This window comes from Phodopus roborovskii, unplaced genomic scaffold (genome assembly GCF_943737965.1).
Source record: "Phodopus roborovskii unplaced genomic scaffold, PHOROB, whole genome shotgun sequence".
In the NCBI taxonomy this organism is placed as follows: domain Eukaryota; kingdom Metazoa; phylum Chordata; class Mammalia; order Rodentia; family Cricetidae; genus Phodopus; species Phodopus roborovskii.
This window is the reverse complement of record NW_026126448.1, coordinates 14,194,227-14,316,122: the sequence shown is the minus strand read 5'-3', so window position 1 is coordinate 14,316,122 and position 121,896 is coordinate 14,194,227. Positions and strand designations below refer to the sequence as shown.

Sequence of the window (121,896 nt, the reverse complement as noted above, 5' to 3'; positions counted from 1 at the left end):
AAAGAAAGAAATCTGGAGCCAGTGACAACCCAGCAAGATATGAAACTGCTCAGTGCTGGTGTTGGCATATTAATGTGCCTAGGCTTGTATTGGGCCTATGTAGCTGAGGCTGCTGTTAAACTACCAGTCCTCTGGCCTTTACTTCCTAAGTGCTGAGATTATAGACAAGTGCCAGTATACCTAAAATTCTTACCTTGTTTGTATATTTTTGGAGTCAGGATTTGACTCCCTTCTTCCTGCCTCAGCATTTTAAGTGCTAGACTTTAGAGGAGAGATAGCTCAATGGGTAAGAGTATTTGCTCCTCTTCCAGAGGGTTCCAGGTTCAATTCCCAGCACCCACATGCCACCACACAACTATCTCCAGTTCCAGGGGATCCAATGCCTGCATCAGTGGGCCCAGCCTGCATGTGCTACACAGACACATATGGAGGCAAAATACCCATACACATAAAATACAGTAACAACAAAAACAACAGAGTGAAGCTTGGCAATGGTGGCACACACCTTTAGTCCCAGCACTTGGGAGGCAGAGGCAGGTGGGCCTTTGAGTTTGAGGCCAGCCTGGTCCACAGAATGAATTCCAGGACAGACAGGGCTACACAGAGAAACCTTGTCTGGAGTGGGGGTGTTAGAATTAAAGAAGTGTGCAATCAAGGCCAGCAAAAGATTTACTTACTGCTCTTTTAGAGGACCAGAATTCAGATCCTAGCACCCACATCAGGTGGCTCACAGCTGCCTACGACTCAAACTCCAGGGCAGCCGGTGCCCTTTTCTGGCCTATTGGGTACCAGCATACATGAAGTATACATGCACACACACATTCGCACAAAAATTAAATTTGCTGGGCAATGGTAACAAAAGCCCTTAATCCTAGCACTCTAGAGGCTGTAGGTAGATCTCTGAGTTTGAGGCCAATCTGGTCTATAGGGTGGGTTCCAGGACAGCATGGACTACACAGAGAAATCATGTCTCAAAAACTAAACAAATTTTTGTTTGTTTTTTCGAGACAGGGTCTCTCTGTATTGTTTTGGAGCCTGTCCTGGTACTCACTCTGTAGTCCAGGCTGGCCTCAAACTTACAAAGATCCTCCTGTCTCTGACTCCTGAATGCTGGGATTAATGGCATGGACCACCACTGCCCGGCAAAACAGAATTTTTTTAAAAAACCCAAAAAATTAGTTTTTTAAAAAATTTTAAACATAATTCTCTATTCTTGGGAATTTCACATCATGCACCTCAATCCCACTCACCTCCCAGGCGCTCCATGTCTGCCCCTCACTCCTTCAGTATGCAACTTCCCCAAAAATCAATTATAAACAAAACAAACAACAAAAAACCCACCTCCCTCCTCCATCTTTCAATACCTCTTCACAGCATCAGGAGCTGTGTTGTGTCACGAAGTAAATTAGGTTTTAAAAAACAGAAAAAACAAAATCAAAACCACAAGAGTGGGTGTTGGCTGCTGAGCCAGAAAAGACAACTACTCCAGCCAGGCAGTGGTGGTGCACACCTTTAATCCCAGCACTCGGGAGGAAGAGGCAGGGGGATCTCTGTGAGTTCGAGGCCAGCCTATTCTACAGAGTGAGTTCCAAGACAGGCTCCAAAGCTACACAGATAAACACGGACTTGAAAAAGTGGAAAAAGAGAACTCACTCCACAAAGTTGCCCTCTGCCTTCTACATGTGCACTCACTGTGTCATGCGATGCACACATCATGCATTCACAACAAACATGCCAAAGAGGTTCAAGGGTCTTATAACAGCGTCCAGTATGGTTGGAATTGGGGCACTGTGCTCTGCCCCCAACTCACCATGTGTGTCTTGGGCCACTTACCCACATGAAGTATCAGTGCTCTGACTATAAGAGAGGCAGCCCTACTTCAGTGGCCCAGATGAATGTGCTAGATCTCCAGATGAGACCCAAAGGGTTAGAACGTTCCCCAACAGCCCTGCGCTCTGAGTCCCTCCGGTCTGCCCTGTATTGCGGTAAATAAGGATCAGGATAAACAAATAGGCCGAATAGATGTTTATTTAGGGAGAAATAACTTACAACCTAGACAGATGAACACCAGGAAATTTAACCTGATCTTCTCCTATCCGAGTCATGCCAGAAAGAGAGCGCCTTTCCTGGGCCCCTCAGACCTCCTTTCACAGGTCACTCCGCCCATGGCTCCACCCCCAATGGGCGTGGTCAGTGCCACAGAAGGACTATCTCACTACAGCCCTGCTAGCTCTTCTGTGGCTATTACCTCTTCTCAATTTGGACTGCATGGGCTGAAGAGAGGACTCAGTAGTTAAGAGCACCGGCTGCTTCCAGAGTACCTGGGATCAATTCTTAGAACCCACATGTTGCTGTCTGTAACTCCAGTACCAGGGCTTTCTTCTGGCCTTTCACAGGCATCAGGTGCACATGTGTTTCACAGGCATCAGGTGCACACGGGTTTCACAGGCATCAGGTGCACACATGTTTCACAGGCATCAGGTGCACACGGGTTACACAGACAAGTAGGCAAAACACCTATGTACATTAAATGTATAAGAAATAAAACTGTTCCCCTCACTTTTTTTCTTCAGTTGGTTTGGTTTGGTTTGGTTTAGTTTGGTTGGGTTGGGTTTTTGAGAGAGGGTTTCTCTGTGAAGCAGTCCTGTCCTGGAACTCTGTAGACCAAGCTGCCAGGCTGGTCTCAAACTCGCACAGATCAGCCTGCCTCAACCTCCTGAGTGCTGGGATTAAACGTGTGCCCTACCTCCTGGCTCCCCTCCTATTGTTACAGAATTAAGAGGCCCTAGAGGTAAATGAAGCAAAGCTGTAAAACAGACGAGACTCTAATAGTTACACAAAGAAAACTGGACTAAAAGAGAAGAGAAATACTATGTAACTACTCAGTTTCAAAAGGAAAGTCATTTGTTGTTGTCCACAAAAGTTATCTAACCATTTTTAGATAGTAAGAGTTGAAGTCATCTCTCCAACATCCCCCTTTCCTTTCTTAATTAATTGCTTCAAAACAAAAACATGTTTTTTTTTTTTTTTTCAAAACTCAGTTGTACAGTTGTTGAACTTTGTTGCAATGTCAAAAGGTTGGGCATCTGGAGGGAAGGGGGTCTTCACTGGGTGGGAAATAGATGTATCTGGTGGCTTACCTTTCAGGATCAAAACTCTGTGCCTTGTATGTGTCTTGGGTCAGCCAAAGGGCAGGTTCCCTGATCTTGCATTCCAAAACTATGTCCCCACACTTCCCATGGGTATGGACTCAGTGGCTCTTCAAGTTGGTCCCATTTCACACAGTGGCCTGCTCAGTTGGGTTTTTCTGTCACCCTCTGTCATTCAGAGGCACGAACAGTCAGCTGGCCCCGAACTTGTGGGTTACTGGTCCCAGGGGGGAGCATGTGGGGCAGGACTCCTGGCCTTTCTGAACCATCTCAGGCAGCCCTGACCTGAGGCAGCTCACTTGAGTCCCTGGGGGAGGACCCAGCCTAAGGCTGTGCCTGAGGTTTGATGGTAATGCGGAGGAGACAGAATTCACAGCAAATCAAGCTGAAGTCTTTAGTGATACAGGCACACTCAGGGAAGGAGTACACACGTGGGACAGATAACAGCTGGCCCCCTGGTGTTTTCCCTGGACCTAGCAAAGCCTGCCTTGCCACTGCCTGGCTTATACTGACTCTCAGAGGTGACAGCTCTAAAATTGCAGGAGGTAGGGGGGTTGGATACCTTCTAAACTGTACCACGACAGACTGTCTTGGTTAGGGTTTCTTTTCTTTTTCGAGACAGGGTTTCTCTGTGTAACAGTCCTGGCTGTCCTGGAACACATTCTGTAGACTAGGCTGGCCTTGAATTCACAGAGATCTGCCTGCCTCTGCCTCCTGCAGCCACCACCACCCATCTTAGTTAGGGTTTCTATTGCTGTGACAAAACACCATGATTGAAGCAGGTTGGGGAGGAAAAGGTTTATTTGGCTTATTCTTTCACATCACAGTTCATCATCAAAAGGAAGTCAGGGCAGGAACCTGGAGGCAGGAGCTGATGCAGAGGCCATGGAGGATGCTACTTACTGGTTTGCTCCCCATGATTTGCTCAGCCTGTTTTCTTACAGAACCCAGGACCACCAGCCCAGAGATGGGACCACCCACAATTAGCTGGGCCCTCCCCCATCAATCACAGCTCCATCTTATGGAGGCATTTTTTTCAACTGAGGCTCTGGTCTTTCCAGTGACTCTAGATAAAACTAGCTGCACACAAAGGTGATTGCCTTTTTCCCTGATTTCAAACTTACCTGCAAGACAAGCCAAACAGAACAGTCTCCAGATACTTAGGCTTTTTATGAGGAGGGAAGGTTATTTGATTTCTCAAAGCAGGGTTTTTTTGTGCAACAGTCCTGGCTGTCCTGGAACTCGCTCTGTAGACCAGGCTGGCCTTGAACTCACAGAGATCCACCTGCCTCTGGCTCAGGTTTTTTGTTTGTTTGTTTTAATATTTATTTATTTACTACGTACAGTGTTCTGTCTGCATGTATGCCTGCAGGCCAGAGATCAACAGAAGGCACCAGATCTCATTACAGATGGTTGTGAACCACCATGTGGTTGGTGGGATTGAACTCAGACCTCTGGAAGAGCAGTCAAGTGCCCTTAACTGCTGAACCATTTCTCCAGCCCTACATCAGAGTTTTTGTTTGTTTGGTTGGTTTTTCCAGACAAGTTTCTCTGTAGCTTTGGAGACTGTCAAGGAACTTGCTCTGTAGACCAGGCTGGCTTTGAACTCACAATGATCCACCTCCTCTGCCTCCTAAGTGCTGGAATTAAAGGCATGGGCCACCACCACCTGGCTCCCACATCAGGCTTTTTACAAAGAGATTTTAGGGATCAAGTTCAGGTCACCAAGTTTGAATGGCTAGTGCTTTTACCCACTGAGCCCCCAACCTGTTTTATTTTGTTTTGTTTTCCAAGACAGGGTTGCTGTGTAGCCCTGGCTGACCTAGAACTCACTTTGTAGACCAAGCTGGCCTTAAATTCAGAGATCTGCCTGACTCTGCCTCCTGAGCGCTGGGATTCAAGGCATGTACCACCACATCCTAGCTAAAGATGTATCTTGTCACGTAGCCCAGAATGTCCAAAAACTTCCTATCCTCCTGCCTCAGGGCAGAGATTTCAGGTGTTGTTCTTTTGTCCTTATAGGGACTTGTGAGATGCAGGTCCCTGCAGGAAAGCTGCAGTGGTAAGCGCTCAGTGGTAATTAATAGCTAGGCCCCCTTAATGACTTGGGCTCAGCCTCTGGCCTAGGATGCTTGCATGGTTGCCACAGAATTACACATCATGGGGGGAAGGTCTGGGTTAAGAGCCAGAATATATTTTGCTGAAAATACACATGTATGTGTGACGTCAGAAGAGGGTGCTCTCTGAGAGATTTTCAGTTTGTTCTGACATAAAAAACGGACAAGAGATGCAGATCTCAGTTGAAGAAACCTGCAGGAACACACTGGATCCCAGGCCATCTGTCCCCCACAGTGGTCATTAGGCAGCCTCTTGAGGGAGGGGGTAGTGGGTGCCTATCAGTACTTCTATAACCTGTCCATCATGGCCAGCAAGTCATCTCCCTTGCTTGTGCTCTGCTCTGTGATCTCCGGCTGCTCTGTGATCTCAAATTCCCCCATGATCCGGGCCAACTCCTCACTCCGTTGCTGGTCCTGTGGGAGAGGGTAGAGGGAGGAAGAGGAGATGTCTGCAGGGTTCCTATTTGGGGGGAGGAGGTATTTAAATTTCATGCCATCAAAGGGCTCAGTTCTTTGCCAGATTAGGGACAAACAGAAAAGGGTTCATTAGAGATCTTTTTGTTTGTTTGTTTTGTTTCTTGAGACGGGATTTCTCCATGTAGCCTTGGCTGTCCTGGCACTTGCTCTGTAGACCAGGCTGGCCTTGAACTCACAGAGATCTGCTTGCCTCTGCCTCCCAAGTGCTGGGATAAAGGTGTGTGCCACCAGTACCTGGCACAAAAATTTTTAAAAGACTTATTTTTATTTTCTGTGAATGAGTGTTCTGTCTCCTGTATGCATGTGCATCATGTGTTTACTCCCCACAAAGGCCAGAAGAGGGAATCAGATCCCTGGAATGGGAGCTACAGAGGGTTGTGAACCACCATATGGATGCAGGGAGTTGGATTAGTGTCCTCTGCAAGAGCAGCTAGAGCTCTTAACCACTGAGCCGTCTCCCTCCTTGGGAGAGCAGATGTTTTTACTAGATGACGAGGAGGATACATACCTGTGTAGCCTGTATATTGATGACTTCATAGGACAACTCCTCTGGCCTGGACAGTGCTGCATGTCTGGATGAGGCAGGAAGAAACAGGCCCAGGGGTATAAGGTTAGGATTTTGTCTTCCTGGCACGGTGAACCATCTCATTGAGAACATGGTGATCTGTTTTCTCTGCATCATTTTCTGCCATTTCCCCTAGCCTTTCCACCCCACCTGCCCCTCACATTCCTATATTCCACAAAGTCATGTGTGTTTGTGTCTCTGCCAACGTTTCCCCTCTCTCTGCTCGGCAAGTCCTGAGGCCCAGATCACATGCCGGTCCCTTCAGGTCATAGCGCGTCAGCCTTCACCACAGTATTTGTGACCTAGCTGTTAAAATGACTTAGGTTCTTCATTCTCCTACCAGAGCCTCCTGGGAGCCTCCTGAGGATAGGTCAGACTCAGGGTCTTATACTCCATGTTTGTGTATGTTCATGAGTGTGTGCACATGTGCCATGGCAAGCATATAGAAGTCAGAGGACACCTTGTGGGTGTCAGTTCTCTCCTTCCACCAAGTGGGTTCCAGGACTTGAACTTGGGTCTCTCTCGAGCTTGGGGCCTTTAGCTGCTGAGTCACTTCACCAGCCCAGCCTGGTCATCCTCTTGCTTAAACATTAGAACTTTTGGGGAATGACTTGTGGGGTTCCATCTGTTTACTCCCCAGGGAGTCTTTAATCAGGTCAGCACCGGTTGCTGGTGGTTTCACTTCTGGTTGTTTACATCTGTGTTTATGCGTTGGTCTGCAGTTGTTATGTCTATGTTCTTATCACATATAGGGGCTTACATATGTATTTACACTTGATCTAAGCCATTGGGACAAGAATGTATTACATATCTTTAAAGAATAGGTTTAGGGCTGGAGAACTCTCTTGGTTAGTGGAGCACTAGACCCAGCATGCATGAGGGCCCTGGATTTGATCCCGTATAAACCCAGTGTGGTGGTGCACACCTGTGATCCCAGCCCTTGGGAGGCAAAGGCAGGAGGAAAAGGAGTCTATGGCCATTCATTCTCACTGAGGTCATCTGGGCTATAGGAGACCCTATCCAGAAAAAGAAAAAGAAAGAAAGAACAGGTTTAAAACATACTCCTCCTCTTCATCTGTCGTAAATAGATTCAACCGGAATCCTGGTTCAGGGCCACTCATTTTCTTGATCTCCATCCCTCCCATTAGCCTGGCCAAGAAATTCAGCTCTTCTTTGGCAAGAGGGTTTGGAGCAATGTTTTCCTGTAGAAACAACTATGTGATTTGTAGCCACACAGGGTGATCACATTTCCTGCCAAGACCCCAGAGATGCAGGGAGGAATTATACAACAAGGCAAAAACATTAACAGTTTAAATTATTTCTGGGCTCACACAGAAAGCAAGCTTAGCCAGAAGAATAAGCCAGTCAGCAGCAGAGGGACTCTAGCAAAGAAGCAAACCACAGACTTTTAACTTTGAAGCTGAGTGGAATGCCCCAGGGGCCCACACTTCTCAGACTACCTTCCTCCTTGGAGGGGAGGAGAAGGGCCCTGCTTCCTCCAGTCAGTCCAGTTCCCTCTGCCAAGTGGCTCCTGTCAAAGTCTGCAGATCAAGGGGACCATTCCGGAGCAATTCCCATACTGCCCTCTGGTGGTGATATTCATGAGGAACACAGACTCCAGGCCATTCCCTTTTCTTACCACCTTCCTGCCTGGCTTGAGGCTCCATCTACCTGTTACTGAAAACACACTCTTATTTCCATCTTTCTTGAAACAAAGTCCCCTCCCTCCTGCATAAAGAACAAATTGGAGTTAAGACCTTCCTTAGTCAGACTCCAGCGTCCTTGCGTCCCTGTCTGCCCTTGTGCTCGCCCTGACACCTCAGCCCTCACCCACTTCTCTTCCTCTGCTCTTCGGTGTCATGGCCACTCTGGAGCCCTGTTTCTGTGCTACCTCCTCTGAACGCCGTTGTGACCCCTTGCCCCCATGCTCCCACTCCAAAGGACAGAGCACACACACAGTCTTCTGCTATAGACTGCCAAAAAGCTCCTTCCATCTTTTTATTTTTTTCGGCACAGGGTTTCTCTGTGGCTTTGGAGGCTGTCCTGGAACTTGCTCTTGTAAACCAGGCTTGTCTTGAAGTCACAGAGATCCGCCTGCCTCTGCCTCCCTAGTGCTGGGATACAAGGTGTGCGCCACCACTGCCCAGTCAAAACTCCTTCCACCTTGTTGCTATTTGTTTCTATCACTGTCCTTTCCAAGGAACCAAAAACTTGTTCAGGATGGGACCACATCTACACCAACCCATGGACACAGTTCCATAAATACTGAATAACTCAACAGTACAGGATTTGTCCCACAGCTAGCGTGTAGCTAGTTAGCAAAAAGTTGTAGACATGTACTTTAGAGGAATGAAAACCTCATTTTGAAGGTGGGTACCACATTCTTAAAACCAGGAAGCGTTGAAGAGGGATGCTTTGATATCCGAATTCGCACTCATGTTGGACTTGCCAGCCACAGGCCTCGTGGCTCTGGGATTTGCCATGTCCTGGTATGTGGCACCTACTTAATTATGGTGGTGAACCAATCCCAAAATTACCTAATTAGTCAGATCACTGGAAGGCTCCAAACAAAGCTACAATTAAAAGCCCGTGTACATGTAAGGCTGCAGGGAAGACTGGAAACAGTGAGGGTAAAGTCGACTAGCTCTGAAAGCCAGAGTCCCCCCCCCTTGCCCATGCAGATGCCATTTGTAGAAAGAAGCAGGGAGAAAAATGGAAATGGGGAGGGCAGAAGCTCACCTGTGTCTTTGAGGCCAAGTTCTTTGACATTGCAGACATATGGGTGTCCAGGGGTCGATTCACGCTGTACCTGGTGGCAACAGAAAATGGTGCTGTTATGCAGCCCGCTTCACTGACTTCCTTCCAACTGGTAAGCATAGTTATTGTCTTTTATTGAGATGTTCACTGTCACCCAGAAAGATGCTGTGACTATAAAACTCACCTGAGTTGTGGACTGCTCATGTTTTACTTCTTCCCCAAGAAAAGGCCAGGAAAGAATAGCACTGAGGCTGGGTGGTGGTGGCAGCACACATCTTTAATCCCAGCACTTGGGAGGCAGAGGCAGGTGGATCTCTGTGAGTTCGAGGCCAGCCTGGTCTACAAAGGGACTTTCAGGACAGCCAGGGCTGTTACACAGAAAAAGTCTGTCTTGAAAAACAAACAAACAAACAAACAAAAGAATAGCCCTGAGGACATGGCTAATATTACAGAGAGGCTGTGTGGCCTTCCACCATAAACAGACACTGGCCATGGTCACTTAAGATTGTGTTTTGTGCCTATGGAAATATTCCTAGGGATCCTTAGTATTTAAATGTCAGAGCTCTGCATGCATTATATTTGGGGAATGGCTCCAGAGATTAATGGGTTTTATTTTGTTTTGTCTCCAGACAGGCTCTCATGTACTCTAGGCTGGCCTCAAACTCACCAAGTAGCCCACATGACCTGCTAACTTGTATCCCCTCGCCTCTGTCTCCCAAATGCTGGGATTACTGGCTTGTGCCATTATGCCCTCTTATGTGGTGCTGGGGATAGAACTCCAGGCTTCATGTGTGCCAGGCAGTGTCCCATTAACTGGACCACACCCTCAGTATAGTCAGCAGGGGTTTTTCAGAGCAGAAGCATGGGGTTTTGTTTGTTTTAATGAAGTGACCTGGGTGGACTCAAGTTCATTCACAGGGAGAATCTGCTTACATGTTAGTTCCCAGTTTCAAGACTCTGTCTCCATAAAGCTCAAAAGAACCTTCCTTGTGTGCAGCCACGTAGTTTCCACCATGCTTGAATTCTATCTTCTTTACTTCTTCCCCTTTGTCATTGAACACTCTGAAATACAAAGGATGACATGTCGGGCATTCTCTGGACTTGGCCGATCTCAGAGGCCACCTTATCGTGTGCTCACAGCAGGACAAAGAGGAATGTAATCCCTTTTTGGAGGTAAAGAAGCAAGGTTGGGGTGCAGCTCAGCACACTTGCTTAGCATGTGTAAGACCATAGGTTCTAGTCCCAGGGCCCCTAAAACTAACCAAACAAAAGATAAAGACAAGCTGGTTAGTGGTGGTGCACTCCTGTAATCCCCAGCACTCGGGAGGCAGAGGCAGGAGGATCTCTGTGAGTTCAAGGCCAGCCTGGTCTACAGAGTGAGTTCCAGGACAGGCTCCAAAGCTACAGAGAAACCCTGTCTCGAAAAAACCAAGTGGGGGTGGGGCGGGAGATGAAGATAATTATGACAGTTGGGCAGAGGCACAAGAGCTGCGTAAGCACAGAGTGTGGCCATTTATTCTCAAGCAACCACTTAAGAGATGAGGAGATGGACCTAGGAAGTAGGTGGCTGGCCCCAAGCATCCTCCACTCAAGTGAAAAAACTGGGCTTAGATCCTTGACCTCCGTATAACTGAGCTTTTACTGAAGAAGGGGCAGATAAGCAGAGCCTGAGGAGCTCTGTAGTGCTGCAGTCCCTGGCCTGGGCACGTTCTGTGTTCCTGGCACCTGGAACACTGCTGGGCAGTTACCACTGAGGATTTACCTGATGACTCCAGGAACCTCAGTTCCCCAGGGAACAGGCCCAGACACTGGCAACACAAAGCGACCATTAGAATTTTGAACTTTGTCCTTTAGAAATGTGGATACCTGGGGAGAGAAAAAAAATATATATATATGTATATGTATATATATATATATACATATACATATATATATGTTTGGTATAATTTTTCTGGTATTTTTTATGGATACAAATGTTCTGAGGATTAACAGTGGGCAGTGGTTTGAGCTTGTAACATGAAGGGAGGGACATACCATAATGGATATGCAGGTGCAGAGTGGCTTCATCCACACAATAACTTCATATAGGTATACATATTCATATTCATTTATGTATATGTGTACATAAGTGTATGTGCACATATGCACGTGGGTGCTGGTGGAGGGCAGAAGAAGGCAGTGGGTCCCTTGGAGCTGGCGTTATAAGTGGTGATGAGCTCCTAAAATCACTGCTCCTAAAATCAGTGCTCCTAACGGCTGGACCACTTCTCCAGCTCCATACCATAGGATGACTTCTGAGATTGATCCTGAGCCCTTCAAATGTTCTCCTGTTTCAAAAATGAGGAAAATGTATAAAACATATGATCTGGGAATACAAGTCAGTGGCAGAACACTGGCTTAGCATGTATAAGGCGTCACATCAAGGATGGGGAACAGGCAGAGCCTACCCACAGTACGTGCTCAATAAATGGCGGCTAATTCTCTTTATTAGTCTGTTTGGAGGACTGGGGCTGTAGCTTAGTTTGGAGGACTTACTGAGCATGGTGAGGCCTGGTCCACACTCTAGAGCTAGAAAGGAAGATAGGAAAAGGCCTATTTGGACCCAGGGCTCAATTATACACATAAAAATACCATGTGGTGGTCTGAATGAGAATGTGCATTGGCTCACATACTTAACTGCGTGGTCCCTAGTTGTTGGAACTGTTCGGAAAGGATTAGGAGATGTGGCCTCGTTGGAGGAGGCATGGCCTTGGTGGAGCTGTGTCGCTGGGGCCGGCATTGAGGTTTCAAGGCTCGTGTGATTCTCAGTGCTCACTCTCTCTGCCTTGTGTTATGTGAGCTCTCAGCTGTTCTTTTACTCACTCTGCCATCATAGAGTTTGGCCCTCTGAAACCCTAGGCCCAAGTAAGTGCTTTCTTTTGTAAGTTGCTTTGGTCATGGTGTTTTACAACAGCAACAGAACAGTAACTAAGACACACCACCAAGCCAGACATCCCACATAGTATACTTGAGCATGGCAGTTCACTGAAGGGAACAATGGCAGACTGGGGATGCTGGGGCCTGGAGGAAGCAGGTGTTGTGTACGATGCTCCAGGAAGTGGAGATAAGCGGGCACAAGTGGTGCTCTGAGGGGATGGGGAGACTGGTTTGGTCGGAGGTGGGTGAACGACCTTTTAAGGAATTCTTCACTTTCAGATTCTGTGAGGAAGGAATATGAGTTTAGCAGAAAGGAGAAAGCTGGCTCCACTGGATGTTCCTGTAACTCCCCCTAGTAAGGAAAATGCCCATCTTTGTCTTTCCTAGACTCTCTCATCCTTTAGAATTTCCAATCTCAGCACCACTACCAGGCCACCACGCTAGCAATCTGAGCCACCTTCAGTCACCTTCCTTGATCTACTTGGGGGCCAGGCCATGCCAACGTAACGCACTGTGCCTGGTCTTCCTCTCCACCCTACCTGCTGCTCCTCACTGCAGACCATCATCTCCTGCCTTATCTGTTTTGAGCTCACTCTCTATCCTACTGATGAAGACACTCTTCTGGACTCCTCAGCAACCATGTACCTTCCTTAAAACCCCTGGCTCTCTGCTGCCTGCCAGACCATGACCAGATGCAACCACATTTTTGACTCCTGCATTTCCCATATGCAAGTGCTGACAGTTCCCATATGCAAGTTCCCAGACCCAGCAGCAAGCTACTGAGTTAGTGTCCTTTGTCACCTCTAGTTTTATTGTAAGAAGATGAGTACTCAGCATCCCGTCTGCCGCTGCTGCTAGAGGGCTCTGCCCATCCAAGGACAGAGACAGATGCTTAGGACAAATGGATGCTGACCAATGGCCTAAATTTGTACATGCCTGTAACTGCAGGTGAAGACAGGCAGGTCCCTAGGGCTTGCTAGCCAGCCAGCCTAGTCTAACGGGAATCCCTTTCTCAGTAAACAAGGTAGAGAACTGGGCATGGTATTTAAGAGGCAGAGTCAGGTGGATCTCTGTGAATTCAAGGCCATTCTGGTCTATATAGGAATTCCCAGGCTAACCAGAATTGCACAGTGATACCCTGTCTCAAAAACAAAAACAAAAACAAACAAAAGTCCCAACCAACCAAGCAAACAAAAGAACCAATAACAGGAAACGAGCTGGATGTCTCCTGAGAAACAGTCCACATATCCACTTCTGTCCTCTAACTGTACACATATACACAAATGCACTTGCATGCATATGAATATATACATACATGCACAAAACACAAAAACGTGTGCATATATCCACAAACATTTGTCTTGTATGTCTTGTATTTTGTTTTTCCTTTTTTCTTTTCCAACACAGGTTTTTTTTTGTTTTGTTTTGTTTTGTTTTTCTTCCTGTGTAGCCCTGGCTGTCTTAGAACTCACTCTGTGCTGGAATTAAAGGCATTTGCCATCATGCCTTATAGTCAGAGTTTTTTGTTGGGACTACTGGCTCCCCAATAAACACTCAGAGTCTATTAATTATAAATGCTCAGCCGATAGCTCAGGCTTGTTACTAGCTCTTTGTTTTTCCTCTTTGAGATTGGGTTTCTTTGCATAACAGCCCTGGAAGTCTTGGAACTCATGTTGTAGACTAGGCTGGCCTCGAACTCACAGAGATCTGTTTGCCTCTGCCTGGCAAGTGCTGGGATTAAAGGTGTGTGCCACTACCACCAGGTACTAGCCAACTCTTACATTTTAAATTAACCCATATTTCTTATTTACCCTCTGCCATGTAACTCACCTACAATGAATGCCTGACTTGAGTTTTGTTGCTTTTTGAGACAGTGTCTCTCTACATAGTCTGGCTATCCTGGAGCTCCCTATATACCAGCTGGTCTTGACCTCTCAGAAATCCTCCTGTGTCTGCCTCCCAAGTGGCTGGGATTAAAGGCCTGCACCATCATTCCTAACTCTTTTTGTTTAAGGCAGGGTCTCATGTAGCCCTTCAAGGATGGACTTGCGTTTGATATGTAGCTGAGGATGGCCTAGAACTCCTGCCTCTGCCTCCCGAGTGCTGGGATTACGGCGTGTGCCACCACATCGTGCTCAAAAGCTTGTTTTTAAAATGGCATTGGGGGCCGTAGAGAAGGCTCAGCTGTAAGAACACAACTGTCTGCCACTTCCAGAGGATTATATTCCCTCTTCCGGCCTCAGGCACCAGGCATGCATGTGACACACAGACATACAAAAGGCAAAACACATTTCTTCCCCCCCCCCCCCCCCGTCACTTTCTTAGGGTGCTGGTTCCCCAAGAGCTGTATGAGATATCAGCAGACTTGACCACCTGACCAAAACTGGCCACTGGGCAGGAACCTTTGAAAAGAGCTGCAGGCAGGAGGCATCCATCTTCAGTAACTCCAGGGAGTCCAGGCCAAGGGCTGGGGGATGAGGGGAGGCCTTTTAAGACCATCACCTCCAGGGTGGCTAGAACTTCCTGATGCTGACCATCTTTAGGACCAGAGTTCTGCCTCATTTTTCATGTGCCTAATAGTGGGTGCTGCAGAGGCTGCTTGCTGTCCTGACTAACCCTGCCTGCAGAGAAGAGGCCAGGCTTGGGAGTTGCCAAGTCCTGGAAGTGTACTCCAGGGTTGAACAAGGACAAAGAAAATGGACATGCTAAAGTGAACTGGGGGTAGGGGGAAACACGTGACCCCATGAGGCCTCAACCCTACACAAAGAACTGCAGGAGAAATAAGACTTTTGGCTTTAATCCCAGCACTTGGGAGGCAGAGGCAGGCAGATCTCTGTGAGTTCGAGACCAGCCTGGTCTACAAGAGCTAGATCCAGGACAGTCTCCAAAGCCAGAGAAACCCTGTCTCTAAAAAAAAAAAAAAAAAAAAAAAAAAAAAAAAAGACCTTTCCCAGGGAACAGCGTGCCAATTGGTGATCCAATACCAAAGGGTCAGCCCTGAAAACACACACACAAGCAACATTATCCAAGCTGAGCAGGATGTATTTTGTAATATACATGTATATTACTATACCTGTACATATATATGTGTAACAAGAACTAGTGAAAAAGAGGCCAAGAGAGCAAGGAGGGGTCTGTGGAAGGGTTTAGAGGAAGGGAAGAGAGAAATAATGTAATTATAATCTCTTAAAATAAAATGACAATTATTAAAACAACAACAAAATCTAAAATGATTACAGACTGGCAAGGTGTGGTGGCACATTTATTTAATGCCAGCACTCAAGAGGCCATCCTGCAGGTGCTGGGACTCAAACTGGGTCGTCTGAAAGAACAGCCAGCGTTACTAACTGCTGAGCCACCTCTCCAGCCCTAGGAAGACTGTCTTGACTCTCTTATGGAGAGTTGACCACACTCTCCTTTGTGTTTCCTCTCTTTACTCTTCTATCCCAGCATAGGTCTACAGTGGTTCTATTGGGTAGTGCTGACCTAATCCATCCTTCTGCCCTTATAATGCTCCTCCATACCATCACTTTCCTAGAAGTTTCAGTATAGGAACATGATCTATTTGTTCTTCTGGCTTCCTATTAAGACCTCTTCAATCCAGGAGCTTGGCTTTGTTCATCTAAGTACCTCAGACACTCAGAGCAGTACCTGGCATTCAGAAGGCAGTCAATAAACATTTACTAGCCTATGCTCCAGGGTAGAAGCCTTCCCAAGAAGAGGAATGAAGTATACGTGTAAGGAACACTTGTGGAATGCAAGAATGTGAGATGTCAGGGGGAGGCTAGAGGAGCCAGGCCTTCAGGAGCAGCTTTGGAGGGTCTCCAGAGGGTTGAAGAAGAACGGTGTAACTATTTTTAATTTTTCAAGACAGGGTTTCTCTGTGTAGCCTTGAAGCCTGTCCTGGAACTCACTCTGTAAACCAGGCTGGTCTCAAATTCACAGAGATCCGCTTGCCTTTACCTCCTAGGTGTTGAGATTAAAGGTATGCACCATCACCGCCCAGCTGTAACTAACTCTTGAGGAGCCTAAACAGAAGTGGTCCAAGATCAGACTCTGCTGAGGTCCCTGTGTACCAGGTCAGGACCTGGCCGCATCCACAATGCCTCATGCAGTTTCTTGATATAGAAATGTGGCACTGGACATATAGTTTTATATTTGCTTTGGTTAAAAAAGTAAGAGTCCCTGGTGAGGAACTGTGTTTTCTCCATTTAGTTGGTTTTGCTAACAAATTTAAAATCTATCAAGACTATTTTGAAAACAGAAAATTTGTATAGGCAATCACAAGTTGCAGCAGAACAGAAACACCATTAAAGACCAAACACGGGAAGCCAGCCCAGATGTTCAGATCATTGGCAGAGGATTGCCAAGCTGTGTGATTCATCCACACTCCAAATCCCCACACCCCAGGGCTAGATACATAGCTAAGGATGACCTTGAACTCCTGTTCCTCTTGCTTCTACTACCTCCCCAGTGGAGAATTAGGGGCATGTGTTGCCATGACTGGCTGTGATTTTGATATTTCCTTGTTTACCCATTTAGCAATTAAAGCCCAATATATTTAGTTGTTTAATACATTTTAATGAGATCACTATAGAATTATTAGGCATGTCTTTTCATTACAATGAATTTTATCTCCTCACAACTGAGAAATCAATATGGCTGTTTATATTACTGCAATCCATAAAATACACCTAAATAGGCATAGTCCTGCTAACATTACTAAGTGATATTTTCAGCATGTTCAAATTGATGTTAAATCTGCTGCAAAATTTAATCTTGCTTGTACCTTCATATTTTTGTATTTTCACCCACAAACATTAGAGATCTCAGTTTATATTCATGTTGTTCCTGCTCCATCCATAGCTAATACAATGAATTTATTCATGAAGGTTAAAAATAAAATTGGCATTAGAGCAGAAATCTATTTATCATCCCTCCCCTGGAAGAGAAATATACTCAGGCATGAACCGTACTCTAGTCCTCTTTTTGAATTTGGTTTTCATGTATGCATAAGTATGAGGTCTCAAAGGTGCAGAAGGGGCTATGTCCCTCTATTCTGCTTGTCCTCCACAGTCCCTCACTTCAGGAGGCAGCACCATGACCAGTTTATCACAAATCCTTTGTAGAAGTATTCTATAGAATTCACATATAAGCACACACATGTACATTACATATGTCCCTGCACTGGGTTTTTCCAGCAAACTCCCAATTACACACTGTCATTTCCACTTTCAGGTAAAGAAGCTAGGATTCAAGAGCAGTGATTGGCTCAGGGTGAAGGGCTCAGCTTGCAGCTGGTACTGTCTAGCACAGGGCCACGGCTGGTTTTGCTATAGCATGCCATCTTTTCACTGCAGTTGGCTCAACTTTAGGAAGGAACTTGCTCCATCTGGCAGAGCCACCCCCAACCCCCCACCCCACTCCCCGCGCCCCACATAAGTTCAGAAGTGCGTTTTTGAGGGTTAGGGTATAGAACTGTTTGGAGTAGGCATGGTACAATGAGAGAGAGAGATTTCGGGGACAAGAGCCAGCAGGAAATGAATGAGGGCTAAGGATGTAGCTCAGTGGCAGGAAACTTGCTTAGCATACACAGAGACTTGGTCATGGTCACAGAAATGTAAAAAAAAAAAAAAAAAAAAAAAAAGTATGTGAGTATGTGACCCTAAGCTAATGTGTGAGCAGCTTGGAGAGCAGGGCGGAGCCACAGGCAGGGCAAACCCTAGGCACGTTAGAAGACAGACAGATGAAGGATGGAGAGTCAATCTGACACTGATTCTGGGCCAAGTGAGTGGTGGGAAGGAAGTGTCCTCAACAGAAGCCAGGGAGTCAGGCACACTTGGCTTTTGGGCAATAGTTCAGTTGCAGACATGGAATTATAGGCTCAGTGGGCTTGATCATGATTTCAGGAGGTAGATGGGTGAAGTGGGGAGGGGGGCTTGGAGATAGGTGGAGGGAGAGTTAGGGGAAGGCCCAGGGAAGGTGAGCAGGAGTGCAGCCACGTGACAGGGTCTGATGAAGGGACACTTAAGGTGGGAAGCTTGAGAAAAGCTTTGAGGCCAGACTGGTACCTGAACAGCACAGTTCTTCTGTAGAAGCAAAGGATAAACCCACATTCAGAGAAGCTCAGTGGAGGTGGGGGAAATGGCTGAACTCTATCACCAGAATGCTTACAGTCACAGATTCTAAGTGTGACAGGCATCACTGGCTGGGAGAAATCCTGCTCCTGGTCTTTCTGGATGACTGGCTTGTGGCCAGCGCAGCATCCACCCACAGGCATCCCAGGCACTTACTCGGATATGCAGGTCTTGGAAGAAGATGAGCAGTGTCTGCCGGATCATCTGGAACTCCCCAGCAGAGAGATTCCCATATATCTGCGAGGCAAGGCAGAGGGAGCAGTGCACTTTCCACCATGGGCTGAGTTGTGGGGACAGGCAGGGCTGGGGTGCTCGGAGGTGGGACTCAGATAAGCAGGGACCTTGGCAGCAGGAGTGTCAGCACCCACCCTCCCAAGCAGAACAGACCCTGCTTGCCACAGACATGCATTTCAGACACCGGAGGAAGTTCTTTGCCATTGTTTTCCCTCTACAAGGGCTGCATAGAGATCATAAGATGGTAATTGCCCATTGTAGTTACAAAGTAGGCAGCGGTGGGATTTTAGAATGTCCTAGGAGAGTGGCAAACTTTGACCCTGTCATTGTAATTATAGAGCCAATCTTATAGTTGGCGGAGAAGAAGGGTTGTGGCAGTGAGATGGCAGGCTGGTGACATGCTTACTTCTGTCAGCTGCCGGAAGGTCTCGTCCACTTGATGCAGGATAGTTGGGGAGTCCTGGATGAATCCCTTGATGGAGTCTAGGTGGTTGAAAGTGACCAGCAGCACATCCTTGGGGCGTGGACATAGCAGCACTTGGTATTTGAAAGCCATGGTCATCAGGTCATAGAGCTGTCAACCCACACACAGAACAGATGGGGTCATAAAAGCAGATCAGAACCTGAGCAAAGCAGCCGTGGGTTTGTCACACACAGCTCAGGCGACCACACCGGCTTGTCACACACAGCTCAGGTGACCACATGGATTGCCACTCAAGTCAGAGCACTTCTGAGAATTCGAGGGGGTGGTGAAGTAACTAAGGAATGGCCAGAAAATCCCCGGGCAAACCATGGCTTCTGGTCATCCTGTGCATCCTCCAAGTCTTCTTGATGGATACACAAGACATGGTAGTGGCTGCCGGGAGTTCTGCCCTGGGCCCTGGACTTGGGAGGATCCTCATTTAAGTACCTCTCTGTTCATTTTTTTTCCAAAATTTTTACTTCATGTACATGTGTGTTTGCCTGGATGTGTGTCTGTGCACCATATAAGTGCCTGCCTGTAGCCATGCTTCCCGCTATGATGTTAATGGACTAAACCTCTGAAAGCCAGTTCCAAATGTTTTCCTTGTAAGAGTTGCCACAGTCATGGTGTCTCATTACAGCAATAAACATTGATTAAGACACTATGCAAACATTTTACTAACTAAGCTAAATTCCCAGCCCTACTTCCATTTTTATTTTTAATTTTTTAAAATTATAAAATTAAATTATGTGCATGTATCTATATATAGGGAAATATACATGATGGCTGATGCCCTAAGAGGACAGAGGCATCGTTTTCCCCTGGAGATGGAGTTACAGGTGGCTTTGAGCCACCTGACATGGGAACTGAACTTGGGTCCTCTGCAAGGGCAGTAAATGCTCTGAAGTTATATGCTCAAGTGTATGCTCTGAGCATCTCTTTAGCCTCCACTTTCAGTTTTTAATTAACGAATTAATTGATACAGTTTTGCGACAGAAGATGAAACTCACTATTGAGCAGAGCAATACTTAACTTCTGATACCCCTGCCTCCACCTCCCAAGTCCTGGGATTAAAGGCATGCACTACAACCCAGGTTGGCCACATTTTTAAATGCAGGAGGTGATTTTTGTTTGTTTGTTTGTGTTAAATAGAAAGTACACATTCATTCATTTTCTCCACAGCACATGGGTCTAATGGTCAGCCAGGCTTTCCTTAGAGAAAACACAATGAGCAGGCCTCACATGGGGTATTTGTTGGCAGTGGCAGCACGTCCAGCTTCTTTGACACTGTGGACTGGGGGTTTCTGGAAGACATTGAGAATCAGGCGCTTTCTTTGCTTGCAACCTCTGTAACCAATGCTGGGCCGGCCCCATTAGGCTAGGAGGTGGTTCAGTGGTAAAGCACTTGCCTAGGATGGGCGAGGCTCTGCGGTTCAATCCCCACGAATGACCTGCACCATCAATCTTTTTGACATCTTGTCAGTACCTTTTATTTCCATCAGTGGCGCTTAAGATGTCCTATGCTAACTGATGCCATTGGCGATGAATTTCCCCACCACCTTTCTGATGATTTTAGGCTCCACCAGAGGTCTGAGGGTAGCCATGATGCCAAGTAGAAGATGGGCAGGCTGAGGAAGGAGCTCCTCGAATGTTAGAGAGAAGACAGACAGGGGTGAAGTAACTGTCCCAAAGGGAGACAACAAGAGGTAAAGGCTCAGCTAAACTGGTGTCTCACTGAGGCTTCCAGTACCAGCAACAGATGTTGGTTCTTTGTAACCACCACCTAGTGTTAGTATCCAGGACTTCAAAAAAAAAGTTCATATAATGGAGCAAATTGAAAAATAATTACCGTTATTCAAGCCTAACTTCATAATAGTCTCTAGTCCCAGAACTTGGGGTGTGGGGATGTGGCTCAGTTACTAGAAGTTACCTAGCATGCAGGAAGTCCTGAGTTTGATTCCTAGCACAACATAACCAGATGTGGTCGTGCAAGGCTACCATTTGGGAGGTAGAGGTAGGAGGATCAGAAGTTCAAGACCATCCTTAGCTTCATAGTGAGCTGAAGGCTGACCTGGGCTATGTAAAATGCTATCTCATTAGTTTAGTGTCTCCCCGATGGCCTAGACTATTATGTGTAAGTGTGTGCCAGTGGAGGCAAGAGGCTAGCCCTCGGTGTCGTCCTTTGGTGTGCCATCCATCTCTTTTGAGACAGGGTCTTTTACTGGCCTGGAGCTCTAGGCTGGCTGGTCTCAAGCTCCAGACATCTTTCTGTCTTTGTCTCCTGGTACTGGGATTATAAATGCATATCACCATGCCTAGCATTTGGTTCTGGGGATCAAACTCATGTGCTCATGTCTGTGAGGCAAGCACTTGTGAATGAGCCATCTCCCTGACCCTAATATCTCACTGTGCTACAGGGTCCCCTCCAGAACACAACAATACATTTGGCTGCCAGGCTTTTCTGGGTCCCTCTTGGCTATGATGGTTTCTCTGAATTTGGTAAGTTGACAATTTTTAAAAATTTTTATTATTTATTTTTTTAAGACAGGATTTCTCTGTGTAGCCCTGGCTATTCTGGGATTTTTCTTTTCTTTTTTAAAGACAGGGTTTCTCTGTATAACCTGCCCAGGAATTCACTCTGTAGACCAGGTTGGCCTCGAACTCTAGCTGCCGCTGTCTTCTGAGTGTTGGGATTAAAGGCATGCACCACTATCACCAGGCTAATGCCTAATTGTTATTGTTAGGGTTTATTTATTGTTTATATTAAGGGGGTTCACTGTGACATCTGCACACATGCATGTCACTCTTTGCTCACACTGGTCTTCCTAACTGCCCTCTCTTACCCTCTTCCCAGAGGGAAAGCTGGGGGTGGGGGTGGAGTACTTAAACTGGGGCAGCACATGCTCATGTCATAAATAGGGACATGAGAGTAGGGCTCTCTTTGGGCAAGTGAAGCGCAACAGAGGGGTTAGGTGCAGACGCCGTCTGAGATCTCTCAACCTGAGATCTGACTACAGCTCATATACTTTTTTATAGATCATGTATACAGTTTTTTGTCTGCATGTATGTCTGCAGGCCAGAAGAGGGCACCAGATCTCATTACAAATGGTTGTGAGCCACCATGTGGTTGCTGGGAATTGAACTCAGTACCTCTGGAAGAGCAGCCAGTGCTCTTAACCTCTGAGCCATCTCTCCAGCTCCTGCAACTCATAGTTACATGTACTTGCTTCTCCCAAGACACCTCTGCATTTGGAATCCTATTTGATCCCACCTAGGACCATCTACAACAGGTAGGAGAGCAGCAGCTAAACTGACTAAGCAGCTGTCTGCTCACCTTATCCATGCTGGCCTGGTTCAGTCGCATAATGGAGGCATGAGCCAGGCGGTCATACACAGTCCTCAGGGCCTTCTTAGAGTACAGTTCCTGGGGTTTGAACAGCTCCTCCATAAACTTTCTGTTGAACATGGTTGAGATGATGTCATTCAGAACTGTAGAGAGAAGAGAGAATCCAGATGAGCAAGGAAGGTACCACAAGAAGCTGTGTATAGGTGTGCTGTCTGTCTATGGGTGAGAGCTAGGCATAGACAGAGCTGGAGCGTTTGGTGGGATCAGCCCCTTGGGCAGAAGCCCAGGGGTCCAGTAGAGAGCAGGGCTCAGGGATGCCCTATGACAACCTTCCAGGGCAACTGTCCATGCTGATGACATTAGAAGACGGCTTCAGGTGTTACACATCCCTTTCCCCACCATTATATGGCTTGATAAGGAAAATCTTTTTCTTTTTCTAATTAATTAATTAATTAATTTATAATTTAATGTTCATTGGTGTTTTGCCTACATGCACATTTGTGTGAGGGTGTCAAGGCCCTGGAACTGGAGTAACAGACAGGTGTGAGCTGTCATGTGGATGCTGGGGATTGAATCTGGATCTTCTAGAAGAGCAACCAGTGCTCTTAATCATCGAGCCACCTCTCCAGCCTCTGGAAAAATCTTTCTTTACAAAAAAAAGTACTGCTTTGCTGGGTGGTGGTGGTGCACACCTTTAATCCCAGTACTCAGGAGGCAGAGGCAAGTGGATTTCTGAGTTTAAGACAGGCCTGGTCTACAGAGTTCCTGGGTAGCTAGGACTACACGGAGAAACCCTGTTTCAAAAGACAAAACAACAAAAACAAAAGAGAACGTGGGCTGGAGAGATGGCTCGGCCATTAAGAGCAGTTGCTGCTCTTGCAGAGGACTTGTGTTCAATGTTCAATTCCCAGCACCCGCATGGTGGCTCACAACCATGTAAAATGAGATCTGGTGCCCCCTTCTGGCATTCAGGCATACATGCAGGCAGAATGCTATACATAATGGTTAAGACATTTGTTTTTAGAGCATCTACCAAACATGCCCTTCAGATTGTTCCATGTTAGCATGCCCTAATCCCTCTTCAAACTATGGTATCAATTTCACAACACTGGAATAGATCCCATCCTGTTGGGGCAGTGAACACTTCCACATGTTGAGAATTAAAGACTTGTGCAAACCAACATGGCCTCAGCTCTGTTCATGTGAATATTTTGCACTGCTCTGGTGTGAGAACAGCAGCAGGTACAGATAAGCATAGATTGTTCTGAATATTTTTTATAATGTCATTGTGTGTGGGGGGGGGTAAATGTGTGTCAGAGGGCAACTTTACAGAATCTGTTCTCTTCTTGTATGTTTCCTTGGACTCCGGGGACTGAACCCAGCTTGTCAGGGTCTGAGCAGGTGCCTTTACCTGCTGGGCCATCCACTGGCCTAGATCAGGCTTGAAAAAAGTTAAAAGCTGGGCAGTGGTGGTAAAGGTCATGGGCCTTTAATCCCAGCACTCACACTTGGGAAGAAGAGGCTGGTGATCTCTGAGTTTGATGCCAGCTTGGTCTACAGAGTGAGTTCAAAGACAGCCAAGGGCTACACAGAGAAACCTTGTCTTAAAAAAATTGTGTGTCTGTGTGGGTGTGTGTGCAGGTGCCCTCAGAGGCAGGAGGGGTCTGACTTCCTGGAGCTGGAATTAAAGACAACTGTTAAAGACGATTGTAAGCCACCTGACATGGGTCCTGGGAACCGAACTTGGATCCTTGTGACAGCAGTGCACGCGCTAGTTACTGAGCCATTTCTCTAGCCCTCCAGATTATTCTTCAACCAGCAATTTCAGTGTAAAGATGAGTATATACCGATATCAAGAACATATAGTTACACAACTGAGTTACTTGAGTTCAGGTGCCAAACAGAGGCCAGAGGAGTTGAATCCCACTGGAGATGAGTTACAGCTGTAATCCAGCTGATGGAGTTACCAGAGACTGAACTCTGTCTGGTCTTCGGGGAAAGTGGTACATATTTATTTGTGCTTCTAACTGCTGAGCCATCCTTTCAGCTCATACCTTTAAATTTTTAAAGCTTTTATTTCTCTATTGTGTATACAGTAGTTTGCCTGCATGTATGCCTGGAGGCCAGAAGAGGACACCAGATCTCACTATAGATGGTTATAAGCTACCATGTGGTTGCCCATGGCCAGGGCAGACTTCCTCACATCTGAGGACTCCAGCCTGGCACAGCCAGATAACACACCTTCCGCAGGGATGCTCAGAGACACAGGAATCCTTTAGATAGAAACAAGCAAGTATCTGCAGTAAACCGGGTTTTCTAACTTTTTTCTCACCAGAATCTGCAAGGGACAGATTAAAAAAAAAAAAAAAGCCTCGGGAGCCTCAGTAGAGAACAAGGGAAGAGTTTCCAAGAAGGAAGGAGCCACATTAAACCACTCCTTGTCAGCTGTGACTGGGGGAAAGCTGACAAATGGAAGTCAGTTCGCTAGGGTCTTTGAGCTCACTCAGGATCCAGGAAAGTAGCTTAGTCTCAAATGAATTGGTTCTAAAATCGACAAAACCCCAGGGCAATTGTTACTGACTTTGGCAAACAAAAAAGAAAAATGAAGCTTTTCCCCAGGGATGTGAAACAGCCACGTGTCACCATGGCTCTTGCATCAGGACCTAAGCAATGTTCACCTACTGAGAACTGGGGACAACAGCGTCAGTCCCTGTGGACACAGCAGGGCACACATGAGCACCCAAAGATGAAATGGAGGTTTCATGGCCAGGCCCTGGCATCCAGGGATCCCTTGTCACCGTTCAATCTCTGTGAGACTGTGGAGACAGACACATCTTCCTCTCCCAGTACACCAGAGTGAACAGCACAGGGATGCAGAGGAAGGAGCCACACCCTAGAGATACACACTGCATCAGATTTACATCTGTAGTGGATTCAGTCAGACATGCAGACTGCCTTTGTTACCAGGCACTTACATTTATTTTAAAATTAAATAAAAAAAATGAGGAAATTCAACTTGTTATTGTTTTTTTTTTTTTTTTTTTTTTTTTCTCGAGACAGGGTTTCTGTGTGTAGCTTTGAAGGCTGTCCTGGAACAAGCTCTTGTAGACCAGGCTGGCCTTGAACTCACAGAGCTCCCATGTGCTGGAATTAAAGGTGTGCGCCACCACTGCCTGGCTGAAGTTCAGCTTGTTAATGGTAAATGGATTTATAGTTTGCCTACACCAGGGAGAAAAGTCTACTTTCTCTTGTCTCCTCTGCAACATTAAACTTTTATAGAAAAGATGAAACAGAGGCTATCATGTGCTTATGCTAATTTAGCTGTGTGAAATCTTTTCCTATAAGGCAAGCTCCTCCTTTGGTTGATGCCAGGGCTGTATGATCTTTCCCTACTGCACAGCACGGGAAATTTGAGTTCTTTGGAGTCTGCTGTTTCAATACTCTGATAGTGGAAGGGAGGGGCACATGTGTCTCCAGCTGCAACATCCCTTCCCCTGCCGGGGCCAGCCTTCCACGGTGGTGCTTGCTTTTGGCATTCACATGAGCTTTGCCTCCTTTTCAGGAGGCGGGATGCAGTGGGAGTCAGATTTGATCATGAAGAGGATGAAGCGGGGAGGGGAGGGGTTCTTCATGAGGACACCAGGACGGCTGGTAACTCTTGATGAGAGCCTCCTAGTTTGGACTGAGACAGATGATGAAGTCAGTGTCTGCTGATTATTTTTGAACACCGATGTTAAAATATGCTCCAGCGATCTAATTACACACATGAAAAGCCCTCAAGATCCACACTTCACACCTGAAATTCTGCCAGGCATCAAAGGACAGGCCAAAAATTGCTCAAGGGAAGTGTCAAAAGATGGTTGTGAAATATAATAAAAGCAACCCAGCACTTCAGTTGGGCTCCTCTGAGCCTAGTCTGATGAAATAATTATGTTGATGAAAGCAATTCAGTTTCTACCAATTACCCCTGCTCCAAAAATCACTTGTTTATGGAAATACGCATTATGGAGCCAAGGTTACAAGAAAGAAGCCAGGGAATGTTCTGCGTGACTACAATGGTTGAATCTTTTGGGCTTAGAACTTTATACTCGATGCCTCAAGGCAACTCTAAATTATCCCCATACCCACATTCCACTGAAGAGGAAAATTTAATCTGAGAACACTTAAAATATAAACTGACACCTCTGATGATGAAGTTGAAGTTAGAAAAGGTTCTGTTTCATTATATTATTATTTTTGTAAAACATTATTTATCTGAGACAGAGTATGTAGCCCTGCCTGTCTAATCTGGAACTCACTAGGTAGACAAGGTTGGTCTAGAACCCTCAGCTAACTGCCTGCCTCTGCCTCTGCAGTACTAGGATTCAGAGTATGCCCCAGGGGCTGGAGGTTAAGAGCACTGTAAGCATCCATCTTACAGAGGATGAAGGTTCAGTTCCTAGCACCTATATGGTGGCTCACAGCCATCAATAACTCCCGTTCCAGAGGATCAAATTCCCTCTTCTGACTTCTGTGGGTATCATATGATACACACACATTCATGCAGGAAAAACACTCATACATATAAAAATAAACATATTTTTAAAAACCCTAAAACATAAAAGCACACCACCATCCAGCCTAATTATATAGGTAGCGGGGTGTGTGTGTGTGTGTGTGTGTGTGTGTGTGTGTGTGTGTGTACACAAAGATTAGAGGACAGTTTGCTAGAGTCAGTTCTCTCCTACTATGTTGGTCTCAAAGAGCAAACTCAGGCTGCCAGGTTTAGGAGAAAGTGCCTTTACTCACTAAACCATCATGACTTATTTTTTTTTTATTCCTTTCGAAAATAGCATCTTACTATGTAGCCCTGATTGGCCTGGAATTATGCTGACCAGGCTGGCCTCAAATGTAGAGATCTGCCTGCTTCTGCCTTCTAAGTGGTAGTATTACAAGTGTGTGCCATTATATCCTGATAAACATATATATGCGTATATATATTATATATGTGTATATGTATGTATATATATGTATATACACATATATGTACATATTATATATATACATATATATGGATAGATTCAGAGTGTTGTAATCCAATAAAACATCATATTTAGATCTAGTTATCAAAATTTGCTAAATAGGTATTTGTAGTAAGATATTCACTTTGTCCGAACCTGTGGCACAGACCATGCCCATTGGGGGTGGAGATGGGGCAGATGTTAACTGGGGGAACTAAGTCTGGGGGGGGCTCTGAGAGCTCTCTTGCTTGGAGCACGGGGATAGGAGTACATCCAGAGGCATCCTTGGGACCAGGAACCTGCTGGTGTTCATCTGTCTATGTTGAAAGTTATTTCTCCCTGAATAAACATCTATTCAGCTTATTTGTTTCTGTTTCTCCTGATCCTTATTAAACATCAATAGGTTTTTTTTTTTTTCTTTTTTCTAGACAGGGTTTCTCTGTGTAGCTTTGGAGCCTGTCCTGGAACTAGCTCTGTAGACCAGGCTGGACTTGAACTCACAGAGATCCTCCTGCCTCTGCTGGGATTAAAGGAATGCATCACCAATGCCTGGCTAAAATTGGTTAAATAGATATTTTACCCTATTTGTCTTTGCTTATCCAGTTCCAGACTTTTCTTCATTCCATGTTCTGGCATTGTTAGTTTTAAATTTATTTTCTTTCATAGTTGTTTTTGTTTTCTACCATATCACATCCTAAGTAAATTTCTATCACAACTGGGAAAATATTTACAAAGTCAAAAACGCTATCTTCCAAAATAATGTAAAATCTACGTAATTATGCTAAAATTTTCTCTCAATGATAAAAGAAAACAACCTTTAATTTAAAATCAGAGATATCAAAATGCCTTTGGTGGGCCTTTCATATTTTAAGTATATATACATTTTATGCACAAAACCCAAAAGTTTTTATAGCATGTTAATTATGCTATAATTATAGCATCATTATAATGGGGTTTGTTATGCCATTTGCACACGTGTACATAATTTACTTTGACCATATTTACCCCTCAGTATGCTTTTAGGCATTATAAATATACATAACTGGCATATCTGCTGTGAGAAGAGAATTTAAACTATTGAGGATGGCTGACGATAGGCATAAGCCATTCCCATGTGTCAAGTGAAGGCAGGCATCTACCACATAGAAAGGCTGAGAAAAGCTGAGGTCTCGCTCTGAGCCTCAGCCTTTCCAGGTTTGCAGCTATTGTGGGTGAGGGGGAAACAAGACTGAACATAAGGCAACAGTGCATGCATGATCCCATGCCTTCTGCCCACACTCTTGGCAGTCATGCAGCCACATGCTTCCATCTTCCTCAGTTGCTCAACAGGTACCTAAGGAGAACACCTCAGGGCCACTCGTAGGGAACAAACTCTCTGGTTCCATGGCAGCATGAGAAGGACTACCGCAGAGGACAACCTACCCAGGAGTGGAGCTGCTGCCCCAGCTGTCCCTGCAAGCTTGGACCAACAGCAACAACGGAAAGGGGTGGTGGTTGGGGAGGCCCTCAGATGCAGTGTGGCCCCTGCGCTGGCGTTGGCTGAGTTTTCATCTTACACAATGTGTTTATTCCTTTGGAGTAGAACATTCCAAAGTCTTAGCTGAAGGAAGGAAATCACGCCTAGTTCTTACCTAGAACTAGGGAAGGGCTTTTAAAAGCCCACTAACAACCGACTGAGTGAAACTGTGAACGCAGACTGAACACATGCAGCCCAGAAATAGCATACCTCGTTTTCTGTCCACCTCTGTCCATTCATCTATATGAAGCATATAAAAAGAAAACACCAGTTCAGGAAGCAAGAACATTAGTTGCATGGAGGTTTTACAAATATTTGGCCTGTTGAATTTTTGTTTTGTGTTTTTTATGTATATTTAAATTCCATGTCTTTTTTGTTTGATTGATTTTATTTTTTTGAGACAGGGTTTCTCTGTGTAACCTTGGCTGTCCTGGAACTCACTCTGTAGATCAGGTTGGCCTCCAACTCAGAGATCCACCTGCCTCTGCCTACCTACTGCTGGGATTAAAGGTGTGTGATACCATGGCCTGGCTATTTGTGTGTGTGTGTGTGTGTGTGTGTGTGTGTGTGTGTGCCTGCATGTATGTATATCACATGTGTGCCTAGTGCCTTTGGAGCCTCGAAGAGAGGTCATCCTTGAGAACTGGAGTTACAGACAGTTTGAGCTACAATGTAGGTGCTGGGAATTGAACCTGGGTCCTCCAAAAGAACATTCAGTGCCACCTCTCCAGCCTGTTGAATTTAATGTATTATGCACATGCTGCACTTTCAATTAGAAACTTTTTTATTTTTTTTTAAATAAGAGTTGGCTGGGTGGTGTGGTGGTGGTGCACGCCTTTAATTCCAGCACTTGGGAGGCAGAGGCAGGTGGATCTCTGTGAGTTCCAGGCAGAGCTGGTCTACAGAGTAAGACATTGTCCCCCTGTTCTCCCAAAAGCCATACATAATTCAAAGCAGACTTTTAACACTAGCTCCTCAATGAAGAGAAATTCCAAGGACAAAAAAAAAAAAAAAAAAAAAAAAAAAAAAAAGGGGGGGTTTCCTTTTCAACAGCATGATTTTTCTCCCCCCAGGGCTGGGCTTGAACTTGAACCTGGGCTCTTGTATACTTTAGCAGGCAAGTGTTGTAGCCCTGATCTCTGCCCTAACCCTGAAAACTGACTTTCCCCTGCTCATTTCATTAGTAGGAACATTTTGTCTACCCCCCTCAACTCCCACTTTCCCACCCCTCCCGATAGAGACAGAGTTCTACACATATTCACATGTGGAAAGCGGTTCACAACTAATGGCATTTTGGGAAACACTTGCTGCTATATTGCTTGGAAATGATTTCTGAAGTTATGTATGCTTTCACTGGCACGGCCTCAACATACAGTGCAAACAGCTCTTTGGAGACTAGAGGGTACTGCTAGGAGGTCAGATTCCCCTTGAAGTTACCATCTTCTCTCAAGAGTCATGGGCTTAGCTGGGTCTGGTGACACAGGACTGAAGTTCTAGCTACCCAGGAGGCTGAGGCAGGTTCAAAAGTTTAAGATCTGCTGGGCTTACAGAATGAATCTAAGACATCTTGGTGAGATGCTACCTCTAAATCAGGTGAGCTGGAGACAAAGCTCAGTGGAGGTGCTTACCTAGTGTGCAGGAGGCTCTCAGTCCAGTTCCCAGTACTGGGGGAGGGTGGTAAAGACTTTTGAGGGAGTGTAAGGGAAGCAGGCCCTGGTCTGGCCTTCCTGAAGCAGTTGTTTTCTTCTTGGGCATTGTATTCACCTCTATTTCCCTGCGGTATTAGCATCATGGGCTTGAAGTTATCTAGAAATGGGGAGTTTTCATCCTCTTGAAGATGAATGTGGGGACAGTGACACTCTGCCTGCTGTGGATAAAACGGAACTGGAACCCCAACCCCCTTCCCCCAAGGAAATGTAGTGTCGCGCCAGTAGGCAATGGCACCCAGCACCAGCAGAGGGCTATAGAGAGCTGCCGGCTCTCCATTTTCCTCTTTAAAGAGGCAGGGTAGGTACCCCAAGCCCTGTCTTCTACTCTCCAGACGACTCATTTTGAGACAATTCACCTTCAGTTATATTTTACATGGGATGTAGACCCATGGGTTCTTGGGCTGGCTAAATTTTACCCAGAAAAATCAGAACAGAACGCCACTGCTATTCAGTCCTTCAGTACTACATGTCTCAGGAAAACAAAACAAAGCAAAACAAACAAACAAACAAAAAACAACCAAACAAACAAAACCGCAAGCAAACAAATAGAACAAAAAAGCCACTTGGCAGTCATGCTGGCATGTGTCTCAGTTTCCTCCCCTGTAATAAGCATGGTAAACAAAACGCAGCGGGGTTTTAGTTGTACGGCTTTTATGAGGACAGAAGTGAGGCAAAAGGCAGCTTTTACTGCCTGCTCTATTGCTTAAAATATGAGAAGGCATTTAGTGTGCAACTCTGACAAGCAGCCCCACCAAGAACACACTTCCTTTCTGTTCATCACTAAACTCTTGGCTGCATTGTGAGAGAAAGCCCAATGTCTCCACTGGCCTTGTGGGAACAGGGGCAGCCTCCAGGAGACCAATTAGTTGTGTAAGATGAAAACAGCTCTGAGAAATATGATTTCCTTCAAAACATCCACGATGATTAATTGATTAATTTGCTATGTCTGTCTGTATTTTTTTTTTTTATAAGCTTGTATATAGGCATCTGTCACAATGATGCTGGCTCTAGCTCCTGCAGCCACATCAACTCTAAGAGTAGGATAGACACCATCTTCTTTGCTTTTACATTTTATGGTGTTTTGCTGTCTTTCTCTTCTACAAGGCCTCACTGGCCAACTACTTCATCATTTCTTATGGAATATTACTTTATTTATTTATTTATTTATTTATTTATTTATTTATTTATTTATTTTGAGGCAGGGTTTCTCTGTGTAGCTTTGTAGACCAAGCTGGCCTTGGACTGTCTGCCTCTGCCTCCTGAGTGCTGGGATTAAAGGTGTTTGCCATCACCAACTGGCCTTCATCATTTCTTTTAGGAACTCAATGGGTATATGCTATAAATACACACATGCACATCAGCTCTCGTGTGTGTGTGTGTGTGTGTGTGTGTGTGTGTGTGTGTGTGTGTTTCAAAGCCTTCCCTCTCTTCCTGATCTCACACACACCATGAAATCCCTCACAATCCCTTCAGGCAAGGCAGCATAGTGCAGCAGTTAGGGACAAGCTGGTTAGGAGTAGATGCTCTGAAGTCTCATGGCCTTGACTTGTCAATCACTCACTCCTCCCAGCAGCTATGCAACCCTAAGCAAAGCAGCTTTGGTTTTTCTTGTAAATTTGGGTGGTAGTGTTACCTATATGCTTGCTAGAAGAGCTGTGTATCAATGAACTACTGATACAATTGAAAAACTGTTTCAGTTCTTATAAGTGGAGCTTGTGCCTACCATCCCAGCACTTAGGAGGCTGAGGCAAGAGGACCGTTGAGAATTCCAGGTAAATCATGCTACTCAGTGAATTTCAGGAACCTTGTTTCAACAATGCGAAACAAATATTTTATTGTTGCCATTATAGAGATGTGTCTTGAGTTTTAGAATTAGCTATGGACTGGACTCATTGATGGCCCCACTTCCAGGAACTGTATGGAAAGGCTCATTCCACTTCTCCCTAGACTCTTACATGCTGTGACATCTGCCAAAAACTGTTGAACAAGTGAGTGTATGAAAACGAATTACCAAAGATGGCCGAAAGTTCATAAAACTGAATCTAGGTGAACCGGAAAGACTATCACTCTTAAACATTTTTTTCTGGGTATAATGGCATACAACTGTGATACTAACATTTGGGTGGTGAGAACAGAGGGATCAGAATTTCAAGGTCAGCCTTTGCTACATGAGACCCTTGCTCAGAAAAACAAAATAGTGACAGGGTCTCACTATGTGGTACTGGCTGGCCTGAATTTACTAGGTAGACCAGGCTGACCTTGAACTTGCAGTGATCTTCTTGCCTCAGACACCCAACTGTCTGGTTTAAGGACTACAGTTCTTGCTTTTTAAATTTTTATTTTATTTTGCTTATTTATTTATTTGTTTTGTTTTGTTTTATTTGCAAGATAGGGTTTCTCTGTGCCTGGCTGTCCTGGAACTCACTCTGTAGACCAGGCTGACCTCAAACTCACAGAGATCTGCCTGCCTCTGCCTCTTGAGATCACCCCACTAAATTTTTATTTTTATTAATGTGTATGTGTCTGGGTATATGCACGTAAGTGCAGGTTGTAAACTTCCTAGTGGATGCTGGGAATGCACCACTGATCCTCTGAAAGTGGAGCAAGTGCTCTTAACTGCAGATCCCTTTTCTTCAGCTTGGGACTACAGTCCTTAAACCTTTACTGCACAATGATTTACTCTGTTCTGGGTGTTGGATGCTAGTCACTGAAGTACAAATGTACAGACATGAGTAAGACAAGCAATGAGGGAGACACACGTAAACAGATGAGTATAAAACAGCCATGTGGTAAGGTAGAGAGACTCATGGACAGGGCGCTGTGAGCACGTAACATAGGAAGTCCTTTTCCCATGGAAGGAGTCCTCCTGAAGGACAACGATTCTTCAGTCAATGGTGCATAAGACCAGGGGAAGGATGTAGGGGCAGGAACCACAGGCACGGAATCATGAAGGACATAGTTTAAAGACCTACGTACACTTTGGTGCAATTAGGACTCAAAGTGTGAATCAAGCAATGATGGGGATCAGACCGGGAAGGGCACAGATGTGCCTTGCATAGGATTGGCCTCCACTTAGACGGAAGTAGAAAGCAGACTGCAGGTTTTAAGAAGAGATGGTACTAGACACTTCTGTATTTTATAAAGCCCTCTGGTAGCAATGCTTCAAATGAATGGAAAGGAATGATGTAGGGAATTATCTTATTTGTCTATTTACACACAACCAGACACAACAGTAATTACCTGAGTGTGTATATTTAACTTCAGCTGAGTACATAAACTGTTGAGAGAGAATAGTGTTTTCATCAGGGCTCCTGCCAACTGTCTTTATGTAAACTTCTACATCACTCCCTAGACATAGAATAGTTCATTCTTAATCCCAGGAAATGTGGTGAACAAAGTTGTTTGCTGAGAAGAAAATGTATGACAGAGCGTTCTAGGTGGTTGTTTCTCTGTAAATTACATATGGCATAGTTTTGTATTTACAAGCTTTCCAGTATTTTCACAATTGCCCTCCCTTCCAACACTTGCAAACGTAAAGAAATGTTTTCATTCTTATCTATATTGTTTTAGGACACAACATTTCTAGAAATGGCTTCTGAAACGAGCACAGTTAATCTTCAGCGTATGTGGGAGGTCAGAAACAAGGCGGGGATCAGCTTCTGTTCCGTGGGGGTTGAAGAGGATGGTGGTATTAGCCAAAAGCATATTGCCAGTTGGGCAGCTGGGAACTACTTTTGGAAGGGGGCAAATTTCAAGAGACCGGAAAATCGAGGGTTCAAGAACTTTGAGTATGTCCATTGCAGGTGTTAGGTTTCTCTGTAGGGAAACGCTCTTTTGGAGAATTAATTTGACTCCTGAGGGCTTCCAACTGCATGGGCGCTGAGTCTTGTGAGAAAGGTACACGGCTGTCAAAGGGAAGTGCGCAGAGGCCTTGGTCTGGCTGTTGGAATGGGGTGATGGGGCAGATGCCTGTCTGGCCTTGGGTAGGAGAGCTGAGGCGGGCGGGTGGGGAGCGCGGGGCTGGGAGGGTTGGGGAAGGCTAGGCTGAGGGTCTGGATGGGGCACTCAGCGTGGTGATGCCGGAGCAGGCTACAGGGGCCTCTTACCTTTGCGGGCCTTGTCTCCGGGGATGTTCTGGGCCCTCAGTCGTTGGTCCAGGACGTAAAGCATCTCCCCACCTAAGTTCAAAAAGAGCAGCGGCAAAGTCCGCACCGACATGGTGCAGGAAACCTGCAGGGCAGGTGAGGGAAGAGCCCCAGAATTTGATTCAGAAGGCTGGAGGTCCCTCCGCTTCCCATAGCCCGGTTGCTGGGGCAACGCCGCTGACCGGAACGACGAACCAATCAGAGGGCGATTTGATGGGAGGTGGCCTAAGAGCGGGGGCCCATTGGCCTAGGTGTCGAAGGCCGCTTAGGGGGGATTGGTCCCAACGGAGGCTCGTGACGTTGGCCTCCCGGGAGCGCTGGTTTTGAGTTTTCCATTGGAGCCTTTAAGTCGCCACGAACCTTCCAGTCAGCCCCGCGTCCTGGGAGCCGAGCGGCAGGCCTACAGTCGCGCCTTGCTGTTGCCTGCTGTGCTGCTCAGGGCAGATTTCTCAGCTACCTCCCGGAGATGCTCAGAGGAACATCATGGCAGTGAGATCATGGCAAGCGCCACGGAGGCACCCTGACTTATACCTGTCCCTTATCTCGATATGTTTCATCGTTTGTATTTGCTTCCTAAACCTTCCCGGAAGCGATGCAGCATCAGATGCTACTCAGTGAAGCAACCCGGCTCGGCCCTCCCCACGGTTTAAGTAGGCCCCGCACGCGGTTCTCCACATTTTGCCCCAGGATTAGGGCCGGCGGGTTATTTTCATGGGATTCCTGTAGATTCCAGTGTTTCTGCTAAGCATTCCCCTCCCTTACCCCCACCCCCAGCAATCTTGAGTCTTGAGGTTTGGCTTCCACATCCATCTCCCTGGGTCCTATTAATAATCAACCATCAAATTCTTTTTCTCACATCATCTCTCACATTTATTCCTTAATGTCCTTTTCTGTAGTCCTATGTTCCTTCGTGTCACTGCTCTGCACTGGCTGCTGGACTAAATTTCAGAAGATACATCTTAAAAACTGGACATTTCAGGCCAGGTGGTGGTGTCATACATACGCCTTTAATCCCAGCGCTTGCAGAAGCAGGTAGATCTCTGAGTTTGAGGCCAGCTTGATCTATGGAGTGAGTTCTAGGATAGCCAAGGCTACACAAATAAACCCTGTCTCAAAAAACAAAGCAAAAACCCCAAACAACAATCCCCTCCCCACATTCCTTTAGTGGCTTCCCGCTTCTGGCATCCTCCATGTCACACTTTTAGTTGTTTTCCTTTCCCCCTCTTACCAGTCAAGCTTTTTGAAATTGTCTAGTACAACTTGAGCTTAACACCCTAGTCCCACCTATAACTGATGTGGGATGACCTTTCTGAATGTTGTGAATGTTTTATTACCATTGGTTAATAAAGAAGCTAATTTGGCCAATAGCCAGGCAGGAAATCCAAACAGATAAGGAGAGAGGAAAGGCAGAGTCAAGGAGACTGGGCGCTGAAGGAGTAAGGCCGCCAGAGCATTACTGGTAAGCCACAGCCTTTTGCAATATGCAGATTAATAGAAATGGATTAATTTAATTGTGAGAGCTAGTTAGTAATATGCCTGAGCCATTGGCCAAACACAGAATGACTATTTTATAAGTGACTGCAGGACTGGGTGGAACACATAAAAGCTTACAGCTACATGTAATAGACTTTTTTTTTTTTTTTTTTTTTTTTTTTCTATTCAAAATAGGGTTTCTCTGTGTAGCTTTGGAACTTGTCCTGGAACTCTGGAGGCCAGGCTGGCCTCGAACTCACATAGATTACTTGCCTCTGCTTCCCTAATGCTGTCAAAACAGACTCCCTTTCTCTCAGCATTTTCCCTCTATGAGTGTCAGAGCTGGAAATCAGGCTTGGTGAAACATGCTTTTGGTTCCAGCATTTTGTAGGCAGAGTCCAGCCTGGTCTACATAGCAAGTTCCAGAACAGCCAGGACTGGGACCTTGTCTTAACCAAAAAAAACAGCACGCCTGTGATCCCAGCACTCAGGAGGCAGACACGAACTCTTTGAGTTCGAGGCCAGCCAGGGGTACACAGAGAAACCCAGTCTGGGGTTGGGGTGGAGAGGGGTCAGTTTGAGAATCTGAATGTCAGGCAAGATAAAGTGCCCAAGTTGGCATTTAAAACAGTGCCTTTCCTGCCTGATCCACTAGTGTGGCCTTTTCTCCTTAGCCTCTAGTCTTCAGAAAGGTTAAGGCTTTCTTACTGTTCCTGGACGGGATAACCACAGAATTCATCTTCACTGAAGCCCCCCACCTCACCCCCACCCCCACCAGGGTTTCCCTGTGTAGTCTGGCTGTCCTGGAACTCACTCTGTAGACCAGACTGGCCTTGAACTCAGAAATCCACTTGCCTCTGCCTCCAGAGTGTTGGGATTAAAGTGCTACCACTACCTGGCTTCATCTTTACTTTGACTCTTTCTATCCACTCACCTTCATCTCAAGGGGATCCTGTGTTCCCAGGAATAATTTTTCCCATCCTGACATGGCTTTATTTATTTATTTATTTATTAAACAAAAAAGCCATTGCTTCCCTGAGCAATTTAAACTCTTGGAGAAATGGTTTCATGTAGTTCAGACTGGCCTCAAACTAGCTATGCAATCAAGGTGACCTTGAAATGATTCTTGCCTCTCTCGTGCTGGAATTAGTCATTCAAATACCGCAGCCCAGTATCCCTAAGCAGCCACACACCTAGGGCTTCAGTTACCGAAAGACTTCCAAACCGCTCTGGTCCAGACCTCAACCCTGATCTTCCAACTGTTGTTTGGTAGTAGCACTTTAACATATTGTTCTCTTTGTGGGGTTTCCCTTTTCAGAATGAGGTCCAAAGTTCTTTCTTTAGTATGAACTGAATGTTTTTTATGTTTCAGCCTCATTCATAGGCTAAAGCCCTAACTCCAGTGTTAATATTTATTTCTAAATCCCACTGTCCCTGAATGTGTACCTCTAGATTTCTTTCCCTTTTAACTTACAATTTCTTCTGCTTAGATGCCATTTCTCTCTGCCCAGTAAAATCATCCTCATCATTTAGGGCCCAGTCCAGTAGACAGCTCCTACAGCTTCCCTCCTACCCTGCCAGTGTCACCTCTCTGAAACATAGCATATGACATGTTTCTATGACTGAATCCTCTGGGGTGATGGAGGGACTCTGCCCCTGAGATAGATCCCAGGGCCAGATGGAGAACAAATCCCTCTTGCTCAGGCTGAAAAGAAGGCCACCATCTATCATTCTTCAAGGCAGAACAGACTTTATTAGTTTTCTTTGGTCGTTTCTGGTAGGGTTTGGGAAGGGTTCTCTGGCACCCCCTGGTTATTTTGTTTTTTGGCAGCTGTTGCAGCAGCTTTTAAGTCCCTTTTTTGCTTCTTCAGCTTTTGCACCTCCTGGAAAACCTGGTGGTTGAAAGGGAGCAGGAAAAAACTTTGTAATTTTTTGCAAAACCTCAGGTTTGGAACAGGTCTGTGGGAACTATCTCAAGGAAACCCCAGTTCTAAGCCATGGTCAGAAACAGACACCTTTTCCCTTCTATTCTGCACCTCAGTCCAGGGAGATCAACCAAAGCAACCGATCATATTGATTCATACCCGAATGCACAGAGCCTTCTTGGCCAGGAAGCGGCGGTGGACCTTTTGGAAATGCAGAGGGGGTAAGGTATATTCCACCCCCAGCTCCTTGCACGTCTTTTCAAAGACATCATAGTTGGTCTGACGGAGGAATTTGAGCATCTTATTCCTCCGGTCAATGCTCATCAGCAGATGGCGTTTGTGGGCTTTGTCCTATAGAAGAATTTGTATTGCTATTACTACTTCTTGTTTTGAGAGAAGGTCTCACTCTGTAGCTCAGGCTGGTCTCAAACACATGGCAATTCTCCTGCCTCAGCTTCCTGCTTGCTGGGATGACAGGCCTAAGCCATCATACATATTACTCTTACTTTTAATATCCTATAAGTATTAACATTGTTTACCATTAATGGTGTATTTCATTGAACCATCCCAACAATCTTATACAAACGTATAGCTCAGCAAGAGGCACTGTCAATGTTCAGTTACAGACAGGAAAACAGAGGTCTGAACTTCCTTGACTTTCAATAGCTCTTCAGACTGTGGAATCTGAGGTCAAGTCTTCAATCTGGGTCTACTGACTAGTCTGACTTCAAATCTCATTTTCCCCTGTACCATCTACTCAGCTTCTCCAGCACTTAGCAGATTGTCAGGGAGAAACAGGACCTTATCCTCTGTTATAGGTCCTACTCTGTGAGGGGCTGGGATTCTATATCTCTAATGAGCAAAACTTTGATTTCCAAAGAGCATGTTCAACTAGCTCCTGGGAGTACTCAAGGCTAGACCAGTCTGTGTTCATAATTGTGTACTTATTAGAAAACCACAAGTAGTTGAGTGTGATAGCACCCTGTAATTTAGCTCTTAGGCAGCTGAAATGACAGGTTGGGGAGTTCAAAGTTAGCCTGGACAGCACAGGGACCAAAACCAATGGCAATTTCCTACTTCTGGCAGCTCTGTGCTGCCCAGCTGAGCAATGAGTGGTTAGGAATGGAGCACTTGGCAAGACCTATGCACCATACCAACTGCTAGGATTAATTCATGTAATCTTTGCAATCCTGTGGCAGGAGTCCTACTTCACAGATGTGAGAACATAGGCTCAGACCAATAAGCGTCCCAAAGTCACAGCGATGTTAAGTAGAAGTGACAGAGCTAGGATTTGAATAGGTCAATCTGACTATCCATACATTCAACAAATATTTATTAAACACCCACTACTTGTCCAACGTGACCATAGTCTATAGTTTTTTTTTCTTGACCACTGATGACTCTCAGCAGAGCCCTGTAAGGCTCCCTTTGTCCCTCAAGAGGCAGGAGGGGAGTGTCTTCCTTCCTACTGGAGTAGAGGTGTCAGCCATGGCTTCTTAGGATCCAGAGCCCTTTATCCCAGACTCCCCTCCCCCAGGCTATTGTGGTTTAGCTGTGAGGGAAGCCCAGGGTGTACCTTTCGATGTTTCTGCATATGTTCTTCATAATTGCGGATCCTGACAGTCAAGGCAACAACTGAAACCACAAACCACAGAGGATGAGAGCTGGGCACAGAGGAAGGAAGGGCCCAGGCCTAGCTCGTGTTTTAAGAACCAAAGAAGTAACAATCACCAGTGCTTTTGCATAGTTCTTTCTAAATCCCAAAGCACCCTGTCTGAATTACAAGATCTCAAAAGACTGGATTATCACTGTACTAGAAAAGACAGAAGAAAAGCAGGCTCAAGAAAAGTAAATGACTTAATTTGCAAAGATCATTATTCATCATAGCAAACAGCATTGTGTATATGGGCGGTAGTGGGAGAAGGTAGTTGATACAAGTCTCACTATGGGGCTCAGTCTGACCTTAAACTTGCTGTGTAGCCCAGACTGAACTTGTAATCCTTCTGCCTCTGCCTACCTTCCCTGGAATTATGGGCGTGCCACTCTGACTGGCTGGTAAACAGCACTCTCAACGCCAAAATTTTAGTCCTATTTTTGGACACTGTGACATAGTGTTTTCATGTACAAGTGTTTTATGCCTAAGAACAATGCAGTTCAATTACAAAAATAATGGAGGCACAGGCAGGCAGATCTCTGTGAGCTGTTGACACCACAGGCCAGCCCCATCAGGCCAGCTGGGGCTAAGACAATGTCTAAAACAGTAGTTTTCAACCAGTGGGTCTCAACTCCTCTGGGGGGGGGGGAACGACACATATCAGGTATTCTGCATATCAAATATCCTGCATACCAGATATTTACATTATGATCATATCAGTAGCAACATTAGTTATGAAGTAACAACCACAACATAAAGAACTGTAATAAATAGTTACAACATTAGGAAGGTTGAGAATTACTGGTCTAAAAGGAATGAGACCTAAAAACAAGAAAACCAAAAACCCATCAATGTTTTAAAAAAGCTTATGATTTTGTGTTGAGTTGAGCTGCATTAATAGCTACCTGGGGGCACATGTAGCCTGCAGGCCACAGTTTGAACATACTTGCAAGAGCATTAAATTTAGGAATTAACTCAATGATTCACTACTGTACTAGAGGTCCCAGCCAACGTATTAAGATAAGACTCTAAAACTGTCAAGAGGGCCCAGACAGTGGCTGAGTGGGTAAAGGTGCTGTGGCACAAACCTGACACCCTGACTCCACTCCTTGGAAGCCATGGTGGAAGAAGGAATGGACCTCTGACCACTGTCCTCTGATCTCCACACGTTCCTTGTGTGCCACACATGTACATGCTCTCAGACATCACAAACACACACAATAACAATAAAGAATATACTTAAAATCTATACTCTTTTTCTGTGCTTTCATTACTATATTTTTAGAACTAAAATTTCTCACTTATAGGACTAGACAGATGGCACAGGGCTAAGAACAACTGTTATTCCATAGGACCCAAGTTTGATTCCCAGCACATGGTGGCTCACAAACATCTGTAACTCCAGTTCCAGGGACTCTGAAGCCCTTCTCTGATTTCCAATAACATTGGGCACGCACATAGTGCAGACATACATGCAGGCAAAATATTCATACACATTAACAAAACTTTAAAAAAGTGAATGAGGCATGAAGAGGGAGGCGATAATAAAAGCTGCAATGTAGGCCAATGGCAATGGGGAAGGAAACATGCAGACACTGCACAAAGGCCACCAACCCACCCCACTGCTGCTCCTCTTCAATTCAAGAGGCAGGCTTTCCCTCACATCTAACTAGGGCTACTGCCAATTCCAGCTGGAAACTAAAATAGGAATGTGGAAATGTTCCATGCCAATGAGCCTGATAGCATTCTGCAGATGTGATTCTCACTGCTACTAGCCTAATCTTTTGTTTCCTGGGTGTGTTTATATTCTCTAGAGTCTCAGAGTCTTGCCACAAAGTTAGGACATAGTCTTCTGCCCTGTCCCTAGCTAGCTCTATCTTCAGAGTAGGACGTGTTAGCTTAGCCCTGACCCTTGGGACTTGGCAGAGTCACCGTCTCTGTACAAAGGCGCAAAGTCCCTTTAAGAGATAAGCCCCTGCCTGCCAGGCAGTGGTGGCACATACCTTTAATCCCAACACTCAGGAGGCAGAGGCTGTGGATCTCTGAGTTTGAGACCAGCCTGGTCCACAAGAGCTAGTTCCAGGACAGGCTCCAAAGCTACACAGAGAAGCCCTGTCTCCAAAACACCAAAACCAAAACAACAGACAAGCTCTGCCTACTCCCACTCTTCTTTCTGCTGTTTCTCTGAGGAGTCAGGTCACTGTCTCTGTCTCTCTTGCTCTCTCTGTCTCTTCTCCCCTCATTCCCCTCCCTTTCCCAATAAACTTCCTTCCTATGTAAATTCTGTCTGATGGCATGCTTGTCTCTTACCATGGGATCCCACCTCCGTGCTGCATATCATAACAGGAGGCAGGGACCCTAGAGAAGACAGGTGACCTGTGTGACGTCACACAGTGAAATGGGAGGCATTCACTGAACCATGACTTTCCCCTTCCCAAGCCACCTCAAAAGCCCTAGACCAGGTACCAGCTAGCAGACTCCTCTTCCACTCCCCCCCCCCCCCACTTCCAAGGGCCCCTGGACCAACTTTGAGCCTCCAAGGTTCTTGAATCCTCAGGGTTTTCTGTAATCTTGCTCAGCAATTGTTCTTGCTTGATTTTTAGCTTCTCTTTCTGTTGAAGACAGAAATTGGAGAAATCTGTGTGGTTTATGATCCTCTAAGGACTAACCTTCCTGACTGGAAGGTGGCAGTTATGGCAGCTAGACCCAGAAAAACTGGGGCCAGAGTTTACTGTATTTACTGTGGCCTTGGCCAGCCACATGGATACTCATATCTTTATGAGCTCAAGGTAAAAATGGAGATAAGAGAAGTAGTCTGTTGGCTTAATATCCTTAAATCTTGCTTATCCATGTATAAATCTGTGGTGGTTTGAATAAGAATGGCCCCTTAGGTTCATATATTTAAATGCTCGGTCATCTAGGAGGGGTGCTACTTGAGAAGAATTAGGAGGTGTGGCTTTGTTGGAGTAAGTGTGTCAGGGGTGGGCTTTAGACTTTCAAAAACCAATCCAGTCCCAGTATCTCTCTGCCTATGGATTGGGATGTAGTTAGTTCTCAGCTACTGCTCCAGTGTCTGCATGCATGCTGCCATGCTTCCTACAGTGACAATCATGGACTAAACCTCTGAAGCTGCAAGCAAGCTCCAAAGTAAATGCTTTCTTTCATAAGAGGTGCCTTGGTCACAGTCTCTTCCCAGCAAAAAACAAAAACAAAACAAAAAACAAACAAACAAAAAAACCCCAATAAAACAAAAGCCAAAACAGTGACCAAGAGGACATCTTTATCGTGTACCTACTGTTTATCAGATGCCTGGGCACCATGGAGGACCAAAACTCTGTCTCTTACTTTGGATAGGGCCTGACAATGGGAGAAACGTTCTAAGCCCAAGCCCGGGTGTAGGGATGGAAGGAGTTTCCAGGGAGAAGACTGAGGGATGCCAAGCCTTAAGGCAGCACAGGCACTCACCTGGTCAGCCATTTCCAAAGACAAGATTCTTTTCACAACATCATCAACCCTGAGGAAGACACAGAGCAATGAGACAAGCACCGGGAAGGGGAAGAAAGGCTTTTTTCTTTAAAAATGTATGCATCTGTATGTGTGCAGCTGCCCGTGGAGACCAGAAGAGGATGTATGACCCCTGGAGCTCTGAATTACAGGTGATTTTGAGCTGTCGGGCATGGGTGCTGGGAATAAAACTCTTGTCCTCTGGATGAGCAGCAACACTCCAGAATACTGAGCCATCTAGCTAGTCCAACTACTAGCCATTTCAAGTAGCTGACAGTAGTTTAAAAAGAAAGAATGGCAGAGTGAGACCTTGTCTTAAAAGGTGGTGGTCCTGAAGAGATGGTTCAGTAACCATCAGTAAAGAGCACTTGTTGCTCTTACAGAGGACCCAAGTTCAGTTCCCAGCCTCCATCTGGTGGCTTATAATCTATATGTAATTCTAGTTCCAGGGGATCCAATGCTCTCTTGTGACTGCTGTATGAACCAGGCACACATGTGGTACACAAATATATATATGGGCAAAACATACACATAAATAAATTTAAAAACATTGAAACAAACAAACAAAAAATGACGAACAGGGCTGGTCAGAGATGTACAGGCGCTATGCAAACCTGACCACTGGAACCATAAATCTGTAAAGGAGAATGGACTCCACAGGGCTGGCCCCGATTTCCACATGTGAGCTTGGCAGACATCCTCCCCCTCCCATCATGCACACACACAATAATAGTAGATACAAATTTTAAAAAAGTAGGGACTGGAAAGATGGTTCAGTGGTTAGGAGCACTTGATCTTTTAAAGGGCCCGTTTGTTTCCCAGCACCCACATCAGCTGGCTTATAACCTCCTGTGATTCCAAGTCCAGGAAATCCAATGCTGCCTTCTGATCCCAATGGGCACTCACACATACCAACACATATACACATGCTGGCACAAACACACAAAAATAAAAATAAATTGTTAAGAATATTTAAAAAGTAAGGACAAATGGCAGGGCCAGGCGTTAGTGGCGAACACCTTTAGTTGAAGCACTCAGGAGGCAGAGGCAGTCGGATCTCTGTGAGTTTGAGTTCAGCCTGCTCTACAGAGCCAGTTCCAGGACAGGCTCCAAAGCTACAGAGAAACCCTGTCTCGAAAAAAAAGAACAAATGTCAGTCACTTCTACAAAAAATGCAGCTCTCCAGAAGAAGGTAGCCATTTCTCAGGGATTCAGAGGTAACATGGCTCTGGTTTGTTGGGTTGAAGACAGCACCAGATAATTGGGGCTGTTGGCTTGAGTGGCAAAGGGAGGATCTCCACCTCAGCTGGACACAGCCAGACTGCAGAGCAGGCATGATTAGAGCTAGCCCAGCTCCCACTGGACAGTGGGTGAAAAGGGCCTGGGCTTTGGTGTCTGTCAGCTCAGGATCCATGTTCTGTATAATTCAGGGCACGTATAACTCTATATAACTAGGTCACGATTTCTTCTCTCACAGGGCTTTTGTGCGGTCAAGAGAAGAGAGATTTCTACCAAGACCACTAGAGCATGTTAGTTCTTTGGCATCTACTGGCACAAGGTCTTCACTCAGTACCAGGAAGAAAGGGCAGATAAACTCCATGTGCACCAGCTGCCCACCTGAACCCCACCATACCTGGGGTCCTTCCCCGTGCTCACCACACCCAGGGCTCCACACAATCAAGCTTCAAGTACAACAGGCCAAGGCTTTACATCACCCTTTCCCACTCCCTACCCATCCTCCCAGGACACCTGTGTCCTCGAGTAGGTTTCTTACTGCTTACTTCTGCATGCTGGGGATGATATTCTTGTATTCTTTGATGAATGTGGAAGGGGGTGGCTCATCATCTTGGTTGGGTTGGACTGTCAAATACAGGAATGGGATGGAAAACAGATAACTCTCATTCTCCCAGGTTCCACTCTTCTCCCTCACTCCCCAAATCCGTGAGAAATGCCTAGGGTCTCAACAAGGCAACGGGCTTACATTAAGCCCAGTCTCTCATCTGCAAGCCCCGTGGGCACCTGCTTTCATATTTCATGTTGCAAACAGATGACCTTTCCCAAGACATGTACTGTGCCTGCACTTCTCACAACCCCCCTTGTTTCCACACTGGGACAGGTGGAATATCACCAGCAGCGATAAATACTATTGCACCTTATAATTTATCGAGCACAGGGCTAGGAGTGTTTCTCATATGTTATCGTAACTGAATCCCAATAACAATGTGTCCCAAAGGATCCTGTGACACTCATGTCAGCACTGGTTCACACAAAGCAAACTTGCCTCAAATAACATTTGTTCGTTAGAGGGCCCTAAGGCATACCAACTTGGGATGAGAAACTACACTCTCCAAGTCAGAATGGCAGATAAAAAGCGTTACACAAACTCTAGGAAGGTCTGGTGTTAAGAACTCACCCATTTTCACTAATATTCCCCTCGAAAGCTCTTACTCCTGCCTCCAGGTGCACCCCATAAACAAAGACTCCTGGCTTTGGGTCTATAAAATGTGGATGTAGTGGGCTCTCCTGGCCCGCCCCTTTCCGCACCTCCTCTGTCCCCTTGTCCACCCCAAGCTGTCCAGGTGGTGCCTTTTCTGCATCTTGGCCCAAGTCCTCCTACCTGGTTTCCGAATAGCGTATGCACGGGCGGCATGCAGGAGACCTATGCAGAACAGAAAGAGCTGACATTTCCTTCCGCACCCAGCATGACCCTTCCACCACGGCCTGCGTGCACCGGCACCTAACTAGCGCCCCATTCCCCTCTCTCCCACTTCGTCATTCCTTCCTAGCCACCACTCTTTGTTTCTCATCCCGCCACTGCCTTTCTCTGGTCTCCGGATGCACAGTATCCTCCATCTTCGCCCAGCCCTCCCGGCCCCTGCTCGGCGGCTCACTCGGAGGCTGCAGGCCGCAGCGTGCTGAGGGCAGACTGGCGCTTCCTCCGATCCGCAGCGCAGACACTGGAGACTGTGTCACTGCCTGGGCACGAAGGGAGCTCAGAGCGCACCACGTCGCCCGCAGCATGACGACTTCTGACCCTGCAGCCCGCGCCGCCACTGACCCCTCTGCGGTGGCGCTGGGTTACACGGGCGCAGCCATGACAGTTCAGGCTCGACCAATCGAGGCCAGCGCTCGACAAAAGCAGCCGAGGGCTGAGCGAATGGATTAGTCGGGAGCTCAGAGTAACTGGGGTGAAGCTAGCAGGTTTGGCCGGTGATGGCCTGGATCTATGGCTACTGGTGTAGCGTACTGTGTAAACTCTAAAATGTCACTTACAGACCTTGCACCGGTCTAAATCACTTCCTACGTTCTTGACCTTAGTGGTGGTCAGCCTATGGGTTGCGACCCATGGCGGGTGTGTGTGTGTCGAACGACCATTTTGCAGGGGTCGCATATTAGATATCCTGCATATCAGATATTTATATCACGGTTCATAACAGCAAAATTACAATGAAAATAATCTTATGGTGGTGGGGATGGGGAGTCACCACAACATGAGAAACTGTATTAAAGGGTCGCAGCATTAAGAAGGTTGACGATCACTGCCTTAGTCTCTAGTTTTTTTTGTTTGTTTGTTTTTGGGAGGGTCTTTTGTGGGACTGGCCATACCCTCCACAGAGCTTAATATTCTTTCTCATTTCCCCACCCCTGTAAGAACCCCCAGCTACCAGCCTTCTTTGAGCAGCTTTGTAGCCTAGGGACTAAGGATGGAGATTTGGAAGGGTGCTTGCTGAGCCTTTCCTATGAGATCCTGAGGGCAAAGTCTACCCTTCTGGGCCAAATATCAAATGGGGATGGTAATGTGTCTTTTGGGTGGTTCAGCCTATAAACTGAGGCCATAGTATACAGAACATGTGGTTAAATAGTCAGCATTCAGTATTCAGTTAGCTGTGACTATAGTAAAAGGAGGAATGTAAGGGCAAATAGAAAGGAAAAGTATGGAGTGAGGTGGAAAGGGTGAAAGAAAGAACACTCTGCCCCTGACGTGACCCAGAACCTGAGACCAGAGCCAGAGAAAAGTAGACAGACATAGGTAAAGTCTTTTCTGAAAAGGACTCTTATAATAGCACACTCAAGAATTGGTGAGAGTGTGATTGCTTGAAATTAAAACGACTTTGGGCAACTGGGGCTGTAGTTTGGTTAGTAGAGTCTCTGCCTAGAATGCACAGTCCATCCCAGCAGTACACACAAATGGGGTATAGTTGGTATGTGCCTGTAATCCCAGCACTTTGGAATTGAAGGCAAGAGGATTAGAAGTTGTTCAAGGTCATTTTTGGTTGCATAGCATGTAGTGAGATATCTACCCTGTCTGCACCTGTTGCACTGATCATGCCCATTGGGGCATAGGGTCAAGTGCAGACGTGACCTGTGGGATCTAGGTCTGGGGTCCTGGACCCCAGCTCTCACTCTTACTTCCTGGTTGGAGACAGGGAGCATCCTGGGGCATTCTTGGAGCGGGAACCTGCAGCAGTCTTCTGTTTCTGGTGTAAGTGATTTCTCCCCGAATAAACATCAATCAGCCTATATTGTGTCCTAGAATCTCATTTCTCACTAAATAATAGCAGGGTTGAGGCCAGCCCTGGCTACATGAGGGATGTGGCAGGGAAGATGACTCAGTTGGTAAAGTGCCTGCTGTGCAATCATGAGGATCCAAGATCAGATTTTAGCAGCCAAGTAGAAGCCAGTGCCTGTAATTCTAGTGCAGGGGTTCAGGGAGGTAAAGTAGATGAATTCTGGGAGCTCACTGGCCAGCTAGTCTAGCTGAATCCAGGAGCTCCAGGTTCAGGGAGAAACACTGCTTATTAAACACATCTGGCTACAAAGGAAATGCAAATTAAAAGTGCACTGATATTAGGGTGGTGGCGGCGCACACACTCAGAATGCAAAGGCAGGCAGATCTCTGTGAGTTTGAGTTCAATCTGGTCTACAAAGCAAGTTCCAGGAGAAGTCAGAGCTGCTACACAGAGAAACCCTGTCTCGAAAAAAACAAAACCAAGCAAATAAAAAAGGGCATTGAAAACCATCTCACCCCAACAGAGAATGGCTATCACTAAATGTCAGTGTTCTGTGGTGCACGAGATGATCAAAGAAAAAGGGTCACTCCAAGATAAATTTAGGTCCTGTGGCAGCAAGGATGTCCAACCTTGATGAACTGAACCCTAAACAGCCTACAAAGGTGTATTTATTGATTGTTACCCAAGTGTTTTTTGTTGTTGTTGCTTTTGGAAAACAATTTCCTCAAAGCCCTTTGGTCTGTTCTATACGTTCTCTGAAGGAAAATATCATACCCCCACAACTTCAGTCCTTATTGTGCACTCTTCACGGTACTCAGTGTGAGACACTCCAGGTGTGCCAAGATAGTGTGTGACTAAAGTCATGTAACCCTATAAATCGTAGAAAACAATCACTGTTCTCTACAATGATTTCTTCAAGGCCTAAGTACCTCCAACAAGCACTAATACATCCTAATGTTATCCTAGATACATTGAGAAACAACTATTGCATTCTAATGTTTACCCTAGATACAATGACTCTACTAGACTCCTACTACAACCAAGAACATAAGTGATAGCAAATGCTGGTGAGGATGTAGAGATGTTTGTTTGTTTGTTTGTTTTTCGAGACAGGGTTTCTCTGTGTAGTTCTGGCTGTCCTGGAACTCTCTCTCTGTAGACCAGGCTGGTCTTGAACTTACAGAGATCCTCCTGCTTCTGCCTCTCAAGTGCTGGGATTAAAGGCGAACACCACCATGCCTGGCTGAAAAAGAAATTCTTGTGCGTTTTTTCTGGAAATGTGTACATGCAATTACCACAGACATAAGTATTGGTGCTTCCTCAAAGGGGAAAAAAAACACCAACAAACAAACAAACAAACAAAAAACCCTAAAAATAGGGCTGCATAGAGGGCTCAGTGTGGTGGCTCTCAACTATACATAACAACAGTTTCAGGGAACCAGATGTCCTCTATTGGCCTCTGTGGACACTGTATATATGTGATGTACAGACATCTATGCAGGCAAACACTCATGTACATAAAATAAAAATAAGTAAGTCCTTCAAAAAAAAAAAAAAAAAAAAAAAAAAAAAAAGGTAAAGCTTGTCTAATTAACCTCTTTAGTGATGGCCTGCCATGAAAGTCCCATTCTGGCTTAATGTTTACTAAATAACGATGCTTTTTTTTCTCATTCTTTTCTCCTTAGGGAAAGGGTTTCTGGGTTGGTAAGGGATTTCTTTCTACCTATGCTGAGATTCAAACCCTGAGACTCATACATAATACATACTAGGCAGGCAGTGTTTTACCTCTGAGCTGCATCCTCAGACCTGAGACCTTGTTGAAGTTGTATTTCCTTGTTGTAGTTGTAATTGTAAGCTTTTATTGTACTTTTTGCATATGAGTGTTTTACCTATGTGTATCTGTGCATCACCTGTGTGTCTGCTGCCCCGGAAGCCAGAAGAAGGCACTGGCTCTCCTAGAGCATGAGTTACTGATGGTTATAAGTCACCACATGGGAGCTGAGATTGAATCTCGGTCCTCTGGGATAGAAGCCAGTGCTCTTGACTGCTAAAGCTATCTCTCCAGCCACCCCACTACAGGCACACACAGCAGGTAGATAGATAGATAGATAGATAGATAGATAGATAGATGCTTTTGACTTGCTGTGAATCACATCACATCTTGGTCTCAAGCATACAGACTTCCTATTTTGGTCCCCCAAGTATTGGAGTTAAGGTTCCAGTTGGCTAGTCTCATCCCTGGTCTCTTCACTGTGTTCCCCAGCACTCCAACTCCTCCCAAGCAATTCTTGCCTCTGTTTCCTGATAATCAGTTTCAAGTCAACACTGCCAGTATGGGAGCTTTTTATGTGGGCCTGAGCTGTCCTTGTATCTCTGATGTTGGCACACAACTTAGATACTAGGTAGGAGCTGGTTGAGGGAAGGAAAGGAGTCAAGAAGGAAGGAAGAGATTAATGATTCTTAGAAATATCTTCTGAATTTCTTGGTCCCGAAAGACACCCAGCCATGTCCAAGGGATTCTTTTCTGGGACCAGTGAGGTGGTTCCATGGGAAAAGGTGCTTTCCACTAAACCTTGGGCCCAGTTCCCAGGATCTACAGGCTGGAAGGACAAAACCAACTCCCAAAAGTTTTCTTCTGACCTCTGTGTGAGAATCCCTATCCCAACCAAAAAAAAAAAAAAAAAAAAAAAAAAAAAAAAAATATAGATGTAGCAAAAAATTAATATTTATTTAGCTTTTGCTTAACTTTTTGAGACAGGATCTCCTTATGTAGCCCAGGCTGGCCTAGAACTTGCAGTCTTCCTGCTTCTTCCTCCCTCGCTGGAATGATGGGCATGTATCACCACTTCTGGCAAGAATTTCTGAAAATACCAGCCCCAACTCAAAATCAGCTTAACAGACTGAAATTATGGGAAACACAAGAGGCGAGTGGTGGGCTGGAAGCAGTATGTATCTGGAGCCTAGAGTATGAGGGTGTCCTGGGGGGTGAAGCCTGTGGAGGCCGGGGTGAAGGAGAGGTATTAGTGGCCAGGGATGGGGCAGATTGGGACTTTCTGCTTCTCTTAGGGCCAGTGGATTTCAGTGGAGGGTTCTTCTCCTCTGAACTGGCCAGGGCCTTCAAGATTCAGTGACCCAAGAAGTCTTAGAAACCCTCTTGCTCTTCAACTCCATGGACCTGGAGCCCCTGAAAGAGGGGGAAATCAAACGGTGGCCCAAAGACACAGTCATCTTCCTGGCTTGGGGATTGGGGCACAAAGGTCTCCTGGGGTCTTGGATGGAACCAGATGTTTTCATAGGACTTAGGGCTGGGTGTGAGGCCCCCCAAAAGGGGTTGCGTGGAATCACAGCGAAGGTATCCCATCACTTCTGGGCTGGTGGGGCTCCCCAGCACCTGACCATAAAGGACCTGATCATTAGTGCCAGAGGAGGACTGGAACTGGTTGGAAGTTGCTCTTGGATCTCCTTGGAGAACGTAGGCCTGAACCAGGGTGGGAAGGCTGCTAGTTTGAGAGTTGTCACTGGAATCCCAATTAGTCAGCTTCTTATCTTCCTCCAACACAGTGATCTTGGTGACTGGTGGCATGCCAGAGTCCCAGAGGCTGGGCAGCTGGAAGATTTCCTGAACACAGAGATACAAAGTGAGGCATGGTTTATGCCAAATGTCTGCCCTACCCATTGTACCTTCCTGAGATGAGGCCACTGTGTGATTGTTCTTGCTGCTGTGTGGCAGAGCACAAAGAGATATACTTGCCCGGCACCTATCATTCCTGACATGTATCTGTCACAAAGGAATCCTCACCCCTGCCACAGCACCTCCTACCCCTGCTGCAGCACCCATGCATCCATGGCGTGGTAAAGCTTTGAGAGTGAAAGTCAGGCCTGCATCTCTTCAAAGCAGAGAGAGAGAGAGAGAGAGAGAGAGAGAGAGAGAGAGAGAGAGAGAGAGAGAGAGAATGTGTGTGTGCATGGGGTGTCTCTGGTTGAAAGTGAGACTCAAGTGTGTGTTCCTCACTCAGAAGGGCATCCCTTTAGCAACTGTGCCTCATCTGCCAGTCCTACACATCTGTTTCCCCTTTCTGCCTCAAGATTACCTCAGTCATGATGGTGGGCACCCAGGAACTCAGGCTGCTGTGAGCTGGATCTGGTACATTTGGCCAGAAGAATTTTGTCCTGCTGGAAAAGGGAGCAAGTGAACTCTGGCTCAGGTGTGCCCTCTTAGCTTGCCATCCTTTGGCCTACTCCGACAGCTGAAGAGGGGGAGAGGTGGAAGGACCGATGCCCAGACTGGGGCCTGGAGGTCCAGGAGGGCAGGGAGGGACTTCCCCACCCATGGGTAATAGGAAATCCGGGAGCTCTCACCTATGCTTGCAGCAGAACCAGATAGTCCCACAGAAGCTGACAAATGAAATCAGAAAGACAAGTAGGCCCAGGAAAATATGTAGCTCAGATGCCTCTGGGGTGAGAGAAAGCAAAGAGAGTTTAGTGTTAGCTGGGTGGTGGTGTACACCTTTAATCCCAGGACTAGGGAGGCAGAGGCAGGTGGATCTCTGAGTTTGAGGCATGCCTGGTCTACAGAGCTAGTTCGAGGGCAGCTAGAGCCAACACAGAGAGACTCTGTCTTGAAAACAAAACAAAACAAAACAACCCCCCAAAATACAAACAAACAAACAATCAAAAAACCCAAAACCCAAATGCATTCATCTAATGTGTGTCTGGCAGCACTCACCTGTGTTGCATTATGCGAATCCACTGCAGCCTTAATTCTAAACACACAGGTGTACTTTGCACCATGCATGTCATCACATCACACATTATCACCAAATAGTTCCTGAAGCATCACAACTTAGATTCAAGACTATCGTATGCTTTGAACCTCAGAATCTCAGTGTGTTTACTGTACAAAGGTTTCTGCTATTACAGGAACATAACGGTTTAATTCTGGAAACAAAGACTTTCAATGTTTCCCTGCCATCAAGCATCAGCACGTGGCCATCAAATAAGTGTATGTTTGGATTGTATCATACTATGAGTAATTTTAAGAATTGCTGTTTGAGTTGCTGATTGAATTTCACAAAAAAGAAAAAAACTGTTGGATGAATTCTGGCTGGGATTAGGCCAGAATTTCCAACAATCTCTGAAACGACCCTAAGCATACATCTGCCATTCAGTACTGTGTATTTATGTAATGTGCTGTCCTCAGCATTCATGATTGCAAAAATAAAATTATTGATTAACTCTGAAAAATGCTGAAGGTGGCTGAAGATGCTCTTGGCTTCTGAAATATCAAACATTCAGCCAACATTTAATTATCTGTATAAGAGAAGCAGGGACAGCCATCTTATTAGTATGCAGATTTACTTTAGTCTTGAGTATATGAAAATTCACATGCATACCAAAGAATTGTTTTAAAAAAATGTATTGTTTATTATCAGGAAGTGTGTGATCTGGATATGTTTTTACATGTGTACATACTCAGAATTATGTAAAAATTTCTTGAGTGAAAAGGGGTTAAAAGTGGAAAAGTTAAAGACACCCTTGGTAGGAGTGCATGTGAGTAAGACTGGCGGGGCACTGAGGCAAGTCCCCTTCAGATGGGCCCTGGTCTCCCTTCAGATGGGCCCTGGTCTCCCCTTCAGATGGGCCCTGGTCTCCCCTTCAGATGGGCCCTGGTCTCCCCTTCAGATGGGCCCTGGTCTCCCCTTCAGATGGGCCCTGGTCTCCCCTTCGACCAGTAGATCTGAAGTCTAAAGGCAGCCCACATTACTCTCAAAATGAAGACTTCTCTCCTTCCTTCCTTCCTTCCTTTCTTCCTTCCTTCCTTCCTTCCTTCCTTCCTTCCTTCCTTCCTCCCTTCCTTTCTTTCTTTCTTTCTTTTTTGAGACAGGATTTTTCTGCATAGCTCTGGTTGACCCTGAATTTACTTTGAGACCAGACTAGCCTGGCCTCAAACTCAGAGATGTGCCAGCCTCTGCCTCCTGAGTGCTGGGATCAAAGGTGTGCACCATCACCACTGCATTTTCCCCCTTTTATAAATAAAAAAAAGAAAAGAAAAGAAAACACACTTGCATAATGTCCTCCCCTCCCTTTAAAATCAGAATTTCTTTTTAACTTTCTTTTGAGAGAAGTTCTCACTGTGCAGCCCGGGTTGGCCTGAAATTCTCTATGTAGATCAGAATGGCTGCATACTCACAGAGCTCCATCTGCCTCTTTGTCAGTGTTGAGATTAAAGATGTGTACCACCACACATGGCAAAACCAGTATGCCTTGAGAGGCAAAGTGGGGCATCCTCCCAACAGTCATTACTGTCAGCCCTCCTCCTTACCTAGGGCCAAGGTCATCAGGGTTAGGCCTGTACTGTTGGAGGACCCTGCCCGGCTGGTGGCCATGAGGTAGACATGATACAAACGGGCAGGTTCTAGGTGATCCAAGACGAAGCCATGGAAGGAGATATTCAGGATGATGGCTGTGGGTGGAGCATATAGTCAGTTTGGGGTGCTAAAATATCTCTGTATCTGCTGAGGAACACTTCTTTCAGGCCTCCCTGGCTTGTGGGGAACTGAGGATTGACTCACAAAAAGACTGGTTCTTATCATCGGTCCAGAAGATGGTGTAGTGGGTGAGGGGTATCATCCCGAGCCAAGGGGTCTCAGGTATCCACTCCACCTGTGCCCAGGTGCTGTCCACATGCTTTAGATGTAGCTCTGGAGCATGGGGAAGGGCTGTGGAGAGAGAGGGGAGGTGGAAGATGTGATGTGATCAGAGCAAGTGAGCCCCACCAGGCTCCAGTGCGTTTTTGGACGCAGAACCAGTAGATGACTGAGAAAAGAGAGTTCATGAAGCTGAGTGTGGTTGTACATGTCTATAATCCTAACACTCTGGAGACTGATGCAGGAGGATTACTGTGCCTTTGAGGCCAACCTGGCCTATGGTGTAAGACCCTGCTCTAAAACAAATATAAAAAGAGCCAACAAAATGGCCCAGAAGGTAAAGTTTTTGCCCTACAAGGCTGGAAACCTGAGTTCAAGCCCTGGACCCTACATGCTCTACTTTGCTTTCCTGTTGCTGTGATATACCACAACCAAAACTGACTTGGGGAGGAAAGTGCATTTCATGCTTACACTTCTAGTCATAATTCATTGTTGAGAGAAGACAGAGAACAAATTTAAGGAGGAACCTGAAGCAGAAACCATGGAGGAAAGCTACTTACTGGCTCTCTGACATGTTCTTCTAACTTTCTTTTTTCTTTTTTAAAATTACTTTATTAATTTTTACTTTATGTGCATTGGTGTTTTGCCTGCATGTATGTCTATATTAAGGCATCAGATCACCTGGAATAGGAGTTACAGACAGCTAGCTGTGGGCTTCTATGTGGGTGCTGGGAATTGAACCTGGGTCCTTGGAAGAGCATCCAGTGCTCTTAACTGCTGAGCCATCTCTTCAGCCCCTCATCTAACTTACTCATATAGCCCATCCCCATCACCTAACTAGGGATGGTACTTCCTATAGTGGGCTAGGCCGTCCCACAGCAATCATCAATTAAGATGATTTCTCATAGATGTAATCATAGACCAATATAAGGTGAACAATTGCTCAATGAGGTTCCCTAGACCCAGGTGACTAGACCTAGATTGTGTCCCAATGATAATGAAAGCTATCTAGCATAGCAAAGAGAGGGGGAAGAAGAGAACTAACTCTACAGTGCTGTCCTCTGACCTCCACAGGCATCCACTGGTGTACCTCTTCCACACATAATAATACATGAATTAAAACAACAGCAAAAACAATAAAAAATCAAACTTCAAATCTCAAAACAAAAAACATGGTGTGTGTGTGTGTGTGTGTGTGTGTGTGTGTGTGTGTGTAAGACAAAGAGACAGAGACACAAAAGAGAGATCCCTTCTGAGAGGAAACTGTATTTGTTTGAGATAGCTCAGCCTGGCCCCCAAATCATAATCCTACCCTGTCAGTGTTGCTAGGTCAGAGGTACATGCTCCTTAGTCTAGAGTCTCCCTGCCTCCCCCAACCCAGGATTTCATCTGAATTTCTTTGCTCTTTATGGCTCGCAGAGGCAGAGCCTGGGTGTGAATCCAGTTCTGTCTGGTTGCAAATCTTTGCTCTCCAATTTCTGCCACATCTGGTTTTATCTGACTTGGTGTCTGATTTCTGCCACTCACACTCTGAATCATGTCAGGGACTCCATTCAATTCTACCAGATGTGACATTGGATTTCTGTTGGGACCATGGATTGATGCTGTGAGACTCCCTCCCTCCCTGATTCTCTCATATTCATGACTTCCTGTTTTCTACCCCATCTCCTGAATTCTGCCCAGCTTTGGGAGGCCCTGTGTAAGCCAGGATGGCCAGAAGGAAAAGGTTACCATTTCCTCATACTCCCAGTTCCTAGGGCATAGCCAGGGAGAGAGGAGAGGATTCTGATGGAAGACAAACCTCTCTCTCCAGAGTAGGTGTAGACTTTTGCGGAGGGTCCCACAATGCCTGGGTACAGAGGGGCCACCTTGATTTCGTAGAGCTCAAAGGGACTTATGTTTTCTGCAGAGAGAAGATGGGATGACATTAAGGTCCAGGCTAACCTCTGCCACGCAGCCTCAGAATCTGCTTTCTGCATGGCCTGATTCTGACTATGGGGATAATGGTAGAAATCTCTTGTAGTTCATTTGATGGATGTCACAAAGGAAAAGTGGAACAGAGAATTGGAATAGGAGCAGAGTGTGGGCTACACAAAGACAGGATCTGGCTAGAGTACTGGAAGAACTTCCCCAAGGTAAGGGTTCAGAAAAGGCTGGGGAGGCTGCCTCTATAGGGGGGGGTTCCAACTGCCCTTGCCACCTCTGGACTAGCCCCACCCTCTCTGTTCCCCATTCTTGTCCCTCCACCCTTCCTGCTCCGAGGCGGGTCTCACCCCGTAGCAGAATTCCAGTGATGCTCCCATCAGGCTCCATTCTCCAGGTCTTGTTGCTGTAATTGTGGATGAGGGACTTCTGACACCACTCAATCAGATAGCCCTGAGGCAGAATGCTGGGTGGTTCCCAGTCTACCCAGATGCTATCTAGGTCTTGGGCCATGGCGTGGAGTTTGGACACAGCTGGACCTGGAGAGGAAGAGGGAGTAGGAGTGAAGATGGAAAGTACACGGGCCGCAGTCCTAGAGACTTGAATTTGCTGGTGACAGACCTGCGATCCAGGTTGTAGCAACACCTGAGCCTCAAACTCATCTGTCGAGTGGAAGTGACAACAGAAAATTGCCCCCTTGTAGAAGCTTTGGTATGTGCACAGGGCCTGGCCCATGGTCCTTCCTGGCACCACTCAGCCTGATGGACGTGATTCACTGAATTCTCTAGCAGTCACAGCAGGGAGGTACTAAGGTTGTCTCCCTTTTATCAATAAGTAAAGATGGGAGATACAGAGAGGTTGAGAGACTTATTAAAAATCATACAGCTCAGGGTAGGGGAGATAATTTGTTTTGTTTGTTTTTGTTTTTCAAGACAGGGTTTCTCTGTTGCTTTGGAGCCTGTCCTGAAACTAACTCTTGTAGACCAGGCTAGTCTCGTACTCACAGAGATCCTCCTGCCTCTGCCTCCCGAGTGTTGGGATCAAAGGTGTGCGCCACCACCGTCCAGCTTGGCAGGGGAGATAATTTAATTGGTCAAATGCTTACAAGCACAAAGACCTGAATTTGATTCCCAGAATCCATGTGGAAATAATAAGCAAAACAGGCACTGGGAAGGTAGAGACAGATACATCCCTGGAGCTAACTGACCACAAGAGAGTAGATTCTAATCAGTGAATTCCAGACCAGTGGGATAGTCTGCCTCCAAAAAGAGTGGACAGAACGTGTGAGGTTGCCTGCCAGGTGCTGTATGCATAGGTACACACACAGTAGGAATCTTAGCTCTGAGTATGTGCGTGCACGTGCAAACACATGCTCATAGGCATGTATGCCTATTCTCCCAGATTAACCTAATTCTGGTCCAACATTAATAATTTAAAAGTTGGCTTCCCACAAGAGGCAACATTAGTGCATCCACTTGCAGGTTCTGGAGACAACAGGGGCCGGGGAGGGAAGCCACCTGGTGGGTCACTCTGTTAGCAAGTGGTGGGGCTAGACAGGTAGGAGCCTAGGTGGTCCAGCCTTTGAATTCCCATGCTGCTCTATGCTGCTCAGCTGCCAGCCCCCTCTACCTTTGTTCTCCAAGAAAACCACTGGAGTAGGTACAGAGGTCCCCCCAGTGTTGTAGGCCATAAGGTTCACATTCTGGGCCTCTGAGGGCAGGTAGAAGATACAGCTGAGCTCTGTGGTGTTGCAGAGGTGTCTGTCTGGCCCTTGCTGATTGGAGGGACTCCAAGAGAGCAGGTACCCCTGGATCTCTCCGCTGTCTTCCTGTAGGGGCGTTGGCTGTGATGGGTGAGGAAGAACACGGTGAGGGAGTTGTCTAGCTCAATTATGAATTGGCCAGTACCTGGGGTGCATGGGCCAGTCACAGGAACTGGGCTCTAGACCTCTTCTCCCCCTCCCTCTACTTCCCTCTGGCAAGATCTAGGAAGGAAATAAGGAAGAAGACAGTTAGTACATGCAGCAGGTGCTTAACTATTCTCTGTCAGGACCATTTGGGGGCACAGGTGACTCTAGAGCCCTGCATTGCAGTCTCTCCCCAAGGCCACTACCCAGTTTCTGAGGTATGTGTGAAATGCCTCCCAGGCTTCTAGGCACACTGCAGTCTTGAGTCCTACTGGGGCTCTGTTAGGATAGGAGGGAGTGTCAGAGAGTCACCTTCCAGAACAGTTGCACACTCTCTATCCCGGAATCCAGCTGCTTCTTCTGCCACCATGTGTCCAGTCTGATGGTGGGGGCTGTAGATGGGGTGAGATGAGAGGGTTTTGTTGGAGAAGACCCTGAGCACTGGGCTAGGCTCTGATGGCTGCTCCTAGCTTCTCACCCTTAACGGTGGGCCTCAGCTGCAGGCCAGGGCTCCAGCTGCTCCAGAGTCCAGGCAGAGGGGAGCGGATGCATCGAATCTGCAGGGTGTATACTGGGGCCTGATGGAGTCCACAAAGCTTGAACTGGTCCTCACTGGAAGGCAGGTGGGACACCTGGTGTGTGGAAAGTGATACTAAATGCAACTTGCCCTCTCTCAATCCCCCACCTCTGTCTCAAGATTGTTCCCTGCCTCACCAGTGTCCAGTTGGTTCCTCTAAGTTGTGGCTGGTAACGGAGTTCACATTCCTGTTCTATGAATTCACCAGGCTTCCATGGCTTCCAGCTCAGCCATAGGCAGCCCGGCTGGCGTGGGACTAGACCAGGGCTAATGTCCAGGGCCTGTAGCACTGGAGGCTCCAATTTCACTGCAAGGGGTGGAGTTGTCAAACTTTTCCCCACCTCATGGGGAAAACTCTGTCTTATCACCCCTTTCCTCTCTTCCAGCCTCTTTTTTATCTCTAGCTGTGCTCGGGTATGAGTATCTGTGTTTCTTCCTAGGTGAAGGCCTACTTCAGGGACTTTGAACTGGTTGCTACATCTGCTTACAGCATTTTCTTTCCAGATATCCAGCAGCTTGCCCCCTCAGTTCTTCCAATGATCTACTCAGCTGTCAACTCCTAAAGTCCATCGGACTCCTATTTTATTAGTTTGCCATCTAAATTGTTGTACTGTCCTGAGGGTGGGACTTCTGAAGTTTTGTTCACTGCCATTTTTTAGGACCACTACAGCCTAGTAGGTGTGGGTCTGGGTGTGGGTGTGTGTGTGGGGATAAGGGGATACTTCAAGAAAATCAGCTGAAGGCCAAGCCTGATGACCCAAGTTCGAGTTCAGTTCCAAAACCTGTGTCAAAAAGCCCAATGCAATGGCACATATCTGTACTACCAGCACCATCATGGCAAACTGGGGGGTAAGGACAGGAGAGAAACTCCCAGGCCATGTTGCCTGGAGTACAAGGGCAAGCATCAGAGACAAGAGAGACCCTGTGTTCAAGGTAGAAAGAGAGAATGATTCCAGAAAGTTCCTCTGGCCTCCATATGTACTCCATGATATGTATGCACTGCCCCTATAAATAAGTAAATAAATAGGGTGAGCCAGGTGGTGTTTCGGCACGTTTTAGGCTGGCCCGGTGTACAGAGCAAGTTTCAGGACAGCTGGGGCTTCCCAGAGAAAAATCAGTGAACACTAAATAAATAAGATGAAAGGATAAATGGAGCCTCTGGTCCCTATTTCTCTCTTTTCTGCCTTTCTCCAGGTCTCCCCAAACCCTCCCTGTCTGTGCCTAGGTCTGTGTTTCCTCCCTGTGTCCCTCTGGATCTCTCGATTTGGGGACTTCTCCCCCTTCTCACACCCAGTATCACTCACCAACATCCATGGGGTCAAGGCACAGCTTTGGGGACTCACTGGTCCCTAGTACGTTCTCTGCTTGCACCCAGAGGACCATATTCTGGTACAGGAGCAAGTGCTTGCGGGCGATGGAGCAGGTGCTTTGTCTGTCCTCAGGCACACAGTCCAAGATGGAGTCCTCCTGGTACCGACAGTCAGTGCGGCTCCTGCCAAGAGGCTGGGCTTTGGTGTCAAGCAGAGGAAGAAGGCAAGACCCTTCTCCTCTTGTCCTTGCCTCTGACTCCCAATCCCCACAATGACTTGTGCCCCATCCCAGGATCTGGAGGAAGGGGCCAACATGGAAACCCTATGTACCTGAAGCTCTTTAGGGTGAAGTTGGTGGGCAGGTAGGTCTCGGGGCCTGGCTCCCATTGGCAGACCAGGCTGTTGGTGGTGAGGTTCATGAGGCAGGACAGGTTGGAGGGGCTGGCGGGAGGATCTGGATAGGGTGGGAAGAATGTTAGGAGCCTTCCTGGTTCAGGGTGTGCACCTATGGCTTTACTGCCTTGGGCTGAACTATTCCTTCTGCAGCGTGGGCCTGTAAGAGCAGCTCCATTACTGTCAGGCACAGAGGTGAGCATCCCAGGCCCTCAGCAGCCTTTGTCAGAGATAGCCCAGGTTTCATTCTGGTTTGGTCCATCATGAACCATTTGATCCTCACATGACCGAACTGCTCCTTGGGTGACAGTAATCAACTTTCCTCCTAGGTTTCTTTCAGGGCCATTGGTTTGATTGAGAATGCCCCACACCCCGAAAAGCACATGCTTGAATACATAGTTCTGGCTGGTGGAACAGTTTTGGAAGGCTTGTTGGAGAAGGAGTGCCACTGAGGGTGGGCTTTTCGATTTCAAAAGATCTGTCCCGTTTCTGGTTAGTCCTCTCTGTCTCCTGCTTGCTCTTCAAGATGTAAACTCTCAGCTGCTTTTGCTACTGTGCCTTTGCTCCACCTTCAGGGACCATGACCCTCAGGAGCTGGAAGCCCAGTTACATGCACGCTTCTCTTATAAGCTTCCTTGGTTTTGGCGTTTTAGCACAGCAATGGAAAAGCAACTCAAATGAGGGCTAAGTGACTTCCCCTGTATAGGGCACTCACAACTGTGCTATGCAGGCGGGAGCTGCAGTGACCACTGCTTTCTTCTCTTGTGGACACAGGTCTCATCACACAGTCCAGGCTAGTTTCTAACTCGCCATCCTCCTGTCTAAGCTTCCAAGTAGGATCCCAGAAATGTGTCTCCATGCCTGGCTCTGCTGATTGGTATGGTGCTAGGATTGGAACCCAGGGCCTTGCTTATGTTAAGGATGTGTTCTACTATGGGGCCACATCCTCAGCCCTAGCACTAATTTTTTTTGGGGGGGGGAATGGGATAGACAGGGTCTCATTATGTAGCCCTAGTGGCCCTGGAACTCTCTATGTAGATCAAGAAGCTATCCTCGGTATCACGGAGATCTTGGAAAGCAGAGGCAGGTGAATCTCTGTTAGTTCGAGGCCAGCCTGGTCTACAGAGTGAGTGCCAGAACAGCCTGAGCTATGCAGAGAACCCTTGTCCAAAAGAAAAAAAGTCCACCTTCCCCTGCTGGGATTATAAATGTGCCATTATGCCTTTGTTGTTATTTGTTCCTTATACTTCATCTTGACACAAACTCCATTCTGCTGGATTTGGAAAGACAACTGAGACTGGGCTTAGGAGGAACTGGAAGTGATGGAAGTGAGCTTTTATGGGGCCTGAGCTTGCTAAACAGCCATGCAGGTTTCTACAGGAACACTGTGGAGTGTGGTCTTTAGTAAGTCACTTGCCCTCACTAGTTATCAGTTTCCTCATATGGAGAATGGGCTAAATAATAACACCTGAGAGGAAGAGCTACACCCTCTGCCCTCTGTCATGCTCACAAAGGGCTACTTGAGCGAGGTCATTGTTCTCCCAGGTTCTGGCAGAAGAGCCTTGGAAACAGATGGGTGGATGGTGGGAGGGACTTACAGCCTGCTTGAAGCTCAGCTTGATCCAGGACCTGGAAGCTGTTGGCCCATGGCACTAGGCAGGAAAGAAAGGCCTTTGTGTGGTTCACATGAGGCAGAGTAATGGTGGATTCCTGGCTTCCATCGCCAAGATGCCGCTGACTGTCTCCAGGCTGGTTTGGTCCATCTTGCAGTCTCCATAGGATCTGTGGCTCTTGGGCTAGTTTACTGCAGGTTGGGCTGATGGTACAGGAGGCTGTGACAGGGTCCCCCAGGCGGATGATGGGGACTGAGATCGTGATGTGCCCACAGCTCTCCAGACCTGGATTGGTAGAGGGTGGGCCTTGGAGGACTCCTGTGCTAGGCCAACATGGGCCATGTCTGTGGGCTCCTAACCTCAGAGACCTTCTCTGCCTTTCACTGTCCCATCTGGAAGGACATGGGAACTAAACATGTAGAGTAAGTATGGGGCAAGATGCACTATAGGAAGAGAGAGACAACCATGTGTCTGTAAATGGTTACCGATGGGCTCTGCAGAGAGAAGCAGATCATGGTTCGTGTTGGTCACTTCCCTTGGTGTGAACCCTCTTTACAGCATGAACATTCCCTTGAGGTGTGAACACTCCCATTAGTATGGACCTAGGAACCCTTTCTATGGTGTGACTACACCCTGGGCTATGAATACTTCCTATCATGTGCATGTGTCCCATGCTGTGAATGCTTCCTGTGATGTGAACATGCCCTGGGGTATAAACACTTCCTGTGATGTAAGCACCTTCCCCGTGATATATGTGCTCCCCACTGTGCGAACATTTGTGTCCCGTGCCTTCCCTGAATGCAGTTATGAATGCAGTCTATTCCTCTTAGACAACTCCAATTCCTCACTAGGGAGGGACTGGGTAGCGAAAGCCACAATCAGAGTGATAAGAACCCCTCAAGGCCACAGCAATCCTTGCCAAATTCAGATCTGATTGTAAACGCCTGTCTTGATTGTGGCACATCAAAGGCATGTGACAGCCTGCAAAGGCAGGCTGGTGTGATGGGTTGATGAGCTTAGACACATGGACTAGATTTTCATGTCTTACTTATTATTAGTGACCCTAGTATGTGTCAGTGGAACTCCCTGTGTCTTACTACTTTCATCTGTGAATAGAGATAAAAAATGGTTCCCACCAGTTAGATCCTAGAGCTGTCCCTGTAGAGTGCATTAGTCATGCCTTATACCCCATCTAGTACCTTTCCAAAGCTGCTAAGATCCTGGCATGGAACAGCCCTCAGGTAGGATAGGACTAGGGTTAGCTTCCTACTTTATAGCCTTATATCCTAGTCAACATTACCACTAATGGCTAAAGTCAGAGACCCCTCCATTTAAAGGAATTTCCTCTGTTCTGTGGGTTGCTGTTGGATCTCCACTCCAGCCTCCTGAGGCTGGGTGGCTGGCATTATTAAGGACCTAATTACTGGCAGTAAGTCTCAAGGCCTGTCTATGGGGAGTCAGCCTGGGGCTTGTTTCCCTTCCTTTGTGCCTCTAGAATAAATCAGATTTTTTTTTTCCTTTTTTGAGACAGGGTTTCACTGTGTACCCCGGCTGTCCAGGAACTCACTCTGTAGACCAGACTGGCCTTGAACTCACAGAGATCCACCTGCCTCTGCCTCCTGGGTTCTGGGATTAAAGGCTTGTACCACCACTGCCCAGTTGAGAGCATCAGATGTCCTGAAACAATTGTGCAGAACCATAGCTGGCAGGTCATTACCCTCAGTCAAGGACAGGACAGGGTTCCACACCCTTCACACAGCCACTGGCCTCACTCTCACGGTTTCAGTTCAGACTATGGCTTCTGCTCACAGACACTGGGTCTATTCCTGAAGAAACAACATGATCCCTCCCATCCGTGGATCTTTGCTCCCCGCTGTTCCCCATCATGGTGCTCTTGTGACCCTCTCTCACCAGATTAGCATGTGCACATCTTGGTGACCAGCCTGTATCCTGGAGTGTTCTTCCATCCCTTTGTAATTAGAATCGTGACTGATCTGCTGCCTCTAAGCTCTGTGATATAGAGATCACACTCCCAGAGTCTGGCACACAGTAGCCTGGGGACCTGTACCTCCCTTTTAATACTCCTCCCTAGCCCCCCACTTACTTTTAGGGAGTAGCAAGAGGATCAGGGCAGCTCCGGTTAGGAGACAGGCTCCCAGTCCCACCATTGTGCCAACTTGCTGTTTACCTGGAGACAGTGAGAGATGGTTAAGAACAAGCCAGAGCTTTCTCCCAGCTCAGCATTAAGGAAATGACACACACACAGAGTTCCTCTCCTCTCTCTCTCTCTCTCTCTCTCTCTCTCTCTCTCTCTCTCTCTCTCTGTGTGTGTGTGTGTGTGTGTGTGTGTGTGTGACAAGGTGAAAGAACAGGGCTCAGAGCCATTAGGAACACAAGTTTTTCTTCCCTCTTGCCCAGGACATCTCCATCTACTAAGCCCTTTGCTGGCTAGTTTTGTGTCAGCTTAATACAAGTAAGAGTCATATGGAAAGAGCGACCTTCAGTTAAGAAATTGCCCCCCACAAGATTAGCCTGTGGTCAAGCCTTGATTGATGCTCGATGTGGGAGGACTCTGCTTTCCTTGGCTGTTGCCACCCCTGGACTGGTAGTCCTGGTGCTATCAGAAGGCAGGCTGAGCAAACTGTGGGGAGCCAGCCAGTAAGAATATTCCACCATGGCTGCTGCTTCCGTGCCGCCTCATGTCCCTGCCCTGCCTTCTTCTCTCAGTGAAGAACTGTTGTTGCCTAGAAGGGTAAGCTGAAACAAACCCTTTCCTCCCCAAGTTGCTTTTGACCAGGATGTTTTCTCCCAGCAATAATAGACCTTAACTAAGCAAATGACCTCATATCAGCACACCAGTTGGATTATCTCTCATCACCATATGCAAACACATGTACACACTGAGGAGGGAAAGACTTAAGCCCCCAGGCCTTGGGATGCTGGTTCCCCTCTCCACTCATTTGTGGTTGTACCTAGGCCTAGCCCATACCTGGTACCACCTTATCCTTCCACAGGCTTATGTCAAGAGCAGTCAACTGAATGCAGAAAAGACCAGGCATCCTCCTAGGTTGCCCGAGGTGGGCATGTTTGGCATCAGTACATCCTCTACAGAAGCCCTGGGAGTGGTCCCAGGAGCATGGGCCTCTTGGAACCTATGCCTACTATGTACGAAGGGGCCGAGAACCCAGTTCTGACCATGGCTCCAACACTTACCTGCCTGGTGAACTCAGATAAGTTACTTCACTTTTCTGAGCCTCAGTTTCTCCATTTGCAAAAAGATGATTAACAGTAGCACTCATGTCTCAGCAGTGCTGTAACCACGAAGTGAGAGAGTTAAGAGTAAAACCTTTGGCACTGTGCTCAAGGAACAAACCCTCAGAAGCAGTGGCTATCTGGGTGAGCCCTAAAGCAGGAAATCAGCCAATGAAGCCAGCAAGACTTTGTGCCTGTCCCCACAGCCACTATGCCTTTGTCTGTGCTACCATGCAAGGCCTGTTTCTGGGTCTACTTCTAGCTCCGAGGCTCTCAGGTAGCTCCTGTCACTCTTGCTGTCTCTGTTGGGCTCTGCAGCTGCTCTCACTGTGCCCAATGACACAGCTGATGCCATAAGCCATTGCTGCTACAGCATCCTCTCTTTTTGCTGTCCCCTCCCTTACTCATCATTGCCAACCTTACCACTTGACTCCCATCTCCTGTCCTGCTCTTTTGAGATTCTGTCTGTGGGAAGAGAGGGAAGAAGGGGATGTAGGAACTAAACTAAGGGATAAAGATAGGGGTGGATGGATGGATTGATGGATAAATAGATGGGTAGATGGGTTGGGGGAAAGAGATACACTGAAATAGACTGAGGCAGAGCCTGGTCCAGTGACATGGGCCTGAGGTTCCAGCTACCTTGGAAGTGGAGACAAGTATATTTCAAGTTCAAGGTCAGCCTGGGCGATAGAAGAAATTCAAATCTAGTTTGAGCATCTTGGTGAGAACCTGTCTCAAAAATATAAAGCAGCTGGGGCTGAGGCTGTAGCTAAGTTGGTAGAATGCTTGTCTAGCATACACAAACGCATAAGCTTGATCCCCAGTACCACACTGAGAATTGGGCATGGTGGTGCAGGCCTGTAGTCCTAGCACTTGGAATGCAGAAGGATTACAAGTTCCAGGTTCTTATCTGCTTACATGGTGATCAGCCTCATCTGCATGAGAGCCACACACTTTAACAACAACAACAACAAGACAAGGCCAAGACAAGGCTGAACAGATACAAGGAGAGGTGGAGAGGTGGACTATGAAAGCTAGCCCAGTGGATGTAGAGAAGCAGGGAGGCCCAGCAGGCCAAGTCTTGAAGCAACTGTTTAAAGTTAAGAGGCAAAGGGAACTGGGAGAGGAGAGAAAGAGGCTCAGGGAATCCGAGACAGCCATACCTGCCAAGAAGCGTGCCAAAGGGCTGAAAACAGACAGCAACCAGGAAGGAAACCGTGGCAGATCCGGACACTAGAACACACCTGAGGGAGAGACTCCGAGAGGGATGTGTTCATCCCTGAGCTCAGCTCCTGTTTCCAAACAGATTCAGCTGTCTGACTTCCCAATGCCACACACACCGAGAACTCTCAGTTCCCAAGGATCACCTGTCACAGGCCCCCTGAAGTGACCCTGGCAATGCCGGGAAATGGTCTGGGGTCTCCAGGGATCTGCCCTCCCCTACTTACACTGAGGCTAGGGCGTTGTGCCCAGCCTCCCTGTGTTTGTTCTCTGTTCTCTTGCTCCTCTCTTCTTGGGGCAAGTTCCTGAAACTTCTCTTTCTAGCTCCGTCGTTAATGACAGGCCAGGGACCCAGGATTGCGACACCTTCCTGGCTTCTCTCCTGCTCTACCCTGAGCCCTCACCCTTGGGGGACATAGGCAGCCCCTTCCTCTCAGGAAGGAGGTTGAGGGAAACTGGTGAGCCAGCGACCTTCCTGCCTCAGGGGTCTTAGAGGTTTGGGCATTGTGGTAACCTGGCTCGAGGGCCCCTCTCCCTTCTCTCCGGATTTCCTGAGCTCCCTGCTTTGAGTTTGTGCAGGGCGCCCTAGACAACAGAGCCAAGGGAGGGCCGGGGTCTTTAAGTGTTCATTCAAAACTGAAGCAGGAAAAAAAGACAAGGAAAAGTAAGGAAGGGGGGAACCCCACCCTCACTGAGTCTGGTTGGAGCTTGATTTCTAAACAGGTAAAGTTTACTCAAGGTTGTTTTTTTCCCTTGTCAGTTGAAAGTGTGTCTTTTCCTAGGACTCTCATCAGAAAACCACCCTGACAGTAAAAGGTCATGCCCTTATCTGTTTGTACCATCCTGGTGGCTCCCGGCTTTATCTTGTCAGGTTCTGATCTCTTCCAATATGCCTCAGAACCCACCCCATAATTTCAATTATCAACAAAGAGAGGGGAAACCCACATATGGTGGTGGACATCTTTAATTGCACTCAGAAGGCAGAGGCAGGTGGATCTGTGTGAGTTCAAGGCCAGCCTGGTCTACAGAGCTAGTTCCAGGACAACTAAGACTATTATTACACAGAGAAGCCCTGTCTGGAAAAGCAACAACAACAAAAACAAACCAAAGACAAAAAACAAAACAAAACAAAACAAAAAAAACACCCTCTCCCTAAACTCTCCCTAAAAGAGAGTAGAAAAACACTCTTAGCTTGAAAAATCACCAAAATAGTATAATTAGTATATTAGGCAGAGTTCTCTAGAGCAACGGTTCTCAACCTCCCTAATGCCTTGACCGTTTAATACAGTTTCTCATGTTGTGGTGACCCCCAACCATAAAATTATTTTCATTGCTTCTCCATACCTGTAATTTGTTACTGTTATGAATCATAAGTAGCTGTGTTTTCTGATGGTCTTAGGCGGCCCCTGTTGAGAACCGCTGCTCTAGACGAACAGAACCAATAGAGTGAACACACGTACATGAATTTATTAAACTAGCCTATGCAATAGTCTAAGTAGTAGCAACGGCCATCTTACATCTGAACACCCACCTGGGAAATCCTCAGGACATGCTGGGTGCCTCAGCAGTCCCAAGATGGTTCTGAAGACCCAGAGGGTGTCTGGTCCTTGGTCAATGTTGGAAGGTCGGAAACAGTAATTTTGACTTGAGTGAAGGGATTGTCTGTCGGGGTGGCAGCAATAGGGTAGAGTGACTGGCAGCAAGAGGGAAGGTCAGGCAGGGGAGCAAAGGCTGACCAATCTTCCTTCTTCCATGTCCTGCTTTTGATCTACCCTCCCACCTGAAGGCACCGCCCATATTTTGGGTGGGTCTTCCAACATCAATTAAGGAAGGCCGGCAAGATAAGTCCTCAGTTGAGGGCTCCTTAGAATCGCTCAGGCGATTCTAAGTCATGGCAAGTTGACATTTAAAATCAAGCTTCATGATCAATTCTGTGTCAATGATACAGGAACAGGTCACTTTAAAAGCCATAACCTTCCTTAGCCGGGCTTGGTGGAGCATACCTTTAATCCCAGCACTTGGAAAGGGGGATCTCTGTGAGTTCAAGGCCAGCCTGGTCTTACAGAGCTAGTTCTAGGATAGTCAGTGCTACACAGAGGAACCCTGTCTCAAGAGAAAAAAAAAGTCTCTCAACTGTAAATGTCTATGACATTTCAACGTATTATGACACCAAATAAATATCTGTTCTAGTTAGCTTTCTGTTGCTATGATAAAATCCATGACCAAAAGCAGTTTAGGGGAGGAAAGGGTTTATTTCAGCTTACACTTCCACATCACAGTCTAGCTTTGAGAGAAGCTAGGAAGAGCTTAAGCAGGGGCAGGAACCGTGGAGGAAGGCTACTGGCTTACTCACTGGATCATGTTCAGCTAGCTTTCTCAAATAATCCTGGATGTCCTGCCCAAGGACGACACTGATATCGATCTGTGCAACTCTCTTACTGAGGTTCCCTTTTCTTACCAGACTCTAGGCTGTGTTAAATGGAGGGTGGTTCAGGGATGTTTTCCACAGCTGGTGTTTTTTTTTTTTTTTTTTTTTTTTTTTTTTTGTTCATCTGCATGATTCTCTTGCAATTATCTACTGATAATTTTCTGAGGATTCAAGTTACTCACATTTTAGGTACCAGCAACATGTTAATGTCATGACTCTTCCTTCACAGTGTAGCCGGTGTCCTGTGCATGGTTCAAACTTTGAGAGTCTAAAATTATTTTAGCCATATCTAAGAATAAAAAGTTTTCTGGCTGTGCATTGTTGGAGCATGCCTTTAATCCTAGCACTCAGGGAGGCAGAGGCAGAGGTAGGTGGATCTCTGTGAGTTCAAGGCCAGCCTGGTCTACAGAGTTAGTTCCAGGACAGTCTCCAAAGCTACACAGAGAAATCCTGTCTTGAAAAACAAAAACAAAACAAAACAAAAAAAGTTTTCTGGTGATAACTCAATCCCCTGTTCACAAAAAAACTTAAGGCATAACTACTTGGAAATTTTTTGTAAAGATCATGTGACTTTGTCCATAAAGATGGGTTCTATAGATTGACTACACGTGTTAATCTCAAGGGTCTGGGGTAGAATCTGGCGTGGTCTCAGTAATACAGATAGCACAGCATCAGGCTATAAACCACCTCCATTCCCGGCATTCTGGGCAGAAAACAGGTTATACAGCCTTGCTGTTTAACATTCTTGGTTTCCCTTAGAGCTTATCTGTGAGCCCAAGGACCTCATGCCTTCTACGACCCTCCTTCCAGGGCTGCCCACACCCACCAGTCTTTCTGACTAAGGAGAATCTGTGCCTAGCACCTGGAAGACAGGATTCTTGATCCAGTCCTCAGCGAAGGATGGGAGGTGGTTCCGGCTTTGGCTTTCACAGAGCACTACACTCTTGTCTCTCTCCTGCTCTGACTCTGCAGCTCATCTTGCCCTCTGCCTAACTGCAGAAGCCTGGCCCCCTAAATCCCTACACCAGTGGGTCTCAACCTTCTCAACACTGTGACTCTTTAATACAGTTCCTCATGTTGTGGGGACCCCCCCAGCCACAAAATTATTCTCGTTGCTACTTCATAACTGTAATTTTGTTACTGTTATGAGTCGTAATGTAAATATTTTTGGGAGATAGAAGTTTGCCGAGGGGGTGCATTAGTGGTTCTAGTCGGCAGCCCACCTCCCCTCCGGTCGTGTGGACATCCACTTCCACTTGTCTCTTACTCCGGACAGCCGGAATGGTTTGTGTTTTCCAGCCTGCCCAGGCTCTGTGACACTTCTGTGCTTCCGTTCTTGTCAGACAGGTGAGCCCCTGTCATCTCTCTGCCAAGTGAATCTCCTTCCTGGTCTCGGTCTAGAGCGGCATCGGGTAGAGCGGCATCGGGTATCCTTCCCCCTTGACCATCTTGTAACACAGTGTCCGACTGTTGGTGTCTTCAAAGTCCATGGGGGCAGAAACTACACCCTGGCTTCCACTCACTGCTCAGCACAGCGAGAAGGTACAGACAACCCTCTTTCCTGTTGGGCTGCAGAATCCTGGGAACATGGTTAACCCTCCAGCCTCTGCTGTCCCACCTGCCACAGGAATAAGTTGCTCTCCTCAAGGGAAGATTAAAGGAACTCAGAAGTGCAGTGTTGGAGTCTGGCATGGTGATATGCACCTGCAATCCCAGTGCTGGCCCTCAAGTTCCAGACTAGCCTGGGCTACACGACGACTTACAGGACCTCAAGTCCCAGGTTAGCCTGAGCCACGTGACATACTGGACCTCAAGTTCTAGGCTAGCCTGGGCTACATATCCAGACCTCATCTCAAAAGTAAACAAACACAAAAACAGCAACACCAGTTCTCACACCCACACCCCAAATAACACAAGCCAACCAAATGAAATAAAACAAAGCAAAACAAAAAACCATGCAACCAGTGCTCGGCATGGTAGCCAGCACACAATAGGCATTCAGTCACACTGCTTTCCCTTTCGATACTTCAGAAACCTGGTCCAATCTCCTCTGAGAACTTACACTAGGAAGCAGAACTGTTGAGGCTGAAATGGAAATCAGATGTGAGGAAACGAAAGTTGGATTGCGGAAGCACTTTTTTTTGGGGGCAAGAAGCATCAGTGAGTAGAGAGGCTGAGAGCATGGGCCGAAGAGTCACTGCTTGCTTTTGTCATTTCCTGTGAGACCTAGGCAAGTCATCTAAGGTCTCTGAGCCTCAGTTTTGTCATTTTTTTTAAAAAGATTTTATTTATCTCTGTGTTGCCACAGTGCATGGGGTCGCATGTAGTTGTGAGTTATCTGATATGGGTGCTTGCAATTGAATCTGGGTTCTCTGCAGGAATAGCAAGTGTTATTTTTTTGTTTTGTTTTGTTTTGTTTTGTTTTGAGACAGGGTTTCTCTGTGTAACAGCTGTGGCTGTTCTGGAATTAGCTCTGTAGATCAGGCTGGCCTTGTACTCAGAGAGTACCTGCCTGCCTCTGACTCCTAAGTGCTGAGACTAAAGGCATGCATCGCCACTGCCTGGCTTGACTGTGGAATTTCTCTTGCCTTCACTTCCTGAGTGTTAAGATTACAAGCCCAGTTTATATGTTTTGGGGTCAAATCCAGGACTCAAGCCATATTCCCAGCCTGTTTTGACAGCTTAAAGATAGGGATCATGGAGCCTGCCTCATAGGATCCTTGAGAGAAATCAGTGAGAAGACTCATGGGACAGAGTGGCAAATGTTTAAGAGCTGTTTACTATGGGCATTGAAGTGTTCAAGGCAATGGGCATCACCCTTTCACTTGCATTGGGCATCTGCTTGAGGTACTTCCTCTTCTTGTCCCCTCCTTCCTCCATCAGATGAGGCCTCTGTGGGTTGGAACACTCCCTCCCTTCCCAGCAATGTCTCAAAAGCCTGGACACCAAGAGCTGGACCATGGGGGATGGCTGTATGGGCAGGGAACTGCTGGATCTAGAGGATCTTGGTCAGGAATTGCTGCAGGCCAGCCAGACAGCTTGAGGGTACGGAAGGGGAAGGGGGGGGGCTGTGCTCTCTGCCTGGGCTTGCTCTGGGTGGAATATAGCAGTCAGCCAAGATTGTGCAAACAGATCGTTGTGCAAACACATCCCCGTGTATGACCTTGATTGTGCAAATAGGTGTTTACTGGAGACTGTCCGGCTTGGGCAGTGTGTTTACAAAAAGTGCCAGAGTTGTCACCTCAGAACCAGCATCTGAGCTGGGTGTGTTGGATGCCTCTAGCTTCCCAGTTCTCCAGAGGCTTCAGCAGGAAGAGTTGCAGGCCATTCCTGGGCTGTGTAGGGAAAGTGTCTCAGAAAAAGTATCACCACCTCTATTGCCACTATGAGCCCTCTAGCAAATAGCATCATTCTGTGCAGAAGGTGATGGTTCATCTTTCTTATTTCCAGGCTCAGAGACAATGCCCTCCAGTATTTCATCATAAACTCCCCCTCATTTGCATAGTCAAGGCATTTGACACTCAGGATTGCTTTTAAATATACACACACACATATTACATATTTACATATGTATAATTTTTTCATCTTTTTTTTCCCCTTGGGGGAGGGTGGTTTTGAGACAGGGTTTCTCTGTGAAGCAGTCCTGGCTGTCCTGGAACTCACTCTGTAGGCCAGGCTGGCCTTGAACTCACAGAGATATGCCTGCCTCTGCCTCCTGAGTGCTGGGACAAAAGGCATACAACACCACTACCTGGCTTAATCTTTTCAAATTTAAAAATCTCATGTGTGCATGTCTTTGTGTATTCTGGAGACGTCTTCAGCACTATAGAGCAGGCAGTTGTAAGCCACCTGACAAGGGTACGGGGATGGAATTCCATTCCCTGTAAGAGTAAGAGAACAAGTGGTCTAGCCTCTGAGCTTCCTCTGCAGCCCTTCTAATGCTGTCTCAAGATGAACTTCGCAAGTTCAAGACTCTTTATTTGCCTCTGAGGCTGAAACTCAGGAAACTGAGGCCCAGAGGGGGAAGTTATCTGCTGATGTCACACAGTTTGAGGCTGGGGCCCTGATTAGGCCACATCCTCACCTCTCTTCCAGACCCTTCCACTTGTGACCCTAGATCTTGGCTCTAGTCTTGGAGTGGAGTGGGACTCCAGCTGAGAATTGAGGGGGTGGGCGGGATTCAAAAGGAGGAGAGTCCGTGTGGAATAACAGCGAGGGCGGAGGCCTAGGGGCTAGATGAGGTGTGAGTGTGTGTGTGTGTGTGTGTGTGTGTGTGTGTGTGTGTGTGCATGTGAGTGTATGTATGAGTGGGTGTGTGTGTGCGTTCCTCAAACAGAGGCACTATGAAGGGCCTGGGGATGGGGGTGGGGTGAAAGCCTGCATTCTAGATTAGATGCAACCTTGACTCTATGACCGTGAAAAGCACTCGCAGTCCAGCTTCCTGGGTTTCCCCTTGTGGGAAGCCCCTCAGACACTCCGATCCCTCACCCCAAACTGAGTTCTTTGTACTTTCTTTTGAAAATCTACTTCCTGTTCTGTCCAGTGGCTCTTCGGAAGACACCCCTTTGCCCTCATCTGGCCTGGCATGCCTTCTGGTGGGTTCTGTTCCTTCTCTGTAGCCTCAAGTCCCCTCAGGTGCCGGGTACTGTCTGTTCCAGTCAATCTGATGTAGATAAAAACCACTCCCTCCCTCCCAAAGAGTCTCAGTTGTGAAGTTTCTCTATCGGGTTAGACTGTGAGCATGCCTGTGGGAGGGTTGTCTTAACTGACGCCGGAGAGGGCCATTGTGACCGGCACCATTTCCTGCGCAGGTGGTCTGGGGCTGCTTGGGAAAGCTAGCTAAGCAGAAGCCTGTGGGTGAGTCCCAGAGAGTCATCCAGCCGCTCTCCTCCATGGTTCCTGCCCAACTTCCCTGATTGGCAGATTGGGTGGAGCAGACCCCCCTCTCCCGCTGCCCCGAGCTGCCTTGGTTGGAGTCCTTTATCACAGCACCAGGAAGGGAAGATGAATACCGTGTACCAGGTATCTGGATGGCTGTAACAGCTTCTTTTTGATCTCTGGGTTACTGTCCACAGGGCAGTTCTAGACCTTCAAGACCCTACCTCTCCCAGCCCTGGGGCATCTTCCCTGGGTTCTTCTGTCACCTTGCTTCTTTCTTTCTGTGGTCTGCTGCCCATGGGGACTTGGCTCAGCATTGCAGGACCTGGTAGCTATAGTGTGGTTGGAGAAGGGCTGTGCCTATAAGAACTGCAGTAGACATCAGTGGTTGAGACACATACTTGTTCAGATGCTTATCTGGTTTGCAGGAAAACTCTCCCAAAGACAAAGGTATGTGCCCCAGGCTAGACTGCTTCTGCCTCATTATGAACTTCTTGGAAGAAGGCCCTAGAGATTGCCAACTCCTCCTAACCAGACAGCTGTCTTAGGTGCCGCCACTCTGAGTTTTGCAGGTCAAAGTGAGAAGGTGAATATTTTTATGTATCTTTTTTCCTAAAAACATTGCCAGGAAGAGTAGCCAGAAGCAAAAGGATAGGCTGAAGAATAGAGATGAAGGCATAACAGGTCAGATCATTGTCTCGGTCTGCAAACTTCCTACTTCCCCAGTCTGAACTGGATCCTGAGAGGGAAGAGGACTGCTGTTCCCAGGAGCGGCCAGTTCTTTGGCTCAATCCTCTGCCTCTTCAGCCTGGACCTAGGGAGCACAGGGTTAGATGCCTGCCCACAGACAAGCCTTTGGGCTGGGAGGCACAGGGCAGAAGGGCTGTGACTGTTGAAATCTTGTGGTTGTAACTTTCTTAGGAGTAGTTTAGACTGCAGATCCAAGGCTGGGTTTGTGATCTAGTCTCCTGTGCGATTTTCTCATGCTTTCTGGAAAGCCTGTTTATTTAATTCATTCGTTCACTTCCTTACCACACTCATGGCTTACCTCTTTCTTTTTCCCATTTATTTCTTAGCCATCTATCTATCCACCACATCCATGCACTCGTTCATCTGTCCACCCTTCATCCATCTGTCCTCTAAACCATTCATCCATCCACCCATTCATCCTCTCAACCCCATCCATCCATCCATCCACCCACCCACCCATCCATCCATCCATCCATCCACCCATCCATCCACTAATCCATCCTTGTGTACATCCATGCATCCATGCATTCTTCCATCCTGTATTTTTGCACACCAACTACCAATCAGCTTTTGAGCTTGAGACTAATATGTGAATCAGACTGCAGGCTCTTATAACCTGTGACAAGCAAGTTCACCCATCCCCATGGGTGTTATACTGTCAACCTTTCCTAAGACCTCCAAGTATCTCCTATACCCAAGGACACCTACCATTTCCCTGCTACTCTCATGAATCTTCTCCCAAGCTCTAGGAGTTACAGGAACCAGAAATATGGTTGGTGTTCTTCCTGATTGTCAACTTTGTATCTGATGTGTGCTAGATTCCCTGGAGCTGGAGTTATAGGTGATTGTCAGCCACATGATGTGGGTTCTGGGAACTGAACTCAGGTTCTCTGCAAGAACATTTGAGCCATCTTTCAAGTCTTTCCTTTATTTTTTATATGGTGTGTATGTGTATGTCACACATGTGTGTATTTGTGAATTTATGTACACACATGAGGAGGCCAGAGCAGGGTGTGAGGTGTCCCTCTCTATCACCCTCTACTGTATTCCCTTGAGGCAGAGTCTCTTACTGAACCTGGATCTCACTGTTTGGTGGATAGCAAAAAATTATCCAGAATAGAGCTAGAGCTACAGTGCAATTCAGTGAGTGCTTTCCCAGTGGACAAGAGGTCTTGGATTCAAACACACACACACACACACACACACAATGTTCCAGGGACCAATCTCAGGTTGTAAGGTTTATGCAGCAAGTGTTTCTGACCCTTGAGTCACCTCTCTGCCTCCCCATCTCTTTCGGGGGAGCTGAGAATACAGCCCTGTGAATACCCAAGGCATGCTTTAGATGGGCAAATTGTACAATATGTAATTATATTGTGACAAAACTGTTTTCTGAGAAAACATTTAAAAGGAAGTCTCTTCTTTAACCTCTATAAGAAAGTAATCTGAAGAAATCCCACACTAACAGATCCATTTCTTTCCTATAATTCTGTCAGTGTGCACAGTGAGAGCTCCATTTGTAGCCTGGAGGCTGCCCTGATTTATAAATTGTGAATAAAAACTGATTACATCTCTAACTTAAAAAAAAATCCAAGACAAGGTTTCTCTGTGTAGCCTTGGCTGTCCTAGAGCTTGCTCTGTAGACCAAGCTGGCCAAAGGCATGTGCCACCAAATTTTATGACAAAGCTTATTTATTTCTCTCGTCTGCACAGTTCAATGTGTGTCTATTAATTTTATCCATTTTTTAATCTAGGAGGGTCTGGAACTGTCTTTCCATTTTATTTTATGAGCATGGGTATTTGCCTGCCTGTATGTATGCTTACCACATGCATGCTTGCAGAGGCCAGAAGCAGACATAGATTCCTTGGGTTTGGACTTATAGATGGTTGTAAGCCTCCATGTGGGTATTGGAAATTGAGCCCAGGTCCTCTGTAAGAGCACCTGGGCACCTGATTTTTTTTTTTGTTTTGTTTTTTGTTTTGTTTTGTTTTTCAAGACAGGGTTTCTCTGTGGCTTTGGAAGCTGTCCTGGACTAGCTCTTGTAGACCAGGCTGGCCTCTAACTCACAGAGATCCACCTGCCTCTGCCTCCCAAGTGCTGGGACTAAAGGCATGCATCACCAACGCCTGGCACACCTGGTGTTCTTAACCACTGAACCATCTCTCCAGCCCCAGTCTTGAACTCTAGATCTTCTTCTCTTAGCCTTCCAGGTGATGGAATCAGAGTTGCACCCCTGTACCAAACTGACATTATTATTATTATTATTATTATTATTATTATTATTATTATTATTTTGATACAGGATTTAGCTCCAGAGACCAGGCTGGCTTCAAACTTGTGATCCTCCTGTCTCCATGCTGGAAGTATACTTCTGACATTCTTGGCTGCATTTCTTGGTCCCTATGCTTGTAAGTTTCTTTAGAATCACTGAGCAGAGTATGCAAAATGTTCAAATTTATAAATAGTACCATTCCCAGAATGCTTGTGCTAATTCGTGTCCTAGATTGCTGAGTGAAGGAACATCTGCTGAACGTATACTACCAGCCCTTGGTGGGGTCAATAATCTTCATTCTGCTAAATTAAAAGGTGGACAGTCTTGTGTTGTCTTTGTTATATCAGTGGAATTGATCTTTTCTGACATTGATTGGTCTCTCAGGTCCCACTTCTGAGAAATGTCTGTTCATGTCTGTTGTTCATGTTCTCTTGGGTCCATCAGTGGTGTGTGTCTAAGTGACTGAGCCCAGTCAATGGCTTGTCTTTTCATTTTCTTTATGATGCCTTGATGCTGAACAGGTCTAAATTTTAATGTAATTGAAGTAATGAATGTCTTCTTCTCCTCCTCCTCCTTCTTCTTTTTCTTATTATTGCTTGTTTGAGATAGGGTTTCTCTGTGTACCAGTTCTGGCTGTCCTGGAACTTACCAGGTTGGCATCAAACTCCACCTGCCTTTGCTGAGATTAAAGGTGTGTGCTACCCCCACCTGATATGAATGTTTTCTTTATGATAGATACTCTTTTTTATTTTTTTTCTTTGTTTTTTGAGACAGGGTTTCTCTGTAGCTTTGGAGCCTGTCCTGGAACTCACTCTAGACCAACCAGGCTGGCCTTGAACTCACTGAGATCCTTCTGCCTCTGCCTCCTAAGTGCTGGGGTTAAAGATGTGCATGACTATCACCAGGCTATGGTAGATACTTTTTATTTTATTGTTGGATGGTGATTGAGAATTGAATGTTGGACCTTTCTTTGGATGATAACTAAGCATTCCACCACTGAGCTGTATCCTTGGCTGGGGATTTTCCTTTTCTTTCTTCTTTTCACTAAAATAAAAGATTTGTTTTATGTTATTTATATGTGTATGTTTGTGTGAGTATATGCACATGAGTACAGTTGTACATGGAGGCCAGAAGAGGGCATTGGGTTTGCCTGACACCTTGCTGGGAATCCAGTACAGGTTCTCTGGAAGAGCAGTGCATACTAATAATTGCTAAGCCATCTCTCTGGCCTCACAGCTTTACATCTTGTTGAAGAAAGCATTCCTTTTCTGAGGTCATAAAGAAATATCTCTCTCTCTCTCTCTCTCTCTCTCTCTCTCCCTCCCTCCCTCCCTCCCTCTCTCTCTCTCTCTCTCTCTCTCTCTCTCTCTCTCTCTCTCTCTCTCTCACACACACACACACACACAAGTATGAATATGGAGTCTGGAGGACAAACTGGGTGTCATTCCTTTGGAGCCATGTACATTGTTTTTTTCTTCCTTCCTTCCTTCCTTCCTTCCTTTCTTTCTTTCTTTCTTTCTTTCTTTCTTTCTTTGTGTAGCTGTGCCTGTCCTGGAACTTGCTTTGTAGACCAGGCTGGTCTTGAACTCACAGAGATCTGCCTGTGTTTGTCTCCCAAGTGCTGGGATTAAAGGCATGCACAACCACAGCCTGGCTTATTTTTATTTCTCAATTATTTTATTTTATTTTAGTGTGTGAGTGTTTTGCCTGCATGTATGTCTGTGCGTTACATGGGTGTCTGGCTCTTGAGGCCAGAAGAGGGCATCAGATCCCATGGAACTGGAGTTACACATGGTTGTGAATGCCCACGTGCATGCTGGGAATTGAAACTAGATTCTCTGGAAGAACAGCAAGAGTTCTTAACTGAAACTGCTGAGCCATCTCCCTAGGCCCTGCCTTATTTTTGAGACCAAGTTTCTCATTGGCCTAGAGCTTGCCTTATTAGGCTAGGCTGGTTGGCTACAGCTTCAGGGATCTGCCTCTCCTCCTCCCAGCACTGGGGTTATAAGCACATGCCCTCCACCCTTTATGGAGTTCTGGAATGGAGGATTTAGAAATATTATTTATGTGGCTAAGATGACTTATCCAGTAAAGTGTCTATTCACAAGCACGAGGACCTGAATTTGGATTCTTTTCACTATTAAGATACAATGTGATGGCACACACCTGTAACCCTAGGGTTGAGTGTAGAAGTGGATCCCTGGAACTTGTTGGCCAGCCAGTCTACACAATCAGTGAACTCTAGGCTCAGTGAGAGAATTGCTTCAAAAAGTAGTGGGGTGGTGGTGTCACATACCTTTAATCCCAGCACTTGAGAGGCAGAGGCAGGCTGATCTCTGTGAGTTTGAGGCCAGCCTGGTCCACAGAGCTAGTTCCAGGAGAGGCTCCAAAGCCACAGAGAAATCCTGTCACAAACAAATAAACAAACAACAACAACAAAAAAGAAAAGTGAGGTAGGAAGCTATAGAAGACACTTGATGTTGATTTCTGGTCTCCAGCATGTATACCCCTAGGCATGCATGCACGTGCACACAGACACTCGCACTAAAAAAAAAAAAAAAAAAAAAAAAAAAGGAATAAAACATCCCAAATTTTCAAGAGGTTTTGAGTAGATACAATCTTTTATTGTTAAATTTCTCCTCTTAATTTTCCATTCATGATTTAAAAAAAAGCCACAAGTGTTAACTCATATTAAATACTTCTGTATTTATTGAAAAGATACTTAATAATGGTGTATTGCACATTTCAAAATAGCTAAGAGAGCAAATTTCAAATGTTCTCACCACAAACAGTAGTATTTGAAGTGATGAATATGCCAATTAGCCTGATTGTGTTCCTAAAACATAGCATCACTTTGCATGCCATAAATGCTACGATTACAAATTGTCAATTTGTTATAAAGTAAAAAAAAGTATAAAGGAGAAGGATAATATAGTCTTTCTCATTGAGTCTATAAATGAGATGCATTCACTTATAGACTCAAAGTATTAAGACATCATGGACTCAAAATATTAAGACATCCTGGCAAGACCTGGTGAAGCTGGACCATAGCCCTCACTACTTAGGAGAGGCTGAGGCTACAGGATTAGGAGTTCAAGGCCAGCATGGGCAATTTAGAGACCCTGTCTCAAAAAGCAACAAGCAGGGTTGAGTATTATAACATTGTCTAACAGTCTTGAGGCCTTGAATTCAATCCCCAGTGTCTGAGGGTTGGGGTTAGGGGAAAGAAAAGAAGTCTCAACAGTTCTGGGGTACTCATCACACGGGCACTGGTTTCAAATGGTTCTTTACATTGGCATGTGTCTGCTATCTAGATTTTCTTATCTATGGTCTGCTCATCCCAATTCGGAGTCAGAGTTATGCTGTCCTGGGGGACCTGGCTGGGCCTGGATGAGCCTGTGTGAACTGGAATGAGATGGTCACATTCTTGCTTTCCATCTTTCTAATAGAGTCTAGATCCTAAGTTTTTTTTTTTTTATCCCCCCATGAGTCTTCTCTATTTTTAATAACAGTCCTTGGGTCTCTTGTTTATTTTTGATCAATTTTACCAGGGGTTTGTCTTTTTATTAGTTTTTATGAGAGACCAATTTTTGACCTTGTTGATTTTATTTTTCATATTGTGTCTTTTTCTTTGATTTAAAGATTTTTCTCTTCTTAGCTTGCTTATTACTTCCTTTGGGCTTTTTCTATTTTTAAGAAATGTGTTAACTCTTTAAGGTGGGGGCTTAGCGTATTAATTTTTTGACTGAACTTTCAAGCCTCTGTATTTTGTTAAATGTACTACTTTGGTGCTTTCTCTGTTTTTAATTTAATTTTAATTGGCTACAATTTTACATATTTATGTGTACAGAGTGATATTTTGATGCATGTAGAGAATGTGTAATGACCAAACCAGGCTAATTAGCATAGAGCTTATTGTTTCATTGTGTTGGGAGCAGCTCAAAGCCCTCCCTTTCAGCTGTTTTAAAATAGATCATTGTTAACTACCGTCACCCTACTGTGCCAGAGCTCTAGAGCTTTGCTCTTGCCCTCTGTTCTTGTCTCTGCATCCAGCATTTCTACTCTTTTGCCTACCTGCTCCAGACTCTGCTAATAACCACTGCTGCTTTTCCCCCAACAAAGCATCACTGTGTTGCTCAAACTCATCATCCTCCTGAGTGCTGGGATTACAAATGTGTGTCACCATGCCTGGCCACTGTTATGCTCTCTACTCATACAAGATCAATTGTTGTTGTTGCTGTTGTTTGAAAGTGGGTCTCAGGTGGCTCAGGCATCAAACTTGCTGTGTAGCAGAGCATGACCTTGAATTTACCTTTTTTCCTTTTGGTCTGTTTTTCTTTTTTTCATTTCTTTTTCCATCCTTTCCTCTCTCCTTCCTTCCCTCCCTCCCTCCCTTCTTTCTTTTCTTTTTTGGAGACAGGGTTTCTCTGTCTGGTCCTGGAACTCACTCTGTAGACCAGGCTGGCCTTGAACTCACAGAGAGATCCACTTTGAATTTCTGACCCCGCAGCTCTGTGCCCCCACTTCTTGAGTGCTGGAATTACTGGTGTGTACCATGAAACCTGGTTTACTCTGGGCTGAGGAGTTTGTTCATGCTAGGCAAATACTCTACCAACCTGTACACCCACACAAACCCCAACCCGGATCAACTTAAAATGTCTACCCGTGAGCCTCTCAGTTCTATTCTCCGCCCCCCTCCCCCCAAGACAGGGTTTCTCTGTGTAGCCCTGGCTGTCCTCGAACTCTTTCTGTATGTAGACCAGGCTGGCCTTGAACTCAGAGTTTCTGCCTGCTTCTGCCTCACGAGTGCTGGGATTAAAGGCGTGCGGCACCATTTCAGTTTTTTGAGACAGGGTATCTGTGTAGCACTGGCTGTCCAGGAACAGGATAGATAGACTAGTCTGGACTTGAACTCATACAGAGCTGTTCATCTCAGCCTCCTGAGTGCTAGGATTAAAGGTGTGTCCAGTAGGGCCTACTTGACAGGAAATTATTTTTACTGTCATTAATTTTTTTTATAGCTAAAAAAGGGAAAAACTGAACTACATTAATTTATTTGTGTGTGTTTGCATGTACATGTGCAGGCACAGAGGTCAGAGGACAACTCGGGGAGTCTACTCTCTTCTACCAGGTGGGCCTGGGGGGGCATTAAGCTTGGCTCTTGGTGACACATGCCTTTACTACTGTGCCATCTTGCTGACTGCTCCTTGTCACTTTAAGTACTTAAAGTTTTCCTTCACGATTTCTTCTTTGACTTGTGAATTGCTTCAAGGAGAGCTTTAACATCAACAGGTGTGTGGGTTTCCATTGATGGTTGTCTTAGAGAGGTCTAATTTAAAAGCTCTGAGTGGGGCAATGTGGTCTGTTGGAGTGAGACTTGCCCTGATAGCTTTTCTAGTAGTGACTAATTTAAAAAGGGCTTGGGGCTGTTTCTTAGCAGTAGCGTGCTCGCCTAACTGTCCTGGATTCCATCCCTACTTTTGGGAAGGGGTGGAGTGGGGATGAGGGAACACAACGCTTGCTGGAATGTTTAGTCTGTAATGACAATCCATAGGCTTCCATCAAGCTTTGGAAGATACGTGGTTGGATACTTCTGACTGCTTGGTCATGGAAAATCATGGACAGGTTGCTGGAATGTTTAGTCTGTAATGACAATCCATAGGCTTCCATCAAGCTTTGGAAGATACGTGGTTGGATACTTCTGACTGCTTGGTCATGGAAAATCATGGACAGGTAAGCATGGAAACCCGCCCCAGGAGTCCATCATTACCTTTTCTGTTGTTGTTTTGTTTAGGATTATTGAGACAGGACTACTGTGTAGTCCTGCTGTTATGATGAAGCTCCGGGGGACCTTGTCGGATACCATGGTGGGCAAGGTTGACCAATGGGGGGTGGGGCAGGGAGGGGAACATCACAAACATGGCAGGCAGGTAGAGCTTAGTGAGAAGTTTCATTAGAAATGGGAGGGAGGGGGAAGGAAAGAGAACAGAGGCAGAGAGACACAGAGACAGAGGACAGAAGAGAAGAGGGAGACAGGAAAAGTCCTGTCAGCCCCAGAAAAACATCAGGAAAGAGAGGGAAAAGAGAGCAGAAAGGGAAGACGGCAGAAAGAGAGCATAAGTGTGTAAGAGTGTTGTGTGTGTGTGTGTGTGTGTGTGTGTGTGTGTGTGTGTCTTTTAAAGGGGTCCTATGCACCTGTGTACAGATTACACAATCATGGAACCCTGGGCTGACCAGGGTAATGCCTGAATCCTTACACCTGGCTGGCCTGGAACTCATTATGTAGACCAGGCTGGCACAGACTCACCAGGCTCTGCATCCCAAGTGCTGGGATTACAGGTGTGTGTGTCCAGGCCTGGCCCCTGTCCTCTTTTGCTTGCCTTTCTGATGGTCTTCAACCTGTCTCTTTGTGTTAGGTACACACAGAGAAGAGTTGAATTTTAAAATCCAATCCAATAACACGTCTTTTAAAGGGCACATTTAGAATTTTTATGGGGGTTGTGCTTATTGATGCACTCTGACTAATTTTTATTATCTCATTTTCCTCCCCCTGCGCATGCATTCTTCCTCTCCTCCCTTGCTCTTCCTCTGGCTGGATTTATTGGGTTTGTTAATTTTCTCGAGCTGTTCTCTCCTCCTCCCTCTGCTGGTTTGGAATGCATACGCTTCAGTCTGTATTTCTAGTGACTGATTGCTCTTAAAAATGATTTTTACTTGTTATTATGCATGTTTGGGGGTATGTGTGTATGTATGTGCACGCCATAGCATACGTGCAGAGGTTAGGTGACCACCTTTGGGAGCTGGCTCTTTTTTTCCCACTTGGATTCCACCATGAGTCTGTCAGCCTGGGGTGGCAGATGCTTTTCTGCTGAGCCACCATGCTGGCTCCTGTGGTTTTCCTGGGAAATTTGGTCTTGTCAGTGTGGAGGTCCTGACTCTTGTAGATTGGCATTATTATACTTTTCTCAATATTCTAGTTCTTTCTGTCCCCAGGTACCCTGACCTTATCCTTTTGTACCGATTTAGGCACATCTTTCTTAGTTTCTTTGCTCATACCCATTCTTCCTTCTGGAATAACTTTTGTTGACCTTGTTGATGCTGGGGTAGGGCACTCCCAGTGTCTTTTCAATAGTTCTGGAAAGAGCTCACTAGTCCTGTCTTCACGGTCACTTCTCCCTTCCTCTCTCTAGCCTGTTTTTGGGACTTTATTTCACTCTTTTTTTTTTGATATTGGGGATTGGACCCAGAGCCTCACAACGCTATAACTGAGCTATAAGCGCAGCCCTGACCATTCCTTCAGCTGCAGTACTTACTCCTGCTTTACCCACTGTGTCACTCCACCCAAGCCCCCTCCCCCATCTCCCTCCAAACCCTGCTGTATCTCAGAGAGCCGGACAATTCAGGGTGCAGAAACTTTTCAGTTTGTTCTCAGCATGCCACTTGTGTGTGCATGTGTGCAAGCGAGTATATAGATATGAGCACCCAATGAGTCTTCAAAGCCCAGAGCAGGACCTTGGGAGTCATCCTCTATCTCTGCCTCTGCCTCAGAAGTTGGGTTGGATGGCTGGCCTAAAATACCAACATTAGGCAGACTGAGGCAGGAGGGTTCCTTTGAGATCCAGTTTCAAAAAATCCAAACCAAAGCACACAAACAACAAACAGACTGCAGACAAACACCTGTATCTCTTAGCTTCCTCGTGGCTGGTTCTCCATGACAGCAGCCAGGTACCAGAATCTCAGCCCTCAGAGGCCTTCTGGGGTGGACATTAACTAAATGGGGCCAGTGCTCTCCTCACATTCTCAAGGTCATACACTTCTTCCTGGAGATGCAAGCCATGCTCCCCATCTCTTCCTTCCCCCTCCACTGCCCACCCCTCCCTATTCCCCTCCCCCTGCTACCTGGGAAGCAGACACAGACTGGAAACACAGACTACTTATCAAGTTTGGGGCCTGGAACCTTCCACTCTATGTCCACTCTGTCACGTGACCCGAGTCCTGAGAACCACCGCCACGGGGTCTTTCTGCGGCATGAGTAACTCTTGTAATAAATCTCTTCCCCTGAGGGCAATCTGCCTCGATGTCCCCCTCGAGGAGCCACAGATCTAAGACCTTTGGAAAAAGACAAGATTCAGTCAAGTTGAGACATCTGGACATTCCAGGTTTTCTGAGCCACAGGCAAGACCCATGCTCCTCCAGGACCTCCTGCCTTTTCTGCTCCTTGGCTATGTCCCATCTTGCTGTCTGGTTGTTTAGAAGGGCTTATTATGCCATCCATGCAAGCAAGTTCCTGGAAGTATCTGTCACTGTGAAGGAACTGCTCTGCTTCCCCTTTCTGGTAAGAGGAATCTCAGAGCTAAGTGTTTTCCTTTTCATCCTGCCTTCCAGGAAGCTCAAAGCTGAATTTCAGGATTCATCCCAGCAGCTACAGGCAATCCTTCTGATGGTTATTTTCTCTCTTGAGCCCTATGAATCTGCTGACAGACTTAATCTGTTTTCTTAGTAAGCCATCTCATGGCCTTCTGGGGGGGTGGGTGGGTTCTAGCTCCAAATCTGTAACTACATTGTGGGCCATCAAAGTCGCAAGGGTTGCTAGGGAGGGCGAGGCTGCCTCAGTGCAAACGCATCTGCCTGTCCCTGTCCCTGTCTCAGGGCCCATAGGAAAGAATCTGGTGTTGTCCCTGCTGGCCTGCTGGTGGTCTAGGAACCTTTGCCCGGCTGTGATCCCCACCTCAGCATAAGTAAAGTAGGCTCACAGGATCTTGACAGAGCACCAAGGGGGGCAGAGATGGCAAAGCAGGCTACCTAAACAAGCGCTGCCTTGGGGGAAGGGAGCCAGGGGACTGGGAAGGGGGGCAAGGGGCCAGGGAGGGAGGGAGGGAGGGAGTCAATCAGAAGCATGGGGCTGGAAGGGGACAGGAACCCACAGCTCCTGGCACAGGGTGTACAGAGGGGAGGGAGAGTGGGAGCTCTGAAGGAGACGCCCTTCCCCAGCCTTCCCTGTCCACGTCCTCAGAACCTCCTGAGACTCCTGGCTAAGCCTCACTTGACTGGGGGTAGGAAACAAGCAGAGGTTGGAATGCCTGTGCCTTGTTGCGAGTTCTCAGGAGCCAAATGACAGATGGGGGTCTAGGAGACCGGCTGCAGTGCTGCTCAGGCTGTGGTCCAGGACAAGGCCGGCTGGGAGTCCCTGTGGGTGAGGCCCTGGTACTGAGGAAGCATTTTCCAACAGGTGACATGCGAGAAACAAAATAACAGAAGTCCTTGCTGGGCAGAGCCTGGGTGTTCCTGGAAGGGACACAGGACAGAAGAAAAACAGCTATGTGAAGGGGCAGTGTGAGGTGAGGTGGGGAGTGTGGGCCAGACATGTAACACAGAAGGACTGGAAGCCCTGAGCTTGCTGGGAAAACCTAGAGCCTAAAATAACCTCAGAGCTCTTCTATTTGCCATAGAAAAGAAAAAAGGAAAGAGAAGCACCCAGCCATTTTGTGGTGGCAAAGAAATCATTAAAGGCATTAGCACACGCCTTTAATCCCAGAACGTGGCAGGCGGAGGCAGGTGGTTCTCTATGAACTCAAGTTCTAGGGCAGCACCCTTGTACCCATGTTTTGGTGGCCTTCACACTCTCCAGACAGAGTTCTCAGCACCCTGAGAGACACTTCCTGAAAATGTCTTCAGGGACAGAGTCATCCTTTCTGAACAAGGCTGGAAACTCAGGGGCCATCGAGGAGAGTAGTTAGGTTTGACCTCATACAGCAAAAATCTCCTTCAGGTTGTAGGGTACCATAAGGGAAGGCAAAGGACAAACATTGGGCCAGGTATGGAAGGGTGTAATTTAAGAAAACCAGCGCCGGAGAGAAAGATGCTACGAGATAGGGTTCAAACAGAGGTTTTTTGTTTGTTTGTTTGTTTTTAATTAGGGAAAGGGATCATAAAAAAGGGGAAGGGGAGGGGGGAGACCAGCAGAGACAGGAGCAGCAGGAGAGAAGAGAGAGGGAGAGAGAGGAGAGACAGAGAGAGAAAAGAGAGAGAGAGCAGAACAGAGAGGGAGAGGAAGAAAGAGCGATGGGGATGGGAGGTGGGCAGGGCCCTTTTAAAAGGGAACATGTGCACAGGTGGTGCTCTTAGTGGCTGCAGCCGAGGGCATATCCTGTCAGAACCCCAAGGACAGGCCATATAGATGTCTGAATACTAATAGAAGGGACAAGTATCGAGGAACCTCCGATCCCACTCAGGGGTCTTAGGCCTCAGGAGGGGAGATAAGGAGAGGGGGCATAAGGGAGGGTCAGCATCAGGTCACACTGACTTTGATGACTTTGTCTGATACAGGAAGCTAAGCACCACTGGGCCTGGATGAGAGGAAACGGAGGGGAGGGAAGTTGGAAGAGTGATGTCTCTGATGTGTTCTTTACTGGGCCCTTCTGATCTGAAAGAATGGCAGAATTTTACAAGTGCACATTTTATAGGGGCTGCATTGATGAGGGCAGTTTGACATTTGTCTTTCCTGGCATCACACTAGACAGAGCAGGTTTATGGAGCCAACAGCCTGATGCACTTCCTATAAAGTCCCATGAGTCACTTTGGTACTGTACTGCCAGCCACCAACTGTTCTAGTGAGGCAATGGAATTGTCCCTACCCTCTCCTAAACCAAGCCTAACCTGTGGATCCCACTGCTGGGACAGCATTCAAAGCGTTCCCAGCCTTCTGTGCCCAGAGGCTAGCTTGGTGGATACCAACCGCCTTGTGGGACAGCTGTGGGTGGGGCTGGTTGTATCTTGGGTTGGGTGGGTGGGATGCTGAGGGTGAGATATAGGGATGCAGCAAGGCTAGCATGCTCCAGATGGGGGCCAGGCAACAGGCACCCAGCTGCTCCCTGTTAAATATAATAATAGAAAAGATGAAGCAGCTGTGATCTCCCTTGGACAGTGAAGCTGACAACACAATTGTCTTCAGTAAAGGCTTATTGTCAAAAGGGCCTTGGGGCCATGATTGAACCTCAAGGTGGAGGAAGAGCAGCAGGCAGAAAATGGTACCACTGTGTGAAGATTCAAACACAATGGGGGCTGAAGGGAAGGAGAGGCTTCCTTTTAAAGCTGGAAGAGAATCTTCCTAAAGGGTGAGAATGAAGACTGGAGAATAACGGTTTAGAGGCTGAGCATGCATTGTTCTTGCAGAGGACCTGGATTCGATTCCTAGCCCTCAGCTCAGGCTGCTTACAACTGTGATCCAGCTCCAGGAGACGCAGTGCCCTCTCTGACCTCTGTGGGCACCTGTACACATGTGGCATTCATTTACATAGGCAAACATACATATAAATAAAAAGGATACAAATACAACTACTTTTTTAAAAAGTGAGGAAGAGAGAGGGCGAGGCCTCTGCATCAGCTCCTGCCTCCAGGTTCCTACCCTGTTTAAGTTTCTGTCCTGACTTCCTTCAGTGATGAACAGAAATGTGGAAGTGTAAGACAAATAACCCCTTTCTTCCTCAACTTGCTTTTTGGTCATGGTGTTTTGTTGCAGCAATAGCAACTAGGACACAACACTCTCAGAACAGTCTTAGAGCAATCCTAAGGACAATGTTTTGAGGCTGGCAGCAAGTTTCATATCATGTCCTATTTATTTATTTATTTATTTATTTATTTATTTATTTAAGGCTGAGTTTCTCTGTGTATTCTTGGTTGTCCTGGAACTTGCTCTGTAGAGCAGGCTGGCCTTGAATACAGAGATCCACCTGCCTCTGCCTCCCGAGGGCTGGAATTAAAGGCGTGTGCCAACACTACCTAGCAGTTGTGCTGGGATTTAAGTATCTAGTCACATCATATCGCATAGAAGAGCATGAGACATGCATGGCTACCTGAAGTAGCTTGATAGCTCCTCTCTTACCCAGGTCAGGATCCTTGCCAAGGTAAGCAAACCCACCATACACAACAGTTAGTCGAAGTTTATCGGGGGAGAGTGAAAGAGCAAATTGCTGTGTTGGAGTGGGAACGAGAGAGAGTTAGGCAGGCAGGCAGAGATACAGGGAAGAGGAACAAGAGACAAGAGCAGTAAAGAGGAGAGGGAGAGAAGAGTAAGAAACAAGAGAGACAAGAAGGGAAGGAAGAGGCAAAGAGGGCGAGCTGTATCTGGTGGGCACTTTTAAGGGGTTCACATGTTGCACAGCTGACTTCGGAAAGGCACCTGGCAATAGGTGAGGATGTAACAGCTTTGGGGTCAGAGGAAAACTAACAACAGTGTTACATTGTCAACCCTCTGGGTAGAATTTGCCACAGAGGAGCTTGGAAGAGAGCTCATTCCTGGAAGTTCTGCTCTATGGGTCAGTGCTGGACTCTAGACCAGCAAGCCAAAAAGCTGACAAAGAGATAGCTCAGCAGGTAAGGGTCCTGTTGCCAGGCCTGGCCACAGAGCTCCCGAGTGTGTCACGATTCGATGCTCCCCCCCACAATTAAAAAAGCCAGGTGTGGTGACACACACCCTTGATCCCAGCACTCAGGAGGCGGGGGTGGGGTGGATGGGTGGGGTCTCTGAGTTCAAGGCCAGCCTGGTCTATAGACTAAGTTGCAGGACAGCCAGAGCTGCCCAGAGAAATCTTGCCTTGAAAAACAAAAAATTGGGGGCTGGAGAGATGGTTCAACACGTAGGAGCACTAGTTGCTCTTCCAGAGGTCCTGAGTTCAATTCCCAGCAACAACATGGCAGCTCATAACCATCTATAGTGGGATCCAATATCTCTTCTGGCATAAAGTTGTACATGCAAATAGAACACTTATTCATAAAATAAATAAATAAATCTTTTTAAAAAATACAATAAAACTCTCTGGCTTTAGGAAAAACAAACAAAAAAGAGCAAAGCAAAATAAATCTTTAAAACAAAACAAAAAAACAGTGTTAAAAAATAAACACAAATATTGCAGACCACTGAAGGAACCAGACCCTCACCCAGCCCCCTGCTTTAGCCATGACAGGTGCAGAAAAGACCCAGCAAGATGTAGGCCTCTGACTCAGCAACATGTGCTGAGTTTCCAGTCAGCGTCTGACCTTGCCTGACCTTGTTCTAGTCACTTCCTAGTGACTAGAATCAGAAGTTACCTGATGGGTTCTGGATGTGTTTTACTGTAATAGTGACATAACATAGCAACCACCCTGGGAGGGCCTATAGGTCTTAGCAACCAGCTGACCAATCAACACAAGACAGGCTGCCCAAGCTTGGAAGTACTCCAATCCTAAGACCGTTGTGGACCCCAGACACTCCCCTTGCTCTACCCCAATAAATTCCTTACCCCAATAAATTCCCTGCTTGGAGATCCTTCTGGGTCCTCCTTGCTCCACCCACTGTCGGACAGATGGAGGAACCGAGTTAATAAAGTTAACTCGTTAATTAATTAAAGACTCTGTGCTTTCGAATTAGATTGTCTCCATGATTTTGGGGTTCAGAATTTGGGCACAACACCACATGGTAACCATTGTTCTTTGACAAAGTTCCAGCATTTTGACATTGCAAACCATACTTTTCCAGTATCTTTTAACTCATATTTAATGATTCTCACTATTAATGTCTTTCCCTTTGGGAAATTTTGGTGGTTTTTGGTAAAGGATGAAAATATGTACAATGGTAGCCTCTCAAAACAATTTACTTCTTTGGAAAAAATCCCCACCATTGAACCAGGAGTTCCTTTGTGCCCTCCTAATACCACCAGAAACAGGAAAGTTAGAGTTTACTAGACACACCTGATCCCAAGGATGAACTGCCTCCAGTTCAGATCCAGAGCCTGAGGCCATGCAGGATGAGAATTCCCTTAATAAACACAGAGAAATCAGAATGGTACTGTATAATGGGAAGAGAGTAAGACAACAGGACCCTCCCTTTTGGGAGCATGTGAGGAGAACAGGCCCACATAGTAGTAAGACTAGGAAACTGTAGTATAGTGTGTGCTCTTCAGAGGTCCTTTTCCCAAGGTTAGGCATTTGGGAAAGTTCCTGCTTGCTAAAGCAGTCATCTCCTTATCTCTGGCAAGAGGAACTTGTGGCCCTTTCATTAACGTAACATATGGCAGGTCAGTGCTAGATTCCTCAACCCCCTGATCTCAAGCCACACCCCAGCTTCCATCCCCCTTTTCTCTCACTTAATCCTGTGTGCAATTATGGAGTATAAAAGATGTGTTCTGTTTTTCAATGAAATGCTGCTGGCTGCCATCCTGATTCACCCTCAGATTGTGTCTGTCTCCCCACGCCGACACTGACTCCACACATTCTCTTTGGGACCTAAAACCCCACCAAAGCAGGTCTTTGACACAAAAAAAAATTTAAAAAACAAGTGCCACTCCTTCCATCCCAGGCAGGATGGCCAGAAGAAACAAGCGAGGATTGCTGAGGGGCTCTCTTTGGGGGGGGGGGCAGTGATTACCTTGTGAGAACAGAACCCTGCTGAGAGACTTAATGCACTCTCCTTGCCCCTCAATCTGATGAGAGAGGTAGGCAGCATCATGAAGGGAGTTGGGGAGCTGGGCTTTCACCTAAAGTGTCTAGTGGGCCAGAATTGTGTGTGTGTATATCAAAACATATCCCTTTTCCAACACACACACACACACACACACACACACACACACACACACACACACATCTTTTCCAACGGGGGACTAAGACCTTGCTTGTTTCTAAGTCTGGGCTTCATGGTACTAAGGAGTACATGTGTGCACATGCAAGTAAGTGTGTCTGCACGATGGAAGGGGAGGGTGGGCCCTTCTGATGATCCTTTCAGTTATCCCTCAAGAACTTTTGTGAGAGAGAAGTGAGTCAGGGTTCTGTGGCTCAGCCCCACAGAAGGAAGGGCCAGCAGGGAAATACAAGCCAGAATATGTTAAACAAAGGGAATTTAAGGCAGGATATTGGCTTCCCTAGAAACTGACAAGCCAAGAAGCCACGGAGGGGGTGTAGTGAGACAGACTCAATGCCCCAGGAACAGCTGGAAGCCATCAGTATCTGTGTAGGCAAGAACAACAAGGGAGGAGGCAGGGGTCTGGACCTTACTGCTGTGTCAGCCTGTGACTGTGCTAGCAACTGCTGTCAGTCTCATTGGGGTGCTGACAAGCTATGGTTGGCGGTAAGAAGTAGACACAAAGGCCATCAGAGGTGCTATCCAGGTGGGAGGGAGGCTAAGTGTGGCTCTGGCTTGTTTTTCCTCCTATCAGTGCTTGTTGGACCAAACCCAATAGGCCAGCAGTCTGGTACCTGCAGCCTTCAGGGTCAGCCTCTGGCTTCAGAGTCTAGGAGGGGACCTGCAGGGAGAAATGGGAGAAGCTGACAGGGAGAAGAAGGCCAGGTCAGGTCCTGAGGCTGGGGCTCTGGGGACTGAAGTGAGTTTCCAGTGGGATGGATGTTCCTAAGATGTGGGAGTCTGAATGACAGTCTCAGGTTCCAGGTGCCTTGTTGGGGTTTTCTGTTGCCTGGCAGGGGATGATCACCCCACTTGGCAAAGTTGTTACACACTAGAAACACGTGTTCCTCTAGGGAGCTTAAACTGTAACAGAATTGCTGGGTTCTGGTGGGTCAGGGACAGGGGGGGTCCTGCGGGAGAACCTAGAGCTGTCCATGGTGCTGGAGGCTAGCAACAATGAGGGAAACAGGTGCAGGCCTATAGGACCAGCACTTGGGAGGTGGAAAGGAGGATCAGAAGTTCAAGGTCAGCCACAACTACATAGTGAGTTCAAGGCCAGATGAGGCTACATGAGACCCTGTCTCAAAAATTGTGATATAGATAGCCAGATACACATATCGGGTCGAGATTTAAAATAGAAAATTAAAAAGACTTGGAGATTGTGGAAGGCTGAATGTAATTGGCTCCTATAATCTCAGGGAGTGGCACTATTAGGAGGTGTGGTTTTGTGGGATCGAATATGGCCTGGATGAAGGAACAGGGAAGTGTGTCGATGTGGGGGGGGGGGACAGATTTGAGGTTTGCTATGCTCAGGATACAACCCAGTGTCTCAGTTGATTTCTGTTGCCTGCAAGACAGAACTCTCAGCTACTGCTCCAGCACCATGTCTGCCTGCATGCTGCCATGCTCCCTGTCATGATGATAATGGACTGAACCTGTGAACCTGTAAATGAGCCACCAATGTTTTCTTTATAAGAATTGCTCTGGTCATGGTGTCTTCAAACAGCAACAGAAACCCAAACAAGACAGACATCAACTGGTTGTGATCAGGAGACACAGGGCACAGAGTCTGTCTCATGGGAGGAAGAAATAATCATGATCCTTTGTATCCAAGGGTAAGACTGCCCATGCCCGTGTGTGTGTGTGTGTGTGTGTGTGTTGTTTATGTATGTGAAGATGAACATATATGTAGAGACCAAAGGGGAACTTCAGATCTCAGATCTCATTCCTTAGGAGCTGCCCACCTTGTGATTTTGAGACAGGTTCTGCCCTGCTTCCCCCCCCCCCCCCCACACTCACTGATTAGCCAGCAAGCCCAGGGAGGGATCAGCTTGTCTCTACCTCTCCAGCATTGGGATTACAAGTGCATATCTTCGAACTTGGTTGTTATTTTAAGTTTAAAATTATCTTTCTTTTAGAGACAGAGTGTGTGTGTGTGTGTGTGTGTGTGTGTGTGTGTGTGTGTCTGTCTGTCTGGAGTGAAAGTACCCATTGGAGGCCAGAGACACACTCTCCTTCAAGCTGGAGTTATAGGCAGTTGGAGTTGTGATCTGTTTGACATGGAAACTTGAGGTTGAACTCAGATTCTCTGGAAGAACAGTACGTGCTTCTAACTGATGAGTCATCTCTCCAGCTGTGAAGGTTATTCTTGGTGGTCAACTTGACTACATCTGGAATTAACTGAAACCCAAATGACCAGGCACAACTGTGAGGGATTTTTTTCCACTTAATTAAATCATTTGACCCATTTCTAATCTGAATATTTGAGGTAGGAAGATGACATTCTTAAGCTGGGCATCTTTTGCTGGCAGCCTGTATAAAGGACATGGAAAAAGGAATGCATTTCTCTTTGTCTGTGAGTCTGTCTGTCTGTCTGTCTGTCTGTCTGTCTGTCTGTCTCTGCCTGCTTGCTCTCATCCTCACTAGCAAGCCCATTCCTTGACTGGCATTAGAGACTACATCTTTGGGATTCTGGCATATACTGAGACATCCAGCCCTGTGGACTGAACAACTACTGGATTCTTGGACCTTCTGCTCAAAGGCAGCCACTGCTGGATTAGCTAGACCTCAGCCTATGTGTTGACCCTGAGGAGACACTTCCCAGAAGATTTCACCTCAGTGACACTGGTCTCTTCTGAATCAGATCTGATTCTTCAGCCCCAGCTGACCAGCATCCATTGATCCCCCAAAAGTTTCAATGTAGTGGTCTGGTATCGTGTTAATCACAGCTGGTTTTTCAGCCTTAACTAACCAGAACCGTAGGTGCTTAGCTCAAATGGCCAAGTCAGGTCTTTGCTTCCCCCTGAAATGTTACGAGCCAGGCCTCCATCATTTGTAATGCTCTCAACACTATCTTCAGAGCTCCCACAGAACACCCCACTGGGCTCTCAACATTCAGTGGTTTCTCTAGCCCCAAGTCCTGCCACAATCCTTCTTAAAACATGTCATAGTAATACCTCACTATGCTGGTACCAATTTCTTCTTAGTTAGGGTTTTTATTGCTGCAATGAAACACATGACCAAATTGGGGAGGAAAGGGTTTGTTTGACTCATATTTCTACATCATAGTCCATCAATGAAGGAAGCCAGGACAGGAAATCCAACAGGGTAGAAACCTGGAGGCAGGAGAAGGTGCAGAATTCACTGATGGATACTGGCTTGCTCTCCATTGCTAGCTCAGCTTGTTTTTTTTTTTTTTTTTTTTTTTTTTTTTTTTATATAGAATACAGGTCCATCTGCCCAGGAATGGAACCACCCACAATGGTTTGGTCCCTTCCCCATCAATCACCAATTAAGAAAATGCCCAACAGCCTTGCCTGCAGCCCAATCTTATGGAGGCATTTTCTCAGTTGAGGCTCCCTCTTCTCCAATGACTTTAGCTTGTGTCAAGTTGACATAACACTAGTCAGCACAACTGACCCCTTGTCAACTTGACATATAACTACATCCCCCTCCCCTTTTTTTGGTCTTTTCAGACAGGGTTTTTCTGTATTGCTTTGGAGACTATTCTGGAACTAGCTCTGTAGACCAGGCTGGCCTCGAACTCACAGAGATCTACCTCCTGAGTGCTGGGATTAAAGGCGTTTGTCACCAATGCTCGGCTTTTTACCACATTACTACTAATTCATAACCTTTCCTTTCTTATTCATCCCTAAGACCTCATATTAAAAAGCGTAAATAACTTTAAAAGTCCCCGAGTCTTTACAAATACAAACACATTAGAAGTTTAGTCCCTTTAATATGTCCAGTCTCTTTAAAAATCCAAAATCTTTTCAGGTTCAAAGGCTCTCAACCATGGGCTCCTTAAAAAAAAAAAAGAAGAAGAAACACTTGTCTTACTTCAAGAGGGAAGAACTAGGGCACAGTCACAATCAAATCAAAGCAAAGCTAACTCCGACTGTGTAAATAACTCAGTATCTGATGTCTGGGATCCACTTACCATTTTCTGGGCTCCTCCAAAAGGCTTGGATCACTTCTCCAGCTCCGACCTCTGCAGCATACAGAAATTACCTGCTCAGCCTGGCTCTCCTCCACATCTGCTGCCTTCCTTGCTGGTTGTTCCCATGATGATTGCATATCCAGAATGCTGGGGTCTCTGCTGCAACTGGGATGTGCTTTTTCCAACAGCCTCTCCTGGGCTGTCTTCAGGGACTCCAGCCCTGCCACATGGTGTCAAACATCAGCTGCCCTCCATGACCTCTTTATGCCTTCAAAACCAGCGCCACCCGGGAGACTCTTAGACTACCAAGTTTGGTTGCCAACAGGAAGTTCAACTGTGCCAGCTTCTGGAACACAGCTTCTGTGTGCTGTTCTTTGTGATTCAAGGTATCATTCCCAAAGCAAAAAAAAAAAAAAAAAAAAAAAAAAAATGTATTTCAGGAACACTTCTCTGTGTAGCTCTGGCTCTGGCTGTCCTGGAATTCCCTCTATAGACCAGGCTGGCCTAGAACTCAGAGAACCACCTGCCTCTGCTTCCGGTGCTGGGATTAAAGGCATGTGCCACCACCACCTGGCTGTTTGTTTTTTAAAATGTGGATTCTGGACCTTGAACCAAGGTCCTTGATAGGGGTTGGGCTCATGTTCTCGTGATTGCAAGTAGTTCAACAACGGAGCCATCTCCTCAGCCACCCACCATGGGAACTTTTTGAGGGAACCCTCTGTTGCAAAAATACTTTGGTTCAGAGGCATCTCTCTCTGTCTCTCTCTCTCTCTCTCTCTCTCTCTCTCTCTCTCTCTCTCACACACACACACACACACACACACACACAGAGCCAATGGGCTGGGGAGCTGCCTTGTGCTGTTTGGTTTTTCAGACAGTCATAGTTTCAGATCAGTGTGTAGCGGAATGCCTAGTGCAGCCCTACTCAAGGAGAAGGCCATGGTTTGTTCTTGGCACTTTGGGGTCCAGTCTGTGATAGTGAGGTCTTGCTAGGATTGGGAGCCTAAGGACAAAGGTCACAGCTGGCCAAATGCCTGGCTTCAGACTATTCCAGGCAGTGCTCCCAGATCCTGGGACAGCCATCCTCATGTTCCTTGGTCAAGGTCATTCCCAGAGGCCAGAACCCATTCTTCCAGAGGCAATATGCCTTAGCTTCCTGGCTCTAAAGGATGTTACACACTTCCCATGACCTATTTCCTGCCCAGGTTCTGTGCTCACTGCTGGGCTCACCTGCCATTCCTGGGAAAGAGGAATTATGGCAGTTCTCAGGGCAGCCTAGCTTCCTTCTGACTATGAGCAAGCAAAAATCAGAGGCAGCACTGTAGGCTACAAGCCTTGGGCCCATGGAGCAGCACTCAACCCTCATACCCATTGCACAGATGGGGAAAACCCTAAGGCCAGAGAGACAATGAAATTTATAGTCATCCACAGACCTGAGAATAGCCCTGGCCATGAGCTTGGCCCTTGGGGGAGCTGAGTCCCTTCATGTTCATGACAATCATGAACTCATTCCTGCACCCCATTAGCACCCAGGCTCCCTGTCTGCAGATCTGTATTTATCTGATCCTGATTGCACACCTCACACCACCCTTCATTTTCCACCCTACTTCTAACCACTCAGTCTTGCCAGAGAGTGGTTCCCTTATGTCAAGAACTGGGTGGCCCCTTCCATTTTAAGACCTAAGTCTACGTAAAACATTTGAGAGTTGAACTGAAGGAGGATGATCGCTTTGTGTTGCTGTGACTTGCCATTTGAAGGAGATTTTGGTGACTCCTGAAACAGAGACAGCATCTGGGTCCTAAACTGATGCCTTTCTCTGGGAGGCCTCCAGACTGGTCATTTATGAGGGCTGAAACAGCTCCTATCTGGTCCAAGCTGGTCTCTTGGTGCGCTCCTCTGATGGCCAGCAGGTGGTGCTGTGGCCCCAGATTTGCGGGCCCCAGAGCATAGTTTTGCTTGTTGGCTGGTCTGCAGTCTGGGGTTGGTCCTGTAACTGTTGGCAGTTATCTAGTGGGGAGGGACATTACAAAGGGCCCAAGTTCATAGTGTGCCCTTTGTCTCAGCTCCTTGCTATCCTGAGAAACCACTCAGCTAGCTGCCTGGGCTGTCTTCTGTGACCTGGGAACTTATCCCCAACTTTATTGTGCCCGTCGGTGGACACAGCAGTCAGATCTCTTGTCTGCCACACAGCCATATGAAATAGGGACCCATGGCATGCGGTAGTATGCCAAAGTCAGGGTAAAATCTTGTGAGGTGACCTTCAAGGTCTGGAATTAGTGTACACCTAGCTTTGTTCTTAGCCCCTGCCTGGGCCATAGCCACATCCTAGACAGATAGCTGCTCTGAGACCAGTGATCTTAAGGCTGAGATTCTCTTTCTCCCTTACTACCTATCTTTAGTGTTAGAGTTCATTGTCCACCTATGTCAAAAATCACAGTCACAGATGGGCGTGTGTACACTACAAGGGCGAGTCAGGATGAGGGAGTGAAGTGGAAACCAAGCCCATCTCCGCCCCCTGAGGTTGGAGCCCGTTTTGGCCTCCAGTTCCCACCCTGCCTCTTCCTTGCTCAGCTCTTTCCAAGCCCCACCATCCTCTTCCTGCTTAGGGCTCTCCCTTCTCCTTGTCTGGCCCTCCCAACTCTGTCTCTACGCCCCTTTTACTATGCCTGTCTCCGCCGCTCTGTCAGCCCATCTTTCTCTCTTTCACATCCCTGTCCCTCTCCAACGGAATCAGAGTTAAGTGACAAAAGAAGAATGATCCCCTCCTGCCAGGGTTATTAAAATCATGTTCTGCAATTGAGCGGCCAGAAGAGCTCTGGCTAATGACGGATGATGAGGCCACAGCGTCCCCGCAGCGGGAGTGAGCTACAAGCGGCTGTGGGATTACCACCAATTACTCTGCTTTCCCCTCCAGATCATCCTTCTCCTGGTCGTGGCAGATAAAGTCTAACCCTTGGCAGGGATGCTGGTGCTGGAGTGTGGGGATGAGCTGAGCCGCTGCTCGTGCTCCTGAAGGTCCAGGCACCCCTCACATTGTAGGGATTATCTTAGCTAATTAGGGCTTCTGTCTCCACACTACAGCCCAAGAGACAGGCAATGCTGGATTCTGAGCTCTGGAGAGGTCAGGGCTCAGAGAGGTTAGGAAAGCTGCCCAAGGTCACATAGTCAGGAAATGACTATGACATCCTTTTACTTAGTGGGCAGCTTTCCCTCCAGGCAAGGGACATTGGGAAAGATTTCGTTCTCTGGAAAATGACAGTCGTGGTCTGTAAGATGTTATGTACGTGTGCACTTGTGCTTTCTTGTGTGTTTGAATGCGTGTGCTGCCAGGGGCAGGGAAGCCAGAGGTGAATCTTAGGTGCCATTCCTTAGGTGCTGTCCACCTGGTCTTTTGAGTGTCTCTGGGATCTGGGACTAATTGATTAGGTTAGCCTGGTAGCCAGTGAAGTTCAAGGATTTGCATGTCTTCCTTAAAAAACAAACAATTCATTTACTTGTGTGTGTGTGTGTGTGTGTGTGAAACTCACGGATCCCATTCGCCTGTCTTTCTGCTTCCTTGGGCAGTGGGATTACCAATGTGTGTCGCTGTACCTGGCTGGCTGTTTTAAATGGTTTCTGGGAATCATGCCCCCAGGGCAAGCGCTTTATTGACAGAGTTGTCTCCCAACTTTTTTAATTCTACAGGGTAGCAATGACAATAAGCAACTACAGAGGCTGGAGATATACTCAGTGCTTCCGGGTACATAATGCTCTTACAGAGGATATGAGTTTGGTTCTCCCCAGTACCCTCATCAGGCACACTCAACTGCCTCTCACTGGCTCCAGGAGAATCCCAAACCTCTGGGCTTCTTGGGTATTGCACTCACAAGCACAAACCCACACTCAGACACACATGCACACTATTAATTTTTTTTTAAGTAAGCAAATACGTTACAGGCAAGTGGAGTTGAGTCAGACATTTGAAAGCACTTCCTAAAGGAGCAGGTTCTGAAAGAGGAAACCAAGAGTCATGTTTACCTTCTTCCAGGGTCTTTTGAAATCAAAGTGGTCCCCAGAAGTCTTGCCAAGGTAGGGAGTGTTCTGGTGCTGATGCTGAGTGAGTATCCTGGGTATGTTCGTGGGATCAAGGAGGCTTGCTGTGGTAACTCTGGCAAAGCATTCACGAGGCTCTATTGTTAGCCCCAGGGCTGAGGCTAGATTGCAGGGCCCTTGAGGATAGAGGTGCTGCTTCTCGAGCAGGTGGAATGATACCCACTAGGCCTTCCTACCTGTGGCTCTGTTCTGGCTTAACTCTCATCCATCCTCTGGAGTGAGTCTCCCCATTTTCCAAGTGAGCCCTCTAAGAGGGGAGTGTGTCTGTCAAGGTCACATGAAGAGATATGACCTTCTCTGTGCCTTGGTTTTGACTAGGCTCCTCCTGTGCCACCAGGCTGTGGGGAAGTCACAGGGGGCTTCAGTGTCCTGTTCTCCCATTCCCCCCACCCCCCATCCTGCTCCAACTCAGTCCCTGATTCTGCAGCTACTGTCCCTGAAGCTGGGCTAGCACTGGCACTGTTCAGGACAAATGAGTATCTCTTTCCCATCTGGATTCTATTATTTTTCAGTTACTGGTCAAAAAGCACAAGATGAATGTCTGGAGCAAAAAAAATATATAATCTTTGAGAAAATTGAAAATATATATCATTGTTTGGGGCTGGGGGGCCCAGGGTCCCAGGAGAGTGACTCTCCCTGCTTCAGTCCCAGCTTGGTGCCTAGCCAGGCCTCTTTGGTACACAGTTGGCTGCCTGCCAGATTGCAGGCCCCCAGGCACCCTAGGGGACCTCCCTCTCAGCCTGGGAGGCTCTGCTCAGGAACTGATCTCCAGAACAGGTGTGTGTCCCCAGAGAGAGGGTGGTGCTAGGGAGGGGATGGGGAATCTATGTCTTTCTTGGGGGACAGCTTTCCTAGATATATCCAGGACCTCCAGATTGTCCCCCAGAAGAAGCGGTACCCACCTTGGTGGTAGTTGCCATAGGGGATTTGTCATGTCTGAACTCTTCTATCCTTCCAAACACTTCCCACCTCCTTTATCTTTAAGCCAACGAGTATCAAGGTGCCATCACCTGCATCTTCATGATGAGAAAACAGTCCCAGATAGCTGAAGACACACATCCAATTTCACAGAATAGAGGGATGGGCCACCCAAATCTGCCACTGAATTTCAGGGTGTATTTGTCAACCACTGCTGTGTCAAGTTTTCCTTCACAAAAAGAAAGAAGGGTGCCAAGGAGGGAGGGGAGAGAGAATATGCACATGGGGTGTGTGTGTGTGATGGGAGTGATTCTAATCCTGTCCCTGTTTGGGGCTGGGACAAGTATACAGTGGGTCCCTGTGATTGTCATTCACCCATCAGCCAGCTACATCTACCCTCTCACATCTACCTACCTACCAATGATCTATCTATCTATCTATCTATCTATCTATCTATCTATCTATCTATCTATCCATCCATTTATCTATTTATATATCATCCATCCTCTATCCTTATATCATTTATTTATCACCTATTTCTTTCTATCAGCCCATCCATCAATCACCTATCTGCCTAGCTGTCCACCCCTATCATTTCTCATCTGTTTTTAGCATGCAATCATGTGGGTGTCGGGCTGCTTCCAAGCACGTCTGCAAACATGCTGTGCATATCCGATTGTGTATGACATGTGTCTGGATCTGGATGTCCAGACCCCAGTTACCGGAGACCCTTCCCCCACACCCAAAAAAAGCTACACGAAGGAGGGAGGGAAAAGCCCGGGGGCCCTGGTTCCCCATAGAGCCCCAGCAGAGAGTTAATTAAACCCCTTTCCCAAAGAGTGTGGTAATTAGTGCTAATGGTTGAGCTACAGCTCAGCAACTGAAGAGGCTCCTGCTGGTGGTGGTGGTGGTGGTGGTGGTGGTGGTGGTGGTGGTGGTGGTGGTGTGTGTGTGTGTGTGTGTGTGTGTGAATATGTGTGTGTTGTAGGAGGTAGGCAGGGCTTTTGAGAGACCCTCATTCTTCTCAACATTCCTATTTCTGACCTTTAGGGGCTCAAGAGGCCAGTAAGGTGGGGTCCTCTCATCCTGGCTTGAGGACTCTGGCTCTGTAAGTGTGTGCAATCTGGCTTTGCTCTTGAGTGTGCGTGTGTGGATGCCTGTGTGAATGAAGAACACTGTTCACCTTTCTTTGCTTACAAATGACAAGTATGTGAAGCATTATGGAGCTAGCCATGTGATGACCCCAAGATGGGCCACAGGTTTGTGTGCTGTGACATGTGCCTGGTTATGTGTTTCTGGGCATCCTCCACATGTGCTGAGGTGTACCCTGAATATGGGTTCTTGGGTGTGTGTGCCTGTGTGTGAAACAAAAGGCTCGGAGCAGCAGGGCAGCTGACTTCCGGGGCCTGACTGACACCCCTTGCAAATAAATGTGACAATGATATATAGTCCTAGAATTGCTGTGGATGCTCCATCAAGCAGGCAACACAGAATAGGTGAAGTTGTAAAATGTTCCCTGGGGAGCAACCATGCTGAGTGACAGCTGGTGCTCTGCCTGGCACTCCCTAGCGCAGCCCTGGGGCTGAGGGACACCCATCCTGGGATAGCTCATTTGAAGGGTGAAGGGCAGAAATGACCATCCATCACCCTCCCTGCAGACTTGTCTTCAGAATGGTAAGTCCCCAGCCTCCACTTCATACATCCAGCCTTTGCCTCCTAAGGTCAGGGCCTGACTCTCACAGGACCCTTCCTGAGCAGAGGGTCATGACCCTCTTTAGTTGGGGTTCCAGAGGACACAGCTGTACCACCCTCTCTGAGTAGGCTCCTGTGGGCATGGGTGTGTGCTCTGAGGTTGGAACCCGCTCAGAAGAGTGCCAGGTGTTCCCGGGAGCCCAGGCACGCCCGAATATCCTCCATCTCAATGACCCAGCATGTGGGTATGCTTGTTCACTCATGAATTCTTCTCTGGTTGTGAACATATTGACCTGTGCTCCGAGTTTGGAGGCTATACAGCAGAGAACACACCAGCTGAGGCCTTGCTTGGGTACTTGGTTCCAATCTAGCAGTGACCTCAGTCATGTATGATAGCTTCCACAAAGCTGGACTGCTGTTGATGACGGGGCTTTCTGAACTGGAAGGGAACATCACAAACACACTTTGCCAGGGGCCTCTGCTAACCCATTGTTCCAAAGAGGCTTACTGTATCAAGTTCTTCCCCTGTAGATCAGGCTGCTGTTGCCCTGGCAGAGTATGTACTGCGGACAGGGAGACAGATGGACTAACAAAGCCTAGTCTGAGATGAGGCCATGGGGTGGTTCAGGATTTTAAAAGCTGTTTGGGACCACTTTGGTTCATTCATTTCATCTCCTTACTTATTTTTCTATCCAGAGGTGGGGTGTGATGGGGGTTCTGGTCTTCAGAGCCCACAGCAAATGGTTGGGATAGGAGCTGATGGGGCAAGGCCTCTCTTTTCTTCCTGCCTTCAGTCTGGGCTCCCTCAATCCTCCCGATATACTTCTGGGGCTCCCACTGCTCTTCCTGGGACTACCCCTGAATCTTTCTGGACACTAGAGACCATGTGTGGAGAATGGACAAAGCCCAATCCTTCAGCTATGGGCCAGGAAGTGCCTCTGTGGGGCCTGGAAGACCGTGCATGAACTTTGTGGGTGGTCCTCAATGATGTCTTGGAACCTGCATGTGGAAACTGTTCTGTGAACATGTTGTAATCCCAGGATCCATGGGTCCACAGCTGGCCTGCCAGCATTGTGTGTCATAGCAGAGGTGAACATGGCAGCTGCTCAGCTGGCAGAGTGTTCTGGGTGTCTGTGGATGGGGATGCAGGTCAGCATGACTTGGATGAGCCCTGCTTGAAAGAGAGGTTTCCTTTGTCTTCCTAAGCCCTGGGGTGGAGGTGAGGGAACACATTTCTGCTATCCTCTGCTAGCCATGGGTCTCAGCATGATGTCCTGGCCTTGCAGGGAGACATGTCTTTATGCCTTTGGTCTCCTTCCCAAAGGTTCTTAGCTTATCCTGGAATCTTCCAAGTAGGCCATCAGTTGACCCCTGGGAGTCCTGAGGCCAATTTGAAAATTTCCAACCCCTTGACGGATCCCATGAGCCCTGATATTTCACCTTTTCCCAGACATACTCTTGTTTACAGATGAGGTAAAAAATTAGCTCCTGTCTAGAGGCTTTGGCTTAACAAAAGCACATATTCAGGCCAATTTAACCAGAACAAAGGGAAGATGTCACACAGATGTCTGATCATCAGATTGTTCCAAACTGTTCCTGCTGGAAAGCAGCTGCCCACGCCCAGGTCATTGATAATTTAATTTTTTGTATCAGACTATTGTGTGGTGAATAATTACATACCTCAGTGGCACGCATGATAGCTGGAATGAAGGTGCATGACAGAGGCGTGGTGCTTGGGGTTCAGAGCACAGGCTTTTGTTCTTCTGACAGAGAGGAGACCTCGGGTCAGTTACTTCATTTCTCTGCACTTCAGTCTCCATGACTCTACGGGAAGAAAGACACCCGCTTTGCAGGGTTTTCATGAGTAGGAAGTCACAGCATGCATGAAAGGGGGCTAAGCTTTTTGTTTCCTGAAAAGTAGTTAGTATATTGTCTTGTTACATTCAGGTGTCTGTTGTGTACATAATGGACATCTGGGTATATATATATATATATTATGGATATGTGCATATGTGTGTGCATGTGTACATGTAATCGTTGCCAGTATATGACTAATAACTGTGAGTAAATGATGAACACCTCAATATCTGTATGTTTGAGATGAATATCTATGTATAATGGACATGTGTGATATATGATGTATGTATGTGTGTGTGTGAGAGAGAGACAGAGAGAGAGACACAGAGAGAGAGAGAGATGGACACCTACCATAAATATTTATGTGGTAGACAATCATGATTGTGTATGAAGGATTCTATGTGTGTCACGTTATTTATATATTGTCAAATGACAAAAATCACAAGAAATTAATTGAGTTTCCTTTTTGATGACATGGGGATTGAATCCAGGCCCTCTGCCTCGGCAAGCTACATTTACAGCTTTTTTTTTTTTAACCTTAATTTTTTTTTTTTTTTTTAAAGATAGTGTCTCTATATCTTGCCCAGGCTGGCCTTGAACTTGTGACTCTTGAATCAGCCACTCTACTGTATGAGATTACAAGCCTGAAAACACTGGATATGGCTCTTGCTGCAAGATCTCACTGGTTTTTATTTTCCACTCAGAACCAGGCATCCCTTGTTTGGTAGGGTTGAGTGGGCGTTCTACACAGAGAGGGCCCACAGAGGCAGGAACACAAATACCAGGCTGTGTTCACTTCAAAGTGCCCTTTCTCGTAAAGACTAAAGCAGGGGTTGGTAGTAGGGGGCCATGCACTTCTTGGCCTGTTTGGAGATTGTCTGGTATCTCTCACTCTCCTGGTGGCTGAAACATTAGCAGAAGACACTCCATTTTGATTTGGTCTGTTGGGCCCAGGCCTAGTGCAGGAGCTCAGCCCAAACTGGCAGCTTCCTACAATTTTTACTTGACAATTACAGAGTGCAGGGAGCTAGTGCTGGCCAGGCCCTCTAAGCTTAATTCTATTGTGTATGTGACAGAGAACTGATCTTTTTTGCCTACTTTCTCATTTGTGAAATTATGCTCTACTATGTACCAGGCTAACAAATGTGCTCTCACCCTGGGTACCTACAGGGTTTGTGTTAGACTCGCAAGTGGTACTTTCATGCTTTGCACACTGAGCAGCCCTGGTCACACAGGAGGAGGGGCCACTGAGGATGTGCCTGTGTACACAGTATCTTTCTCCATTTCACAGCTGGGTCAAAGGGACTACACTGCTATAGACAGCTTCACCCACCTGAGTGTGTACATGCACCCACACACAGCCATGTCTCTGCTGTCATGTTACGCATGTGACTTAGGCCAGTCCATGCTTTCTGATATGTCCCCGTGTGTGTGAATGTGTGAATGTGTGCCCATGTGTGTTCTGGCACAGGCTCTGTTCCATCCCTACATATCAAAGTATGTGTTTGCATACTTCTCCTGATGGGTTGCTCATTCTTACAGGGAAGGAGGGAAGCTCTTCATGGGTGCTGGCCTGAGCTGCAGGCTGGGCTCACCCTTCTGTCCTCCCTCCTTCTTTCTGCCCCCCCCACATCCCCACAGCAAACTTACTCCTGTCTCTAAATGGTTTCTCTTGGACTTCAAAGATATTGAGAATGACTTTGTTTTGGTCACAGTTTGGGGCCCAGCCAGTTCTTCAGCCTATACACATAAACATTGGAAGAAAATGTTAATCGTGTTATTATTCTTCATTTGAAAGTGTAATACACACCCATTTAAAACTTCAGGCAACACAAGAAAACAGAGGAAGAAAACAGAACCTTCTCCACAGTAACTAGAGCCAACCAGCGCTAGCATCCATTAATTTAATTTTTGAATAGGCAAAATACATTCATAAGATTCAAAATTAAAAAATTATGAAGAGGTATTATTCAGGGAAAAAAATCCCCTCCTGCATCTCAGGCTTCCAGCTTTCCTGCTTCTCCCTGCCGATGTGAGAAAAAGGTCATTAATTCCCTATGTGTTTATCTGCAGATATTTTGTGTTGTATAAAGTTATTTTAAGACCTTGTCAGGTTGGGGCTGCAGAGATGGCTCAGCGCTTAAGAGTGTGTGCTGATGACTCTGCAGAGGACCTGAGTTTGGTTCTTAGTACCCATGTCAGGTGACTTACAACCACCTGTCCCTCCAGCTCTGGGAGATCTGACCCCCTCTTCTGGCCTCTTCATGTCCCTGTACTCATGCATGCATGCGTTTATGCATACATGCATACAAATACACATAAATAAAAATAATAAATTAAGCATTAAACTAGATACCACAGGGCAATTTGGCCCCCCCCCCTTCCTGGCTGTTTGCTCAGCTGCCTGTGGTAAAATCCTTTTCCTACAGTTTTCAAGTCCAGCCACTTACCTACTCCTTTTACACTTGTACTTCATGGTTTAAATATGCTGTTTGAGGCTTTGGGTATCACCAGACACCCTTCTATGGGTCCATGGAGTTTTATGACTCCTGTCATCATCAAATGTCTTTGTCACACATGTTTGCCACATCTGTGGTGGTGCTTCCCACGAGCCATTTAATCGACAGCTCCCACTCTCTGACAGTCCTGTCCTCGCCCACATTCCATGGACATGAAAACTCCTGGACAGCTCTGTGAAGCAGGGTTCAGGGCCTCGTCATCTTCTTGGGAAGCCGATACATGTGGATGTCATGAGATAGGATGGTGTGTGTGTGTACGAATGTGTGGATATATATGTGTGTGTATGTATTGACACAGGGTCTATGGAGATCAGACTAGCCTAAACTCACTGTGTAGACCAGGTTAGCCTCACACTTGTGGTTATCTGCCTTCCTGCCTCTGCCTCCACCACAGTGAGCAAAGCCCCTGGCTACTCTGGTTTGCTTCCTTTCTCCTGCTAATGCTAACAATGATCACGAAACAAGAGCTCTTCCTGCCAGTCTTTCCCACTTTCTTCCCTCCACCCCAGCCAGAGGCTGACTCTGGGTCCTTCCTCTATTGATATCCACTACATATTTCACAACAAATTCTCTCACTGGACCCAGAGCTCACTGATTCAGTCAGGCTGGTGGCCAGTGAGCTTCGAGAATCTGCCTGACTCTGTGGCCTCCTCCCCTTATCTCTGGAGCTACATTTCCTTCTCAGTTTTTTTTTTCAAATTAATTTATTATTATTATTTTTACATTCCAATTCCAGTTCTTCTTCCTCCCACTTCCATCTGCTCCACAGAGAGGGTAGAGCCTCCCCTAGGAAGTCTACTAAGTCTGTCCCATCATCTCGTTGAGGCAGGACCAAGGCACCTCTCTACCCCCCAAACCCCCGTCTAGGCTGGGCAAGTTGTCTTTCCACATAGAATGGCCTCCACTAAGTCAGTTTGTGAATTAGTGTTAGGTCTTGGACCCATTGCCAGTGGCCTCATATATTGTCCCAATCACACCATTGTCACCTATATTAAGGGAGTCTAGTTCGATCTTATGCAGGTTCCCCATTTGTCAGACTTGAGTCAGTGATCTCTCACAAGTTCCGGGCAGCTGATTCTGTGGGTTTCCCCATCATGGTCTTGACTCCTTTGTTCATATTATCGCTCCTCCCTCACTTCGATTGTACTCCAGGAGCTTGGCCTAATGGTTAGTTATGAATTTCTGCAACTGCTTCCATCTGTTTCTGGAAGAGGGTTCAAGCTTCTCTGGGGTTGTGGATTGTAGGCTGGGTATCTTTTGCTTTATGTCTGGTATCCACTTATGGGTGAGTACATACTATATTGTCTTTCTGGTTTTGGGTTACCTCACTCAGGATGGTTTTTGCTAGTTCTGTCCATTTGTCTGCAAGTTTTAGGATGCCATTGTTTCTTACAACTGAGTAGTACTCCATTGTGTAAATATACCATCCCTCCTGAGTTTTACATGGGCACAACAAGCATTTCACCAACAGAGCTACCTCCCCAGCCAATGATTCTGGCATTTGCTCCATCTAGCCCAGGGGATCCACTGGAAAGCTGCTGCAGGCCTGGCTTCCCCTGGCCTTGGTTGCAGCCACCCTTTGAGACTGGTGGACTCTGCTGGTGAGCCGTGTCTCTACGCCAGGCAGAAGCTTCTCAGGTAGGAGGCTTACTTCCTCTGACTGAGCTGGACCCAGTACAGTTATGTAATTCCTCTCAGAATGAGGGGTCTCCAGAGAGAGAGAGAGAAAGAGAGAGAGAGAGAGAACCTGTGCTTTGTGCTTTCTTGGAACAGTGGCCCCTGAACCCCAAGAACAAGTCCTGGGCTCCTCATCCTCCTACTAGGGTTCCTCTGGGGCCAAGGTGTGTCTCTTCAGACCAGGCCACTCCCTTGTGTTGAGCTTTGCCCTTGCTCAAACTGGGGCCACCAGGCTCAGGCAGACCACTACAGTGTTGAGCGCTAGTCTCCCAGGCTGCTCTGGCATACCTGGCCAGGAGTTCACTGCCAGGCACATAATTGAATTCCTGCACATTAACAAGTCAATCACAGAACTGTAATGAGTCCTGAGTAATTTTAGACATGTATGTTAATTAAATAGCTGTCCAGCTTTTAATCCACTGGAAGTTAATCATTGGGGAATTAGAAGGTATCAGCTGGGACTTCATTAAGGCAGGGTGGGTGGGAGTGGCCAGGGGAAGGCCAGGGTGGGAGCAAAGTTGGGCCCTCCATCATAATGCCTAGGAACGGGTTCATGGGGGTAGGGTGCAATGAGGAGTCTGCAGCATAGGGACCTAGGGCTTCAAGGTCAAGGATATCTCTTTTCTTAGATTTTGCTGGCCCTATAGACCGAAGAGAACTCCTACTCACACTACTACATCCCAGGCCTGCCTGCCTATCCCTGCTTCAGCCAACTATATGACTGAAGGGTTGGTGCCATACCTAGGCCTTCAGGGAGAAGAGAATGACAATGATTTAATCAATAGTGTCCATACATCGAATTTTCCATAGAGCCCCAAAACCCAGGGAACAGGAGCTTTTGGGGCCCAGGCATACTGATGGGAATCACCTGGGAGGGCTTGGATGTTCCCTATCCAGTCCTCCACTCCTTGCACATCGCCCATCTGGCTGTTCCTCTATAACTTCCCTAATACCCTTTGTGATAAATGGGCAAACCTAAATCAACTATTTCCCTAGTTCCGGGAGCTGGTCTAGTAAATTAATCAAACCTCAGGAAGGGGTTCGTGGAAACCCTGATTTATAGCTGGCTGATCAGAGGCACAGGCTACAACTAGGGGACTGTGACAGGTATTTGAAGTGGCAGGCAGCTTTGTGGGATGGATTCTCCACCTGCAGGGTCTGAGCTGTTTCCAAAGGAGTGCATCTCAGAACTGCATCACAGTTGGAGGACTGTCAGGGGTGGTATTTTTATGGGGCAAGGAGACCCATTTTCCTTCCCAAATCATGGTAGATTAGGTTTCCTTTTGGTGCAGGTTAGGTTTTTGTCAACTGGATACAAGCTAGAGTCACCTGTGGAAAAGGAACCTCTGTTGAGGAAATGGCTCCTTCAGATTGCCTGAAGGCAAGTCTTTGGGGACATTCTCTGGATTAATAACCAAGCCACCGGGAACAAGCCGGTAAGCTGTTTTAGTTTCTGCCTCCAAGCTCTTCTCTCTGTGATGGGCTGTGATCAGAAGGTGCAAGGCAAACAAACCCTTTCTTCTTGGAGTTACTTTTGATTATGGTGTTCATCACAGCAACACAAAACAAAACAAAACAAAAACTCAGAAGGCCTGAAAGACCCCCCCCAAAACCAAAACAAAATGCAAACAAAATAAATACCTCCGAAATCCCCAAACCAAAACCAAACAAACAACAAAAAAATGTAGGGTACGTCTCCCCATCATCCTCTAGAAAAGCCCACTAGGCCATCGAAACCAGTGAATGCAGCTAGAGAATGACCCCAGCAGACAAAGTGATCAAAGTCAATGGTGGTTCTGCATTGTTATTGGTTTTATTTTCCCTTCACCTGGGGATAAAATTAGGGCATTTTTTTCCAGGTCCTAGGCAAGCTCTGGCCACTTGTGCTGACCCACAAAGCTGACCCTAGATGGGATACCTCACCCAGATAGTGATGGTCCAAGATTTTTATGTTTTGTTTTCAGTGTCATGTATGATGAAGTTTATAGATCTAGCAATAGAAGCTCTCTGTCACCCATGTACTTACTTATAGCTAGCCCGTTGGGGCCAGTGCCCTTGAGAATCACAAACATGAGTCACAACATGAGCTTGGATGACTTCTCAGGCTCCTCACAATCTAGTTCTCCCAGACTGTGCCTCCCCACTCCTTCCTAGGGTTTGCCAGGCCTTTCAGGCTTAGTGGTTTCCTCTGGGCATCCCAGGACCTCCCTGGGAACATGTTACTGCTACCTTATTTTCAGACCTTCCACCAACCCAGTCCCAGTGCTGATTCTGAGGTGCAAGGATGAGGGTATGGCTGTCTCCTTCGGTTGGGGAGATATGGGCAGACATTTTCCGCTATTCCCCACCCAGGAGTAGAGGCCATTCCCCCCCCCCCCCCACTGATCCAGTCCACTGCTATGAAAAGCAAATACCTCATTTAGAAAGCTCTCCCAATTAGGAAGGTCCTGCAGCATGGGGTGGATTCATGTTGGAATTTGACTTGCCTTGAGAGATGACCTTTACATATAGTTGGCATTTTTGGGCCACCAATCAGCTCCCAAATAAAGACAAAAGCATAACCTCTCTTCCAGCACAATACATTTTCTGAATTCCATTTTAAAGTTAAGACATCCCTAAAGTATATAGGCTGGTGTAATTCAGCAATTCTGTCTCTCAGCAGCTGTCATTCTCTCATCAACATTTAAAAAATTCAAAGTCAAGAAAGCACTATACAGGATCCAGAATCCCTGTGTATTTCTCATCTTTATATGGCTTATTTTTTCTTTTTATGTTACTTTACTCTTTCTTTAAAGACTTTGTGTGTGTGTATAATTTTTCTTACTTTATATATCGACCCCAGTTCCCTCTCCCTCCCTCCCATGCCCCCTGACCCCCCTCCCATCCCATTCCCCCCACCCACTCCAAAGGGAGGGTGATGCCTTCCAGAGGGATCATCAAAATCTGTCAAGTCATTTGGAGTAGGATCTAGGCCCTCCCTCTTGTCTCTTGGTTAAGGGAGTATCCCTCCATGGGGAATGTGCTCTCAAATTCCTTTTGTGTACCAGGGATACATCCAGGTTCCACTGTCAGAGGTCCCTTAGACTGCCCAGGCCTTCTAATGAGACCCATGTTCAGGGGGTCTGAGTAGGTCCAATGATGGTTTCCTAGCTATCAGTCAGGGGTCCATGAGATTCTTCCTTGTTCAGGTCAGCTGTCTCTGTGGGTTTCTGTAGCCTGGTCTTGCCTCCATTTTCTTATCACTCCTCCCTCTCTGCAACTGAATTCCAGGAGTTCGGCTCAGTGTTTAGCTGTGGGTGCTGCTTCTGTTTCCATCAGCTACTAGATGAGAGCTCTATGATGGCAGATAAGTTAGTCATCAATCTCATTATCAGGGAAGGGCATTTAAGGTGTGCATGCTAGTTTTATGTCAACTTGATACAAGTTAAGTCATCTGAGAGGAGGGAGCCTCCATTGAGAACAATGCCTTCATAAGATGCGGCTATAGGCAAGCCTGTAGGGCATTTTCTTAATTGGTGATTGTTGTAGGAGGGCACAGCTCATTGTGGGCAGTGCCATCCCAGGGCTGGGGGTCCTGAGTTCTATAAAAAGCAGGTTGAGCAAGCCATGAGGAAGCAGCAGTCCTCCATGGCCTCTGCATCATCTCCTGCCTCCAGGGTCCTGCTCTATTTGAGTTCCCATAATCACTGCTTTTGTTAATAAACTGTTACATGGAACTGTGAGTGAAATAAACCCTTTCATACCCAGGTTTCTTTTTTTCATAGTGTTTCATCACAGCGATAGTAATCTAACTAGGACATGAGGGGAAGCACTGCCGCCATGTTTGATTGAGCCTGGCTTATTCTAACATGATGTTCTCTAGTTCCATTCATTTCCCCACAAATGACACAATTTCATTCATCTTTATGACTGATTGATGTGGTGGTTTGAAAAGAAAAAATGGGCCCCGAAGGGAGTGGCACCTTTAGGAGGTGTGGCCTTGTTGAAGGAAGTGTGTCAATGTGGGGGTGGGCTTTGAGCTCTCTTTTGCTCAAGCTTCAAGTGTCAAGTGTGACATTCACTCTATTTTCTGTTGCCTGCATGTCAACATGTAGCACCTTCTTCTCTAGCACCATGTCTGCCTGCATGCCACCATGCTCTCTGCCATGACGATAATGGATTAAATCTGTGAACCTGTCAGCTGCCACCTCAAGTCAATGTTTTCCTTTATAAGAGTTGCCATGGTCACGGGATCTCTTCACCCTAACTAAGACAGTTGGATAAGACTTCCTTACTTTTCTCCTTTTTTTCCAGTGGGGATGGGATTCTGAACTCAGGCCGGCCTCAAATTCACTAATCATCCAGGCTGTCCTTGAAATCCTGTTCTTGCTTCATCCTTTCCAAAGCTGAGCTTAGCGTTGTATTTGGATACTTCTTTAGCATGCTGTCTCCATCTCTTTTGTATGTGTACTCAGCAGCTGCCTTGGCCATTGTCACTATTGCCATAGTGGTCAAAAGTATAATCACTGGCATTGTTACAGGTGTTTACTGAGCCCTTAGGGACCAAGCATTTGGTGCTATTTACAGGTGTGAGGTTTTATTTTAAGTATCACATAAAACCTACCAGTGGCTCCTTGTCTATCTTACACAGTCCCTATCCTACTGAACCCGTTATCCTGTCATAGAACATCTTGGACTTAACCTTACTGTCCACTTTTTTTCCTCACTTGCTCTGGCTGTAGGTCTTTTTGTTAGTTCCCAAACATCCCAGGTATGCTCCTGCCTCAGGGCCTTTGCACTCCCCTCTCCTCCTGTTGGGATATTTCTCCAGTGATGTCTGTGCACATGGTTCTCTCTTTTGTGTGTTATATGTGTGTACATGCTGTGTGAATCTGTGTGTGGAGGTCAGAGGTCAACAATGACTATCTTCCTCAGTTACTTTAGTTTTTGAGCAGGATCTCTCTTGGAACCTGGAGCTCACGGACTCAGAGAGACTGGTAGTCAGCAAGCCCAAGGATCCTCGTTTTCGACTTCCAGCACTGGGATTACAGGTGTGTGCTTCCGTGCCCAGCTTTTTATGTAGGTGCTGGAGATCTGAACGCAGGTCTTCATGCTTGCATGGCGAGCACTTTACTGACTGAGCTGTTTCCTTAGTCCATGGATCCCTCTTTTCTTTATAGAGACCTTAATTCAAATGTTGATTTACAGAGCAAATATTCTAGTATTCATGCTGTTCCTCTTTCTCTGCTTCATTTTCCTTCGTAGCCCTTATTATTACCACCTGAAATACTAGGTTGTTTATTGTTGGTTAGCGGCTTCCTGGTTCTTTAAGAAAGGGCAGGGCCTTTGCTTGGTTCCTCTCTGAATCCCAGGGCCTGTAAGTTTCCTCCTGTGTCATTCCATCAGAATACAGATGTGGATTTAAGCTTTACACCAGCCCTGGGAGGCAAATACTCTTTAATATCACCAATTAGAAACTAGGCAACAGTTATAGATCAATTACATAGCTTGCTGAAGATCACACACACACACACACAAAAATCACATGCAAAACCAGTAAGTGACTTGGCTGGCTTGGAGTCAGGGAGTGTGTCCCCTCACCGTCACCTCCCCGGCCGTGGGTTCATATATGCCCCCAACTCATGGGGGTGTGCTGACTTCATGAGTGCTGATAAAACAAAAGGTGTCAGAGAGGGTAGCAGGATTTCTCACAGAACCCCCATCCCTGGGTCACGCATAACTTGTCAAGGTGACTAGGCACCCAGCCTTTTTGGGGTCCACATGACTCTGGACCTGGGGCTCAGGATAAGCAGTGGAGGTGAGTTGTCTTGCAGTAAGGGATGAGCTATCCCTGGTCTGCCTTCCACTCATAGCCTGACCTCCATGATTACCTTTGGTATATGCAGGCAACATAAGCCTTTCTTACAAAACAGCGTTTCAGAGGGAGTGAGGCTGGGGCGAACACACGTTCACCAGAGTTCAGCCCCATCTCTCTTGCCCAGAGAAACTTTCTGTGCTTTTTCATGTCTCCTATTTATAGCAGAAATTTTACTAGTGTCTATTCACATCACAAGTGTGTGGAAGGTCACATCTTCTCTCCCATGTGCAGCTAGACAGATCACATGAACATTCCAGCCATTGATCTGTGGCTTCTATATCAAGCCATTGAAAGTGAACCTGCCAGTTGCCTGGGAAGATGTCTTAATCAGTAAAGAGCTTGCCACGCAAATACCAGGCCCTGAGTTCAGATCCCCCCAGAACCCATGGAAAAGCTGGGTGAGGCGGTATGTGCATATACTCACTGCAATGGGGAGATGGAGACAGGGGAATCCCTGGAACATATAGTCTAGCTGACTCAGGGAGCTCAAAGAGTGAATCTTATCTCAAAAAATAAAGTGACTGGTCATGGTGGCACATGCCTTTAATCCCATTACTCTGGAATGGGATTGTCTGGTCCAGCCAACTCCTCTGGTCCATGCTTGAAAGGAGGAGTTCGGATTGAGGAAAGAAATAGACAAGAGACAGGCCTGGCGTGAATCTGTCCTGTGTGTCTGTGCTGAGGAGTAGTAGACAGTTTCCTCTGTCCGTCTCTCACACCGAAGTGCGTGCCTCCACCTCATGGAACACTGGACGGATACAGACATGAGCCCTTTTAGGCCTCAGAGCTACCTTTTCGGTTGTGAACTAAAAACTGACAAGTATTATCGCTTTAAGGTAGATAATGATGAGAATGAACACAAGTTATCACTAAGTTTACGGGCAGGGGCGAAAGATGAATTGTGCATCGTAGAGGCAGAAGCAATGAACTATGAAGGCAGTCCAGTTAAAGTAACACTGGCAACTTTGACGATGTCTGTACAACCAACAGTTTCCCTTGGGAAGTCATGACGGTTCTAGGCACCAGAAAATACAACTACATGTGGGCAGGTCTCTCTGAAGCTTGTGTCCTCACTATTGGAGGCAGAGCTTCTTCTGAGCCAGTCTGAATGAACCTCTTGGACCAGACCTGAATCTTGCTGTGTCATTCCACCGAGACTTGGGTATTAATTTGTTACTATGGCATGGCTCAGCCTTCCCTGATAAACACCACCTTCATGACCTATTTCCCATACCCTCTATGTTTGCGGTCCACATCTCCTGCGCCAAGAGTGGGAGTACAAATTGGTACAGTCATCCCGGGAGACGATGTGGCCATATGCATAGATGGAAAGCTCTAAATAAGTGTATTGTCTTTGACTCGGAAATTCCACTTCTAGAGATTTATCCTAAGGAAGTAATTGGACAAGTTCAAGAAGTTGTCTGTATAAGGAGGATATTCATCACAGAAAATGGTGAGAAATTGGATCAGTCTAAATATCCCCCAACAGCAAATTGGCTAAATAAATTGTGATTCTGTTCTACAATGGAATAGTCTCTGCTGCCTGAGATACATATTTATTGACATGGGGAGAGTCACACTCCATTGCGGTGCAGCGTATGCATAATGTGAGCCCATCTTTGTTAAAAAAAATTTGCATGAAGACAGTCTGGCTGACTGTCAGCGAATGCTTAACAATGGTAATTTCAGAGTGTGGCGCTGCAGGTGATTTTACATTGATTGTTTTTTATTTTGCCTCTTTCTATTAATTTTTTTCAGTGATTTTTGTATCCTGTATATAATTAAAAATGGAGTGGGAAGGAAAGAAAGGGCTACGATCTTGGAAAAGTGAACCACTAAGGTTCAGTAAGATTACATGTTGTGGCGTTCCTGGCACCTACAAGGTGCTCCAAACCCAAAGCTATTGTGACATTAGAGGCCGGTGGGTTCATTCATTAACCCATCCATATTGCTGCTCAACCAGTCAATATGTCCTGAACTTTTCTGTGCTCTTGGCCATGTAATGGAGGAACAGGAACAATGAAAAGAAAGCAGCAAATACTTTGATATCTTAGAGTGCTAGAGAGCGCCATACGCCGTTTATGGTTTATCAACTAGGTAGCACAAACAACCGATTTTCGGTCTGGTTCTGTCAATTCTGAAACTGAGGTGTAGAGAGGCCAGCTGGCACACCTTAAGTCACTAGGACGAGGCATGGGACCCACCTGAAGTTAGGAGGCTGAACCAGGCAGTCGGCGTTCTTAGCTGCTGTGTTATGAACATCTCTTGAGGAGGACAGAGGTGGCTCTGCTCCGCCCTGGGGTCCTTCCATGTTTCTTAGCTTGGAGAAAAGGAGCTAAGGCCCAGCTGGTAGAGCGGCTCAATCCTTAGCTACATTGTGAGACCCTGTTTTTAAAAAGTCCTGGAGGGAAGAAGTGACTTACTTAGCATTTTATATCTCGCCAGTAGGAAGCCTAGATTCAGAATTGTGTCCTTAGCTAGACTTTTTACCAGTCCACTAACATTCCTTGGGGGCAGCCCTCTCTGCAGTGTACTCTCCCTTCCTCCAGGCTCCTAGAGATCCCTGGGAGCTGGGACTGGCTTCTGGTCCCATGCACAGGCTTGTAGGTATGGACTCTGCAGCTGCCAGGGCTTGTTGGCCCAGCCATGGAACAGTCCTGTCAGAACAGAAGAATTGAGAACTAGAGACCTCCAGGGCCACACGGTGATCCACAAGGTTGTCCAGGAGCGAGCTAGGAGGATCAGTGAGGTAGAAGGAGCCCCTGGGAACAGGAATGGGGATAGATAAAGGACATCCCAACCTTTGGGCAGTACCCTAAGTTATAACCTCTGTGTCCAACTTCCCTCCTCCACAATCCCCTCCTCCAGTTTGATTAATTAGATAGTGCGGGTCACAGAACTCAGAAAAAATGTGACTCAGGGCTACAGAGTTGTTGTTCAGGTATGTTACACGGAATACAGGCGGCAGTCAGATGGGTAGGGACAGGTGTGTCTATGGGGCAGGAGCATGGATGGCCATCCTTCAGGAGTGCCATCCTTCAGGTACTGTCCTGAGTTCAGCCTCCTTACATAGATGTGACTGACCATTCTGAGGGAGGGGGAGGGGGACGACAATAATGCTAACCACCATGCCTAGTCTTTCTGGTGGCCAGCCGTATCCTGGAGCTATGTAGGGCCTCCAGCTGCCAGCCCTCTCAGCATATGATCAGAATGCTGGTATCCCCATCCCCACCCCGATTCATAGGTTGAGATCTACAGCCCAAGATAATGGTGTTAAAAGGTGGGGCATTCAGGGAAGTGCCTTCACCACTGAGGTTAGTGCCCGTATACAGGCAGCAGACGGTGCTGCCCGGTCCCTTCTGCCACTCCAGGCACATGAAGATGCACAGCCAGGAGACACCATCTATGGAGCCTCACCACACATACTGGCACCTTGATCTTGGGGTTTCCAGCCTCCAGAACTTCAGAAATATAATTCTTTCACTTATAAGGTAGCCAATCTAAGGTCTTTTGTTGTAGCCGTCCAAATGAACCGAGACAGTACACAAAAGGCTTGTTATTAGGGAGATTCAAAGTACTTTAGGAACTGTGTGCCAGAAAAAGGGATCCAAGACCTGATCTAATATAGATTTCACAATCTCGCACCTTCTCTTAAGTGTTTGCTAAAAGTCCTCAGGGAAGCTATCTGATTCTGAAGTTATCTTTGTGGGAAGGTATTTTTTATAACCTCAATTCAGCTGACTATATAAATATCCTTTTTAATATCTGTGGAAATTGGGCAGGGGAGATGGCTCAGTGGGTGAAGGTGCCTGCTGCTCAGGCCCAATGACCCGAGTTTGAATCCCTGGAACCCACACAGGAAGTTGTATGCAGTGGTGTGCATCCATGGTGTGTATCCATCATCTCAGTACTATTTTTTTAAATTAATTTTAAATTATGTCTATGCCTGTGTGTTTGTGTATGGGTCTGTGCATTTGAGTGCAGGAGCCCATGGGATCCAGAAGGCATCAGAGTCCCTGAAACTGGAGTTATAGGCAGTTATGAGCTGCCTAATGTGAGTGCTAGGGACTGGATTTGAGTCCTCTCCAAGAGCCATATGTGAGATGGGAGGTGAGGACGGGAAAATGGCCTGGAAGTTTGTGGGCCAGCTATCCTGCCTGGAGTCTGAAGGGCAGAAATGAGAGATCCTGAAAGCTGTCCCCTGACTGTCACACACAGGCGCTTGTGTGGTGTGGTCTGAATGAGATTGGCCCCAAAGGCTCACATATTTGAGTGGTCAGTTGGCAGACTGGGAAAGGTTGGGAGGTGTGGCCTTCTCTGTTGGAACACTGGACTAGGCGTGGTCTCCCTGGAGGTGTGTCACTGGGAATGGGCTTTGAAGTTTCACAAGCCTAGGTCTCTCTCTCTCTCTTCCACCTGCCACCTATAGATCAGGATGTAGTGGGGGGGGGCTTCTTCTCTGGCCCTGTCTGTGTAGCCATGCTTCCCACCATGATGGTCACTGACCTTCTGAAACTGTAAGCAAGCCGCCAATTAAATGCTTTCTTCTTACCTTGATCATGGTGTCTTTTCACAGCCATAGAACAGTGACTAAGATAACATGTGACACATACATACACACACACACACACACACACACACACACACACACACACACAGAAGAATATGAAGTCTGTAGTAATGTAATCTCTTTCATTTCTCGTATTGGTACAATACCCATCTCCTCACTCATTCCCTGATTGGTCCGGTGTGAGGTTTATTGAGTTTATAAATTTCTTCAAATAAACATCTTCTGTCTTTATTAATTTCCTCTATTATTTTTTAATTTGTGGTTTTCAGTTTTAATCTTTTTACCTGTAAAAAAAAAAAGTTTAAACCTGCTTATTTCAGGTTTAGTTGGCTCCCTTTTTCTTAGTTTCTTTCCTTTTTAAGATTTATTTTTTGAGCCAGGCATTGGTGACGCAGGCCTTTAATCCTAGCACTTGGGAGGCGGAGGCAGTTGGATCTCTATCAGTTTGAGGCCAGCCTGGCCTACAAATTGAGTTCTAGGACAGCCAGTGCTGTTATACAGAGAAACCCTGCCTAAAAAAGCCAAAAGATTTTTTTTTCAATTTATATATATGTGTGTATTACTATTGTGTATATGTGCCATGTGTGGTTGTGGAGGCCAGAAGAGGCGCTGAGATCCTGTATTATTCAGGGTTCTCTAAAGAAACAGAACTGATAGAATGAACATATGTGTTAAAAGGGTTTATTAGACTGACTTACAGGATGTAGTCTGGGTTGTTCAACAATGGCTATCTCACAATGGAAAGATTGAGCTTGCAGTATTCATCCAATCTGTGAGGTTGGGTGTTTCACAGTCCTGGTGCTGGAGTCTGAGAGGGACCCTGGAGAGCTTCTGGTCTTCATTCCACATCGCAATCCTGCAGAAACGGGATTTCATACCGGCCGCAACAGTATGATAGACAAACTTACAGTGAGAGTGAGGGCCAGCAGGCAGGAAGCAGAGCTTCCCTCTCCAATTCCTTTCATGTAGGCTGCCACCGGATTCCAGATGTAGTTGACAGCCAAGGTTAGCAAGTTAAAGGTCCCTTGGAGCTGGAATTATAGGCAACTGCAAGCCAGGATGTGAGGGTCTGGGAACCAAACTCAGGTCCTCTGCAGGGTCAACAAGCCCCTTGTCAGCCGAGGCATTTCTCCAGCCCATTTTCTTCACTGAGTGAGGAGCAGAAGCTGCAGTCACGGATGTTGGTCTTTTCCCACTCATGGACTGGGCTCTCGATATCCTCTCTGCACCTCACAATGGCGCTCTTCCAATTTTTACTTTTCATTTTCATTCACCTCAAATATTTGGTGATTTCTCCTTTGACTTACAAGTTATTTTTTGTTTGTTTTTTCAAGACAGGCTTTCTCTATGTAACAGCCTTGGCTGTCCTGGAACTCACTCTGTAGACCAGGCTGTCCTTGAACTCACAGAGACCTGCCTGTCTCGGGATTAAAGGTGTGTGCCACCACTCAGATGACTAACAGGTTATTAAAAGTATGCTCTCTCCTCTCTCTCTCTCTCTCTGTGTGTGCAGGTACACATATGCCATGCTGTACATGCAGATGTCAGCGGACAACCTTGACTGTCAACCCTTGCCTGCTACTTTGCTTGAGGCATTACCTCTCTTGTTTACTGCTGTATATGTCCAGCTAGCTGGCCCACGGGCCTCCAAGGATTCTCCCATCTCTGCCCCTTTCTCCTCATAGGGTGTGCTAGAATTGCAGGTGCATGGATCATTGTGCCTGGCTTTTACCTGGGTTTGGGAACCCGGGTCATCCGTCTTCCATGGCAAGTGCTTTACCTACTGGGCCATCTCACACCTTATTTTTTTTGAGATAGGGTCTCCCCTGAACCCAACACTCACTGATTTGACTAGACTAGCTGGCCAGCAAGCCCCAGGGTTCCTCGTTCCCACTCACTAACCACTAAGGTTACAGGCATGGACTGCCACGCCCAGCTTTTGATGTAGGTGGCAGGGATCTGAACTCAGGTCCTCCTGCTTGTGTAGCAAGCACTTTTCAGACTCAATCATTTTCCTAGCCCAATCTACTTTAAAAATTTCCATGCTTACTCGAAAAGAGCATGCATTGGGATGTTGAATGGCATGTTCAGAAAACATCAATTAGAGCAAGCTGTTTTATAGTGTTCCTTGAATCTTCCGAGTCTTTAATGATTTTCTGCCTCCTGTTTTTATCAGTTATTGAGAGGTAGGTATGGAGATTTCCAGCTATAATTGTGGACCTGTCTGCTTTTGTATGCTCTTCTATTTTTTGCATCTTGTATTTGAAAGCTTTGTGATAAGATACACAAACCATTTGAACTGTTATGTTTTCTGGTTAATTGGCCCCTGGTCTTATGGTCAGCCATATTGCTATGATCTGAAATATATTCTGTCTGGTGTTAGTTTGGTTACTCCAGTTTCTCTTTTCTTAAATTTTTTTTTAAAGAGAGGGTCTCATGTTTCTCATGCTGACCTTAAACTTGGCGTCTAGTTGAGGATAATCTTGAACTTTTGATTTTCCGGCTATCGATACCCAAGTTCTTTGATTACAGACATTCACACCTGGCTCAGCTTTTGTTTATTTAGTGTTAGGAAGATATGCTTTTTACATTCATTTATTCTTAATTTCCCTTTTGGGCACAAGGTCTTACTATGTAGCCCTGGCTGGCCTGGTACTCCCTCTGTAGACCAGGCTGGTCTTGAACTCATCTGCCTCTGCCTCCCCAGTGCTGGATTAAAGGTGTGCACCACAGTGACTGGTTAATAGTTCTTTTGAAACAGCGTTTAGTTGAGACTTGCTTTTAAAAAAGATTTATTTACTTTTATTTGTATATTTGTGTGTGCCTGCATGAATATGTACCAAGTGCACGCAGGAATTCTCTGAGGCCCAGTGAAGGTGCTGGATTCCCTGGAACTGGAGTTATACATGGTCATGAGTAGCTATGCGGATACTGGGTACCAAGTGGTCTAAATATGAGCATATGGGGGAATTAAAATAATTAACAACTGTTGAGGCTTTTCCAGTAGTAGAGTGTAGCTTCCTGGGGGCAGAGATTTGCTGAGTTGCTGGTTCCTAGAACAATATTGGCATATAGTAGACGCTGCATAAAAGAATGAGTGAACAAATGAATAATTATTTGGGGGACATTAGGTAAATCCACTTGCTGTGTGATCCTGGGCCAGTCATGTGATGCCCCAGGTGGCATCCTTAGTTGGCACTGTCCCCTCTGGAGAGGGCGGGGTCTGGATGCAAGGACGAGTGGCAGCTCCAGGCTTTGGATTGGCACAGTCGCCACCAGAGGGCGCCCAATGTTCACACTATGGATCAGGGGCTTTGCAGGCACTACAGTGGTTCAGAGGCCCTGGATGTGGTGGGG

General features: G+C 46.6%; 3 protein-coding genes across 9 annotated transcripts; all 3 read right to left on the bottom strand.

Moving 5' to 3' along the window:
• Positions 1 to 5,310: 5,310 nt before the first annotated feature.
• Oscp1 (organic solute carrier partner 1) lies at positions 5,311 to 34,640 on the bottom strand. 2 transcript variants are annotated; one of them, XM_051188751.1, is made up of 11 exons: positions 34,493 to 34,640; positions 28,888 to 28,917; positions 22,150 to 22,304; positions 18,759 to 18,926; positions 18,275 to 18,355; positions 10,828 to 10,931; positions 9,999 to 10,127; positions 9,048 to 9,117; positions 7,371 to 7,510; positions 6,252 to 6,315; positions 5,311 to 5,680 (listed from the first exon to the last, which is right to left on the bottom strand). In XM_051188751.1, exons 1-11 carry the CDS (start codon positions 34,602 to 34,604, stop codon positions 5,555 to 5,557), a joined length of 1,179 nt encoding a protein of 392 aa, XP_051044708.1. In that variant the 5' UTR covers positions 34,605 to 34,640; the 3' UTR covers positions 5,311 to 5,554. The 2 variants fall into 2 exon arrangements, with proteins under 2 accessions (XP_051044708.1, XP_051044709.1); XM_051188752.1 differs by lacking the exon at positions 28,888 to 28,917.
• Positions 34,641 to 37,731: 3,091 nt separating this feature from the next.
• On the bottom strand, positions 37,732 to 46,165 carry Mrps15 (mitochondrial ribosomal protein S15). The gene is made up of 8 exons (XM_051188758.1): positions 45,979 to 46,165; positions 45,705 to 45,746; positions 44,869 to 44,947; positions 43,049 to 43,097; positions 42,111 to 42,195; positions 39,506 to 39,564; positions 38,089 to 38,280; positions 37,732 to 37,896 (listed from the first exon to the last, which is right to left on the bottom strand). Exons 1-8 carry the CDS (start codon positions 46,106 to 46,108, stop codon positions 37,759 to 37,761), a joined length of 774 nt encoding a protein of 257 aa, XP_051044715.1. The 5' UTR covers positions 46,109 to 46,165; the 3' UTR covers positions 37,732 to 37,758.
• Positions 46,166 to 50,311: 4,146 nt separating this feature from the next.
• Csf3r (colony stimulating factor 3 receptor) lies at positions 50,312 to 68,138 on the bottom strand. 6 transcript variants are annotated; one of them, XM_051188740.1, is made up of 18 exons: positions 67,972 to 68,138; positions 67,785 to 67,864; positions 65,181 to 65,278; positions 64,072 to 64,155; positions 61,953 to 62,252; positions 60,292 to 60,415; positions 59,956 to 60,143; positions 58,789 to 58,958; positions 58,553 to 58,706; positions 58,387 to 58,466; positions 57,798 to 58,011; positions 56,519 to 56,707; positions 56,047 to 56,148; positions 54,171 to 54,317; positions 53,921 to 54,061; positions 51,958 to 52,051; positions 51,690 to 51,771; positions 50,312 to 51,217 (listed from the first exon to the last, which is right to left on the bottom strand). In XM_051188740.1, the coding sequence occupies exons 4-18, from the start codon at positions 64,133 to 64,135 to the stop codon at positions 50,741 to 50,743; spliced, it is 2,526 nt and encodes an 841-aa protein (XP_051044697.1). In that variant the 5' UTR covers positions 64,136 to 64,155; positions 65,181 to 65,278; positions 67,785 to 67,864; positions 67,972 to 68,138; the 3' UTR covers positions 50,312 to 50,740. The 6 variants fall into 6 exon arrangements, with proteins under 6 accessions (XP_051044697.1, XP_051044694.1, XP_051044696.1 ...); XM_051188737.1 differs by lacking the exons at positions 67,785 to 67,864; positions 67,972 to 68,138 and adding exons at positions 66,383 to 66,511; positions 66,668 to 66,996; XM_051188739.1 differs by lacking the exon at positions 67,785 to 67,864.
• Positions 68,139 to 121,896: the final 53,758 nt, after the last annotated feature.

Excerpts from the sequence above, each read along its gene's own strand:
- Oscp1 (XM_051188751.1), bottom strand. The coding sequence starts at position 34,604 with ATGTCGGTGCGGACTTTGCCGCTGCTCTTTTTGAACTTAGGTGGGGAG. Across the intron at positions 18,927-22,149 it reads ACCAGGCCAGCATGGATAAG|CTCTATGACCTGATGACCAT; the intron begins GTGAGCAGACAG and ends GTGGGTTGACAG. Across the intron at positions 7,511-9,047 it reads ACTTGGCCTCAAAGACACAG|GAAAACATTGCTCCAAACCC; the intron begins GTGAGCTTCTGC and ends TTGTTTCTACAG.
- Csf3r (XM_051188740.1), bottom strand. The coding sequence starts at position 64,135 with ATGGTGGGACTGGGAGCCTGTCTCCTAACCGGAGCTGCCCTGATCCTC. Across the intron at positions 60,416-61,952 it reads AGCTGAGCTTCAAGCAGGCT|ATCCTCCCGCCAGCCCCTCC; the intron begins GTAAGTCCCTCC and ends CACCCTATCCAG. Across the intron at positions 58,959-59,955 it reads CCTTGACCCCATGGATGTTG|TGAAATTGGAGCCTCCAGTG; the intron begins GTGAGTGATACT and ends CACCCCTTGCAG.
- Mrps15 (XM_051188758.1), bottom strand. The coding sequence starts at position 46,108 with ATGCTGCGGGCGACGTGGTGCGCTCTGAGCTCCCTTCGTGCCCAGGCA. Across the intron at positions 43,098-44,868 it reads ATCATCCCCAGCATGCAGAA|GGTTGATGATGTTGTGAAAA; the intron begins GTAAGCAGTAAG and ends TGTCTTCCTCAG. Across the intron at positions 39,565-42,110 it reads AAGAACCTTGGAGGCTCAAA|TTGTTGCCTTGACTGTCAGG; the intron begins GTTGGTCCAGGG and ends TTGTGGTTTCAG.